Source organism: Mus caroli, unplaced genomic scaffold (genome assembly GCF_978045245.1).
Source record: "Mus caroli unplaced genomic scaffold, Mus_caroli_1 scaffold_7, whole genome shotgun sequence".
Lineage (NCBI taxonomy): Eukaryota > Metazoa > Chordata > Mammalia > Rodentia > Muridae > Mus > Mus caroli.
The window spans coordinates 22,949,023-23,093,201 of record NW_028227262.1 but is presented as its reverse complement, the minus strand read 5'-3'; the positions used below and the strand labels follow the sequence as shown (position 1 = coordinate 23,093,201).

At 44.8% G+C, this 144,179-nt stretch overlaps 1 protein-coding gene across 1 annotated transcript; it reads right to left on the bottom strand.

Moving 5' to 3' along the window:
- Nucleotides 1-25,355: 25,355 nt before the first annotated feature.
- Ntf3 (neurotrophin 3) lies at nucleotides 25,356-85,540 on the bottom strand. Its single transcript, XM_029478194.2, has 2 exons — nucleotides 85,275-85,540; nucleotides 25,356-26,422 (listed from the first exon to the last, which is right to left on the bottom strand). The coding sequence occupies exons 1-2, from the start codon at nucleotides 85,290-85,292 to the stop codon at nucleotides 25,625-25,627; spliced, it is 816 nt and encodes a 271-aa protein (XP_029334054.1). The 5' UTR covers nucleotides 85,293-85,540; the 3' UTR covers nucleotides 25,356-25,624.
- Nucleotides 85,541-144,179: the final 58,639 nt, after the last annotated feature.

Sequence of the window (144,179 nt, the reverse complement as noted above, 5' to 3'; positions counted from 1 at the left end):
AAGAGAGAGACAACGGGAAGCATCTCTGCAACGGGAGCGGAGCTAGTATTAGACTCTTAATTCTCTACTTCTGTGTGGTTAATATTCTGTCAAACAAGGACGGTCCACATGGCATCCTAACGTAAGGAAAATATTTTCTGCATCTGATTTCCTAGTAAAGAACACAATATGTCCCGTAGCTTTCATGTGGCTTTATGTTTTGAGGATGAGACAAGCAGCAGTCCTCCCAACCCAGCACAAAATTAGCATGTTTCATAGTTTACAAAACATTTTCACATGCATTATCGCCCTTAGTCCTTGAAACCCTGTAAGATGGGCATTGCTGTGTCGCTATCAGACTCTCTGCAGAATGGAAGACCAGAGACTTAAATTCCTGCCAAGACTAGAGTTTCTTTTTGGGGTCAGCCCTGGCCAGGTGATTCCATGTGGTCTTAGTCCCATCCCCCACCCCCAATCACAAGTCCTGTGCTCTCCTGCTGCCTCTGTTGGGGTTAGTTCCTCCTTGTTCCGCTGTTTGGGAGATGTCAAGCCAGTTCACTCGATGCACATGCTTGTACCACACAGCAACTCATTCTGACGTCAACGCAACGATGACTTTGTAAGGTGACTGTAGGCATATACTTTTGTGTAAATTCACCCCGGAAGGTCAAAGTGCCCCTATAGAGGTCACCCTTGACCACCCATGTCTATCCCTATCCTCTCCACTTGCTCTGGGGAGCAGGCAGAGCAGAAGGAAAAGATGTCAGGAAGCGATGGAGAGAGGTTCCTATAAGCCTCCATTCATGTCTGCATATCTGTTGGCTGCTTTGCACTGCCTCTAAGTCTGAACAATCCCCTAAGCACCTCTGTCCAGCCTGTCAGCAAAGGTGGGCACTGGAGTCACTCTACCTAGAGATGCTAGAGGACATGGCAAGGAGAAAAGTCAGTGCCCTGCAGCGTTTGTCTTTGTGTGATTGCTTTCTTTTCTAGGAAACTTAGTGAAAAGGTGCTTCCAATCTGGAAAGTTGGCATAACAAAACCCACAGAAGTATTTTAAGTGGAAAGAGTCCATTTCACTCTAAACTGAAAGTGTCATGATTTTATTTTTCTCATTTCAGTGGAAGCAAATTAATTAAGAGAGCTTTTGAAATTTACTCTTTTCTTAGTTTCTTTTGAGTGAAAATTTTGATTATAATAAATGGGAGAAAATAACTTGAAAACATTTGATAAAAGTTAAACTTCAGTAAGAGATATAAGGAAACTCCTTTTATAGAACAAATGTTCTGTTTATTCATTGAATTATATTTTTGATTGAAATAGGATTACCTAACCCGCCTCTTCTATTTCCTCTCTCCAGCCCCTCCCCACCAGCCACTCCCAGACCCTCCTGCTCTGGTCCTTATTATTATTGCTACATACACACATATGTTTGTTTGTTGCTTGTGTGTATACAGTTTTATGGCTGACTACTTTACATTGGACAACCAATAAGGGGGCTTGCATTAGCTAGGGTTTTATTGCTGTGAAGAGACACCATGACCACAACAATTCTTATGAAAGAAAACATTTAATTGGGGCTGGCTTATAGATTCAGAGATGTACACAGACATGGTGCTAAAGAAGGAGCGGAGCATTCTACATCTTGATACACAGGTGGCAGAAGGAGACTGTGTTCCACCCTGGATGTAGCTTGAGCTTAGGAGACCTCAAAGCCTGCCCCCATAGTAACACATTTCCTGCAACAAGATCATACCCACTGAAATAAAGCCACACATCCTAACAGTACCACTCCCCATGGGCCAAGCATTTACATGTATGAGTCTATAGGAGCCATATCGATTCAAACCAGCACACGGCTCCCTGGGAGGTGTTAATTTTCCTTCTCCCAGCCTTCATTAGCTGACTGTAGTTCTTTGTCTGGCTGTTAGAATCTATGAAATTCCCTCCTTTCTACATTATTATGTTTATTGGCATCATTATTGTTTTAGAGAAGGAAGGATGAGAGATAAATAATATCCAGATTGTTTAGTAAACCGTCAAGGAATCATATTATTTTATATTTACCTAAAAATTAAATATAGGTATATAATTATATGGGATTTTACATAATTAATATAGTATATTATATTGTTTATAATATGTTATAATTATGAATACATGTGTTATATATCATACACACATGCATATATATGTGTATACACACACACACACACACACACACACATATATATATATATATATATATATATATATATATATATATGAACTTCCTAGCACCAGGCACAAGAAATCTTTTGAATTCTTGCAAGTGACTTCTTTAATACAGTTCCTCATGTTTTGGTAACTCCCAGCCATAAATGTAAACATCTGTGTTTTCTGATGGTCTTAGGTAACTCCTGTAAAAGGGTTTTTTGACCCTCAAATGAGTCATAACACACAGGTTGAGAACTGTTGATACAAACTGTCAGTAGCCCTTGGATGCTTCTTGGGGCTTGAGGATGGGTGCCTATTGCTGAAGATACCACACACTTAGGAGCTTTGCATGAGTCAAGCTGGATCTGACCTGAAAGCCTTCTTTTTTTGGAGGGGGCGTGGAGGAAAGGGTTTATTCAGCTTACATTTCCACATTACTGTTTATCACCAAGGAAGTCAGGACTGGAACTCAAGCCAGTCAGGAAGCAGGAGCTGATGCAGAGGCCATGGAGGAATGTTACTTACTGACTTGTTTCCCCTGGTTTGCTCAGCCTGCTCTCTTATAGAACCAAGACTACCAGCCCAGAGATGGCACCACCCACAAGGAGCCTTTCCTCCTTGATCACTAATTGAGAAAATGCCTTACAGTTGTATCTCATGGAGGCATTTCCTCAACTGAAGCTCCTTTCTCTGTGATAACTCTAGCGTGTCAATCTGACACAAAACTAGCCAGTACAATTGACCCCTTGTCAACTTGACACACAAACACATCACTAGTAAGCTTCAACCCTTACATTCTTATTCATTCCCAAGATCTAAATAACTTTAAATGTCCCATGGTCTTTACATATTCTTAAATTTTCAATCTCTTTAAAATATCCATCTCTTTTAAAATCCAAAGTCTTTTTAGAATTAAGTCTCTTAACTGTGGTCTCCACTAAAATAGTTTCTTCCTTCAAGAGGGAAAATATCAGGGCACAGTCACAATCAAAAGCAAAAATCAATCTCCAACTGCCCAATGTCTGGGATCCAACTCACAATCTTCTGGGCTCCTCCAAGTGCTTGGGTCACTTCTCCAGCCATGCCCTTTGTAGCACACGCATCGTCCTCTAGGCTCCAGATGCGTGTACTCCACTGCTGCTGCTGCTCTTGGTGGTCATCTCATGGTACTGGCATCTCCAAAACTGCATGACCCCTTTATGCCTTCAAAACCAGTACCATCTGGGTGACCCTTACACATTACCAAGTCCCAGTGCAGCAGGAGTACAACCTTGGCTATCTCTGGAACACAGACTCTTTGTGCACTGAAAGCCTTTCTTTTTTTTTGTTTTTGTTTTTGTTTTTTTTTTTTTGTTTTGTTTTTTTTTTTTTTTTTTTTTTTTGAGACAGGGTTTCTCTGTATAGCCCTGGCTGTCCTGGAACTCACTTTGTAGACCAGGCTGGCCTTGAACTCAGAAATCCGCCTGCCTCTGCCTCCCGAGTGCTGGGATTAAAGGCGTGCGCCACCACGCCCGGCAAAGCCTTTCTTATGGTACGAGAAAATTACTATGCAAGCTTCTAAGGGAGGGACACAATTAAACAATCCTACCCAGGTACAACACATGTGAAACTTGTCAATGATCAGCCTGGCCATTGTGGAGATATCCACAAGTGGTACGTTCTTGTCGCTGGTAATCAATAGCTGTCTAATTGGACTTAAGGACCACTCAGCAGGAGGCAAATCATACCTCCTACTAGAAACCTATTCAATAGCACCCTGTGTCCCACCGAGTCCTAATACAGAAAGGTGAAGTAACCTGCCCAAGGACACACAGGTAGCAGATGAGGATGCCAGTGCTCACACCCTCTTCTGTGGAGTGTCAGGGTCTAGCTTCTGTTGTGGCCTCCCAGTGAGAAGTCTATTCTGTAGAAAATGAATCTGTGTGGGGGTCACCAGCCACTTAGAGACCCATGCTTTCTGCAGAAGTGGAGCTGAGCTTCCTACAATGTCCTACAAGCTGATCCTTGCTGGGTCATACTACTAGTCATTTTCCTGCAAGCAGACAAGCAGAATGAAGGCCTCTGAGAAGTTCCCAGGCTCTGGGCAGGCAGGCTGTCATAGGGCATCGATGCTGGATTCCTTCCTTCCTTCCTTCCTTCCTTCCTTCCTTCCTTCCTTCCTTCCTCCCTCCCTCCCTCCCTCCCTCCCTCCCTCCCTCCCTCCCTCCCTTCCTTCCTTCCTTCCTTCCTTCCTTCCTTCCTTCCTTCCTTCCTTTGTTCTTTCCTCCCTTTCCTCCTTTTTCCTTCCTTCCTTCCTTCCTTCCTTCCTTCCTTCCTTCCTTCCTTCCCTTTTCCTTCCTTCCTTTCTCCCTCTTTCCCTTAATTTCTCTTCCTCCCTTCCTCCCTCTGTTCCTCCCTCCCTTTCTCCCTTCATCTTTTCCTCTTTCCTTCCCTCTTTCCTTCCCTCTTCCCTTCCCTTCCCTTCCCTTCCCTTCCCTTCCCTTCCCTTCCCTTCCCTTCCCTTCCCTTCCCTTCCCTTCCCTTCCCTTCCCTTCCCTTCCCTTCCCTTCCCTTCCCTTCCCTTCCCTTCCCTTCCCAAACCATCTTCTAAGTACAAAGGACTCCAGCCATCTTGGAGGATACCAGTATCTACACCCTGGTCTGTGCCAACTGCACAGATCCCCATTTGATGACCTCAAGCACGTGAGCCCAGGAAGACATTAACAACTATTCCTTTGCATCTGACAAGAAAGTGCTAGGCAGTACAGCCTTGGGGCTCCCACAGGCTGGAAATGGTCCTCAGAAGTCAGAGGCCCAAATGTGCAGAGCAAGTTCAGAGGCAGAAACAAGTTCCGCCATGCCCTGCTGGAGCATGGAGGCTGAGCTGAGGCAGAGTCAAGAGGGAGGCTTTTTTTCTCTGCCCCAACACCTGTGACAGCAAGGAAGGCTCAGTGGTTAGTGTCTGTCTCATGAGCATGGGGACCAAAGTTGGGATCCATAGAACAAACATATAAATGCTGCTGGGTGTGGCTTCCAGCCTGAATTCCAGCCACAGAATGCAGAGAGAGAGCTGGCTAGCAAGAATAGCTCTATCTGGAAGTGCTAGGTTTGACTTGTCTCAAAGAATAAAGAGGAAAAGTAACAGGGCACACTCCGGAACATCAACCTTAGGCCTAGACATGGACAAGTAATGAAGGGTGCAGTCTACCATCTCCATCCCTACATTTATGTAAATCATGTATGCATGCATGCACATTCCAAACATGGGAAAATAATGCTAAAGCTGTCAGCACAGTGATTTTATTTGCTGTTGTTTTGTTTTAAGACAGAATCTCATGATGATGCCTCACTGGGTTAGCCTCAAACTCTTGATCCCCCTGTCTAAGCCTCTTAAGTTTGAGCGTGGGGCCTAAGGGAGTGTACCACATGACCAGCAAGCAGCACAGCGTCTCTCTGCAGCCATGATTCCTAGGAAGAATTTGCCAACCAGAAGCCACGAAACACGTTACCCGTGACTCAGTTTCCATGATGACAAAAAAAGGAAGGAACTATAAGACCCACCTCTCAAGAATGAAGAAGAGGTGATATTTTAGTCACTTCTCTCAGTGCTGTGATAAAAATCCCGAATAAAGCAACTAAGGAAGGAAGGAAGGGTTTACTTTGGTTTGCCATTTGAGGGCACAGCTCACCCCAGCAAGGAAGGCATGGAGTCAGGGGTGTGAAGTAGGTGGTCCTACTGCACCTGGAGTCAGGAAGCAGAGCCTGATGAAAGTCTTTGCTTAGCTCCGTTTCTCCTCTTTATTCAGTCTGGAACCTGAGCCCATGCAATGGTACTGCCTACATTTGGGCTGGATCACCCCACATCAATGAACTCAAGGTAGACATTCCCTCGAAGACAGAGCCAGAGGTTCGTCTTCAACATGATTCCAAAATTGTCTGGTTGGAAAATCACTATTAATCCTCACAGAAGGAGGCAACTACTTGGAGGAAACTGTCCACTTCAAATTATATGGCTGCCCATAGGGATGTAGTAGAGTTTAATTGGTGCTTTCTGAATTCTCTTACAGTTTTGGTTCTGAGCCTTGCCTTTAATGGATGAGCCATCTCTCCAGCCTGTTTCCTGAATTCTCAAAGTGATGCTATAGAATCTATCTCATGGTTATTTTTTACAAAATAAGATAATTGAAAATAAGGGAAGAATTAATGTGACCACTGAGATGTCCAACAAACATTAATTGTGCCCATGTTCCCAGCAAGGCACTGTTATATCTGGGATATAGTAGCAAATACAATAGCCCAGACTCCTGCTCTCACCTCGTCAATAGCAATAAATAAGTAAATAAACAAACAAATACTTGTAAGAGATTTTGTCCAGGAATAATACAGCCATTGCCATCAAGATGCCAAGACTGCTTTGATAACCCTCAAACTACCCTTGGCCTGTATCCTTGGGAAAGAGCTGAGTAGCCAATCTAGTGATAGCTACACCTATAGTATTTATACTGTTAACATCCTGTGGTGGTTTGAATGAATATAGCCCTGACAGACTCATAGGGAGTGGTGCTATTAGGAGGTGTGTCCTTGTTGGAGCAGATGTGTCCTTATTGGAGGAAGTGTGTCACTAGGGGTGGACTTTGAGGTTTCAAATGCTGAAGCCAGTCCCAGTGTCCATTTCTCTTCCTGCTGTCTGTGGATTCAGTTGTAGAATACCTTTCAAATACCTCTCTAGCACCCTGTCTGCCTGCATGCCACCATGTGTCCTACCATGATGACAATGAACTAAAACTCTGAACTGTAAGCCAGCCCCAGTTAAATGTTTTCCTTCATAAGAGTTACTGTGGACATGGTGTTTCTTCATAGCTTTAGAAACACTAACTAAGACACATGCCCTGGAAAAAAAGGGGTAGAGAGTCACTAGACCCTCGCCTGGGATTCTAGCCAGTACCTATTGCCAACACCTTAGCTCTACATGGTCACAACTATTTCACAGAAGGAAGGTCCACTGAAGTGAGATGCCATCAATGAAGCTTTCATGAAATTTCTACCCATGCAGCGGTGGAACTTTTTCAGTGATAGAGCATTTGAAATACTCAATGCCCCCATAGTAAGTAACGCCAAGAAATTCAACAAACCGAACGTTGATAGAATTGTTTCTTTGGTTTGTCAGTGCTCAGTCTGGGGTGAATAGACATTTGTTCATGTCTCCCCGGGAAAGACATGCAGCAATCCTATACTCTAGGGTAGTTTCAAGCACTAGAAAGGAATGTAACAGAGTGAAGTAATAGAGAATGGAGGATATTTCAGTGGTAGTGGGGATGGTGGCTGCTTCAGTTCCAGGCAGCGAGGAAGTTCTTCAGGCAAAGCTAGATTCTGAGCAGAGATGGTAAAGAGCTGAACAGTGCTCCTCCAGGAGTGCCGAGCAGAGCAGTGCTCCACCAGGAGAGCAGAGCAGCAACCCACTAGGGGATCTGGGTGTGGTAACAGAGACAGAGCCAGGCTGCCATGACATAATCTTATTTTTCAGGTTATATCTTTGCCTATGGGGCTGAACATGAAGTAAAGACATTGTATCTTTAAGAAATAAGCTAAGCATTGCAGAGCAGTCCCAGAGGTCTCCCATGGTAGAAATGTCTGATGGATCTTTAGGAAACTGTATTGTTAGGGTGACTGCAAAGCAATCCAGGAAAAAGTCGAAGACTGATGACCTTAGGGCTGGAGAGATGGGCCAGCAGTTAAGAGTGTTTGATGCTTTGGCAGAGTGCCTGAATTTGGTTCCCAGCACTCACCTGGTGGCTCATAACCATTTGTAGTTTCAGTACCAGGTGACAAGACTTCCACAGACACCAGGCACATGCATGGTACATATACACAGATACAGACAAACGCTCACATCTCTTAACAACAACAACAAAAAAATTCAAACTGGAATGATAAGCTATGAAGCTAACTTTAGTTTCAGACCTTTAGTCATTAACTGAATCTGAATCCAAAGGTTTACTGGCTTATATCCCTAGTGATTTTCTGCCTCTTTGGATTATGAGATAGGAAATTCTATGAGGGAGGATTAATAATAATGATGATGATGATGATAATGTTATTATTAATTAATAAATAATTATGAATATTTAATCTATGTCATGAATGTGTTTAGCCACTATCTCCTAACTCACAACAGGCTTTAAAAAATAATAACTTACTGGAAGGAAATGAGATGCTTGTACAAGAAGTCAGGATCAACCCTCAGGAGGGCAAAAATGAGTGTTGGCTATGCCTTAGGGTTCCTACCTCTGCTGCTACGCAGATCCAGTGAAACCTTCTAAGTACAAGCATCCTTGAGTGTGGCTCATGCTACAGGGATAAGAGGTGGGACATGAGTTCATCTAAATGATGTGTACCATGTATCTTATTATTTAAGCCATAAATTCACATACCATGGCTGGCCCCAGGGTCTGGTATTTTGTGTCACCTAGTTTTTATGATATCCTGAAAGAACAAAGTCATGTCATGTGGATGGTTGCTTGCATGCTTTTATACACAGGGAGAGAACTGGACATAGGCATATGTCAACCATATTACCTCTGAACTCAAAAGGAAGAAAGTTACATGGTTTCTAGAGGTTAACCTAGGAAGTGCAGGGGCAGGAAAGGTGGACCATCATATGCTGTAAGGGCAAGGATACTGATGAGAGGAAGATGATAGCCACTATTAGCTGTGTAACTATCCATCCTATCCCCAAACAACCATTTACCATCACACATAAGTATATAAGTCTCTGGGTGAGCTGCATAGTTCTTCTGATTGGAGCCAGGCATTCCGGGTCCAGCCTGGTTTTGGTTGTTCTAGTCTGGCCTTGGCTGGGTGGCTCGTCTGTACTAGGCTGGGTCTTGCTTTCATATCTGATGTTCATTTGGCCTGGATAATCTTTGATGGGCATAGCTGGGCTACTGAGACTGCTTCCATGTCTCTCATACTTTTGGGCAGAGAGATATAAGGACAAGAGAAGAAATGTGTAAAGCCATCACACTGTGCAGAAAGCTTACAGATTGGTACTTGTAGTATTTTCTTTGGAGCAAAGCAGATACAAAGACGATCCCAATGGAAGGAGTGGGGTTGGAGCCCCACCCTGTGATGAGAGTGATATAAACACACAAGGCAAAGGTCTTGCATCGTGAGAGAGAGGGAGAATCAGGGCCACGTTTGCAGTTTGTCTTCTCCAGGCAACTTGTCGCTGGCTGGACCCAACGTGGATCTGGCTATCAGGTAAACCACCTCTGTTCCTGACAGAAAGCTGAAGCCCAGATAGGGGAAGCAACACAATTCCAGATGGCTCCAGGAGAACCCAGAGATGTCTGGGAGACAAGAAGATATGTCTTCCTGCCTTTCATAACATAAAATGAAAGAAGACAAGAAGACCAACTAACGAACTCAACTATGGGAGAGCAGTCTGAGACAGCAAAGAGGATTCTAGGACTAGATAGAATAAAGATATATTTCACAAAGGAATCCAAAACTGAGATGAAGGATGGTGGGAGACCACCCAGTTGTCCCCAAGCTGCCACATGGAAACCCTAATAGGATTTGGGGTTGATGGTTCTTAATTGGCTAGCCAACCTTAAGGAAACAATTGACACCATTTTTTTTCACTGGCAAGGCTGTTTTACTCATCCTCCTCTCTGCTTTGCCCTGTTCCATTTTCTCCATCTCTTCCTGGACAAATTGCATAGTCCAGGTCAATCAACACCATTCACTGACTTGCATAAGATGTACTCACTAAATACTTTGTTCTATCTTAGGTGCTTAGAGCTACAGATCTTTCCCCCAGGGTACTCTCATCTCATGACCATAGGCAATCAATGAATGGTCACAACATGTGTCCCAAAGGAGGGGGTGCAGGCAGGACCCCTGGAGGGGGTGCAGGCAGAGCACCTGGCTGGTGACTATGCAGGTGGCCAGAGAAGGCACCCTGGGGAAGTAACTTATTTATATATTCATTCATTTTTATTTTGTTTTATGTGTACACATAGTTGGTGTCTGCAGAGTCCAAAAGAGGGGTTCAGATGCTCTGGAACTGGTTTTGTGCTACAACATGGATCTGGGAACTAAGTCCATGTACTTGGCAAAACAGCAAGTACTCTTAGCCACTGAGCCATCTCTCCAGGCTCTTAGCCACTGAACCATCTCTCCAGGCTCTCTGAGAGATGCAACCTGAAGACAGATCATTCCAGAAGTGCTGGAGGCTAAGCCTCCTACAGAACTCCAAGGAAGGGCCTAGTGGTGGCAGGCTGTAACCTGTCACCTCTAACATATCACAGGTTTAGCTCGAAACAGTTTTCAAACATTTTTGTTAATCCCCCTGTGAGAGACAAACCTTGTCAGAGTTGGCTCAGAAATTGTTTGCATGTCTGTCTCAGGGAATAAACTCCAAGACCCCTGAGTCTCAATGACCCTGAGTGGAGCCAGCGCCCTGGTGTGTGGAGCAAGAAAGACTTGAACCCTGGAACCGCATCCAATTCCCCCTCCCAACCCCAGTAACAAGATCTCATGGCCTTGGCAAGCAGGCCCTCTCCCCACTTCCCTCTAACTTCCCCTTCTTCCCACTGGCCCTGGCCCTGCCCCTGGAACTCTTGGATGGGCAGAACAGCTGCAAGGAGGGATCAGCTTTCAATGAAACAATAAAATACTCCTGCATATCCCTAGGAGTATGGCATTTATGACTAGGGTGGGCTGGCTTGCTTGTCCAGACACCCCCTCCCCAATTCCCAGGCTTGCCAGCTCAGACATCCACGTATCCATAGCCAGTCCTTAGAAAGTCCTCACATACAATCTGGTGGGAGTGGGGGGTGGGGCAGGCGCACACAGGGCCCTGGAGGACCTTGGTCAATGAGGTGTCAGTGCTTACTGGTGTCAGAGGCTATGCAGCCTCTAGAACAGTCTGCTCTCCTATAATCCCTACGTCCTGCCCTGTGCAGACAGCTGCCTAGGGCAAGCGTTCAGTTCTGTGGTTCAAAGATTGGGAATCCCTCCTTAGCTGGGGAGGAAATCAAGTGGTTCCCATCCCCAAAAGCACTGCATTCACCCCACCCCTTTGTCTTCAGACCCTTCTCTAAACATGAAGTCCTTGACTTCTTAAGTATCCCAGGCATACACAGCCCCCCATGATTGGACTCAGTACTGATGCCCTTCCCACCCTCCCACTCCCCACCCCTGTGCACAGATGCCCAGAAGGACTTCTTCCTAAGAGCTCAGGGTCTGACACTGCAATGCCAAGGATCCAAACTTGGCAAAGCTTCCACAGTCCACCCTTGGAACCTCAATGGTGACCCAGAGCGTGCTACGGAGTCTATGTAAGTGTTTTGTGTGTTTCCTCTCATTTTGTCTTTATTGTTTTATACATACTAATGGGAAGCTGAGGTAGAAAGCACAGATCTCATAAATGTAATACAAATAGGAACAAGATAGGTGTTACTGGGCAGACTCACAGACGACCAAAGGAGGCACAGTCTGAGGCTTATTAGCAATGACCAAATTGACTTTGCAACACAAACCAGACATGTTTGGGGCAGTCAACCCAGAATGCTCTTCACTGGGATCTCCACACAACTCATTTGTCACTGGTCACATCTTGGTCTATCTATTCCTGACCCTCCTCTCCTTTTGAAACACTACCCTACACTCACATCCCAGGTCCTCTGTACTGTCTCTGATTTTGCTTTCTCTCTTTCTCCCAACCCCCTTGCCCTTAGCATTTACCACATTTAGCAATATGCCTGAACATATCATTTTCCATCCTTCTGCATTACTAGACTGGATGGTATGTGCAAGGGGTATGCCAGACATCTAGAAGGTGCTCAATAAAATCTGCTGAGTGAATGAATGTGGCAATGCAGCAAAATCGAGTATGTAAATATGCTCAAAATGCGCTGCAGATATCATAAAAGGTGTGCCTAGAAGCAGGAGTAATTATGATTTTACATGTTTTTTTAGATTCCCGAGAAACATCTCATCTCTGTGCCACATAGAGCTTTTGTGGCAATAGCTTTTGAGAAGCTGACTTGGCACACAGTTCCAGGATCATGCTAGATATAACAGAAGAGGACAGCTTCAAACAAACTGATCCTTGAGTTAGGAGAAACACAGGAGATGGGATTTTCTAAGGCAGGGGACTGAAATCAGGGGAGGTTTCTTGCGGGTGGCAGAGTGACCTGCTTTGCTCTATTGCTGGTTGACATTTGGCTACTGAGGGCCTATTTTTGCAGCAGACCGCTGTGGATCAGGGATGGTCTGAGAACATCGCGGCTGAATGGAAATCTTCACTAGGTCTTTGCTGGTTACCCTTTGAGGTGGGTAAAGCTGCTTTTGGTTCTCAGTAAAGTTTTGCAGCTCGGAGTCTCCCTGGAAAGTTCACATGACTGGAAGCAGGAGATTGGACATGCTGCAAAGGGAGAGCTCCTAACATGGCCCCAAAGGAAGGAGGTGGCAGCAGACTCTGACACAGGGACAGGGCCCCTTCCATCCACCACTATTTGTCTGTGATTCCCTGCGTGATATGCTTTATAAATGCATTAAGGATCCTGCACTGGGGTCGTTATGATGTGCTAGGCTCTCTGCTCATCACAGTGCCTGAGACCCCTTGCTTAGTGCACCTGACCCGTGTTATTGCCAATGGGTACTTTCTCTCTACTAGAAATGAGGGAGAAGAGCAGGAGGAATAGAGGAGTTAACATGGGCCAGTTTACATGGCTCCTGCCAGATGGAATTGGTGTCCGAGTTCCCTCCAGGGCCCACATCCACATCTACAGTCACATCTTGTTGAGCAACTGTTGTCTTGGCTCTAGAGTCATAATGGCCACAGGTCATGTAGGGACACCCAAGGCAACTCCCTCTCTGCCGGCACCAAACGACTCTCACTGCATAGAATGTGCAGTGTCTGAGTGAATGCTGTACACAGGGGTTCTATGTGAAATAGAAGACAAAATAAACCCTCGAAGACAATGAGAAAACCTGACATCCAAAGTCAGAGGCCATTTTCACTTAGTCGACCTGGTGAACACAGAAGACACAGTTTCCAAGCCAGTGGACAGCCAGAAGACCATCTCAGGAAGCAATTACCACTTCCTACCTTCTCTGAGGCAGGGTCTGTTGTTGCTTATCATTGAGTTCACCAGGCTCCCCGACCTGTGAGGTTCTGGAGATTCTCCTGTCTCTGCTTTCCATCCTGCCTTAGGCTGCCCGTGTGTGAGGGTCTCCGGCATGCTAGGTACTAACTGATGCTGGCCTGCAGGTCAGGTGAGCTGAGTGTCAGGGCAGGCACAGGGATGGGAGAGGCAAGGACCTGGGCAATCACACAAGCACTATGTGTAGAAAGACCTGGGCATGGGTTTTAAGGGTTTTGTCCTCAGCATTTTGAAGCTTTTATTTATTTATTTATTTATTTATTTATTTATTTATTTATTTATTTATTTATTTATGAACAATGGCTACCTTGTGCACAGTTTGTTCTTAGTCTTTCCGATTCCATAGATGGTTTGTACGAGGAGGATTGTCCCAGCAGCTAGTAAGGTTCACCTTCTCCCTTCAGGAAAAAAAACAAAAACAGAAAACAGAAAATGTAAAGGATGGGGCTGAGAAGATGACTTGCATCACATTGTGAGGACTGGATCTCTAGAATCCACATATGTGCTAGGAGATGCAGTGGCTCACCTATCCTGACATCACCTGGGAGACTGAGATGAGGGGTTCCTGGAACAAGGTAGCTGGACTTGACTAGAGGAATCTATGGTGAGCTTTAGATTCATGTGAGGAACCCTGTTATAACGCATAGGCTGGAGAGTGATCAGGGAGGACACCTGACATAATCCTCTGACTCCCACATGCATGTCACATACACGTGCATTCACACATGCACACACACACACACACACGCATACTACACAAACATACATGAGAAGTATTGGAACAGAAATAAATAAAAAAGAGAGGACCAGAGCTCCACAAATGAGGGTTTTTTGTGTGAAGGTCCTTGACAGGAGCCCGGGACCCCTGACTCTGTGGAAGCCAGAATTTCCCCTCACCAGTTCACAGGGGATGCCTCCGTGTGATCCCTGAGGCTTAACCTCCCATAGATTAGAGGAAGAAGTTCCAAGCTCAAGAGTCAGGACTCCAAGGTCACCAGAGAAGCTTCCTCCAGCAGCTGATGGAGGCAACCAGAAACCTTGTGTTTCTAATGCCCCAGATGTGAGTACTCTGTCTTCCTGCATCCTTGGGAATTGTAAGCTCCCTGCTCTGCTCTTCTTGATCCAAGTAAGCACGGATGAGTCACTGCCCTGGACCAGTGTCTCTAGGTCCCGGAGCTGAAAGAGGCTGCTGGTCAGACCCATCTGAGGATTCTGACTTTGCTAATAGTCATGCTGACATGAAGCAGGGTTCGTGTTGAAAACTCAAGAGAAAACATGACAGGAGAAGAGAAGAGGAAACAATATGAACAGCAGTTATCCTGGGACTGGTACCCAGCATCTGGATTTCCAGCTGCAGGAGACCAAATGAGCTGGGGCCAGAGCTGGTTTTCTTCTCAGGATGGGGGCATTAGGGAATAGTCAGGGTGGTACTGAGCCGTGGGTAGTACCCGGTAGGATTTGATACTTGCTGAATGCTTGTTCAGGTCTTGCTCTTCAAAGTGACTTTGAACCTGTCATTTTTCTAGACTGAGGGCATCCTGGGATCTACACTAGAGTCACCTTCTAGCCGTGTTCTTGTCTCCATATAGACTTAGACTGTTTTACATCAATCCAGAGACAGACCTTCTTGATAGGTGAGACCTTTGGTCTGTGATGTCCCATCTACTAAAGGCCACTCTCCTGCTTCATTTCCATGGGGCACAGGATTGGCTCTCCTTCTTCTATGGGGCTATGCCCATGCTCTCTAGAAAGGTACAGCGGGTCTTTGTATGCACAGAGCTCTGTGCTGACTGCTTGCATACTTTGCGATATCTGAACCCTCTCTTCTATTTTCCTGTTTAGGAAGAAAAATCTCCCTTTCCCTAACCCACTCTGGCAAAATGAAGAGCTCCTTATTCCCTAATATCAAGTCACAATGCTACTGCCATGCCTGTCCCTTTGTATTTGTACCACAGAGGAAAGCAGAAGGTTCACCTACGGAGTAGGTGAGGTGAGGGGAACACGGATGTGCAGGGAGATGGTTGACTCATCCAAAGTCTGATATTCCCCTACACGGTGTGTCTTTTCTGTCTCAGTTATCTTGTGGTGGCACATGGGATCTGACGCTGGACAGAGACCAAAGGGTCAAAAGACAACCGCCAGCAGAGCAGTAGTTTAGTGAGATCTGCTGGGCCCTCGCTAATGCTTTCCTGCCAGCCCTATGGCAGTGTGATAGTGTTAGCCACAGGATCTAGAAGCACCTTGGACATGGCCTTCTGGGTATGTCTGTGAAATTATCTTGATTACCCATGTGAAGAGCTATGTTGACTGTAGCAAGACCATTCTCTCAGCAGGAGATCCTAGACAATATAAAACCGAGAAGACAAATGAGGTGAGCATGCATGAATTTACCGTCCTCTGTTCCTGATTATGGATGTGATGCGACCAGAGGTTTCAATCTCTTGCTTCCTTGGCTTCCCCGCCACAATGGACTATACCCTGACTAGTAAGCTAAACTAAACCCTTTCTCTCTTAACTTGCTTTGGTTAGAGTATTCTATCATAGGCAATAAGGAGCAACAGTGTTTTAGACCATTCGATGGAAGGTCTGATTCTCACTCCAACTCTGCGCTACATATTATGGGCTGTATGAATTTTTTGCCCATGTTGCCTAACTTCTCTGAAGGTTAGGTGGTTTCGTTGTTTTGGATTGGCTATAATTTGGCTTTTCTGGTGTGTCTGTCCCAGAGCCCACCAAGCTCTAATTACCCTTGGTGCCATGCGATTTCAGATCTCAAAGCTCTTGGAGCTGTCTGGATTAGCTCCCAGGACACTTTGTAACTGAATCTGGAATGTTTTAGACTTTTTTTTTTGTTTTTAAAGAAAAGAAATCTGAGGGTTGTTGAGTACAAATGAGTCAATGACAACACCAGGAAAATCCCCAAGAGGAGCCTTCTTGAAGTTTGCCTTAGAGGAAACCTTGGGGTGACAGAAACCTGCATCTGGGTGAGGCAAAGGTCCCCACCTACTCTGGCTGAAAACCTGCCAGCAGGAGCCCTAGGCACAGGAATTCAGAGGGTGTGACTCTATTTACTGCCTGCTCCTGGGGCCTTTTAGAATTGGAGGGAGACCAGGGGGACCTGCCTTGTAGCAGGAAAGTGGCTGCAGATTGCTCTTCTGCAGAGAAACAGGTTTGACTGGGTAGAAACCCCTGTAGGGAATAGAAGCGATATTGGGCAGAATGCTCTCTGTTCACAAAAATCAGTGTCTTAAGTCTTGGATAAAATAACAAACATCTCTCACGTGGTCCTCATGTGTACATGGTAAAAGGCTGAAGGGGGTGGGAGGGTGAGTCAGAAGTCTGCCCTCATTTGCACTTTGATTGTCAAGGTTTGACTTTTGATTGGTTAAAGATCCCATTTCTTAATTGGGACTATTAATTTCTTTTTGGCGTGCCTACTTCCCAATAGGCATCTTGACTCTACTGTGCACCTTGAAGGTCAGCACTGCCACCTCCTGCCAGCCAACTGCTCACGCTTTCTCTCCTTGTCCTGTATTCTAGCTCTCCTAACTGAAGCTTTGCCCCTGTCATGGACTCTAGGGTCTAGAGAACAAGCTTCACGAAGGCGGGAATCTGATGTGCCTGTGTTTGTTATCTTTCTACTTGGCATTCAAAAAGATGGCCAGTACACAGCAGCTGCCATATGAGTTTGTGGAGCGGATGCCTGGAGGGTGGATTACTGCCCACCAGCTCAGCACTAGATGTTCTTTTTTTTAGGTATGTGGACCTGGGCTATTGTTTTCCTTAGCTATGTTTGAAATTTGTTTTCTTCCCATTTGAGCCTCATTTCCAACATTTCACTCAGATGGAAATAAAGGAGCCTCAGATCTTTGGGCAGAGAAGGAGAGGGGACGGGAATGAGTAATAGAGAATAAACATAAGCAAAATACAATATTATATACATGTAAAAGTTTCATAAAGCAATCTACTATTTTGTATGAGGTTTTAAAAGATTAGCAATAAAAATGTAAAAATATCTTCGTCTAAAAAGGAACATCATTATTTTATGCTGTTCAGTTTATTGTGTCTCCTAGCTTATCATTGATGTCTAAATAATGGAAGGCTAGCAAAACCCTCCTTGGGATGTCCGTTTTCTGTAAGCTTGGATTCTTTTTCCTATCTTACCTGAAGCTTATGAAGGGGACACATGCATTGTTCTGTGCAAGTATGGACTTAGTACTTACTTGTGGCCTGGACACAGCATTTGGGATAATGTTCTGACTCTCACAGGATGATACCCAGTGGCACAGAGCCAAATAGGACAACATGGTAAAGAAGCAATTACACAAATAGCCTTACATCTATAATTTCATTTGAGCTGTGTGAGTGGAAATACAATTCTGGTTCCTATGAGAATATAAAATGGGAGGGGGAAAGGCTTGGCCATAAATAACTTCAGGATATATCAGGAGAGGCCCCCTAAGGAAAAGAAGGTCTATCTATCTATCTATCTATCTATCTATCTATCTATCTATCTATCTATCTATCTATTTATCTTCATATTTATTTATAAACTGAGCCCTGTGGACTGGGGAGCTAGTTTAGTCCAGGAAGTGTTTACCATGTACACATGAGAACCAGAGTTTGAGTCTTGGCACCCACACAAACCATTTGGTGTTGCATCCTGATAATCCACTGCCGGGGGGCGGGGTGAAAACAGGTGGATCTCTGGGACTCCCTATTCCTCCAGCTTAACCTATAGGTGAACCCCAGGACCTAATGAGAATTGCTGTCTCAGAGAGCACAATGAATGTGGTAGTTTTAAATGACTATGGCCCCCATAGGCTCACAGGGAGTGGTATTATTTGAAAGGCTTAGGATGGGAGCCCTTGTTAGATGTGGCCTTGTTGGAGGAGATGTGGTATTGGGGGTTGGGCGCTGGAATTTCAAACACTCAAGCCCAGTGGTTTACTCTCTCTTTCTGCTGTAGAAGTCTCAGTTACCTCTACAGCACCATGTCTGCCTGCATGGCACCATGCTTCTGCACGGATGATAATGGACTAAACATCTGGACTGCAAGCCAACCCCAGTTAAATGTTTTCCTTTATAAGAGTTGCTGTGGTCATAGCGTTTCTTCACAGCAATAGAAACCCTAAGACAATGGATGGTTCCTGAAGAATGACACCCAAGGTTCAGCTCTGGTTTACACACACACACACACACACACACACACACACACACACACACACACACAAGCAAACAAAAACCCAAGGCCTGAAAGCAGAGCATGCTTGAATCAGATGAAGGGTGCCTAGGACAGGGCCAAGCATCTGAGCTTGAGAAGTCAGGCCTGAAAGCTCTGGACCAGAAAGGCATTTGCTTCCTGCCAAGAAGTTCCTCCTTGACCAGGAAGCTTTCCTGCAGTCAACAGCTATAGGGAAAGTGCTCACCAGGAGGTGATCAGACTTCTTAGGTGTCAGCTTTTGCTTGGGCAGCTTTCTGCTCTTTTAACAAATTTCCTGAGACTAGATAGAGGATAAGGATCCCATGAACATGGTGCCAGCAGCCAGGGAGGGACTTGGTCAGCATCAGAATATGCCAAAGGGCATCAGAACATGCCAAAGGGCATCAGATGGGGCACTGCAAGCATTCTAGCTCTGATCTCTTTTCCTTTACTTCTGAACCCCTTATGACCTCACTGGTCTCATTTTAGTTACCTCCTAAATGCCTCCACTTTCCAATACAATTAACAAATGCATTGGGGCTTAGGGTTGTTGCTCCTTGGAGGTTGGCCTCTAATCACAGCACTCAATAGTCTGAGAGAGAAGAATCATGAATTTGAGGTCACCTTTGACTCTCTAGAGAGCGTGAGATCCTAAGTAATAGAATGTCTACCTGGCAACCGAGATCAGTAATATACAAACCTGATGCCTAAGGCCTATCCCCATGTCATGACACTTACCTGAGAGTGCAGTTAGACCAGGTTACAACATTTTCATTTCCTCTCCTCAGTTATCTCCTAGCAGTATTTGCAGCTCCCAAAGCTATGCACTGGTTGCGCAGCATCTTCCCATTCTGAAATGGAGGCTGAGCCTGGATGCACTGAGTGGGTTGTGAGTCCCACTGTCGGGTTTCTGATGCTTTGGTGACCTTGGCTTTCACTGAACTTAGACTCCACTCATTGGTAACCGGGGATGTGCAGAGGCACTGGACTCTTTCCAAGCAGGCAAGCGCTGGCTGGTTGTTTATTGTTTCAAGCATGTGCACAATCCATTTTCCACTGGATATCCTTACCAGGATGTTCTGTGGGCACCCTGAACTCACTGCTCACAGTTCCTTCACACTGCTGTATTCTCAAATTAGATTCAGAGCCAGGCCTGGAAATGACACGATCTCTCCAAAGCCTTTGTGTTTCATCTTCTACATCCAGCTAGTTAAACATCATGTTAACTGTATTTGGAAACTGTCTTTCTAATCTGCTCTCCCCACTCCTTCCTACTGTCCCCTCCTCACTGTAGGCCTTCCTATGTTATTTTCTGCAAATCACCCAGCTCTCATGCCAGGATGCTGTCTTCTGTTTATCTATTAACTATGCTGCCACCAAAGCTGGCTTCTGAAAGGCAGAGGGAGACCCTCTCATGGACTCCTCATTGACTAATGAACCAGTGATCTTCCTCTGAGCAGTGGTGTCCCTTGAGAACATTCTAGAAATGCAAATTCACCAACCCCACCCCAGACCTAATGAATCAGAGACTCAGGGATGGAGCCCAAGCCATCAGGATCCGTTGTAACAAGTCCTTCAGGTGATTCTGACACAGGCTCTAGCACCCAAGCAGGCAAATCCAAGCTTTAGACCCCTCCCTCCTGGCCTTGAATTAGGTTATCTTCACCATTGTCTCCCACTCCCCAGAGCCCCAAAGTTGTTACACCAAACCTTTCAGTTCTCCCTCTTTATGTTAGATTCTTGCCCATCTACATCTTTGTGGGTTGTTTCTGTCTGGCATATTGTTCTCCTCCTCCTTCACTGTAGAACTCCAGCCATCCCTTAAGAGCCATCTCTGAGGTCACATGCCTCAGTGGACGCTTCCCTTGACCATCCTGAGCAGTGTGTAGTTGCCCACATTCTGGATGTCGGCAGCCCGTTTGTTGACAACCTAGTTACAACTATTTCTGTCTCTCGATTTGGCTTCAGCTGAGGGAGAGAGTTTCTATCAGATAATCGGGGCTGTTTTAAAATAGAGCAGGCTGCTGGCTGAGGCACACTCATTGTGAGGCGTGGGAATTGTCAAGGCGACTCCACGCTGCCTTCCCTGAGGCCCTGTTGCTTCTCCTCACCGCTCTTCCAGGGGCGAAGCTACCTCTTGTGAGTGCAGCACACACAACTGGGCAGAGTGCCCACCACCTAGTAGGCATGCCACTTTTTTTAAAACTATCAAATGAATAAAAATAGATTTCTGCCTTATAAGGGAACATAGATTACTGGATCTCAAAGTTCGAGTCTAAATAGAAATTCCTGCCTTCTATCTCTGCAAAATATCTACAAAATACTGCACAATTGCCACTCTTTATACTTCAGATGGAAGTAACAGCAGCCACCTTGTCCCTAATCCCAGGACACTTAAGTCCCAGGTGGAGGGAGTACCTCAGAAGTCCTTGTGCCCAGAAGCTGCTACTGAGGCTGCCATTCTCCACTGGTGGAATGGTTGTTGGGATATGGCTGTAAGGACCCTATCATCTCCCTGGCTGTACCAAGGCCATACTCCCTTCACATTACCCCACTAAAATTCAGAGGCCAGGGCCTCTCAGGCACTTAGCATGGGCTTTTAGGAGCTTGTGCCTCTAAGCTACGGTGACTCCTTAGGTTCCTATCTGGCCTTTTTATCTGATTAGCTGTGTGACCACAGGAAAATTGCATGTACAACTAAAGGACTGAATGGCCAGGGCTTGGACTGGGTAGTGGGTGTTGAGAATCTATGAAGATTAGTGCTCATAACCTAGCATGAAGAAAGTAGCCCAGGACATGGTATCCTTTCTGTCCCCACCCCCCTTGACCTTTGTTCTCTCTTAGTTTCCATCTGCAGTGCCCAGTTTCAGCTTCTATCTCTTTCTTAATTGGAAGATCCACCGTTCCAGATCCTGCCTTGCTCCCAGCAGGATCCTTAGACTCTGCTTGCTATTTTTCCTGTTTGGAAACTTTCCACCCTAAATACCCTTTCTTGGTCTGTTTCTTAAGCTCTCCAGTTGGCTGGCAGTTCAGTCTCTTCAAGGTTAAATTTGTATTCGAGAGCACTCTGTTTCAAGCATTAATTTCTTTTAAAAAATGGAGTTTATCATTGCTTAGGATATCAAAATAGTTTTACACACACACACACACACACACACACACACACACACACGCACGCACACGGTGGGGGTGGACAGAGAAAGGTGTGTACATACCCAGGAGGCATGCATACCTAGTTATTCATCCATCTCCACGTGCATAGCTGTCTAATTCATTAGACTGTGTTTCACAACTTCCCAATAAACTTTAATGCGCTGTCACTGCAGAGCATTCTGCAATTTAATCTGAAATGTCAGTGACCCGCACACCAGTTCAACCCAGTCAGACTCAGCTGTGGTAACCAGTTCCTTCAAGAAAGGGCACTTGGGGGCTGGAGAGATGACTCAGCAGATAAGAGCACTTGGCTGCTCTTCCAGAGGTCCTGGATTCCTAGTACACACACGGTAACTCATAATTTTCTATAACCCCAGTTCTCAAGGATCTAACGCCTTCTTTTGACCTGGCCCCAGGCATGTATGTGGTGCATAAACATATACGCAAGCAAAACATCCACACACAACTTTTAAAAAGAAAGAAAAAAGAAAGGAAGAGAGAGGGAGAGAGAGAGAGAGAGATGAAAGGGAGGGAGGGAGGGAGGGAGGGGGAGAGAGAGACAGAGAGGGCATTTGGAGCACCTCTTTTCTGCTTCCTTGCTCCTCCCTATTTGGGTCTGAGCACAGGGGATCAGCCTCCTCTACAAACAAATCTGTAGTCCTTCAGAATGCTCTCACCCATACCAGAGTTCTGCTCTTCAAGGTTGGGCCACCCTCCCTCCAGAACCAAGTCAAAAGCCAGGGGCTAGCGTCCAGACTGAAAAAAGTTTTTTCATTTCAATTTCGTGTGGAGGCTGTGTGTGTACATCAAGTAAGCCACTAGCCCACTGTGACTTGAAAAAGTTATGAGAATGTCACTTGAGAGGACAGGAGGATGGGGATCTTGAGGAGGAAGCTTCCGGCTATGGGAGCTTTTAGATGCATGAGATTTCGTGGGAGTTGAGATCTTGGCCTGGGAGCCAGGGTCCCAGAGTGAGGAGATGCTGTTGAGGACCAGCTTTGCTGAGCTTCACGATACTCTGGTTGAGGCAGAACCCATGGTGAACCTGGACAGAGCTGGGCCTTGTGAAGGGAAGCAGGACCGAAGCAAAGACCCCTAGCACTGGCTTTACATACCGAAGGCCATCAGAGATTGAGGGCTGGAAATGAGTCTTCCTGGTGAGGTCAGATGAGTCACTTGAGAGCTGTGAACTGAGATATAGGTTTCACATTCTTACACACATTGTCAGAGATGGTAAAAATTGATGCAAGTGCTCTCCCCAGCCTCAGTGGAGGCATTCACACTGAACTATGGAAGTGCATGTAGACACAGGAGCACCCACACAGAAAAAGGGAGCAGTCAGCAGGGAAATTCAACATGTTCCAAACCCGGAAATAACAAGAGCGTTCTAAAAAGAGCATTAGAACTGGAGCGGGTAATACATACCTTCAGAAAAGCAGTAGGCACAATTGCCAGCAAGACATTGTTTCACTGCATGGAGGCCACGAAATGCCTCCTCCAGTGTGTCCATAGAGAAGAAGCCTTGGTGACAGAGCTGAGGGAGGGAGATTAGCTGATGCTATCCTAATGTCCTTTGCCCATCCTGTATGTGATGGATACAATTTAACAAGTATTTCTCTACCATAGACCTTCCACCAGAATCCCAGAATGAGAGTTTCTGTGCCCACCCTCTCAACAGCTCTGCCACCATCACTAACAAAGAGATCTCAGCTCTTTAGGTGTCTGCAAGGTGGTGGCCTCCAGCCTCTGGGGTTCCACATATTCCTTGGAAATGTTCACTGGGTCCCTGGAGGGAGGAGACCCTGAGAACTGAGCTCCCGCTAGCCATCAGATCCCTGCTAACCTATCTGCTGGTTTCCCTGCCCTGAACACATTCAGGCTACAGTGGGTCTCCAGGGGAGAATCATGCCTCAGGTCCCCTAGCACTGTGGCACTCAAAGAAAATGCAATGCTTTCCGGCTAGAAGGGAGACAGGAGGGAAGAGAGAAAATGGACATCTCATGCCATCACTGATATATGAATCTAACTCTTCCCTTTGTTAATGTCCTGAAAAATCCAAATTCAACCTACCTCAGTTTTCTCATCCAGAGATGACAATGCCTCCCTCGGGGATTCCTTCCTTCCTTCCTTCCTTCCTTCCTTCCTTCCTTCCTTCCTTCCTTCCTTCCTTCCTTCCTTCCTTCCTTCTCTCTTTCTCTTGCTCTCTTTCTCTTTCCTTCCTTCTTTCTCTCTTTCATTCTTTCTAAACAAATAGCAGCAGCCATCTTCGAAAGTGTCCAGTGCATTGCGAAGAGGTAGTCGATAACTTAACAGTTTAGGACCCAGAATTGACTATAAAATGATGTGTTTAATGACAGTTGCTGCTATTTGTTGTATTTGTTTCAAAAACTCAGGTCATACAAAGGACATATATTCTCTATGTGTGTTTTAGAGGCCTTGGGAAGAGGAATACACATAGGTCTTAAACCAAGGCAGAGCAATGCAAGTCAGAGCAGGCACACAGCATGGTTTCCGGCAGTCATAGATGCTTCCATGTTGGAGTGGTAAACCTCTGAGCCTCCATCAAAAGAAGAGAGCAGAGTACTGCAGCTCCTAGTGATAATAGGACATTGAGAAGTTCTTTGGCGGAGGGGGCATGACTAGTGTCCTTACTCTCACAAGGACAAGAGTCTGTAACCACACTGATCCCTTGCCAGGACTCAACAGGCACCAAGAAGCCCCTTTTCATTTGGACCTTGCACACCGTGGTTGCATCAGTTAGCATTGATACATGGTTGACCACAATACCCTGGAAAGAGGTGAGCAATGGAATGGCTATAGCACTCGCAGTCCTACCTCTGCCTGCAAAGTTGGTAATGGGTTCTCCACTGATGTGCCAGATGTCCTGGGAATCTCCATGTGACTGCATCCCCAGGAAACCCAGGCTCTGGTAGTCTTCAAACCCTTCATGAGGTCACAGGGGAGGGGCTGGAGCTTGATCCAGGTCTTTCTCCCAAGACTACCACTTTACAACTGCTCATGAGCTGGAGGCTGGCCACCAGATCAGTGGGGAAGGCCCTGGGCCAAGAGAATCTGTAATGAGTACATTTATCTGCTGTATGTGGATTACTCATGAACCATTTTAGTTTGCTCCTGGGTAGACATATAATTTTTTTCCCATTATAATTTGAACCCCAGCACCACACACACACACACACACACACACACACATACACACACACACACACAATCTGTTAGAATAGTTATAAAATTTTTCCCTATCTGTGTAAAAGGATGAAAACTACTTACCAAAAGCAAAAACAAAACCAAAGCCAAAAGGAAAAAAGAAAATTCCAAGCCTTACACAACCCCCAAACAACAAATGTGCTGAGAAATAAAATTGTCAGGTCTGTTATTATTGGCGCAAACCACAATTCTAATTGACAAGCCTATGGCTGGGAAGAGCAAGGGAGGACCTGGGTGTGAGCTTGCTGCCCAGAGGAGCTTCACACTACAAGGTACAGTTTTCAATGGGGGTGGGGGTGGGGGCATAGTGATTCCTTTAATTCATTCATCCAATGTGGAATATACCGGGGGGGGGGGTGGGGAGTGGGGGAAGAGAACTCTGTTTATACACAACTCTGACATCATCCAATTTTAAGAAAGTTTACTGAAACCACAGTCATGGCCTTGACAATACTGAATGCCAAATACTGGTGTACACAGGTTTTACAGAAGGGTTCCCGAGAGCCCAATCACAAAACAAGGTTAACAGATGGGAGAGGCCTGAGGGAAGGCAAGCACACGAATTTTATTGAGAAAAAAGCTTATATACTGTAAGGGTTGCTGAAGTTTAATAAATAAAGGTCAACTTATAATATATAAAAACAATATAAACATTTATATGCTACATGCATATCATATAATTTAAAGTAATAATTTATATGTGGGGACAGATGCCAATTCATGTTCTTCCAATTTTTCTCGACAAGGCACACACACAGGAAGTGTCTATTCGTATCCAGCGCCAGCCTACGAGTTTGTTGTTTTCTGAAGTCAGTGCTCGGACATAGGTTTGCGACGTTTTGCACTGAGAGTTCCAGTGTTTGTCATCAATCCCCCTGCAACCGTTTTTGACCGGCCTGGCTTCTTTACATCTCGTTTCATAAAAATATTGTTTCACGGGAGAGTTACCGGTTTTGATCTCCCCCAGCACTGTGACCTGGTGTCCCCGAATGTCAATGGCTGAGGACTTGTCGGTCACCCACAGGCTCTCACTGTCACACACTGAGTACTCTCCTCGGTGACTCTTATGTTCTGCATAGCGTTTCCTCCGTGGTGAGGTTCTATTGGCTACCACCGGGTTGCCCACATAATCCTCCATTAGGTATAAGGGAGGGGGCTCCAAAGGGGTGCTGTCACTCAGCAGGACCCGGGGCGAATTGTAGCGTCTCTGTTGCCGTAGTAGCTCTGTGTCCGTTGCAATCATTGGCTGGAACTCTGACCTGGTGGCCTCTCCCTGCTCTGGTTCCCTGGGTGCCTCTGCTTTGGGCAGGGTGCTCTGGTAATTTTCCTTAACATCCACCATCTGTTTGGAAAGCTTGTTTTTCAAGATATCCGCCTGGATCAGCTTGATGATGAGGGAATTGAGAGAGTCTTCCGGCAAACTCCTTTGATCCATGCTGTTGCCTTGGATGCCACGGAGATAAGCAAGAAATATCACATAAAACAAGATGGACATCACCTTGTTCACCTGTAAGATCTGAAAAAAGGAAACACAGGTGTTAACAGCTGGCCGGAAAAGTCTGTCATTCTGGCATCAGCCACCTGAGGCTGACAATCTGAGAGTGAGGGGAGGGTATCACCAGTCTAAGGAAGCACCGAAACTCCTCTCTGTTATTTAGAAGGGGCGGGGTTTCCTCCCCCAGCCCCTGAGAAACACTGGGGAATGCAGCACTGGTCTTCTGATTGCTTGCTTCCTAGACTGACAACACTAGTTGTATTTTTACAAAAGATGTCTACATTGTTTCCCCAGCCTCCTGCTGTGCAGGGATGATGTCTTTAAACATCCCGGAGCTCCGGAAGCTACTTGGTCCACTCTACTGAGACAACTGTGAGAACTGCATCAATGCATCTCTGGATCAGCTCAGAGCCTCTTTAACTTCCTCAAGACATGTAATGGTATCAGTCCCATCCAGAGGGACATACAAGGGCTGCGAACTGGGTCTGTTGCTGATTTTAAAGTACAGCATCAGAGAGAAGCTCCTTCCTGGCCCTGCTACCCTTGTAAGCAAACACAAGACCACTGGACACCTACTGAGAGGGCCTAAGTATCAAGGTTCTCTGCCTGACTCCCAGAAAGACACCTGTCACCAGGACATCCCTCAGAGGAGTCACCAACTCCTTGCACTCCTTGCAGAAGACAGAGAGGCAGCAGGACTCAGCCCAGGCGATGGCCCCACCTGCTCTAGGTAGCGAGGGTTGGCATGTTCTCTTTTTCCTCTTAGGGATTTTGAGTTTCCATTATACCTATTGCTTTTCGCAGTCCTCCGTCTGATTCCACCATCTCCCGTTTGACGTGGCACTTTAACCCACTGCACCATCCTTCTGTTACCATAACAGAACCTGAGCACAGGGCTCCTGTCGAGTCCTGGAGGAATTGCAGTGGGACCTGGAAATCTTCCCCACTCAGCTCGCCCGCACTAGGGCCAAGGTGTTTGTGTTTCCGGAAGGTTAGCCCAGGAGGGAGACTCTCCGGTGGAGGTGGAAAGATAGCTGTGCTGGTGACCCTGACCTGGCAATCCCCTCCCCCCAACCCCAGAGCATTCACTCTTTCATCACCACTGCTGCCAACTCAATGGCCCCATGGGCATTTTCTCTTCAGAGTCCTGTCTTAACATGGAAAATAAAACCCTTTCCCTTGGTTCGGTGTTGGTATTTTCAGAAAGATGTTATAGAATCCAGGGGGAATACAAAGGGAACAAACAAAGGTTATGCAGGCTGTAGAAAAGAAGTCCTGATTCAGAACCTTCATTGAGGAGCCTGTCCCTGGAGATTGCCACACTGCCTCTCTCCCCATCTCCTCTGAAGTATGGCTTGCTCTCTCATCCCCAAAGGCTAACAGTGTCCCAGGCATTAACATCTTCCCACTGGCTCCTGGCCTGCCTCTGTGATAAGAGGACCATCTTCCTTCCCTGAGAACTACTCTCAGGGTAACAGACTCCTTCAAGGTCAAAGCTAAGGGAAGGGTTCTACCATGGCTGCCTACCCTAGAGACTGCTCTGGGAATTGCGTTATCCCAGGAAAATGGTCCCCACAGGGTAATCTCCCTCCCATTCTGCAGGAAAGTGACATTCCCGACAATCTTCTAAGCCTAACAAAACAAAAGTTAAGGAACACAAAATATAGGACATACACGGAGCTTGAGCCTCCACCCCTACCCCCAGGACAGCTGCAATAAAATCATTTGAAACTAGAAGTCTTTCAAAAAATAAAAATAAAAACAAATTTTCAGATTGTCCCAAAGCCTGGACCCTATAAGTATGAACACACAAGGATACTGTTCACAGGGCGACAAATCAGGGATGATGGATGTGTGGGCGGGGTTCCAGATGAAGTAAGAGGCCATATAGAGGTTGGCAAGGTGATTAGGAGGATAGTTGGACAAGGTGGATATTGGATGGTACAGTGGAATTGGGATAAGAAAAAAATCTTTGTGGTGGGAGCCTGAATTTTGAAACAAAAGTTAGTGCTAAAAAGCTTCCATCAAAGGCTGGAGAGCTGACTCTGCAGCTAAGTGTCCTTGCTGTTATTTTAGAGGACCCTTGTTGGGTAGTTTACAACTATATGTAACTCTAATTCTAGGGGATCTAACAGCCTCTGCTGATCTCCATGGGCACCGGCACACATGTAGCATGTGCGTATACACTCATGCAAATAAAAAGGAAAGCAAATCTTTTAAAAAATAAAAATAAAAAGCACATCTAGCCTCATGCCTTCCCTTACGCTGGTCAGCTTTCAGTTACTGTAACAAATACCGAAGAGCATTGGTTTATTAAGAAAAGGTGAAGATGTTCTTGGGCTCATAGCTTTTGAGGCTTCCGTTCACCATGAATTGGCCTTGTTGCTTTGGTTCTGGTGATACGGCAGAAAAGCTGTGCTTAAGTGAAAAAAAAAATCAATCAAGGTCTGGAGAAAAAAAAATGTGGGAGCCGGGCGTGGTGGCGCATGCCTTTAATCCCAGCACTCGGGAGGCAGAGGCAGGCGGATTTCTGAGTTCGAGGCCAGCCTGGTCTACAGAGTGAGTCCAGGACAGCCAGGGCTATACAGAGAAACCCTGTCTCAAAAAACCAAAAAAAAAAAAAAAAAAAAATGTGGGGTCTGGTAGGGGAAGGCAGTGGAGAGGAGGAGAGAGAAATACCCCAGGTCATGCCTCTGGTGACAGAAAGATCTCTCACAAGTTTTCAGCCCCCGCTGAGCCAGGACTAAACCTTTCCTGCAGGGACCTTCGAGAGAAACTCCAGGTATAGCCTATAGCTATTTTACACAGAGAACCTAACAGGGAGAGGTGATGGGCGTCTTCATCCTCTCGCCCTGACTTCCGATCACAGTTGTATTGAGCTCCCACATCCCATACTCCAATCTGATTCACCATTGTCCTGCTGCTGGAGCAAGCTCTGTGACTCACGGGTAAGTCCTTTCCGTCTTCATGGTCACTTCTGCTGACATTGTTCTCATTCCTGGCTGCTGGCTTCACAAGCTGGCCTCACTCTGACACGCTCCAATTAACCCTCAGTACCAGCAAGCATGCTTCCTTTGTGTTCTCTCAGCCTGTCCTCCAAATGGCTGCTCTAGTAGGTTCTGCATCCTTCATAGAGCAGTGGAGGTGAGCACGGATCTCATCCATGCCCTCATCTTGACTCTTGCTTACCATCAATCTAGTGTGGAGTGACTCATGAGAGTATGTCACGTGCCAACTGCTAAGTGTTTCTCAACTGTTTGCAAGGCTTTCTCAGATCCTAGCAAGCATCCTCTAGACTCCATTTGGTATATTTATTCTCCCTCCCTTCCTTCCTTTTTGGAGAAAGCAAGCCCAATAATAATGGGGCAAGAATTTCCCCAAACACACAAAACTGAGGCTGCAAAGGACTCTAGATACTTCATTTTTACAGATCAGGAAACTAGGGCCTAAGTGGACTGCAGGGGAGAACAGAGGACACTTGGTTCTTGAGCTCAACAAGGCTTCTTCATGAGCAGGTAACTAAAAGGACACAGTCAGACAGGCAGCGAGTGTACTAGAAATGGCAGTTGGACATGAACTTGAGTTGTCTATGGCAACCTGTGGGCTGCGCTTGTTTCTGCTCATGCTGTATGCACGCACAGAGAACCAAGCATCTGGAAAATTCCTCTTGTTACATCTGGCTCCCAGCAGTCTGGACCAGCATGGCTGTTCCGGTTGCTGTTGCTTACCCAGGCTTGGAGCTCAGACCAGCCGTGCTACTTGTAGGAGAGAAGGAACAGCAGGTCTCGGATGTGCAGGAATGGGAGATCAGGGAAGCAATTGTGGGAAGCCAGGGAGTGAGGTTGTGCATATGCCGGCCATGAGAAAAGGCAGAGTGGGATCTCTGGTTCCTTTTAGGTCAGCGGTCCCTTCACTTCCTACTGTGTCTCTTGGGTTAGGGTTTTTCCCTGGGGGACTGTTTCCCTGGGGTGGGGACTGGAAACAGGAAGGCAGTGTCAGCTCATTCTAGGCCAAGCACAACAGGCACAACTTTTGTTCATGGGGACTTTGCTAATGCATCAGCTACTTTAGTCATCAGCTTCAGCAACTGCCCTACTGTTCTTATGAGTGGTAGGTAGTCTCTTCCACAGTGGAGAACCCTGTATTTCTAATCCACATATCCTACGAGCCCAGCCTATGGCTCCATACACTGCAGAGTTGCAATGTCTGCTAACTGAATGGGCACTGACACCAATCAAGACCTACCCAAGGCACGGCTTACTGGCCTGAAATCCCGCATGGGCTTCTGCCAAGCCTGGATTGGAAGCCAATCAACTCTGCCTTCTTTTCCCAAAGAAAATAGAGGCCTTGGCTCTAAAGCAGCAATAGTCCCCAGGCTCTTCTTGGCTATAATTAGAAAAAGACCTGTTAAAGACCTCAGTAAAAACCCCTTCCTACCCTCTCCCCAGTGCCCAGTCCCCTGCTTATGCTCTTCCAAGATCCCAACCAGCAGGCACATGCTCTTTTCCTCACTTAGCAATGCTTTCCCACATATGGTGTTTTCTCAGTCCCTGGAGCAACATTCCTAACAAGGTTTCACCATCCCTCAAAATACTCAAAAGAGAGCAATTTCTGATTCCTCCTTTTTGGCTCAGTTTACAACACACACACACCACACAGAGGGTTGCTGGCTATTCAGCAAGTGGCTGAAACGGAAAAGGGAGTGGGGACACAAGGTGGTAGTGCACTGGAGACCATAGCAGCCTGCATCTGTGCTGGCACTTGCTGAGGTCAAGTTTCCCTATCCAGGAGGTGAGTTCTGATTCATGTCTGCCAATCACTCTTGTTGAACATTCATTGAAAGTTCTTTTTCTGTTTCTTTTCGTTTTGTTTTGTTTTGTTTTGTTTTTAACTTGCATCCATCAGTCATTGCACAAGTTGATGGGTTTCATTAAGACATTCTCATCCACCAACACAATGTATTCTGAGCATCCCCACCTCTCATTACCCTTTCTTGTCCATTTCTAAGTAGTCAGCCCTTCTGATTGGAGATCTCTTCGATATGAAAGAAGCCATGTGATATTTGTCTTTCCAAGTCTGGCTTCTTTTGCTTAACATGGTGATTTGGCAAAGTGACAGATTTAAAGCTAAATGACAAAGAGAAAAGGAATGTGGTGGAAATACTAAATTAGGGATCCTATAAAAGGCCAGCTCAGCTTATTTCCCAGCTCTTAACTGCAGATTAATCCACCCTGGCTTTGTTCTGGTCATAGGTCCTGAGGCTTCAGAATGAATCTACAGAGTCACACAAAGATGTTCTGACCTCTGACAAGGTTGGGAGGTTGGCCAGAGTGGGAGGCTGATGAAGCCTCCAGAGGAAGTTATCTGTTAATCTTCCAAGGGAACTGGAAGCAGGGATGAGGAAAGAGGGTCAGAGTAACTCAAACACACAGCTGACACCCAAAGGGAAGGCCCTGAAGATGCTGGTGATCAATTTAGACCCCAGTATCTATGGGGGTTGGCAACCTGGGAACAGGACATCTGAATTCAAACAAAACACACAAGCCAGCTCTCTGGAAGGAAGAGGAATCCAGAGTCGACAAGGGAGGGCATTGCTTGCAGAAGGTGATGGAAGGGAACTTGGAACTGGAGTAAGAGCAGATGAGTGATAAACTCACATCCATGGGGCTGGGGGAGTTTCCACAGTACCTTCAGCTTTCCCATATTGCTCTTCACTGGTGCTGTCCTGACTCCCTCTCAGCACAGCTCTGCAAGGGAGCTGGTCACTTTCACACTCCCTGCCTTACAGTCTACAACAAGGAGATGTATCTCTGCCAGCTTAACACAGTTGAATGTCCTACCCATTGCCCCATCACTCAGATAATCTAAAGGCCTGTTAGTAGTGAGGTTGTATAATTATTACTGATTTAAAGAAGTATAAGATTACCCAATGGGGAGAAAGTAGGAAATTATTTGGGATGGTCACCTTACATGCTTATATGTCTTTCAAAAACAATTTGTCTCCTAGAGAAGGTATAATGAAATGCCATTCCTCACTGTCTATAATGAAATGGTACCCGTCACTGTTAGTGTAGCACACTCTGATATCTGATGTTGTTTAGTTGTCACAGCATGGCAGTGGGATGAGAAAATAAAAACTTAACAAGAGAAATGAAGAAGGTAAGGAAGAGATAGATCTGTGATCAAAAAGAGCCAAGAGACTAGCCAAAGAAGAAGTGAAGGGATGCTTTAGATGTTCATGGAAAACCTAGAGGTGTGCCTGCAATCAAAATGAGAATTACTGTACACTCTCTGCCTGCATTTGGTGGGAACACCTCTGGGGTCCCCTGAGAGCTAAGCAGGTCAGCATCAGCAAGTGAGGGCAGGCTGACCGGGGCCAGGGAGGTGGATTCTTAACCTGTTCTTTAAGATCAGGTTCTGCATGGATGCTTCCTGTAAAACCTTACAGTAGCTGGGTATGGTGGCTCACTCCTGCAATCCCAGTACTCTGAAGACCAAGGTAGGAGGAGGATAAGTTTGAGACCAGCCTGAGAGATATAACTAGACCTTGATTTAAACAAACAAATGAACAAACAAAACACAAGCAACACAAGAAACCTCAACATCTCAAATTCAGGATTTGGAAACTGTTTGGCAGGGTTGATTATTTCTGGGAACAAGGTACAAGGTCTGAAATGGGACAAGCAAGAACCTCTAGGTTCATGATACGCTCAATTCCCAGTGACAATAGCGATCATAGCCAAGTGGAGCTAGATGTCACATGCTGGACTGAAAGAAAACAAATCAGAGATCACCAGAAAGCTAACCCATCTCCCAAAGTACCAAATTGGTCTGTCCCAGGAACAGGCCATGAGAAACAGAACCCCTTTGTGGACTCTGCACTATTCGTTGGTCTCTTACCCTCCAGGAAAGCTAACCACGTGGAGGAGAAGGAGGGAAACCAGGAGTTCTCTGTGCACAGATGCTTGGGAATTCCTCATTGTCAAATGTGCACCTTCCTCAGGCCCCCAGGCAGTGTGGGATGGAAGGTATGGCACATGTCAAAACAATGTGCACTGTAGCACTGAACAGGAAGGTAGCGTGCTTACACCAGGCCAGGAACACTCTGGCTTAGCCTCATCTTGGCAGAAGATCTAAAGGATGCCTGATAGGCTCATAGGAGCCCCAGGAAGCTCCAGTTTACTTTATTCTCTACATTGCTCATTCCACAGTCAGAGGGTGGACTAGAGAGAAATTATAGAGAAAATGAGTCCACTCAGCTCATGGTCACAATGGGTTTGCCTAGGAAGTCTGGTTCTGGTTTAGACAGTCACTCCTATTGACACTTTGAACAGACTTCTTGCAGTCACAGGACTGTGCACACACATGCATGTGGTGCCTCCCCCCTTGATAAGGATGGATGACTTATAATTAAGCTACTCTCTTTCTCTCTCTGCCTCCCTCTCTCTCCCTCCCTCCTCCCCTTCCTTCCTTCTCCCCTCCCTCCTTCCTTCTTTCTTTCCTCCCTCCCTCCCTTCCTTCTTTCCTTCCTTCCTTCCTTCCTCCCTTCCACACTGTCTCTCTCTCTGAGAGAGTAACCTCAAACTCATCACAGTACCAAGGATAAGCTCTCTGTCCCCACCTCTCAAGTGTCAGTTTTACAGGTGTGTGGTACCACATTTGGGTTATGTACGTCCTGTTGTGGTGGCCTTCATTCTCAAGGCTTCACGCAAGCTAGGCAAGTACTCCGAAAACTGAGATACGTCCCCATCACTGCTCAAGCTTTTTCAAATCATTTAATTTACTGTTCCATGTTCATTTGGAAGAAGACGATTTTCTGTGTCTGAGGTAATTCCATTTTCCAAGGGCAAACACATATGAGGAAAGATGCTACACACCAACAAGCTGAGAGAAAGTGGGTACTGGAGACTAACTTTCGCCTCAGAAAATAACTTTCCCACACTGACATTTTTATTTGAAGTCTATGCCTAGTGTCTGCATTGGGCTTATGTTAATCCCCTAGTTATGGGCAAGTGCTAGGTAATGAGAAGGAATGCCTTCACAAGTGGGGTGGCTGCTGAGAAGTTGCTCTGTGATAATTACAAGGAATTATAATTACAATGAATAACAATGAGATGAATAATAATGAAGTAAAGTATCCATCTTGTCTCCCTCAAATGACGAATCGTAAGTCCAAAGAAGAAAGAAGCTGGCTGAGGGGGTTCCCAAGGCTTCTCTTCAATATATAGGCCTCTCTTCTCTTCCAAACCAAGACCACAGCTGGCTTGGCAATGGCCATTTTGATTTCTGCCTTAATCGTGGTGGCAGAAGAAAGGCTAGGATCAAGAAAACATCCTGGTTTGGCCTGGAGAAGACTTGGCTGAAGAGAATGTGGTAAGATGGCAGGCTTCCTCCTGTATGCTTGGTGAGCTGGCTTGTACCAAGCAAAGTCAGTCCCTCACAGAACCCCTTACCACAAAGCCAGCCTCCTTCCTTGGGGATGAGACTTGGCCCATTGAGATGTTGTGGTTGTCTTAGATCTGATACCCTCTGCCATCTGAAGACCATGGAAGCCATAACTACGATTTACGTGGCTTGGCATCTCTTTTCATTTGGCGAGTGTTTCCCCTTGCACTCACTGTGGTCACCATCACTCATCCGAACACTTTTACAATCTAGGAGGCAGAAGCAGAGGAGATGTCTGTTTGATGATTTTATGAGTCTGTTCTCACCCACTCACACAGCAATGATGTGATATGTGCACAGGGAGAAAACCAATCATTCATCCAAGTAAGTGCGAGACAGGCACTTACTAAACATTAGGACTCCAATCCCAAACAGTCGAGTGTCTTTCTGGGCACCGGGGTGAGACTCAAAGAACCAGCCCAGAGCTTCTCCTCTGAAAGCAATTTTGGCACAAACACACTGAACTCAAAGCTGTGTTTAATCACAGACACAAGTCACAATAATCACTTGTACTAACTGCTAACCTTTGGTGAGCCTTCCCATATGCTAGACTTTTTGAGACACTTTGCACGGATAATCTCAATTAATCCTTCTAGATACGATTGTTATCCCCACTTTGCAGCCAAGGAAACTGAGGCTCAGAAGGATTAAATAATTTCGCCCAACATCACACACCAATTGAGATGCAGAGCCAGGATTTAAACACCCATCCCAGTGACCTCACAACCCTAACATTCAGCTAAGATTGCATAATTCCTCCCACTTAACTCTGAATCCAAGGCACCTGTCACTTTTTCGAGGCAGACTGGCAGCAACACTACATTGCTTTCAGTGCTTCTTTCCATGTTTAGAGAGAGAGAGAAAAAGAGAGAGAGAGAGAAAAAAAAAGGAGGCATTCTAGCTAGGTCCCCTGAACTGTCAGGAGGACATCCCACAGGCTGAGGCTGACAACCCTGAATCAGAGTGGCTAGAAAAGATTATTCATTCAGCTAGTAGCTCACAGTCTTGAGTATTTGCATTTTCATTTTTCAAAGTTGAAATATTAATGGGAACAAAGACCAAGTGCCTAGGAATTCCTAATTAAAAAAAAAAAAAGCCCGAACTAGAGATGCAACTTAACTGTCGAGTGCTTGCCTATCACATGCAAAGTCAAGAGGCACAATCCTCTGCTCACTTCTAAATGGGCTAGAATTTCTAAGATGGCATGCTCTGGACTCGTGGTTTTCATAGATTGCAATATACTTGTGAGAAATGAAATTTGAAAGCATGTGAGCTCTAGCATGTTTCTTGCTTTGATTGATTGATGAGTAATTGGTTGATTGATAAGTAATTGGTTGATTGATAAAACCACCTATGCCACTAACCAGCTTTGGGGCTAGCTTGAGAGAACCACTGATGAGCTGGGCGGTCTCAGTTTCTAGCAGTTTCTGCTACTTGTATTTTAGGCAGGTCAGTTGTATCTCACACACATGAGATTTGAGTCCACACCTGCTAAATACCTACCATGTCACCCAACACCAGTGCCAGCTCCCACCAATGCACACTTTTCTGAGCATCCTTGGTTAAGAATGTAGGTGGACATGATTCCAACTGTGATTATAGTTAAAGAGTTGGGGCCTCAAATTTTTTTTCTTTATGTACACATGCACATAAAGAAAATAGTTTGCAAAACAATTTCAGCATGGTCTATAGACTCCCTTAAGCCCAACTTAGTGGCTCACAGATCCTAGGTTTTGAGCTACCATTTTTGCAAATATATGTAGATGGTGTGCATGCACATGTATATCCATGTTCGTAAGTGTACGAGTACATACGTATTTGCATGCTTATATGTATAGAAGCCAGTGGATAATATGAAATGTCTTCTGTGATCGGGCTCCACCTTGCATATTGAAGTAGAGCCTTTCCTTGAGTTGGGAGCTATGGCTCTGACTAGTCTGGCTAGCCAGTTTGCTCAGAGATCTCATGCCTGCCTTCCAAATGCCACAGCATCCACCATCTGTTTATCTGGCTTCTGGGCATTTGAACACCTGTCTTCATGTTTGCATGACAAGTACTTTACCTACAGAGACATGGGTCGAATCCTACAATTCTTGAACTAAGGAGTTTCTAAGTCTCTCAAACCCGAAACGTGTCTCTATTGTTCTATGCTAATTGCCAGTCACTTGCTTACCAGATCAAGCAATCCCAATTGTTAGTCTCTTTTTCTGGCCTTAGTTTTCCATCTCCTTGAAAGCGGGGATGGAGGAACTGGAATCCTAATCTGTTAGGATTCTTGTTTAGTGGGGTGTGTATGGAGGAAAGTACCTGGTCAACACAAAACAAAACAACCCGTGGAAAGCCCATGGAACAGGCCCTGTGCTGATTATGCAGAGCCATAAACCTGATATGTGGAAAGAAACTGCTCATGCTGGCCGGTAGAGATTTCCTGAGGAGGGGGCACAGGGCCACAAGTGAATGTAAACAGCCTATAATGCTTGATACTATTGTGAGAAGGTAGACTGACTTAGCCAAGAGGAAGCCATGGAGACAGAATCTGTAGCTATTCTGTGACATTTCTGCCCTTCACACTTTGGAAGCCTATATATTGTTCTTTGCTTTCATTACTTTGGATGACTTCCTCTTCAATGCATTGGCTTTTTCTTCTCTTCATTTTCTGCTCCTCTGTGTCCTCCAGGCAGGCATCCTTCCTGTTGCTTGAAGATGCCCATGCTGCTGAAAGGCCTTTTTTCATACCAACCACTGCCACTGACATAGAGAATAACATGCATAGCATCTCAAAAGCAAACAAATGGTGCAGGGTGGCCACAGACTGCTGGCCTCATAAAACCTGAGACAGAGGAGGCTTCGAATGGGCATGGCCTCACTTGCTATAGTCGATAGCATAAGGGGCAAAGCCTTTCCAAGGAGTCTGGCAGTTAAGAGCACTTGCATTCTTACAGAGGGTCCAGCAGGCATCAGGAAAATATCATGATGATACAGAAAATAAAGTAAAAAAGATAGATTCTACACACAAAAAAATCCATTCAAATTCAAGATATTTGCACATGTATGTACACATTAATTTTTAAAAACAGATATTTGACACTTATTCCTTGTCATGATGGTAAATATATCCTCTCCTTCAGTATTTGAGTGAAGTTATAACTTGGTCAACTAGACACAAACTAGAGATACACAAATCAATGTGTGTGTGTGTGTGCGAGCGTGTGATGGGGGTTGAAGTTGGTAGAAGAGTAAGGGTGTGGCTTTTCATTCAATTGTTCAGTTGTCCCCAAGGTTCCTGGACAAGTGTTTTGCTACTTGATTTGGGAGAGAGAGAGAGGGATGAGATGTGGTGCTGACGACATCTCAACCATTATAGTTCAAGAGGGACATTCAGATTTGCAACTCTACCACCATTGACCAAAACTACCACCCAACTGCCTACACTATCTGACATTTAATTCCTACCTCCAGAGCCACAGCAAACTGGCCTTACAGACAGAGAAGGGATGGGAAGGGATCCCAGAGCAGGAACTACAGAAAAGCATGAAAGCTTGGACATATGGGCAAAATGAGCTTCCTGGCAGTGTCACAGAGCCCAATGGGAAAGGCTATGACTGCACAGGTCATTTGTGTCTCATTTCAAGAGGACATGAGAGGACACTAATCAAAGGCTGGGAAGAATAGGGCCTCAGATGATAATGTGCACAGGGGCTCAGATGGGCAATATGGTTCCATGTGAGTGGTGTGTGTGTGTGTGTTTGTGTGTCCTGTAGGCCTGTGAGTATGTCTGTATGTGTTTGTGTGTTATATGCTTGGAAATGAACACTGAGAGAGCAGAAGGGATTCTCCACCTGGACTCCCTCACATCTCACTGAGCCCTTGGGCAAGGCTTCCCCACATCCCAGGGGACATCAATTTGTTCTTGTATGAAAGGCAGGCATCAATAAGGCAAATCCAGTTTAAACAGTCTGCTGTCCTCAAGGTTTGAAGGTTAAGCTACCTTTCCCTTGAGCACAAAGGAGACTGTTTCAGGGCCTTTCTTGCTCCCCAGGCTAGGAGTGCTGTCCACCCTGAGCAAGACATTGGCTTCCAGGGGCCTTTCTGGGTCCCTGGAACTAGAAATATGAGAACAGGCAGAGGAAAAGCCAGAAAGATAGAGAAAAACTCCGGGGCAAGTTTGCATTTCTCATTATTTCTCCAAGCCTTCTCAAATTCCTTTTGTTTAGAAAGCTCCTTGAGTTTCCAGAGGCTCCCTTCCCCCACCCACCCCCTGAAAACCCCTAGGAACTCCTTCAGACTGTAACCCTTCCGGATAACATGTTCCATATGTCGGTCACTCTCTGCATGAGACGCTTACACTCGCTTTTCTGGTCACCTCCTCTGAGGTCTGCCAGGCAATGCCTTTCCCCAGAACAGCTCCTTGGCCTCCTCTGAGGCCTCAGTCCAAGAAGCAGGGTCCTCCATCTCTTTGCCTTTCTTCTTCATCCTCTTCATCCATCTCTCCCAGCCAGGAATATTACAGGCTTGCCTCACCATTGCCCGGGAGCTGTGGAGAGCCGCCCACCTCTGCTCTTGCCCGCCACCAACAGCTGCAGGGAGACCCTTCTTTAAGCACTGGGGCTAATTGAGCAGCTTGCCACATCATTTGGGAGAGTATGCTTTTATAGCAGGCAACACAGAATTCTATTGTCTCCCTTTCCCACCCCGCCCCCTCTCTTCCCTGTGGCTACCCACTATGGTAAACAGAGGCTAAGAAGATTTTTTTTTCCAACACAGCTTCCATCGCTCCCATTATAAATGTGAACAGACATCCTTCCACACTTGCCTCAGCCTCCAACCCACACACCAGCACTCCAGCTCCCCTCATCCCCTCTCCTTGCTGATAAAGGCTTTGCTGATTGGCCCTGATGGCTTGAGATCAATGCTGAGCACAACCTGATACTTGTCCTTGTGGCTTCTCTCAATGGGAAATGGGCTGCAGTGGTAGCAGAGGAGCTGAGTTGCCAGGGATGAAGGTGGCATTCCGTTCCTCACAGAAGCCTGAAGTTCCTCTTCCTTGGAAGCACTGTGGCTCTTAAAGATAACAGCTTCCTGGGGGATGTTCTAAGGATCAAGCAACTGTCACCTCAAACAAGCAGGACGCTTCTATTCAGATTAAGAAGTGGGACAGAGCATCAGGGCAAACCTGCCAGGGACCAGACAGGAAGACACCCAAGGCTTCCCAAAAGATTCCTAGTCTACATCTAGACACAGTTCTTAGAAGTTTAAGGAAGATGAGACTGAACCCTTGCTATGGGCTGAGTGCTGGATTTCAATACTTACTTCCCACTATCGCTAGAAGACATTGCTATTTTAAAGTGAAGAAAATCAGGGCACAGAGTCGGTAAGTGGTGAGCTACCAGGCACCACGGCTAAGGCAAACTACAACTCAGAAGCTCTGCTTCCCGACTCCTTAGACTATACCTCCCCAAAAGATCCCTTGCGATGAGCGAATTCCTCCCATCCAGAAGAACAAAACCCACGCCTGGGAAAGAAACAGTAATCGCTCTTTCATCCAGCTGTGAACACAAGGGAGGGCATGGGGCCTGCACAACCCACACTGCTCTTTTCTCTGTTCTCACGCTATCATTTGATGTACCAGTTTACACAAAGTGGATTCCTTCCAAAGCTGGACTACTGCTGGCTGCAAGAATATGTCTCCTGTGCAGAGAGGCAGACTAGATCTGTCTGCTCAGGTTCTGCATCCGTTCATCTCAAATTCTAAGGAGAGGGATACCACCCAGCCTCTCTGCTGTCTTCCCTCTCCTTTCTCCAATCTCAGTTCTATATAATCGGCAGATTTATTGTATTAAGGAGATCAAACGATAGTTATGCCGAAATGGGTATTAAAAGCAATCCAACTCAACAATACCTGTATTGAGAAAATGACAACAACATGAAACAGAAGCCATTTGATGGTAGGGTTAGGATAGTCCAGGGGTACTAATGAGATAACTGAACTCACATGTCTCGGGAATCTGACTTCACATGCTCCAGTTGTGCCGACGGGCTTGGCAGGAAGCCCTACAATTTGGTGCTAATGAATGGATTAACTAGGAGGATAAGGAATGCATAGGAATGTGCCTTGAGACTGGGATGATCATTCACCATGTGGTGCCAAAAAGGCCTTGATACCTGAAATTCAAGGAGGCTGGAGGCTCCCTGGGAGGCAGTCATTTCTGGCCAATAGGCTAGCTCTTGGGCTACTGGACCAACAAGTAAGATGATGGAGCCATCTATTCCAGGGGGACTTAGTTTGGCTTCCTTTCAAGAGTACTGCAGTGGGTTTCTAGGCATGCAGTCTACACAACAGAATTAACTAAAAGAAATGGCAAAGAAGTTCCCTATAGGCCTTTCCTAGAGTCTGCGGTTCTGTGTTCACACTGCGACGGCAAAACCCTTCACCACAGGAGGCAGATAGGGCCATGGCCTTGGGAGAGCATCGAGTGACCTTCACTCTACCAAGAAGTGAGTCATAGGGGCTGGTGGGAAGAGATCCTGCTGCCTGTGGTCAGACGGAAGAGTCTGGAAATTCTTTGTGTTGCTGGCACGGATTCAGAGTGTGGACCTTTTGATCCTCTAACATGATACATTTAAATTCCCCTCGGTGGTGTTAATAATGGAGTTGGCTGGTGCCCACATGAGCAGAATTTATGGCTCGTGGACTCTTCCAAGAAAAAGAAACAGCAGTCACGGGGGCTGTGCAGGTGGACCTCCACTTTGGCTTCATCTGGGCTTCCGAAAGGCTCAGAAGCCCATCAGTTTTTGCTAACTCAAGTATACTGTCACGATATTAGAGACTTGGTAATAATGAGTTTCTACCGAAAGCACACAACCACTCTTTTATTTAAAAAATACATAGGGGGCCAAGGAGATGGCTTGGTGGGCAAAGTATTCACTGCACAAGTGTGAGATCCACAGTTCAGGTCCCCAGAACCCATGTAAAAGCCAGTTGAAAGTGGCTGTCCACCTGGCTTCAAGGCATGTGGGAGGGAGAGATGGGATACAGAGTAAGAGGAAATGGCAGCCTACTTCCAGCATTCGTAAAGGACTTTCCTAAGCATCACAGGCGAGAGCGACTGAGGATCACACCAGATATCAGTCTCAGGCCTCCATAGGTACATGCATGTATTCACACAAGTACACACATTACACACACTAACATACAAACATCGGGCACACATACAAAATACATCCTAAGCTAGTTTTCATTCAAAACAAAGTAATCCTGAGAATATAGAGCAAACATTGCTATTACCTTACAATTTTGTTGGAACTCAAAAGACCTTGAGATTAAATTCTTCCTCAAGGAAATGAAACAAACATTTCTCTTGATTAGCTCTTCAACTACTTAGGTACCCTGGTGTCCCAGTTGGCTTGTTTTGGTTTGGGTTGGTTCTTTAGTCAACTTGACACAAGCTAGAGTTATCTGGGGAGAAGAATCTCCATTGAGAAAACAGCTACATCCAGATTGCCGGCAAGGCAATTCTGTAGGACCTTTTCTTTATTAATGATTGATGTGGGAGGGTCCAGGTGACTGTGGGTGGTGCCTAGGCAAGCAGTCCTGAGTTGTATAAGAAAGTAGCTTGAGCAAGTCTCAGCAAGCAAGACAGTAAGCAGTGTTCCTCTATGGCTCCAGTTCCTGCCTTCACATTCTTACCATTAGTGTTCCTATCCTGACTTCCTTCAGTGACGGAATGTATGACCTCACAGATAAAATAAAGTTTTTCCTCTCCTTGTTGCTTTTGGCCATGATGTTTTATTGTGGGGCTGGAAAGCTGTGTGATTTGGGGAGCAGGGCTGGAGCAAGAGTGAGGTCGAAATGTGTCCAAACTCCAACAATCTCGTCCTGAGACCAGCTGGAGTGAGGACTGTTCCCACCTTGCTCTGGGCCTGCAAGTTCCTGTACTCATAGCCTGTACACCCCCTACCTCAGCCCTCCTTGAGCTAGTCATGTAGCCTGGTGGCCAAATTACAAGTTTAACTTCCTCTTTCCTTATAAGGACATGCCCAGCAAGCACCTGAAATTCCTCTTCATGCAAATGAAGCATTCTGATCACCTAGACACTAGCCAATAATGTGCATTCATCTCCCCAAACCCCTCCCTACTCTCCAAGGTTTATATAGTCCTCTTTGCCCCTAATAAAGGAGAGCTAGTTCACTAAAACTGTCTCAGAGAAGACTATTTCTCCCCTGCAGTCAAACCTGCTCAAGATCCTGCAAACCCACCCACCCGGGGAAGCTTCCCTCTTTCCACTCTGGCCTAGTATACAGAGGTGTCTGCATACCACAGCCACAGGAACAGAGGCAGAACCAAGCCAGCCTTTTATCACAGTGATAGAAACCTAACGAAGGCAACTGGTAATATGTTTTACTTCAGTGGCTAATTTCAAAGAAATTAAAGATGCATGTTTATCCACTCTTGTCTCCTGAGCTACCCCTTACTGCCCATGGCACAGAGCACCTCTGTCTTCTCCCATATCCCAACAGCAAGACAGAGGCAAGCAGAAGGTGCCCAGTCTGTACTTGATGACGCCAGTGCTGGTGTTGGCCAGCATCCTGGACAACTGTGTGTCAGTCAGGATCTGCACAAGGAATTCTATAGACAGAGTTTGATTTAGCCCAACACCCCTAGGATGCAGTTTTATGGTTCAAGCCCTGTAAGCTGACTCTGGGCAGTATCTCTTGATGAAACATTAATATTGCTACTGTAAAATTATAAATAGTCATGTAAGTAAATCAGGGACTATGCCAATTATGATTAGATTTTGTGGTTCATGTTATATTATATTCACCTTGAGATATGATCAGTTCTTGGGGGCCTTCTGGGTTTTAAAACTGTAATGAAGAGCCCCAAGATGTGCCTTTGTCTGCATCATAAATGAGGAAACTAAGCTCTGAGGTTACCCTGTGCCCCTGCTGTAGCTGTGACCAGAAGCAGAATTGGGCTTCAAATCCAGGCTCACCTGACACCTAAGCCCAGCCCCTCACTGCCATCCTGATATTCTCTATTTTGGAAACAATGACAGAAGAAAGAGTTGTTTCAAGAGGTCAAGTTAAACTATAATTGCATAAGCCCCCTTTTATAGTAAAGATTTTTCCCCTTAATTTATCTCATATTTTATTTTGCCATATTATAGAAGTAATGCGAGCATATTTTAAAACCTCAAGAACTCAGGGGGAAAAAAGCATGACTTTACAAGCTTCTACAATAAAAGAGGTTCAAAGCTGGAGAAAAATGACAAAGGATAATGGTTGGGTTAAGGATGGTAGGATGCTTGCCGCACGGGCACGGGGACCTGAGTTCAGAGCCTTTGCTTCCATGTGAAGAGCCAGACATGGGGGTACACGCCTGGAGTCTGGCCAGTTGGTCTCCTCCCCTCCCTCCTCCAACATACACACATTTCTTGGTAAGATACCTTTTTTTCTGTAAATACTATGTGCAACTTTATTTTTGCTATCCATCACCCTTTGATGAACAACACAGGTCAACTTAAGGTCTTTGTCAAAACAGGTGTTTGCTAAGGTTCAGGTAGTCATGACTAATGGATGTAATGTCCTTTCTTGGATAATCCCAATACTTTTGGCAACTATGTGGAAACACCATCAGTCACCTCTACACACCTGAAAGTTGGGAATCGTCTTTCATTTTGCTTTTTAAGAGATATGAAGGATTTTGACATTACTCCCTTAATTCATTAATGATGAAATAGGGCTTGTTTGGCCAAAACTGATCCTAAACTTGCTATCCTCCTGATTCAGCCTCTTGGAAAGTTAGGATTAAATATGTGTCTGTCAGCATGAGCAATAGGCTTTAGATTTAACATATTTAGAAAGAGAAAATTCCCACAAATAAAATCCAGGATGCAAATAACAAGACGGAGGTTTAGCTGCTCTGAATTAAGGAAGTGAGATAAAGGCAGGACTTAGCTGTCAGCATACTTACTGCCGATCAGCCCTAGTCTCTGTTGGAAAATTCCCATAAATGTCCACCGCAAAGTCAAGGAACTTGGTACTCCTCTCTACAACACATGGCCTCTTCTGCAACCCTCCTCAGTAATGGCTTTCCCTCATTCACTCCAAACTGGTGGGTAAGCTAGATGTCCATAGGCTCCCCTGTCCTTACCTGTAAGTCTGCCCTTTCTCCTACACACTTGCTGTCTTTGAATCATGAGACTGCTATCCCTTAACGCATCATATGCTAACTCCGGTTCTTTTGTCTTTTCCTTCTTGACTGTTATAGCTCCTAACTCACTAATCTTTTCTCCCATATTATATCCGAGCTAGGGCTTATGATTTCTGTATCTGTCGTTTATTTTCTGTTTTTGTTTGTTTTGTTTTCATTGAGACAAGTTTTTGCTGTAAAATCCAGGCTGTCCTTGAGCTCATAGTTCTCTTGTCTCTGCCTTCTGAGTGCTAAGATTACAACTTCAGTATCTTAAGGAGAAGATACTGATTCTCTGCCTTCTCGGCCCCTTGGCTGCCTGCCTCCATTATTTTTCACTCACCTGGCAGTCAGCCTTGCTCACTAAACCTGTAGGCTTCAGCCTTAGTGAGAGACCCAAAGTCAACATATAAGGTGAACAGAGATTGAAGGAGGCATCCTACATCAATCTTTGGCCTTCATATGCATATACTTACACACAGGTACACAGAGACACATCACACATGCACATATATGCACAAGCATACACACACACACACACACACACACACACACATACACACCAATTTTTAAAATGTCAGTGGAATACATATGCCATGAAGCAGAAGGGGAGAGGAAAGAGACCAGCAAGAGAGAATGAGGGATGGGAAAGCAGCAGGAAAGGAAGATGGATAAGAACCAAGTGTAATGACTTACATGTATGGAAATGCCATAGCAGAATCTATTGCTTTGTATGCTAACTTAAAAAATTAATTTTACAAAAGGATATCATAATTTACTGGCTGACATTCCCTTGTTGGCCATTTGTTGTTTTTAATTCTCTGCTCATGTAAAATGAAGCAATAAATTTCTTCCTGAACACAGCTCACTGAGGGCCCAAGTTACTCTCATAGCCCATCACTCTGGCCATTGCCTTACGATTTGGTCACATCTGCGTGAGCACTTGCCTCTACAGATCAGCTCCAACATCTCCATGTTGACACTCGCCTTGCTAAAATGGAGAAGCATAGCGCATGAAATGGTTGGCCCCAGGAAAACTTCACTTTCAGGGTCAGTAGGCCATGTCTAAGTGGGTCAACAGGTCAACAGTGTGTTACTATTCTTCCCAACTGGGTCTTTCTTTTCAACCTTCTTACAATAGAAGATCTTGCTTCCCAGAGCACCAAAAGCCAAGCCAAACCAAACCAACCAACCAACCAAACAAACAAACAAAACCAAGAACAGAAAGTTGAGAAGATACATTAAAGACAACCCTGTTGGGCCAGAAGAACAAAGGGCCCAGAACGTCCAGTTCAGAAGCATTTCTGAGTTCCAGACTGACCAATCACTCAGGGCCGACTAATTCTTATTACAATTAAGCATTTTTCTACTTCTTGTTCCAGGCTGCCTTTTTCCCTATTTACTGCCCAACCATTTTCCTTGAAGGTAACTCTTCAATGAAGCTCTTACTTTTAGACAAAACAAAACAACAACAGCAACCAGGGCCATGGAACTGGGCCCCTACAGTAAAGCAAGCTTTTCCACATATCAAAAGGGGTTGCAATTAATAACTTTGATCTGGATCACTAAGGATGTATGTCATCCTTCAGATAACCTCAGACTCATTCATGAGTTCTTTTCTCCCTCCAAGCTCTACAAAGACATTTATTGGCTCAAACGCCTCCCATTCCCTCACATGTGGCACTGCTATCCTCACTAACACCGGCATCAGGACCACCATGCCAACTGCAACAGACCCCATCTCTCTGCAGGGTCTCCTTTCTTAGTATATAATGTTCCAGTGTTGTCGATATTAGAAAACAAAAATGAAGCAATTGCTCCGGTGAGGAGAACCCAATGCTAGCACATCAGGAGAGCACTGTGCCTGCCATCTTGCAAACAGGCAACATCCCTGCCCTCCTTCTTAGGTATCAGCAGCAGAGTCCCTAGGACACTACCAAGATCCCTGTGCCCGAGAAAGAAATCCACTGCAACTTTCCAGTGTCAGCAGTTTACCTTTGCCTTAGCTCCATGCTGACTCCCAACACTCTCCTTGTTTCTATGAACCTGCAGTCTTTCTTTCCCTGCTTATATGTTGATAACTTTCACCTCCACATCTCAGCAGAAGTCTCCATCCTACGCTGTAGGGATGGAGAGGCACCTGCATGCAAAACACTCCCAAGTAGCTTTGGAAGCAGCTCTAGGGCACTGCTTTCAAATCTGAAGTCACCAACATCTCTCAAACTCTTTTTCCTCACAATTTCTCTGTGTTCTCTCCGGAAAGGCCAGCGGTAGAGATGATGTCTGGGTCCTCTCTCTGTCCATGCCCCCCAGATAAACTTTTTTGTTTTGTTTTGGTTTGGTTTTGGTTTTTCGAGACAGGGTTTCTCTGTGTAGCCCTGGCTGTCCTGGAACTCAGAAATCTGCCTGCCTCTGCCTCCCGAGTGCTGGGATTAAAGGCCTGTGCCACCATGCCCGGCTAAATTGGCTTTAATTCTAGTTGATTGTGCATCTTCCTACAGAAACTGGCCCCCTTCCCTCCACACCCCTCACTTTCTCTTGCCTGTACTCCATCAATCTTTCTAGTAGCTTCTGGGACCTTACTCTGCCTTCTCCCAGTTTCCCCATTATGTTTTCCTGCACACTGGAAGGGAATGATCATTGTAAAGACAAACTAAATCACATCACTTTTCTGCTAGGGAAATTTTGTTTCTCCTTTGTAACCTTTAAGAAGAAGCCAACATTTCTCAGTATGGCACAAGGCCCTTCGTTCACTAAGCCTCTCTCCAGCTTTGTCTGTCTCTGGCCAGTTCTCATCCTGCACACAGCAACTACACTGGGGGATACTGAGTTCCCCCAAACACAGCCTGTGCCTGCTCATCTTGGTAAAGTTCTGTGTATTCCTGACTTCTGGAACATCCTTTCTGACTCACCGTCCTGTCTCTGGATAACTTCTCTTGTCCCTCTGACCCTGCACAAACATGGCCTCCCCAAGAACTTCCCAGCACCCTCTGTGGCTTATAATCATGCATTTCCCTGCACATATCCCCCACTTTGAGCATTTGTAGTCTCATTCTACATCCATTCTGTTTACACTGCTATGCTTGCGGTTGCAAGTGCTCAGCTCCCTGCCCCCGCTACGGTGCATGCAGCCATGTGTTCTACCACGGTAGCATCTTATCCCTCTGGAGCCATAAGCAAAACATTGCCTTGGTCATGGTATTGTGTCACACCAACAGGAGAGTCACTCTGATGTGATCATTTCTGGCTGTATATTTTCAAACCAATCACTACAATAGCCCAAGAAATTTAAAGAAAAAGATTTTCTTCACTTTTACAAAAGCAGTATCTCAGGAAAGTTAAGTAAACTAAATTTGCCATCCTCTGACCCCCATGGTTTCAAACACTCACTGCAGGTCTGTTCCCACACACCGCCCTTCCCAATACACAGACTTCTTTACCCAACAGAGGCCTGGGACTCTTAGCTATTCCAGGACAGTACATCTACACATAGGAACTTCACATTGTTGCCACTAATACACTTTATAAGACCACTCCCTTTCCAGGACCTGTCTATGTCCACATGGTAACCTTTCCACCAACCAAGCACACTTCTCTTAGCCAGAATCTCAGGAGTCACTCTTATCAAAATGAAAACAGGGAAACACAGACAATATGGAGATCCTGGGGCCTTCAGGATTATTCTCTGTCTGGTACACAGCACCCCTGAGTCACACTTGCAGAAGCTACATAGTGTGTCCACGATCTGATTCTCCTCTCTTCCAACCCAACCCAGAGGGCAGACCTCCAGATGCCTGAAGCCTACTTTCTGCTCTCTACCAGGGGAAAAAAAATCTAGCTTTGAATTGACATCTGTGAGCCAAGTCAGGCCAATGTCTGTCCCTATCCATGGAAACACACTGTTCTTCACCACCTCAAGTCACAGCTCCTGCCTGTCACCAAAGAAGAGCTCCTGATAACATGTAAAGAGATTGGATGGCATACAGTGGACTTAGAGGCTGACCCTTCCGAGAGGCCTTGCTGAAGGATAGTCCCTGTCCATCGCATCAGTGGTTTTCCTCACTCTTTACACAGAGGGTTCGTGATGAAAACCTTCCACATTTTAGCAGTATGTTATACATTTGATTGTCGTATGCCATTAGAATTCCCCAAACTCACACAGATTTGCTATGTGATAGGTGCACAAACTGAGGTCCAACAAAGAAAGTGACACGTCTGAGGCTCACTACTTGGTGACACGAAGGGAAATCTGAACTCGTGTCTCCCCATCCCCTGTGCTGTTTCCAAAGGGTGTCTGTTCCCCATTAATAGACCATGAAACAGTCTATAAAAGCTAGAGGAATGTCTGGTGCTAGAGGACCCTCACAGACAGTGAGTTCAAGTTTGTTAGCATGAATTATACTGCAGACAATTAAACTATTTACATGTTTATACAAAGATATGATAATAAGGGAGGGGAAAGAAGATTGGTGTGTTGAGGAACTTGAATTAAAACTTGTGCTGCCAAAGGGAAAGGTGGAGAAGGGAAGATGCCAGAGCAGGTACTGACAACTTGCCCTGCTGCCATGAATATCAGCGGTTGAAAGACATGCATTTTGTATTCCAAGATAATAGATGTTATCAGAAGTCATCTGGATTGCAGATTCATCCCACCACCAATTCATTGTCATGGAACCGCATGGCTGGGTGGCATGTGCTCATGATGTACTTGGCCTCCACAGGAGAGCAAGGTGCTCTGTCTTGCAGGCTCACAACTCTGACAAGTATAGCCCACAAGGGGTGAAGATGAAGGAAGGACAATACTGAATGCCATGAAAGGCTGGATTGTCCCTCAGATCTGGGATAATGGAGGGGAACCTTTGCTCAGGGAATAGAAATAAGAAAGGGCATAGCTGTACCCAGCTACCACAGAAGACGAGCTGGCTCTGGGTACATAGCAGCAGAGTGCTTGGAACCCACATGCCCCTGGTTTTGCTTTGGAGGCTGAACCATGACACAGGATTTGGGAACTAAGCATCAGCATGAGGGGTTGTTTTCTTGTCGTGTAATGTGGAATCTACTGGGCATTCCCCCTGGAGTTTATGGCAGTTAGCCCAGCTTTTTGCTTTCAATGGGGATGGAGAGAGCAAACTCCTATCTTCATATCTCAGGGGAAGAATCCAGAGCCTACCATGGTCCCCTGTGGAAGACTTTACACCAGTGGTCTCTTAAAACAACAAATTACAGCGAGCAGGAAGTGAGGACCACTTGATGTTGTTTTGTTTTAATACGATGAAGTCTCACTAACTCAAAGGCAGGGGTCCCCAGGAACACAAGGCTGCTGTGAGCCCAAGCTCATCTCAAAATAAAATGCTTAAATGTTAAAAGGTACATGGTCTTTCTAAACCCAGGGTCTAGGTTAAACTCTGTGGGTCACAAAACAGAACAAAAAATATATAAATGCGGGGAGGGGCAGAAGGGGGAAGGAGGAAGGTGATACGGTGAGGGTAATTGAAGCATTTTTATAATGCTTAAGTAATAACAACACATGACCCAATGGTTATTTTTATATTGTCTCAAAAATTGAATGAGAGACACACTCAGCCAGATTTGTGACCTTAAAAATACCTCTTAGAGCCGGGTGTGGTGGCGCACGCCTTTAATCCTAGCACTCGGGAGGCAGAGGCAGGTGGATTTCTGAGTTCAAGGCCAGCCTGGTCTACAAAGTGAGTTCCAGGACAGCCAGGGCTATACAGAGAAACCCTGTCTCAAAAAACCAAAAAAAAAAAAAAAAAAAACCTCTTAGGTCTAGAGAGATGGTTCAGTGGTTAAGAGCACTGGCTGCCCTTGCAGAGGTCCTGAGTTCAATTCCCAGCAACCACTCGATGGCTCACAACCATCTGCGATGAGATCTGATGCCCTCTTCTGTTCTCACATACATAAAATAAATAAACAAATCTTTGAAAAGAAAGAATAAAAAGTACTGTCTAAATTTTGTTTTATTGATAGGGATAAGTTCTAGATTAATTACAAGAGCCTGTGTATATAGTAAAGGGAAGGTGTCAAGTTTCTCCATTATGTTACACACCCTATGGCCTTCCCTGTGTCCTCCAGAACTGTAGACCCTATCATGGTGATTGGGGTCCCTAAAGAAACCTCCAATGCTGTTCCGTGTCATTGCAATTTCTGCTCTTCACATAGAATTTGGCCGTGCTCTGCTGCCACGGGTTTAACCTTCTTTTCCAGCCTGCTGATTGGAAGAGTGTCTCTCATGTCATGATACTGTGATCTCCAAGACGTTGGCTTTCACTAGGCAAAGTCAAAATTTTAGCCTTGACTTTTATTTCTCTTAAGTGCCTTGCCCCAGTAGCTAAAAATCGTGGTCTGATGGAATTGTCTGTTAGAGACTTACAAAATGGGTGGCCACACACTTCTCTGTTGAGGTGGTATCCATTTTCATCTTGGGGATGAGTGTTTATGTTGGGGGACTTCTCTGTCACTGAGCCCTTGCATCCCAGCAAGGCCAGCAGACTCAGGAGATGGTCACTCACCCAGAGACACTACCAAGTTAATCGCCTTTGAGTTTTAGAACCCTGATGCTGCTAATGGCATTTAGTCACAAAACTTTTCCTGGCCACATCACCTCTCCCCCCACCCCCCATCCACAAATTACAAAGGACTTACTAGAGGACAGAGGTGACCACACTATGCTCATTGGCCAAGGATGCCTAAGATAGATACTCAAATTCTCTTCCATCATAGGTTCACTTCCTGGGTGGGATCTATGAGGGGCATAGAATCCTATCCCTAGAATATCACTAGTTTTGGCTTGAAGTTAATCAAGTATACTTTAAATAAATAAATAAATAAATAAATAAATAAATAAAAAGTTCCCCTGAGTGTCCCCAAAATGAAGCCAGTTTAGGTGAGATGCATTAAAATATTGACTTAGAGAGATAAAACTTGCAACTATAAACATGACCAAAAGTATCTCTCTTTGGTCATATTGCACATACACACACACACACACACACACACACACACACACACACACACACACTCATGCATACCACATGAGTCACATGACCAAATCAAAGTAGAGTTGGTGTTATGGGAAAGATTGTGATCATATTAATTGAAGCCAGATTTAAGGAAACAGGTAAGTTCATCTGAGAGTGGAGAAAATGACCAGGTTACTCCCTGAGAGCGGTATTCTCAGCAGAAGAAACATCTGAGGTCCCACACACTGGGAACGTGACAGGGTTGTCCTATTACGTTTGACAGTGTCTGGGAGTGAAACTGACAAGAGTGTTTGGGGTACAGAGCAGGATGAAGGTGGGGAGCAGTGATGGGGCAAAAGGATATTTATGGAGGAGGGGAGGGAGGAGGGAGGAGGAAGGAGGAAGGAGGGAGGAGGGAGGAGCTGCAGGGAAGGCTGCAGAGAGGAAGCAGTCCTTTTACTGCTGCATTGCTCACTCTGGGAAGCCTGACAGAGCTGTGGAGTCACTTCATCCTTAACAGAGGGGTTCGAGAATGGATGCTCATCACATGGAGGTTTGAAAGAAGGAAGATTAATGGACAAGTCTAGCATCAAAAGAATCTCTTCAGAGGAGATCACGTGAGGATGAAGATAGCAAAAAACCTGGCGTTCGGCCAAGTCCTGGGAAAAGAAAACAGCAAGTTGGGAATTCTACCCTCTACGCCCCTCATAGGCACTCTCTGCTATTGTGGTGCCCAGAGCCCTACCAAAGCCAGGCCTCCAGGGTAGCCCAAGCTCACACTCATCTGAAGGGTCTCCTAAATACATGCTCTGAAATATGGTGGCAGTTAGCACTCGGGGACATTTGGGTGTTATGGAGTCCCCTCAGTCTTCATTTTAAAACTGGAGAAAGCAAGGCCTGACGACTAATGTGACATGACTGAGATCACACAGTCAGGGAGCAGTGGGGTCAGAAGGGGTTTGTGTCCCCAGTTAAATAAAAACACCCACCTGTCCCTTCTCTTTTAAAGTTTGTGTTCTTTTTATAATAACTATGTCATAATCAACAGGTCAATGGAGATGCCCCAGGGAGCTTCTCCTAGGAACAGGGAAATGGAAAACAGGAGAATAAACTGCCCTCTAAAGGCATTTTCCTCTCAGCTGCTGAGATGTCTAAGTTCGGGGGAACCACTGTTTGTTTGTTTGTTTGTTTTAACACAGTTCTGTGTTTTCCATTTTGAGGTTTGAGGAAGGGGAGGACAGGCAAAGATCTCATAGAGGTGACAGAAACTCCAATCCTAGGATGTCCCTTTTCCCAGAGAGCCAAGGAGTGTGGGATGTTCCTAGGGCAGAGCGTTTCTAGGGGTGGCAGATTGCTGGTGCTCTCCCTGTTCCCTAATCTCCCCACAAACAAAGCCTATGAGCATTCAGAATTCAGGCACTAAAGTCCCAGCCAGTCCACTTCCCCAGGGAAACCTAACCTGTGACATTTCTGGCCTGTTCATTTGGAAGCAGAGGCATTTCCAGGCTCAAGTGTAAGCAGAAAAATTTTACCCACAAAGGAAGATTAACCCATACCCGGCCAAATGCAAATAGCGTGTGTGTGTGTGTGTGTGTGTGTGTGTGTGTGTGTGTGTGTTTGTGTGTGTGTGTGCGTGCGCGCGGCCTGCTGGAATGAGTGGATAGTCTGAGAAGTTTGGATCAAGAAAAGAATTTGTCAGAAGAGTCATGAGAGGACAGTAACCTGTCCTAAAGACACTCCTGGGACTTGGAGGACATTCTTTTGTTTTGATGCTTACAGGCTGGCTTTAAAAGTCAACACTGCTGAAACAGGACAAGCCCTTGTTCTATCCGGCTGTGCACTGGTTGGGGCAGCTTACACATCTGTTTTTCTACCAGGGTGCTTCATGATACCCAGAGGCCCTTATGGGCCACAGGATACCCAGGGACCCTTATGGATCCTACATTTGTCCATCTTGGCTTGACTCTTCCCAGGTGTGAGGATAGCTGAGGGGCCGGGACCTGTCTATAAGCTTGGGCTCTAAGGTTTACAGGTCTCTGAGATGCAGTGTGGAGCTAAAAGGAGAAGTTTCTGTTGAGAATGTTTCTTAAACAGATGCCCCCTGTAGCACGGGTCCTGTTGGATGGACGCAGATGCTGGTTTGTCATCCTTGCCAAGTCTTTGCTGCTGCAGCAGCTGCTACTGGGGTTTCCTTGACAAAACAGCTTAGGTGAGATCACTGGCCTGAAACCCAGTCCCAGCAAGCACACTGGAGGGTTAGGAGGGCATCAGGACCCACCAGCTTGCTGTACCATCATCGCCAGTAGTAGTCAAGCCACAAGTGGATCACGATCTCTGTAATCCTCCGAGTTGGTGACCACAAAGTCAGCAGCACTTATAAGGAAAAAGGGGATGTATTTCACAGCGGATGCCCAGCGTGTCTACCGCACGCCACAGTGTGCTTTCAAGAAGCAGGATTCCTTTCCATTTAGCAGGCATCCTGCCTCAGGCTTCGATTTCCCATTGCCGGACTTCTGAGGAATAAGTTTGCCTTCTCTTTGCATCATCGTGAAACATGTGAAATAAGAAACACATGCTCCCAGGTGGAGCTACCCCACAACACAGATATGGAAACTGTCCTCAGCGGCAGAGTCGGTGCAGATCGAAAGCGTTACCTGTCCTATTCCTAGCTGTGGCGACAGACAGAGTACCTTGCTGAACCTTGTACTTCCAAAAGTGGTCCCACAGGACTCTAGCCTACATCGGACTTTTCTAGACTCTGGACCCACCACTCTGGAGTGAGGGGATTTCTTTTCCCTTGCTGTGGAGTGCAGAGCAGTCCTGAACTATGAGAAGGAAAATGGATACTGGGACATCAGGTTGTGTCTCTCTCGGTCCAAGTTCCCATTTCAGGCATTCTTCTTCATCTCCACTATAAACCGTGAATTTTAAGTAAATGCTGAACTGATGCTTTCAATTCCTATGTGAATATTTTCCTTCCCAGCAAGGCAGTGGGTGGTCCCGGTGCTCAGAAGTGAGTATCCTCACATGGTCTGGCTTGCATTTTCTACATCTATTTCATACCAATGATGTATACACCAGCATCCGACCCACAGGGTACTTAGTAAATCCATGGAACAAGAATTGCTTCATAGTATTATATGAAAGTATATAAATTCATTAGGATGCAAGCAAGCTGGAATATGAGAGTTAGCTTTAGATCAAGCACTTGTAAACTTGTCCTTGAACTGCAGTCTTTTGGAGCAGTTAATAGAACAGATCTCGAGGTCCCCTTGGACACTCACTGGTTAACAATGATGGGGTTCAAGAACCTGTTTGCCACCTTGTCCTGTGGTGGTTTCAGTAAGCATCAAGTCTGAGCCATGGGTCCCTTCCCACGTCTTGAGTTTCTCCCTCCACCTTCCTAAGGCAGCACAGTACAGCAGCCAGCAGAAGTTCTCCCAGGCTCAGACTCTAAGTTGCTGCAATACAGAATCTTCTCCATCTTCCACATGGGAAGCAGCACTTGCACGTCCCACTGCAGAGATGTACATTGTGGTAAATAAAGTCTGGGTGCTGAGCCAGTACAGAAAACAGATCAAGCCCGGCTCTGGCTGAGCTCACTATCAGCCCCCTGACTTCTATTTTTGTTGTGGCAGATACAAATTTTTCACTTTCCATTTTCAGAGAAATATTTAAATAAATATATTTTAAAAAACAATACTTCTGTCAGCTTTCCACTATTATCACAAAATCAGAGACCTAGAACGGGCTCACTTAACTTCTTAGTCTTCATATATAGGAAACTGGAGGCCCAGAGACAGGTAGCCATGTGAGTAAGGTCTCAAAGCAAGGTGACATTACCTTGACTGTGGTACTGTGGAACCATGTATACCTTTACTCAAAATGTCCTACAAACTGGCCAAGACACCATAGTAGATTTTTCTTAGTTCCTGTTGGTACCATAGTCCCGTCCTCTAAAACTCAGCCTCTACACGAAGCTCTACCCAAGCCTCATCCCTCACAGTTTCATCCTCCCAGCCTTCAGCATTCTGTGAAGTTTTAGATTCTACCTGTCCCAGGGTTCTGTTCTTTCCCTTTTTCTTTTCTTAAAAAGATGAAGTCTTATATAGTCCAGGCTGGCCTAAAACTACATAGCCTAGGATGACCTTGAACTTTGGATCCTTCTATCTCTATCTCCAAAGTGGTGGGATTATAGACGTGTAACACCATAGCTGGTTTTTATGTCGAGGCATTGATTGAACCCAGGACTTCCCGAATGCTAGACAAATGCTCTACCAACTGAGCTACATCCCCAAGCCCTGCCTACTTTGGTGAGCTTTTGTTAATTCTTCTATTTTTGGCTTGTCCTTGGTGTATTTGTTTATTCCTTCCCGAGTACTCCTATGCTACCTAGCAGCAGGGACCCTGCTTATACCTATCAGTATCCCAACACCAGGTAGCATGCATTTAGGCAATGAGGATGTATCCACTTGATTAAGTGGAATTTTATACTCACGTGGTTGTCTGAGTCTCACCTCTCTCATGCCAGAAGGAAGGAGACAAAGTCCTTGAATGACCTTCGGAAAGTGTGACTACACCGGAGAGAAAAGACGTAAAGAGGAAAACCTGAGAGAACCCATGTGGAAGAGATCCTCTTAGTTCCCCCCACCCTTTCACTGGGATTCCGTAAGATGGGATGAAGGTGAAGATGGCTGACTATGGTGCTTTAAGTAGGAATGGCTCCCATGGACTCCGGTGTTTGAATGCTTGGCCCATAGGTAGTGGTTCTACTAGGAGGTGTGGCCTTGTGGAGTAGGTGTGGCCTTGTTGGAGGAAGTGCCTCACTGTTGGGGTGGGCTTTGAGGTCCTATATGCTTAAGTTATGCCCAGTGTGGCACACAGTCTCCTCTGCTGCCTGAGGATTCTCAGCTCCTTCTCCAGCACCGTGTCTGCCTGCAGGCTGCCATGCTTCTTATCATGGCCAGAATGGACTAAACCTCTGACTGAACTGTATGCCAGCTGCAATAAAATGTTTTCCTTTATAGGAATACTTTCTGTGATCATAGTGCCTCTTCATAGCAATAGAAACTCGAAGACACTGACAGACAGAGGGAAATGCAGAAAGCCATCTACTGGGACAGGTGCTGGGAAGGCGCTTAGCCTCAGAGTGTGAGGGTTTGGATAGTTTAATGTATGCCCTCTGAGTTTGTTGCTATGGAAACGACTGCTTGCTTGGGGAGGCGGGTCTGGTCCCAGTCCCATCACCTTAGAGAAACATGTTTTGAATCCACAGACCACATCTCGCATATCTGACTCAGGCCTATGGTGAATGGCAGTGACACCTCTTCTGGAGAAGCCTGTCCTCCTGCCCCAATGCCCCATCAGATCATGGTGTTCTCTACTAATGCACTGGGAGTCTGTAAGATGGGATGAAGGTGAAGATGGCTGACTGTGGTGCTTTAAGTAGGAATGGCTCCCATGACATCATAAAAGTGAGTCACACTAGTGTTTGCTCTTCTTGGTCACAATAGAGGTGGCTCTGGACAGTCAGAATGATAAGGCAAGCCTGGGGTTAGCACATAGCTCTAAGAACCTGTACAGTGTGTCTTTCAGAACACTGTTCTCTCACATCACTGCAGGATGCATTCATTCTGCTCTCCCAGGTCAACAAGGTACCCTTAAAAGATTTCGTGAGCTCTAAGAGTGTGAGGTTGATGTGAGAGAGAAGGGAGGGGCCAACTGCTCTCCATTTGCCTCCAGTGAGGATGTTAAGAATAGCAAGAATGAGACGGAGAGATGCACATCCTATGGTGGTAGCACAATGTACCTGTGCTATCTCAAATTCATGTGTGGCTATCATTTGCTTTCTTATACTTTAAGCATTTACTTAATCATTACCTTGGGTCTCTGTGATAAGCATTGGTTTTGTGTGTGTGTGTGTGGGGGGGGTTGTTTTGTTTTTTGATGTGTGTGTGTATGTGTGTGTGGTTGTTTTAATTATAGAAATGAGAGTCTTTTTAAACTGGTGACTCAAATTCAGGTGGGTTGATGCTGAAGTGAGTGATCTCTCCATTGAAGTAGGTGGGGCAAATGAGTTTTGATCCAAGGTTCAATAAAATTTATTAGCATATAGCTACCCAAGATAGTGGTGAGGATTAAAAGACCTCTTGGAGTTCAGTAGGAAATAATACTGTGATTGATTCGTGATGTCTGCTGTTGGCAAAGATGCAGGAGAGGAAATAATGTTATGATTGATTAGTGATGTCTGCTATGGCAGCACATATGTTATACTCATTCGTCAATGGTGTGAAAGAACAGGCTTTCTACATTGCAAAGTTTTACTGCAAATCCGATTTTCTAGCATGCCATCTTAAATTCTCCCCATACATATACTCTGCAAATAGTTACAGCATGCTCATGAAACGCCAAGCATTTTCATTGTCTTTCAAGTTCTTCACAGTTCTCTTTAAATAACTAGCCTAAAAAAAATATCCCAGATCAGGATGGCTCATTGCCATAGATTTCCTTCCTAAGGACTTCTTCCTGCGGGCTGCCCCAGTTTGACCTTCCTCATTATCGAGAAAGGCCCTTTGGGGATGGAAAATATTCTCAGGACACAGAAGGGGCATGCCTCATGTGACCCTTGGAAACTCTTCTCTGGAACGATCATGATTAACTGAAGGCTGCAGCTGATGGGGCATGAAGAACTGATCAAGGAGAGCACAGCGTGTGCACACATGGAAGGGGCGTGGTAGAGATGGGATGCAGTTTAGGGGTCACAAGGTAGAAAGGAGGAAACTAAGAAGGAACTTGGAGAGTTGGGATCAGACAGCGCTGCCTGTTTTGAGCCGAGTTAAGGAGAGCAAAGAGGGTGTTTAACAACCAATAGCCCATTCAGTCTTTAAGTGATTTATTGCCATACGAGCCAACCATTAGAGAAAACCTAGAAACAGAGAGAGGAAACATGTCTCTCCTTCATTTTAACTCCATTGTCTTAATCACCGGAGTCATTTGTACATGCTACACGCAGAACTGACTGCAGCTGAGCACGTGGAGAAACCAGATCCTACCCCAGGCCCCCTTTAAATGATTTCACGTGTGTCAGACCAGGCTGGACAACCCTCCCCCCTCCCCCAACAGCAAAGACGTCATGCTTGGTGCTCGGAGCAGCAACTGTGAGAAATGCTCGCTGGGCAAATCAAGATCCTAAAAAATAATTACAGTTCGCACACCCTGAAGCAATAATGACTTCAAAACCCCCTCCACGTGTGATTTATACATGAGTATATTTCCCCCCTGACCCCTCTTCCCCTGTTCCCATTCTGCTTGCTCCACCCAAATCCAAATTGCTAGGAAGTCAATATTCCAAGGTCTTGCTAGAAAGTCCAGATGGAAAATAAAATCTCTGATCTGTATGAAGAAGTGAAGAACGAACACCACCTGCCACTAAACTTCTTGTCCACACAGTTGTGCAAGGACACAAGTATGTATATATTCCAAGAAGTTCAAAAAAGAAAGGAGAAAAATTAATTAAGGCCACCCTGCAATGCCAAGGAATCAAATGCTCTCTGGGGTCTGGTATCAAAGCAAAGAAACGCACTCCAGCAGAATTGCTGGTTCCGATCCAGTTGCGGTGGAAAGAAGGGAACATGAGGTTGAATGTAGGATGGGAGGCTCTGCCAGAAAGTGTGCCTTTCTCCTGTTGTTGTCCTTGGGAAAGTGTCCCAGGTCATACAAGAAAAGGATCACTAAATGTGCATCTGACATATGTAAAGTGGTGGCACAGAGAGGTAGGAAAGAGGAGAGGTCTCTTGTATGATCAGCCTTGTGTGCATAAAAGCATGAGACAGATGAGTTCTGCCCCTTCAAGTTACGAAGTGATTAGGTGGGGGTCAGGACAAAGGAATTGGCAAGCCGGATAAGCTGGTGTTTGGAGACACATTGCAAATTCCAGGCATCTTCTGGAAAGGTCCATCAAATACATGTTCCATATCAGACCAAGTGCACAGACTTCTTGCTCGAGAAAGAGAAGATTGAAGGTAGAGGAGAGCTAACAGAGAAGGCAGCTAAAGAGATGCAGCCCCTTCAATTCCCTGCCGATGCAACCTGCCCAGGACTACATCCCTGTTGGGAAATGGCAGCCTTAGCACCTTGATAACCCAATGTCCGTGAGCTCTGGTCTCTAGTCTCTCTTATTGCAACCACAGGTGTAAGAAATGGAAGTGGAAGTGAAATTTCATGGCCAGGCAGCCGTCCAACAGGCACGCTCTTCCCTGAAGACAACTGAAACACAGAAACAGCTCAGGCGATGATGGAATGGCTTCAAGGACCTCCAGGAAAGGGCCGCCTGCTGTGAGGTGTGAGGGTGTGCATTTGTGTGTGAGGGGGAGCTTAGGTTAGAGCAGCATGTCACCTTAGCAAGGGAGTGACAGCAGCATCCTTGAGTAAGGGACAGATTTGTGCTGCCTGGGGGATTGAAGATTCCCCAAAGCCTTTCCCCAGGTGCTCCTTTTACTCGAAGAACTGACTGCCTCGGGGTACAAGGATGCAAAGATGCTTTCTACGGGTCAAGGAGAAGGACGTGGTCACCTTTTATATTTGCAACACCATCCCATCTGAAAAGTCAGACAAAACAAGAGGAGTCCTAAGCACAGAAAGAGCGTGTCCTGAAGAGCCAAACCTGGGCTGACAGGAAGGAGAGGGCCAGAGAGGTGCTCCCCATGTGGGGTGTCAAGAAAAGAGTCCTGTACAAACTTCACTGTAGGAACCAGACTTGCCCCTTCCCTGAGAGCTACAGCCAATGAGGATCTTCCTGGCATGCCAGACAGCTGAGGCTGCGCTGTGGCTTCCCATCATGTGTAATAGAAGAGAGGTTTGGACATATCCATTGATAAGCACAGATGTCCATCCCCACATGTATGCTTGTACATAAGCCTGTGTGTGTGTGTGTGTGTGTGTGTGTGTGTGTGTGTGTGTACACCACTGGCCATAGAGAAACAAAAGCCAATTTATTTACCTGTCAAAATAATTCCAGAGCGTTTAAGGATTTTCAAAGGAAGTCTAAGCTCTTTGTGAGAAGAGATTAATCTTCATTCAGGTTTTTTTTTTTTTTTTGGCCTGCCTGTGGAGTATGGAATAAATGTTTTCCAAAGTGAATGGAGGTTAGTCACTTGTTCTGGGAATTTACAATGTTACCCCGAGGAAGTGTTTCCTTAATCTAGCCCTGGACTTTCATCATCTTCCAGGTGTTCACTAAAAAAGTGCCTTTCATTCCCTCATCCATCCATTCAACAATTAGAGGTTGACTCTTTGGGATTTACCAGGCATTAGGCAGGGCTGGCAGTAGGTTCATAGCGGCACGGGCAGAAACATTTCCTACCTTCAGGAAGCATCCAGTGACAGGGGTGTTGAGCCTGCAGTTATACGAAATATTGGCAGTTAGGAAACAATGAGAGTGTTATGGGAACACGCAGCAAGGAGTTGGGTCTAAGACAGAGGAGTGGAGAGGCCTCTGGGAGTGTGATCAAACTGCTATCTCAAGGACACTGAAAGCTGGGAACAAATACTTAGGTGCTGAGACTCAGCAGTAAAGAGATGGAGAGGGAGGAAAAGGGAGGAGGAGGAGGAGGAGGAGGAGGAGGAGATGGTGATACTGGCGCAACCCTATATATTTTCACGTAGGAAAGTAAGTCAGTTGGCCTTGCCAAATGTGAAGAATGGTGATACATACATACATACATACATACGCCACACACACACACACACACACACACACACACACAGAGTTTATTGGGGTTATGACATTTAGGAAGAGATAGGAGAAATTAAAGAAATAATCTTGGAGACTAGGGTTATGAGGGGTTTGGGTTATCTGATGACAGAGAGGAGGGATCACCTGTAGATGGCTCCTATGACTTGACCTTGAGTAGGAGCAGGTGACTCCATTGTTAAAATGCAAAACAGTAGAGAAGATTCACTGGAAGTGGAAAGACTTAGAGATCCCTAGCTTAGTTTAGGGAGCACAAAGTTTAAGGGACCTATCAGTCACTTGGGTAAGCACCTAAGGATCAGTTGGATATGCGGGTGCGTAGCTTTATGGAAAGACCTTGAGTATTTTGAGAGTCCTCCTCATGCAGGTTAAGATCAGTGGAATCTTGGACAACTGGGAGGAGGGGCTGTCCTCTGTAGAAAGAGGTGTGAGCCCAGGGAAGGCAAGAGAAGGGACTTCAGGAACAGGTGTGAGAAATGGCACAGAAGAAGGAGGAAAGCCAGGGTGGAGGAAAGATTTTGAGAAAGATGACATCCTCAAAGGCTCCACAGGGCACCATTCCCACTGGTGGGAGCCTGGAAGCTGTGGGTCTCAGCATCAAACAAGAATGTGGAAATAGAGATAAAGAAAATTCTCCATGAAGACGAGCGTATTATGGTAGGACCGTCTTGGATAGAGCCCAGGCAGTAAAGGGGCCACCAGTATCCACCTGATCACAGGTTCCCAGACTTCCTGGCAATAGGAGTACTTGACTATTGTCTAATTCTGCCTCTGTCCATCTCATCTGCGGATACACCAGGAACTATACTGTCCATTCTAAAATCCTGAAGACACCAAAGATTTCTTCTGTGTCTTTACTCTATATGCTGTAGTGAAGACAGATGATGGTGTCCTTGTGCCCCTTGCAAGTATGTGCACCCAGGCCCTGGGCTGTCTCAGCTCTGTAGCCATCGGGGTGTGGGGTGTGGCAACAAGAGATCACTCTTCCCACCATTCTTTTCCTGCAGCCACTTTTCTTGGGTGAATTAGCAACATGTTCACACCAGTCATGGAGCAGTCATTTAGAAACAACAGGTCAACTTGGGCTCAAGACACTTGTCCTAATGAAGCTTGCTCTGTTTCCCTGTCTATTCCAGGAAGCCTGGGAAAAGTCTTGGCAAATATCAGAGCACAGATACTGAATCTGGTCCTTGTCATCCCATGAGAGCTGAGCTACAGGAAGGGAATCTTATATAAACCTTCTCTCCAGCAGCCAGACACTTGACAGATTCATGTCAGAGCTCTGACCCCAGGAACAGAGCCAGTGAGGCGGGGGGGCGGGGGGGGGAGGTGGAGGTGGCCCCAGAGCTCACAGCCAGAGATAAAAACAGAAGGCATGGAACAGCGATTCTGTGCACCTGACTGTCCCAAGGAGTTGGCTTCTTCTCTGCCTTGGGAATTCATGCCAAGCAGGAGATGAATTAAAGAACACTTGAAGTTCTACCTGGGGTATAAGATTCAACAGTTCTTGGCATTTCATAAATTTTGAGGTTGAAAAAATTGCAAAAATTATGCAAGTGGTCTATCATTCATTGCCCGTCCACTCAGTAACTCATGTTGACCTATGAGATCCTTGAAAGAGTTGGTACTGGCCCGTTAAAGGCATACAGGTGTTTCTGGTTGTCATGGTGAGTGAGGATGCTGATGCTACTTGATGTTGGCTTTGTAATGTACCTTGTACCACTAAGAACCAACTCATCCCAAGAAGCTGTATATAACTCAGCTCCACTTGACTACAGATGGCATATCATCAGCTGTACAATTCCCAGCACACAGGCAGGAAGTCACCAATCCAGAACAGCATGCCTACGTGGTGGTTTGTGCGTTCGAATGAGGTATGTGTCTCTGTGTGTCTGTGATTTTTACATTCATGCCTATATGTATGGGTATAAACACCATGATGGGGTAGGCTGCTAAACATGGTCCAAGGATCCTTTTTTTCTATGGTGACTTTCCTCCTCCTCCTCCTCCTCCTCCTCCTCCTCCTCCTCCTCCTCCTCCTCTCCCTCCTCTAGTCTGAGGGGAGGCCAGGCCCTGGCACTGCTCTTCACAGCCCCAAGTCACAAGTGTCTTCCTCTCACCTCGTGCTTGCCTCACAGTATATAACCCAGGCAGTCTTGAGCTGCACTCATGGAGCTTGGCATGGTTTCCCAGAGCTGACAGCGATCGAAGACAGATGTGTACAGTCGGAGAGTAATGGGAATCATGAGAAGGAGTAGCAGGCTCCCATGTGGAGAGAGCCAGGAGCTGGGAGGGGAGCGGTGGGGGCAGTTTAAAGACACTCAGGCAGGCGCCAGATGCGTGCTGCATGACCCCGTGGGCAGGGCGGCCTCGCTCCCTGTTCCCACTTGAAGATGTTTCCACAGGAAGACAGGCTGGGCTCCCTGCAGGGGTCCGGCCCAGAGCTCTCATTTGCTCCTCCTGCTCTCCAGCTGAGAATTCTGTTTTGGCCAGGAAGGGATTCCCAAAGACACCATCTGCCTCAGTCTTCCTCACAGAAGCTGTAGTCCTAGGCAGTTCAAGGCCAAGTTCAGGAAGCCCAGAGGCAGGGTGGGGATGAGAATTCACAGTCACCTTAAACCTCTGTAGCCTCCCCCAACTTATGTTCAACTTGCTCTCTGCCTCCTCCCCACACCCATCCCCTCTGGCTCCGCACCACCCTCGCTTTGCCCAACTGTGGCCTACTTGCTTTCGCTCACAAGTCTCCAACTCCCCGGTTGCCCACAGTGGAAGGCAAACGTGCTGTTGGAAGTGGAAAGAGCTGAATTGAGTCCAGGAAAGAAGGCACCTTCCTCTTTGCTCTTGGATTGATAAAAGATCCCCGGTGTGCCGGGGTGGGGTGGGGTGGAGGGGGGGATGTTCCTGTTAAGGTTCATTCTAAAAATAATTGGCTGTCTGACTCCGCCACACACTTCACAGGGGTGACAGGTCCTCAGCTTCTTTCCTTCTGTCATGGGCTGAATTGGATTCCTCAAAGCGGATATATATGAGTCCTCCTCCCAACTCAGAATCTCAGCATGCTGCCTCATGTACAAGCAAAAGCTTTGCAGAAACAATCCGGTTAGTGTCAAGTCGGGAACAACCCTCCAAACCCAGGAAGACTGGTGCATTTATAAACACGAGGGCAAGTACATGTGTTGGCACCACTGACAAAGGGTTTCAGCACTGGATAGATAAGCTAGGAAATGCCCATGGTTACCAGATACAAGAAAGAGGCAGGGATAGCTGCTTCCTTAGTGCCCTAAGATGGAGCACGGCGCCACTCACACCCGACTTTATGTATCTGGCCTATAGAACTGTTAAAAATAAGTTCCTGTTAATAGAGATGCACGGTGTGTGGTGCTTTGCCATGGCAACCCCAGTCAACATATGCGTGCCCCAACTCTCAGTTGTCTGCTCAAGCTTATTGCTTCTGTGTTGGTCTCTAACAGGCCAGGTAAGCTTACATTTCTGCTAACGCACCATAGATATAGTACAAGCTATATCATGTCTACCCTGGATCAAAAGCACTCCTGGAATGTGTCTAGGAAACTCCATCTGCACCCTGCAGGGATCTCTAACATCTTCCCCCCTCCTCCTTTGAAGTCAACACTGTTGAATGTCCTGGTTGCCAGGCTACTTATGGTGCTGTGGGGCCTGGGAAACCTAACACCCGATGGTTCTCCTCTGTGGTCAGCTAGAGAAACAATCCCGAATGAACGTGCACTTGAAGGGGCACTGGGCAACTGGGAGAAGAAAAATCCTCTAACTCCTCAGAAACATCTGCTAGGAGAAAAGGTACATCTAGATGTGGATCAAAGAGATTTCTAAGCAACAGAGAACCATTTTACAATATGGCCCAGAGGTAAAGCCAACTGCAAGAGCTGCCGGCCCGGCTCCAGTTCTTCTAAGTGGAACAAATAAGCTGGTAAGGAGAGCAGGTCCAAGAGGGATGGGAAAGAGAAGCGTGCACATGTGGGCAGGTCTGAAAGCCAGAAAAACCCACACTTCGCCAAGCAGCAAGCTCTGCAGTGGAGGGGAGGGAGGAGAATCGAAAACTGCGATATGCGAGGACCAGAGCGAGTATCAGGGGTGTCTCATCCACTAGTTCTCCCCCCAACACACACACCTATGCACACCACAGTGCTAAATGTACTTGCAACAGATGTTAATGCCAAGCAATATGAAAATAGATGACAATGCTTATCTGCAGTTACTGTTTTCTACCCGTGTCTCTGTGAGTGCTGCTCTAAGCCCCTGTGTAATCCCGATCCAAGCTAGAGGTACTTCTATTTGTACCCTCCCCTTACAAACAGGGAAAATGAGGACAACATAGGCATCAAGCATCTTACTGCTGCATGTAAGTGATGGAGTTGGATTCAAGGCCAAGGTAGTCTGACCCCTGACCTCCCATTCCTCTCCAAGAGCATTACGGAAGTGTGTACTTAGCTGACATTCTGAGGGTGCCTGGGGGCCAAGGGACTGGAGGAGAAACATTTAAAGATTAGATGGAGAAAGCACATACATCTAGATGACCACGCTACTGGAGCAAAGGGGAAGGGGTTGTCCTTTCCTCATAAAGCCGTGCACGGGGTAGCCCTTGTGTGAGCTAACCAAGGCTTCTCTGTTCTCCTGGGATGACCATCGTCTCAGGTTCCTCAGCAGTGCCACAGCAGTTGAGAATTATCATCTTTCTTTAGAAAGTTGACACCCCTAAGCCCAGAAGGATAAAACTTCTGGAAGCTGGCTTTCTCTAAGCGAATGGGCAGATATGTCTATAAAAATAACGTGTAAAGATGCCAACTGTAGTACAGAGATTGGAACAAGAATAAATGTGTGCAGCAGACATGGGATGGATAGATAAAGTACACAGGAGAACAGTGTTTAGTGATGATCAAGGCACGTAGTCTATTACTCCAAGACAGGAACACATGCAAGGCCACAGTAAGTAGAAGAGGCCAGGCAAACATCTTGAAAAAGGTATGATGGACCCCTCATTTTAAAAAAAAGTGAGGATTTGATGGTGTGGCTCAGCTCCTAGATCTAGTATGTACAAGACCCTTGGTTTGATAGCAATGTTACATTAAAAAAAATAGGACATGGAGACACACACCTGTAATTCCAGCACTCAGGGGATGGAGACAAATGAACAGGAATTTATGGTCATCCTTGGATCCATAGAGAGTTCAAGGCTAGCCTGTGTTACTTGCAACTCTGTCTCCAAGTCCCTTATACACATATACCCACAGAGAGAAGATGAATCCAAGTCACTTAGACACATATACCCACAGAGAGAAGACGAGTCCAAGTCACTTAGACACATATACCCACAGAGAGAAGATGAGGATCCCTGACCACACAGCTGTGATGCTGGGGCTTCTTGTTTGGATTTTTGCTCTCCTCCCCCTTACATTTTCCTAACTCTCTATACTAAAAACATGTTAGAAAAGACATTTGATGCATAATCAAAAATCAGTATTGTTAGTTACAATTTCTTTTAGACCCTATCAACCCTAGTTCATCTTCCTTGTACTGTGAGGAAATCCTAGTCCAAAGAACTTCTGAGAGGAAAGGGATTTTTAGGCTTCTAGGTCACACAGTTCATCAGTGAGGGAAGCCAAGGCAAGAACCTGGCAGGAACTGAAGCAGAGATGATGGAGAAATAAGGCTAACTGGTTTCTTTGAAGATTTATATTCAGTTGCCATTCTTATACAACATAGGACTACTTGCCCAGGAGTGGTACCACCCCTAGCAGGCTAGATTTTTCCATCTGTCAATCCATCATCAAGAAAATGCCCTCCCCCATATATCAACAAGGCAGTCTGATGAAGGCAAATTCTCATTTGAGGTTCCCTCTTCCCAAGTGTCCTAGTTTGTGTCAAGTTGACAAAGACTGACTGACACATACCCCAGTGCTAGAGCTGTGCCTTTTCCACTTTTACCCCAAGTGCAAGAAAGAGGGAAACCCTGGAAATGACAAGCTATGCTATTGGGCTTACGTCATCTGATATTAACCCAGGAAAAGCCAAAACGGATGAATTAAGGAAGCCAATATTTCTGATCAGATAAAAGAACAATGAAATAGGTTAACTGCATCTTAAGGACCCTACTGAAGGGGCAGAGTAGATGAGGTCATCCACAGAGAAGAAGGTGGCTTACTGTGTCTAACAAATGACAGGGGAGAAGACAAAGGTTTGTGTGTGTGTGTGTGTGTGTGTGTGTGTGTGTGTGTGTGAGAGAGAGAGAGAGAGAGAGAGAGAGAGAGAGAGAGAGAGAGAGAGAGAAGTGTAGGAGGAAATGCTCCCAGGTAAGCAAGCAAGGCACATGAAAGTCTGGTGAAGACTCTTTGGACTCCTGGATCAGAAGAGTAACTCCAAGCTTCATGCCACCCCTTCCTAACCACTGAACTCCAGGACAGTTACTCTGTCATTCTGCAAATTGTTGAGCATTCTGGATGCTGGAGACAACTGTGGACCACGGATGGGCATGCTCTGCCTTCTTGGAATGTACATTCTATTAGAGAGAACAGAACAGTACATGCACCAGAAAACATGAATACCATGTTGTTTGTCAGAGGTGTGACTTTGAAAAATCAATAGAAGCCTCGGCTATCTCATCTGCAAAATGGAATGGGATAATAAGATAGGTATCTCATGGTCTCTTATGCAGAGTCAGCATGCATAGGCTCTCACCATGATGAATAACCATCAACATTCTTGAGACATTGATAAAGCCTGTTTTATATCTCTTGCCTCTGTGGCAATACAAGGAAAACCTAAGAAATGGGAGCAGCTATTCAGAAACGACAGAGGCAAAGTGATGGGAGAGATTAAGCTGAGGGCACTGCAGCAGGATCCGGGCGTTTCTAATGGCTGAAGTTATAAGCTGTGTTTCCTTTGCTTTGTGATGTACCCAACTTCACAAGAAGTCACAGGAACCTGATCTCCACCATCACGTGATAAAAACAGTCTGCTCCCTCAGTGTCTCTCACTCCAGAGAATGGGGTCCAGGTGTCATCTATAAAGACCCCACTACACCAAGATCTCCTCTGCCAGGTCCCTAACAGTGGCTCGGTTCTCAACTGAGCTTTCCATATAGCCCAGAGGAAGGAAGTCCGTTGGTCCTCTGAGACTAAACATTTTAGGGCACACGTGGGAATTGGGAGATTGACACAGTTCATCCACAGCCTACGGCAAACAGCAGACCACCCTGCAGATGCCCAAAGGTGGCCTTTGTTCCACTAGTGCAACAAGAGTAAGTGGTTCTTGGGAAGGGAAGGAGTTGACTGGACAGAGGAAAAGTTTTTTAGATGTCATACATAATATGCATCACATCCCAGCCTCTCAGGGCAGACAGCTGGGAGAGGACAATGAGTGATTAGATCCATTTTGTGTTAGCATGTGCCCATGCTAGCAAACCCATAGTCTAGAAGATTTCATCAGAGTAAAATACAGGGTGTAAATAAAACAGTAGCTGATGAGTGGTGGAGCACAGGGAGCAGATGATTTGTTTTGCACTTGATACCAAGGAACAAGTCTTGGGGCAAGGGGGTGTCTTTCTTGTAGTGCCTCATTTGGCTAAGCTTGGGAAAATTGGGCGGGCCTCAGAAACATTTGGGTTTTTTTTCTGACACCCTGCCTGTAATCCAGGTAAGGTTTTGCTCTCCTGAGGCTGAAATGGCAGAAAAACAGAAAACACATATGGAATACTCAAGTCAGAACCCCCCCCCCCCCCGCCCCATAAATGCTGAACCTCAAGCATTGCAATGTCCACAACAGAACCCCACAAGATGGAACAGCATTAAACAAAGAAGACATTCCAAGAGAGGTTTCCCCAAAGTTCAAAGAGGCTAGTTGGCCTCTCTCTCACTGCTCTGTCTCTTAGGGAGGAAGTGACAGAAACCCAAACCAAAAGGATAACAGAGGGAGGTGATAGGCTTTTGACCCTCAAACGTAACTCTGTGGGAGTAGAGGAAGCAACACCAAGCACAGCTTCAGTCGCAGCTCTGTTTGAGTTTTCGTTTGGGCACATTGTGGAACTCGATTCACCCCACACCCCTCTGCATCTCCTGGCTCCTGCCTGTGTTAACTGCAGTCCAGCAATGTTCTCACCTAATCTAGGGCCTATCCATCACCTATCAGAAGTTTCTGAAACTTCTACTGCCACCTTTGGGTTCTATTCCCAGGGCCCAGCCACTTCTCTTGAGTATTCCTCAGTTGGAGATCCTGGTTTCCCTACATGTACTGTCAGTCCCAGGAGGTAAGGAAACATGAATTTTAAAATAGTGTCCTCACTCACTGCACAGAACATAATACCTAATTCCTTACCATATCAGGCCCTCGGAGGGCAGTCACGGAATGAGCTGCATTTTAACAGCAGAAGAGTTTATGTACATTAGGTCCGTGGGCAGAGTTATTTCAGATGAAGCATCCTGAACATTCTATTTTTTGTTTGCTGGGCTTGTGGTAGCAGTGCATAGTTGTCAGAGATGCTAAGTAAGGCCTTTGAGGGCCTATGGGAAGAACAATGTCCCATCTCTTCTCTAAAGGTTTGGTTGATGCTTCTTCTGATGTGTTTTTTTTTTTTCCTCACACATTCTACCAGTAAATCCTTCCAATTCTGTTTCCAAACAGAGCATTAGTCTTCTGGCTAATCCTCCATCCTGACCACTGAGGTCAATACCACTGTTCTACCTTAATTACCATATTGACCCATCTTTTTCAAAATAAGCCACGTGACCTTTAACACATGTTGATCAAATGACATTATTATAAGTTTTATTCCCCCGAAACTGCTTCATATCACACTTGAGAGGAGATTTAAATGCTGGCTACAGGAAGCTTCAGAATCCTCTAATCAAAAGACTCAGAGGAAAGAAGGAAGGAAGAGGGAGGAAGGGAGGGAGGGAGGGAGGGAGGGAGGGAGGGAGGGAGGGAGGGAGGGAGGGAGGGAAGGAGGAAGGGAGGGAAGGAGGAAAGGAAAGAAGGAAGGAAGGAAGGAAGGAAGGAAGAAAGAAAGAAAGAAAGAAAGAAAGAAAGAAAGAAAGAAAGAAAGAAAGAAAGACCAATGGTCGATCCTGAAGGTTATTGTTACACATTTGGAACCAGGAGAAAGTAGCTCTCATAGCCAAGAATATCTTTTGTTTAGTCTGCATGAGCTATAGAGATAGTCCTGGCTTCTCCTGATTCTGAGGCTCTTTGTAGAATAGCTCTAGGGTGTGCAGCTTACACAGCAGTCCCTCTTGCGGAGCATGCCCAGACCCTCGCTCTGCCTGTCCGGCAGTCTATGGTGCTCTTCACACTGCTGCCATTCTTGAACTACCATCCATTCCACAGCCTGACAATTCCTATGCTGCATTTAGGTCTCTCAACAGCCCTGAGAATTCCACGGCTAAGGCTCTTCAGGAGCGCACATTCAGCAGCGGATGTTACACATCCAGCCCCGGCATGCCTGAAGGCATCCACAACAGTATCTTCCACAGAGTTGTAAGAGAGAAACCCAGGGATTGCAAATAGCCCCCCATATGGTTCACTTAACAAACTGGGAATATATGATTGGAAACAAATTCGTTCAGGCTTTGTTTTTTAGCCTCTTTCCCCAAACCTCTATTCCCCATGCCCCCTGCAAGCCCCAGGAAATACAAAGACAAGTAACAAGTACTTCTTCATAGGAAAGACGTTGGTTAAGTCATGGGCCAGGTGTGTCTCTTGGAAGGAACATCTCAAGGCTGATGCTTGGGTTGAGCCACTGGTGTCAGTAATAGGCTAACTTCATCTATGGGTAAGGGCATCAGACTGCTTTTCCTAGGAAATCTATTAGGAAAGGTGATCATAAACTATTTGCAATAAAAGTGCATTATGCAAACTGTTTGCCCTGAGGGATGCTGGGAGAACTGAGATAAAATGCCTAGATAAACAATAATGCCTTAAAAATGGCACTCTGCTTTCTTTTTCTTCCCTCGTTACCCCATTTCACCTTCAGTATTGCTCTCAGTAGTTGGAAAGGGTTGTACTTTAAAATATGCCGAGAACCTGTCCGTCTTCTAATTTCTAAGGCAAACACTGGATAAGTAAAAAGGCTCAAGCCAAATAAGCCTGACATCCTCAAACTAATGAGTTCTCAGGCACACCAGGGGCGGAAAAGGTCAGATGCCTGACAGAGCTACAGGAAGGCCAGGGGAAGGCCAGGGGAAGGCCCAGTTGCTTTTTTTCTATAAGCTGGTGGTGCCTAACCTAGGCTGTACAGCAGCAGCACCCGATGATCTTCACAAACTCTAAGCATCCAGGTTTAACTGGATGGAAAAACAATGCTGAGCGAGCACCACCAGCTAGAGTTTACAGACCCTGGAGGGTGAGGTGAGAATGGGCTAGGCAGCGATATGGAGACTCTCTGCTGGGCAAAATTCTTGAAGATGTCACTAGATATCCAAGATTCGGCTCTCACTGCCTTCACTGAGGAGGGTTGTTGTCCTCCCTCCTCTGAAGCTGCTGGGTGACAGGCTGGGTGGCATGCCGGGTGTCCGCTGTCTTCATGATTGTCATACACTCTCATCTTATACACACTAAATGATCCGTGCTTGCAAACAAATGTCTGAGTGAGCTACTATTTGAAAAAGAGCTCCTTTGGAATATAGATACTTCTCTATTTTTCTCCTCTCACTCTACCCTCCACACAGGTTTCAATCCAGAAGATGAACCTGGAAGTTCTTCAAGTGTCCCCATAGCTCCAGCATTTGGCCATAATTCTGCTGTGAGCTTAGCAAAGATGCATAGTACAAGTGGTCTTCTATGGAGCAGGTCACTTTCAAATTTTCTGGTTGGAAGCCCCAAAGGCATTTTCTCCCTCTAATCATGAATGAAATCAAACTAGGATGGGGAAATATATAAGGTAAATGACTGGGAGCCCCCGACCCCTGCTGTGAACTCCCTACACTTGGCGCTAGAGTTACTCTCAATTCTGTTTCCATGCAGCCAGCAACATCCTAACCATCTGTATCATGCTCCGTTCTCTCAGACTGGCATAATCTCCCCAGAACAAGAACTGGCAAAGTACTCTCAAGGATGATACAAGATCAATCCATCTTGCTATTCTCCCTCCATACTCCACTCATTTGCCCACTCATTCATTTACCCCTCTGTCCATCCAACCATTAGACACCCTTCACTTCCTTGACTACCATTCAATAAAATTGTCTTCCACACTATAGCCAGAGGGAGCTCTTCCGTTCCACAGTGCTCTGGTGCCCTCTCCCCATGCTGTCTGCAAACCTTTCTCAGCTCACACTGCCCTCTTTCCTCTTCCCCATACCATTACCCAGTGCTGCTCTGAGCTTGCGTACCACCCACCCAGACTTCTTGCTGTTTTCTTCCTCTCTCTGGAGTTACATCCTCAATCCCTGGCTTTCACCAAGCATTATAAGTTATATCACAAGCCAGCTGAAAATTATCACCATTTCCTGGTATCCTTGGCACCAAGCAATTTGCTGGGGACTGATTATCTCTTTCTATATTAGTTGGTCTGAGAGAATTTTCCTTTTATCTCTATCCCAGATAAATATCTGGATTCTAACCATCCCATATCCTGCCTCTTCTTGGTCAAAACCTTAATTTTAGGGGCTGGAGAGATAGCTCTTCTGCTCTTTCATAGGACCTGGGTTCAAGTCCCAGATCCCACATTGCAATTTACAACTGTCTGTAACTCCAATTCCAAAAGAATCCAACACCTTCTTCTGGCCCCTGTGGGCCCTCCAGCACGTGGCACTCAGATATACATTCAGGCAAAACACCCATACATGTAAGAATAAAGAAATTTTAAAACTTGGCCTTTTCTAATAGGCCTCAGCTTAACTTTATCTCTGTCAAGTGGTCCCCTCAAAATCCAGGACGACTGTTATATGGAGAAGTGACACTACAGCAGATCTGAAAGGGGATGTCAACATTAACGGGGCACTGGGGCAACCAAAAAGAAAGCAAGAAACTGTGTGAGGACTGTAGTGAGGTGCTGAGATCCTTTAATTAGTAACCTGATCCTCAAACTTGAGTGGCTTTCCTATACCCAATAGAATCCACCCCCTATTCCTGTCCTGCCCCTCCCTGCCCTGTCATAGGCACACTTCCGTATCTAAGGGCAAGGACAGGAGAGAAACAATCTGAAAAGTCCCTTGGAGGCAATTTGAACACTAAGAACAAAAACACCTGAAGAACAAGACAAAGAGTTATTCCAAAGTAATCTCACCAGAATTAAAATACAAGCCAAGCCAGGTATGGTGGTACATGCCTAGAATTCCAGTACTTGGCAGGCTGAAGCAGGAGAATTGCTACTAACTCAGCTAGCTACATTGTTCATCCTCAACTACCAAGTGAATCCTTTGTCACCCTGGGCTTGAGAGAAGACCGGTCTTAAAGAAAAATCAATCAATCAATCAGTCAAACCAACAAACGAACAGCCTAAAGGAAACCCCAACAGACTCTTGGATGCTTACTGGGGGAAATGAATTCAGACAGGAAGGCGTCTTAGACTTGAGTCAGGACACTGATGCTCTGGCTCCCAGCACTGGGCAGGCATGTTCTTGAAAGAAAGTCTAGGAGAGGTATGAGAAGGGGTACTCAGGAGTAGCAGGGAGAAATTTCACACTCCCTCCATTGCAACAGTGCCTGCACTCCTGCCCCAGGAGCATCAAACAACAACTGGCTCGGGGACAATTATAAGACATCTCAAGCTTTCAGCACCAAGACCGTCTTTCCTACCAGTAGAGTTACTGAGTGGAGATGCAGGACAAGCTGTCCACACTTACCTTTTCCCTGCAAGGACCTTCCTGTAAACCCTACAGCCACTACAGTTCTTGCTGTCATCTTCATTTTTTCAGATACACTGTGTTTCATCCTACTGGGCAGCTTTCTGATCTCCTAAGGATACCCCAAGGTCACTGGTGGTGAGATCCTGCCTTTCACCTGGTATTCCTGCTAATGAACCCTAGGAAGCCTAGAGAGATAGATGCCAGGCAGCCCCTTTTAAACAACACCGAGTGGAGAGGAAAACCTCCTATCATGGTGTGCTAAGTTTTGCAGAAACTATCGTATAAGCACCTACTGTCTATTTCCTGGTGGTATCTATCTGTAACTATTAAAGATGAGGAGAGGGAAGAACAAGGAGCTGGCTGAAAAGGAAGGACTCAGAGGATAAAAGTGGACAGTAGATGGCAGTCTGTCCCTATGTGCGAAGTGGCCTCAGAGATGATGCATATAAGTCAGTGGAGGGGGCAGGGAAACAATTCTTAGAGGAGGATCTGCTGCCTTCCCACTTTCTTCTCATTACGCTGATTCAGCTGCAAAAGGGGACACTTCTGAATGCAACCTTGGGAGCTCATACATTGCCCAGAGTGCCACCTCTTGAACTGTCCAGAATGTTCCCCAGACTATTGCCATGAAGAACCAAAGGCTCCGAGAATCCTCTCCTCTACCCCAGGCAGGCCCGTGGGAATTCAGAAGTGATACAATCCCTGTCACACAGAAGTGAATTGAGAGGATGCTTTCTCTCATTCACACTACATAGCCGTACTCAGGGAGCCTTCCTTCTACCTTCAATACTCACTGTTCTTTCCCTTGGAGTCTTGTTATAACATGACTTGTTCCTATGTACTTTCAGCCCTGCAGGTCAAGGCCTCATCCTTTTCTGCATCTTCTCTAACATCTAGCACAGGGCCACCAGCAGGACACACACTGAATTATTTTTACACAGGTATCCAGACCCACTTTCTAAATATCTCAAAGGGATTACTCCAATTCATGTACAGTGGCACCCTCTTCCCCAAGACCAAGACCCCAAATATACAGAACTAGGTAGGTTAGGGCATGAGGGAAAGGGTCCAAAGGAGAGCCAAAATAGCCTTTCCTGGCAAGTAAGCAGTCAGCATTTATGACCTAACTTTTGGGACAGAGCAGAAGAGAATAACAGAGGACACAGGTTTTGAACCAGTGTCGAGGTGCATCACATCTCTGAGCCCAGTCCCTGTTGCCATCTACCACTAAGCTCACCAACAATTCCCTCATATGTCTACGCATTCAGTCAATGCATTTCCGTGGCAGACCATCCAGGTGTTGGTGAACACGAAGATGACAAGCACAGACCCCTCTTCAAGAATTTCATCCTTTAGTAAGAAGAGAGGAATGCAAATACAGCCCAGGCTATTAAGTGCTATAACATAGAGGGTGCTGGGAAAGGAGCCCCCTGGCTCTCTGGGGGGAATGCAGGGAGGCTTCTCAAGGAAGGTAATGGAGAAACAAACGTGTCTACGATGATTTTAATACTACTGGTGAAACTGGAGAGATGAGCATTCAAACCACAACATACACACACACACACACACACACACACACACACACACCACATTCTGTTGCTGCCTCCAGTTCGAGAACAGACGAATGCTTTGGCCACTCCTATCTGTTTTGCATCAGGCTATTTGCCATCACCTGTAAACTTTCTAAGGGTGTCCTTCTCTTGATCCATTCATCCTCCCATCCATCCATCTAGGTTTATCTTCTAGCCTTAAATTCCTACAATCTATTGAGAAGACAGGAAAGACTTCAGCAGTCATGGAAGCTCTTAAGTTGGACATTTAATAGGCAAGGAAAACAAGACCCAGGATGGGCCAAGAATATCCAAGTTGCAATCAGGCTCTGGCAGCATCAGAGGCAGGACTGGTCTCAGGGAGCACAGTTGAGAATCATTTAGATACAGCTTGCTGAATTTAGCTACCCACAGACAATTTCATCCCACATAAACCTCTCCCCCATGCTCCCAGCTAGCAATCCAAGATCCGCCACAAATCTGGCAAGCTTGCTTCTTCAGCACCCCATAAACATTCACTCATCCATATGTTCAATAACTTATCTGGCATCACATAACTGAATTTCCTCCACCACCCCCTCCACATTTCTGTACATCAGTACAGAAGGAGTACCTGAAAATCCCATGCGTGAACCACAGGGAGGCAGAGAGGACAGTAGAGACATAGAACATCAGAACAGTAACAACCTCAGGTCCTTTTGATCAGCCAATGAGTCCAACTCCCTTCTTTTCCAGATCAGGAAGCAGAGGCCCATGGAAGGAAAGGGTTCTGTATAAAGTTCACCATTAGTCTGAGTCCTATGCAGGGAGGAAGGCTCTAAGCTCTCCTAGACAACCAGCTGGGTGTCGGCAGAGCCAAGCTTCTTCTCAGCGCTGGAACACACCTGTTGTGAAATCAGGTGAGTTTTACAGCTGTATCTCACTCTTGAACCCAATGGAAGTCCCTTATAAACCAGCAGGAACAGGTCTGCTAGACACAGGATGGAACTAATCCCAGACTGAGAACTTGAAATACATTTCTCAAGGGACAATAGGGAGGCAGAGGGGGAGGGAAGATATTTTTAAATGATGGAGGCTTAGGTCTAGAAACAGAAGGGAACAGTAAATTGTAGCTAGCTCCAACTTCTTGGTACTCACTTAGAGAGAGAGAGAGAGAGAGAGAGAGAGAGAGAGAGAGAGAGAGAGAGAGAGAGAGAGAGGAGAGTATTTCTTGTGTAGAGAAGAAATGCATCACCCTACATGTGAAAAGTTTAAAACAGAGTAAATACATATATTTGGAGCACAAATATTGTAAAACAATCAAATGGGCATTTGGTCAGTGTTTTTTGCTGTACAGTGAAAATACCTCCAAGCAACATAACTAAGTCACCGCTTTTTGGTCTTGAAAGTGTGCACGTGAATGTGCTCCTGTGGTGTGTGTGTGTGCGTGTGTGTGCGTGTGTTAGTTGTAGTTAGGAGATAAGGAGAGGAAATGGAATCAAGAGCATTCATTCAGCCATACCCTTTGAAGAGAATAAGAATTACCACCAAGAAGTCTTTTTATTTCCCTATTCTTGGAAGTACTTTTGCGCAGAGAGTGAAATTCAGAGACAGATACTAGGGCTGGAGGACTTGATGCCTGCCTTATTCTTTCTTAAACATAGCTTCGGGACTCAGTCCTTTGAAGCAACCCATGCCCCTCAACCCTCAAGCAAGAAATCTACCTAGCCAAAGCCTGACTCTAAATGGTTGGGTCCCTGGCCTATCCAGCCATCTTTCAAACTCCAAAGAGATCTCCTGTTCTCCATGTAAGTTTAGACTTTTGCAGTCCTCATCCCAGGACTCATGAATGCTGAGACCTACCACCTCTTATGGGCTTGTGGATCAAAACCAGATGTCCAGCTCCACTGTTATAGACTTTACAAGGAGGCAATTGTGACTTAGATCAATACCTGCATGCTGGAAGGGCAAATTCCCTTGTCAACAGTACGGGAAGTAAATGTGGGTGTGAGGGGGAATGGGAGTTATGACAGATCTGACACATGCTTGCCAGCAGGTGGCTAGAAACCCTAAACATTTGTCTTGCACAAGAAAAAGAAGCTTCCGGTGGAGTAGGCTATCCTGTGGGGTGACAAGCTTCACCACCGGGGACTATGGGACCAGCTCCCATCTGGATGATATCATAGAACACAGAAAACACAATCCGGTGGACATTGGAGTGCTGTTGGCTTCAGGAAGGCAAATATATCAGCGTTCTGCTTTGCAACTGAAGACCTGTCCTTTAGCTTCACATCAGCTCCGTACCCCTAGTTATCCATGGGGTTATCTGGGGAGACTGAAATACTGTCATGCAATATTTGTCACAATGCCCGGCAACCACTAACTGCTCATATACTATCATTGTCTTAAAGGTGGGTGCTCATCTTTTATTAGAAATGTCGACAGTGAAAGGTATTTGAGAGGAAGCTGCTGAATGATTAGCACCGGGTCTACCAGAAAGCCAAACGCAACTACAATCTGCTCTGTAGACTGCATACTGCATAGACCAAGCCAACATCTTGAGCATTCTTGGACAAAACAAAATGTTCTGGTAAATTCTTTGCATGCCTTTCTGGCTTTCTCCAAAGATAAAAACAGGAGCTCCTTAGAATGTGCCAAGGCACGCTCCAAGTAAGGCATATTAGCAAAGATTAAATAGGCCAGGATTAATGTCGAATCTTAGGGTGGTGGAGCTGCGATGGTGGCTTTGAGGCCTGATGTCTTCTACTAATTCGAGCCCTTCCCTTATAGTCAGGGAAATCACAGCCTGGAGAGAATATTCAGGGTCACATAGCAACAGCTAATTAGTGACAGAGCTCAGTTAAAAGCTTGATCCCCATATCCATGTCAGCAGGCCACCTGCTACCTCACGTTGTTTAAGACCACCTTGTACTGAATAGGGTCCTTTGAGATCAGTAAGCTACTTAGTTCTTTGCTTCATTTGAAAACCACTTGTTCAGATGTCTTCTTTGGTGATGTTGCCAGATAATGAGCAATCATAACAGAGCAAACCACAAGTCTATCGTGGGAGGAGGCCCAGAGTTCTAGAGACCTCAGTAGTTCCTAGTCAATATTGTCAGAGGAGCACTCTGGCAGATAAGGAAATGAGCAAATAGCAAGTGCAGCCTGGTCACATAAAAATAGCTATAGCTATCTCCTTAGTATGTGTAGGTAAACTTAGAGCTGGCTTCGCAGAAAACTGTCAAAATCTCTTGGACTACCTGCATGTGTGTTCACAGTTTTAAAGTGAGAATTCTTAAAGAATATGTACATATTTCTTAATAATTTCTTGATTATATATATATATACATATATTTCTTTGTTTCTTTTGTTCTTTCTTTCTTTGTTGTTGTTGTTTCTGTCCTGGCTTCTTGATTTTTAGAAATTTCCAGGGCAAGGATGAGGTAGTATTTACATTGGCCCCACACTTCAAAGTTAATAATCCCCATATGCAAATGATCTGAAAGAAAACTGCTTCTTTTTTCCATAGTAAACAAATTTGATGACAGTGAAATCAGAGCCAGTGCCAGCATATGTGTCCACCAGTAGCATAAGCTCTACAAATGTTTTCTGCCCTTCCAGGACAGCTCCTGTGTTCATGTGTCTTCCAACATGCACACACACACGTGCACACACGCACGCACACACACACATACACACATGCACACATGCACGCACACAACACACACATGCATGCAGGCACACACTGTGAGCTCATAAGCAGGTGCTGGCCCATGAACAAAATGTATCCATTGGCCTTATCAGCAACCCCACATGGGCTTTTCTCCAGTAAAAGATTTGGTCCTTTTCCAACAAAGTCAGTCTTACATAAAACTCTGTCCAATAGCCATTAGTTCAGTATTCCCAATGTCAGAAACTGCCTGCAGCACTAATGAGTAGAACAGCAGCTGCTGAGGTCTTGAAACAGTGGTGGGTTTAAAGGATCTTCTATGTCACCCCAAACCCCTTCTCTCACTTCCAGCTAGCACCTGGATTTGCAGCTCCTCTGCTTAGGGTGGGAGCCTTGGAATGGCTCAGGAAAAGGTCTGCAGCCTGCAGAAGAATGGCTTGCTCAATTAGGCATCCTGAGTGGAGGGGAAGAGGAAAGGCCTGAACATCTGATCCGATCCGTCTGGGAATGCAAAGGCAGGGATGGGAAATGTTATGTAATTAAACTCTCCTAGCCTGTCCTGCTTGGGGAATGAGAGACCCATCAGCAGTGACCTCTTCCAATCAACTTAATTGGCCCAATCTCGCCAAAAAAAGCAAAAGAATTGGTTTAGTGCCTCATGGAAATAACTTAGCTCCTGACTATTTATGGCCACTGAACTCCAGGATGGGAGCCTTGACTGGGAGCCAGGAGTTGACAGTGTGTGCTAACTTCAGGGAGGACTGGGATGTTTCAGTGCCTCTGAGCCTTTATCCCTGTCTTGGTGGAAAGTGGCTGTGCCCAACTTGCTGCAGTGGGCATGCAGCATTTCACAGTTCCAAGTCCCAGGGTTCTCTTCAGGCAGGCTGGGGCCTGCCAAGGGCTTATTGTCTAGAAAAACACAGACCTTGACAGTAACACAGGGTGGCTGGACTTTGCTTCCCTCTTGCACAAACGATGGTGTTGCCAAGGACAATTACCATGCTCTGTGTTTTCAAAGTCACATTTGTTTTGGCATTGTAGTTTGCAAAACGGATGCTAAAACAATATTTGTCTGAAAATTAATAACGGATTCTTGTATTGCCTTTCTTCTTGAGTAATCCAGAGACCTATCAGACTTCCCGGAACTAAAATCTAACTTTACCAGCCTCCAGTTTATGGACAGGTAGTAAACTCAGGCAAGCCATGGGAAAGCTATATAATTTGTTTGTTTGTTTGTTTGTTTATGTGATGGGCAAGCATCGGAGATGTGATGGTATCCAGAAGAGACAAAGATCCCATTTTCCCAGTGACAGATGGATACCCTCACCTGAGTTCAACTGGATCTAATCTCTCTAGACCACAGCTTTTATAAGTGGTCCCTTTGAGCTCTGCCAGGTAAAGAGGAATACATTTTCCTTCTTACACAGTCCTCATCGACATGCATTCCATAGAGAGGGGCAGGGAGAGTCCCAGACATCAGAAAACCATTGTTCCAAAGTGGAGGACTAAATGCAGGCACTTCCAGCTGTGAGTCTACCTCACTGTTGTGCTCTCAAAAAATAGGGGCTCGGGCTGTGTCTAACATCAGCTGTTTCTCAGAGAAATGAATTTCCCCAAAACACTGAAGGAGAACTTCAAAATCATACAGTTTCAATCTCATGCATTAAAACTGTCATTAGCCTAATAGTGTCCCACCCAGATGCCTTCACATGGTCAGGAAGGGGTTCCTTGTCAGCTGGCCCAGGTGGACGATGCGATGCGTTTACCCCTAAAGTGTGTAATCTTCCTCCTGCTTTGGCCTTCACACCCCAGTGAACCCAGTGAGCTCCTCCTGCTGCTGCTCACTCCGGAAACCCACAGATCTTCTTTTATGCATACCTTTTGTTTTCTTAAGACACAGGTCTAAGCATCCAAGACCAAACTTCTCCTTTCCCCAAACCCTCAGAATCCCTACAGCATACTCCTTCACAGGGTTCATAATGTTATGCGCATCTCTCCATCCAGTTGGTGAGTTTTCTCATGCTTGCTGTAGCCTCCAGCAAGCCCATAGACAAAAGCATTAGCACATACTCAGCTTAGCTTTAGATCCACAGAGCAGAGAACCTCAAAGCCAAGCAAGCACTGCCAGCCCAGCTTTTCATGAGCATCACTGTACCTTTCGCCAGGTCCATGTTTCAAGATTCATATGGGCTAGCAAAGGGACATCACTCACTCCATCCTGAAATGGATCCAGTTCCTCCCCATCTCCCACCTCACCCCCACCCCCACTTTCTACCTGGAAATTCCCAGCCTAGCATATACTCCATGCTAGCAGCAGCACCCTCCAGCTCCCTTCACATTCACAGAGGTATCCATCACCCTTAACCTTTCATCACCCCCTTTTACAAAAACTACAGATATATTTCAAGTCAGCCTCCCTTTGGCTCCCATGATCCAGAAGAAAACTCCACAGATGCTGCCCTCTCTATTCCTGGCAACGCTGTAACAGTCAGCTGAGCATGGAGAAGGAATTTTTCCAAGGCAGTGTGCCATGTCTCAGCACCCAACAACGAGCTGAGCATCCAGGAGATGTCCCATTAATTTTTTAAAAATAATAATCAACAATAACTGGTGGTAATGTGTCCATCTACTAAATGAGAGAGCCCGTTATACAGTATTGTGCAATGTGCATCCTTACCGCTTGGCGTGCAAAACGATTTCTTTACTCAGGAGTCTTGTGCACACAGCACTTCCTGTCACTGGACCCTGTTCCAACACACAGAGGAACTTTCCCCTTGAATGTGTAACCCTCATTCTAAGCCTTCCAGGTCCCTTCCCTGGAAGGTGGAGAGGCAAAGCCATCCTTGCTTCCGTGCACTATTCTCTACACGAATGCCAGAGCCCATAATTCTTTATCTTCCATGTGCCCCAGTGCTCTTCCAGTCAAACCCTAGGGCTGTCCAAGCCTATGGAGGGAGTTAACAGTCTGCTCTCCTCAGATAATCTCCCCCTTACATCCCTTTGGTCATCTTCAGGCATCCAGCCCCCACACATGTCCGCCTTCACACACACACACACACACACACACACACACACACACACACACATGCAGCCCAGCCGCCCTCCCACACCACACCCACCCCATGTGTCTGTGCAGGCACGCACAAGCCATCTGTCTTCAGCACACTGCACTTCTCCAGCTCTGACACCCTTCCCAGACACAGATTTCTCATTAGCTACACCTATGTTCCCACAAGCTCTCATCTCCTGCTATGCACACAGATGCCCAACACGCAAGCTCCTCACCCCTCGGGGCCAGCCAGGCTGGAGGAAGCTGGAGAAAGCTCCACCCCCAGCTCTACCCTCCTGCCCCAACGCCCCTCTCACTGAGACTGAGAAAGCCCTCCCAATAGGTCTCTGGCCACCCAAGGACCAGGCTCCCTTCTTGGGAAATCAGACCGGATTCCTACAGATCCAGTCTTCTCAAGGCCTGCTTCGACATAGCCCATACCGAAGGACAATCCTATTTGCTCTCCCTGAGGGGAACGCCGGGTAAACTTTCTTCTATCCTTATATACAGATACCGCTGCCTGCGGCTCTCTTTTTCTCTCTCCACTATCCTCTAACGCTACACTCCGGTCTGCTTGATTCTGAGGCAGAGTTAGTTGGGTTTATATCTTCTAGATTCCATCTCTCAAATTTCTTTGAGCGACACGCCAGGATCAGGGGAGACGGGCTAACCTGGCAGAGTTCGGGCTATTTAGAAAACAGAACCGACTGTAAAGCTCCCCGGTACAACTAACGTTTAGGGAAGTGTGCTTACATATTCCCTCGGCCGCTGGTTTGTAGTGGAAAGACATCACTTTACTGAAAAGCAGGTTTGTCAACACACTCCTTAAACCCACAGAACTTCCACCCTCAGACTCTGCGAGTAACACCCACCCTTACAGTATCCCTTCCCCTCCCCCAGCAGGTCCCCGCCCCCAACCTCTTCACACTCATAAACAAGTCCCGGCTCAGGGGCTCCGGCTCACTAGCTAGCAAGCCGCCTGCTCTGGCTGGGACCGCGTCCTAGAGCAGCCGCCACTCAGACTCTCAACCTGCTACCCGCTGGCAGCCAGAGGTCGGGGGTCAATCTGGTGGGTGCTTCCCAGACCTGGAATACGGGAGCCTCGATTCCAGTTCCCGCCTGCGACCTCTCTAATCAACTGTGTCCACACCATTCGGTGCTGGAGTCCCAGGAAGGTGCATCTGAACGCCGCGGAAGAACGCCAAAATTGCGCAAAGCAGTAGCGCCTCTTGGATGCACACCCACTCACTCCCGAAAGCGACAAGGAAAGAAGTCCTCCCCAGCCCTCCCATTCCACACCTTCAAGAGTGCCAAATTTCATTAGAAGTATCCACCACTGTGCAGAGCGCCTTGGTGGCAGCAGGAAACAGTCCAGTTCGCTACGTGTTCTTTTAACTCCGACCTAACTCTGAGGGTCTCTGATGTTCTGGACCCTTCCCATACTACCTCTTGGGGCGGGGGTGGGAACCCTAAAAAGGACTCTGAGAAACTGGTACCAAATCCCTACCGATGGCCCCACCCCGGTACCCACCGTTCCATGACCAGGTCCCAGACCCGCAGGCTGAGCGCTAGCTCCAACATCTGCGCGAAGACCCAGGGTGGGAAGCCATTGGGTTGGCGCTGGCCAGAGTAGCCCGGAGCTAGGGACCCTCTCAGAGAAAAAGCTTTATGTGGGACAACAACGCAGGTACGCACTGTTGGGCTTAAGTCCCAACTCCCCCCAACCTGAGAAGAGACGGTGCGGGTCCTGAGCTTTGCAGCCCCTCCCCCAGCCCACGCCCTGCCGGGCTGTGTGTTGGAGCTGTCGAACGCTGCCGGGTGGCCAGCGGGGTGCAGGGCGCAAGCCGGGATCCTGGCCTCTTTCAAGCCCCATTTTTGTCTGCTACCCGCTTTTATTATAGGATGCGCGGGAGTCTTCTGGGGGAACCAGATAGGAGGGTCGGAGGTGTGTATGCATGAGGTGGAGTGGGGTGGTGATGTCCAGAATCCCTTTCTTGCCTTTTCGTGGTCCCCATTTTCCCTCGCCTCCACCTCCTTCCCTTCCCAATGCAGGTTTCTTAAACCTGATCACTTTCCCAGACTGAGGGCGGTTTCTTGAGCAGCCAGGGGACTAGAGGGAAGAGGAGGAGGAGAAGGAGGAGGAGGAGGAGGAGGAGGAGGAGGAGGAGGAGGAGGAGGAGGAGGAGAACCATATCCACGCGCGCACAAGTGTGCATGCATGTGGAAGGAGGGTGGTGGTAATTGCGCCTAGGCCTGGGCAGATTCGAGCTCAAACTTTGGGGAAGGCACAAGAACCGAAAAGTTAGCGTGTTGCGCGATGGGGGTGGGGCTGGGTGCAGAATTGGGGCCCCCCACGCGGATCCCCAGGAAAAATCTCCCCCACGCGATTCCCCCACCCCCTCCGGGACCTGCCCACCCAACGTGCCCGCCACGTCCCCTTACCGTGGCAGAAGTAACCATGGCATCCGTGTGACTATTTCCAGGGACGTCGACATGAAGAGAAAGGTGGACTCGAGTTCGGTCATTCAGTCTCGCCCACCCCTGCCGCAGCCACTACCCAGCGGTGGGAAAAAACGAGGGGAAGAAAGAAAGAGGGAAGAAAGTTGCGCCGGGCTATCTCGCGGGGCGGTGTGCGGAGCTGCTGGGTAAGGAGAGGAGCCTTCAACTCTGAGTCCCGTGAACATAATCTGAGCGGTTATAACCAGCCAACCCGGCCAGATGGCTCCGCGCTCAGCGCCTTAACCCCTTCCGCGCCAAGCCCCCGAGCCCCGCCCGCAGTGACTTGCAGGCCCGCTCCCTGGCACTTTGGAGTTTGCTCTCGAGACCTAGTCATTTCTCCTAGTCCACTTCAAAGGAAAACAAACGAACGAACAAGCAACAAATAAGCCCTCTCAAAATAGCCTGCTCTTCATTATCTCCTCTTTGGACCTTCCCTTTTAGAGATGGGGAGAAGGAGCCGACAAAAACATTTAATTTATCATTATATTTTACACGTAAATATCTTCGATCTGTCTTATTCTTGAACTTTTTCTTTTAAGGCTTGCTTTCTTTCTTTCTTTCTTTCTTTCTTTCTTTCTTTCTTTCTTTCTTTCTTTCTTTCTAGGCAGATGAAGGCCTTTCTTGCCCCTTGGCTCAGGAAAGCTTGAACCTCAACCTTAAACTCTGCCTCCAAACCTCAGACTCTTCTGTCTTTGGATCTCTCTCCACCCCCTATTAAACCCACCCCAGCCCCCCAGGCCCTCATAACAACAGGAATCTGCATGAACAGTTGCTTGCCCTGGAACTCCTCAGTCCTGGGGAGCAGCTCCCAAGGCACAGTTAGTTCAAGCTGTCTAGGGAGGTTAAGTTGCTGAGGTATGGTGAGGGTGGGAGTGCTAAGCAACCAAGGAAGGGGTGGTTTGCGTGTGCGCAGCGTGTGCGTGAAAGAAAAGGAGAGGTATGAGCCAAAGCCCCACGTTCTACACACTCCCTAACTTCTCTACCCCTTCCTTTCAAGGTAGGAGCCGGCCCTGGAGCTGAGCATTTGCCCAGCACTCGCAGCTTTGTACAAAAACAATTTGCCCAGAAGAAAGGGCAAGCAAAGCACCCCTTCCTGACTCCCCGAAAGTAGCGACGCTCTCTTGCACAACCGCTAGACTCATTCGAGGAAAAGATCTCAGGGTGGAGGCAAGGGTCTTATTTGTAGATTATTTTAGCTATTCATTAGACCCCCTCCCCTTGATCCGAGCTGATTCTCTCAGATTTTACAGTGGTCAGAGCATCTAGATTTTGCTCAACTGCGGTCCAAGAGAAATGAAGGGGGAGGGGGGAAATCCTAGTGGTAAGGGGAACCGGAGAACCAGAAAGTAGTACAGCATTGCTCCTTCATTCCCTCCCCCATTCTTGCAAGGTGGAACTCAAGTCCAAGTGCCCCCTCCCCCCGCCCCCACCTCTGCCACTCTCCAAGTTGCCTCCTGTCAGGACATTTGACTCACACACACCAGGAGAGGCGATTTGATAGTCCACCTCTTCCTTGCCTCCTAATAAAGTCTGATAAGCAACTCGCAGTGTACTTTAGCAAGGTTCCAGGTTCAAAACCTGGACATTCCTTGGAGATGTATAGGTTTGGTCCACACCCAGGAGTGCCAGAATTGCACCCACTGGTTAAGGCTGAGAGAAGCTGCGGGGCGAAAGGAGGCCAGAGAGGATGGAGAGTCGGGGGCTGCATACTAGATAGATTGTACCTGCCTCATCATTATCCTGGCTGACGGGGGCTGCCACATCGAAAATGGCCTGCAGCACCCACAGAGGCCCAAGGACGTCACCTCCAACGATCCCTCTGAAGGACTTCCCTCCTGCCAAAATATCTTCTTCTTCCTCCGGATCCGATCAGGCTGCAGAGTTTTCCCCTTCACCCTGCCACACAGCACTTTGGAGGTTTGGCTTGGGCGTGCTCTGTGAGGTTCTGGTTTTCTCGCGGTCTTCAGGCCCGCCCCTGCCCTCCCCCACTTCCCGCACTTGCCTCCCCCCACCCCTGCTTTCCCCCTCCCTTCCCGCCAGTCTCTCTGCCAGCGGAGTTCTAGGGGCTCATTTCTCAAGCTCCTGGTCCCGGGGCTCTACAGACTGTAACCAAAGAGGTGCTTGATTCCCGGGGAAGAAAGGAACGGGTTAAATACACGTGTGGGCTGCACCGCTGCCGGCTGCTCCCCGGTCACTGGCGGTCTGGAGGGAGGAGGGGTCTACGAGGGGCAAGCTTAAATATGAACAGTCAGAAGAAAAGGCAGCAGAGTTCGAGACTTCGATTTGTTCTGCAGATGCGGTGCACTAGCTGGCCGCCTCCCTTTGCCAGACCTGGGCGACGTCAGGAAGAGTGCATTGTTTCCAACTCAAGGGTGCAGGAGGGTCTGTCTCTGCCTGCAATCAACAGGCCTTGTAATATGAGAGGTGACACCTTAATCTTGCCAAATATGTGCGGTGTCTTGGGGGGAGGGCGGAGAATGGGGAAAGGAGAGGGGAACAGGGAGAGACCTAGGCAACAGCTGAGAGCAAAGGCTGCACTTTTGTAGAAGAACTCTGATCCACCTGCCCCCACCCCGACCCCCACCTCAACCCGTGGAGACCGCTTGTCCTTTTCTTTGTGTAAGACCTGACTAAGGATTTTCTTCTTCTCCTTCCACATTTTTTCCCCCCGAAGAGCTAAAGGTCCTCTTTGCCTTCAGGAGACTCTAAAGGCATTTTGAATTTCTAGGAGTTCAGAAGTCAAAGAAGAATGCAGGGCAGAAAAGAGGCAAAAGGGCACACTTGTTTACAGGCAGATAAAAGACTGTCAGAATTATAGCAACTTCTAGGCAAACCCAAGTTTCTAACTGGAGAGTTTTAGTTTTTGTAGAAAGACTAGCGCTAAGAGTCACATATGTAGCTAGAGTTACTAGCATATAGGGCAGGAAGCAATAGAATGCGTACACTCCATAGAAAGCAATGTCTTCTGTTAACTGAGTTGTGGTCTCTCTAAACAGATGCTCTGGCTTTGGCCACCAGTCTGTTGGCAGTACCTTTGGGTCAATGGACTTGATTTTTCTCCTTACTGTATCTGAAGACCCTGATTCCTGAAAGCAGTTATTGAGAGCAGGGACCAGGGTCAGCTTTCTGAGAACCCTCTCTCCTAAGGCAAATTCCTAGAGCTTGCCTTGGGCCTACCCTTATCTTTTGTAATAGCGCCACAGTGTGGTTGAAACTCTAAACAGAAACAAAAGGAGAAGGTGGAAAAGCTTGAAAAACTGCATTCACTTCTGTTGCAGTTCAGTGGACTGCCATCCGCTTACCTGGAGTGGAAAGGGTCTCTCATGCAGCAATAGTGTGTGTATAGTGAATATAGACCCAGGAAATGAGAAAAGTGGTCCCGTTTGACCTATAGGTGACAAAGGTAAGCTTCATTATGCAGTTAGCCTTGGCTCACAGAGCTAGCTAGACCTCCTGTTGTTTCTTTTACTTGCCTTTGTATAAGTAGCATGCCTTGGCAGATCCTAAAGTATCTCTGAGTTGCCTCTGTTGCTGGAGGGTCCTAAGGCTGAATAGCCACAACACTTGTGCTTACTTTTGCTCTCACTCCCCATCCCGGAGCCACCCAGACAGATGTTCCAGATGAGGAAGCCAGAAAGTCTGCATTTCCAAAACAAAGTGAAGGCAAAAGGTGTCTGTATTAGAAATAGGAACTGAGGGTCGGGGCATTCCATGCACTGTATCATTTTGGCTCCCCATGTCAAATGTGTTAAGCACACGGGCTAGCCTGACAGTTAGCAGTGGTCCCCAAATGCCCTGGAGCATATATGAGACATTATTTGGGGGGGTATTTCCTCTGCACCCCCATGAGATTATTTGTCCCTGGTAGCTGGGTGATGTGTCTATGCTTATTCAGTAAGCTTAGCTTTCTCTAAAATGTCCGACATCTTAGGAAAGCACATCTTGGCTCCAAAGACCAGCTTAGATCTAGTAGAGATATTAGAAGCGTTATTCTGCTGGAGAGATGGCTCATTGATATAGAGCACCGGCTGCTGTTTCAGAGGATGTGGGTTTAATTCCCAGCACCCGCATGGCAGCTCACAACTGTTTGTAACTCTAGTTCTAGATGATCTGATGCCTTCATACAGACATACATGCAGACAAAACACCAATGCACATAAAAATATATAAGTTAGTCATAGTCTAACATCTTTTTTGAAAGGGTCAGTTTTATAGAGTGACGAATGTTTCACATTGCTCTCAACCTTCTCAACATTGTTTTCGGACAGGTTTCCTAGCTGATCAAAAATCCATCGAGAGTTGGCAAAGTAGTAGGAGTCTCCCAGGTACATTAGGAGGACTAAGTAAACCCAGTCATTTGGAACTTACAGCATAGCACCTGTCACAGTGCAAGCCCCAGGCCCAGCTATTACAGACCTTACAAGGACATCTTGGTCAGTCTACTGGTGAGGGATTCTGATCTTTAAAAAGAAAAGCATTAGCCGGGTGTGGTGGCGCACGCCTTTAATCCCAGTACTCATGATGCAGAGGCAGGCAGATTTCTGAGTTGGAGGACAGCCTGGTCTACAAAGTGAGTTCCAGGACAGCCAGGGCTATACAGAGAAACAAACAACAACAACAACAACAAAAAAACGAAAGAAAGAAAGAAAGAAAGAAAGAAAGAAAGAAAGAGAGAGAGAGAGAGAGAGAAAGAAAGAAAGAAAGAAAGAAAGAAAGAAAGAAAGAAAGAAAGAAAGAAAGAAAGAAAGAAAGAAAGAAAGAAAGAAAGAAAGAAAAGCATTTATTAGTTGGGTTCCATGTATATTTCACTAATATAACTGTGTGTGTGCCTGTGTGCATGCATGTGTCTTCACATATGTATTTGTCTTCCCAGACAGTAAGAAGTGAGCAGAATGAGGCAGTGGACATACATACAATTTATTTAACTTCCTAATGTGGACTTCATGAAAGAGAGAGACAAAGAGTTTAAAAATCTCATTCTATTCACTCCCCACCTCTGAGGCAGAATCACCTCCTCATTCAAGAGGAAATCCCAGCACTTCCTCTAGTGTAACAGGCTGCCTATGGATCACTGCCCTATTGTTATCGTTAATTATGTTCTTGGGCTTATGCTGAAAAATATAATGCATTGCATGGAACAACAATGAATCAACTCATTTTGTGAAATAGAACGCATATTTATAATTAGGCTTCAAAAAATTACCCCTAATGATAGAGTGAAGGTGTGTATGCCTGCCACACAGGTGGATCTCGGAGTCACAATAAACTCTCCTGCTTTGCCAGTCACGACACGAATTCCTAACCACCCTATAAATTAGCTTTATGCTGTACCAAACTCCACTCATAAAAAAAAAATGACATTAAGGTTTCCTAGGTAACTAATGCATTTCCAAAGGGAATAGGTCTCAGGAGACAAAGAGGGTAGGGAAAAGGATGGGGGAGGGGAAGAAAAACTTAAAAAAAAAAAAGCATTCGATTAGGCCCATGTGACATAAACAGAATATTTCACAGGGAGAAACCATAAAGTTTTACTGTGTGTGTTTGACATAGATATGGCATCGCCATCAATTCCATCTTTGGACAATAAAATACCCCATAGCCGGTCCTCCTATTACATATGCCAGTGTTTCTTCTTGCAGATTCAGTTATAGACTGAGAAACCTTGACCCTTCAATTCAACTGCTGGGCTGTACCCTTGATGAGCCAGCTAACCCGAGCCTGTCTTTCCACCCGTGTATTGAGATGTCACCAAATGACAAGATGAAAGGGAGAAGTGAGGTCATCACTATGGGCCCAGAAACCAAGAACTTCGGTGCGACCATCACAGAAACGCTTCCCTCATACCAGAAGCGATGGCCTTTTTGATCATAGTCATTTGTGAGAGATAAAGATCCCCAGGCCTTTGGTGATTATGTCTACAATGGGGACTCATTAGGCTGTTCGATACATCCTATCCAAGCTTTTATGGGGTCTGTGACAGTGACTCTTCATTGTTCACTTGAGAGTTTAAGATCACTTCGGAAACAACCCCAGGGGTGTGTCTATGAGGGTGGTTCCAGGATGTTTAACTGGGGGTGGGGGTGGGGCAAAGATATGCCTTGGCTGTAGGAAGCACCATTCTGTGGGCTGAGGTTCCAGACTAAAAACAATAGGAGCCTGCCAATAGTGAGTGGACACCAGCATGCATTAACCTGGGCTTCTTGATTGCACACACACACACACACACACGCACATGCACATGCACACGCACACGCACACACAATGTAAACAGTACCTTACACCCATGCAAACAGGAACGCCCTGCCAGGAGGGACTGGTACTCCATATCAGAAGCCAAAACAAACCCTTCCTTCCTTAAGCTGATTTCGTTAGGTGTTTTGGCACAGCAACAAGAAAAGTAATTACTAGGCTGTCCCATGTAGAGTTGCTTTTAAAAACTCCTTTTTAGATTTGCTTTTATTTGTGGGTATATGTGTGTTTCTCTATGTGTGCCACATGTGAGCAAGTACCCTTGTAGGCCAGGAATGCATTACAGAACCCACAGAAGCAGCTTGCCAGCGATCAAGGTTGCCTGGGAGTTTGGGAGAAGATAGGCAATAGAGGCTGTGAGCAGAATTTCATCCAGTCTAACTGTGAGCCATATAGGTGAGCATGTCTTACTCCAGGACAGTGACTTGTCATATAGGAGAGTGATTCCTCTATTGATCCATCCTCCAAGTAGACTTCTCTGTGAAGGCAACTGGTCATGACAGCTTAGGTAAGAGAGCTATCACAGACCTGCTAGACAAAGCCTTTGGTGCCAGGGTTCTAAGAAATTTATCTAAGGGGTTAGACCATTGGCTTTGCTCCAATGGTTGAAAAGACGTTTAAATCAAAACTCCTTGCATTTGCAGAATCAAGACATGGAGGGAGAAAGTGGTCGAGCCCCGAGACTGTAATAACTCATAGGTGAATGCCTCCCCAGAAATTATGGGATCTGAACCTGAACCTGTAGATAGTGGGTGGTTAGCTACGTACGTGTGTTTTATTTGATTTCCACCCAGTAGCAACTGGTCACTCATAAAATGTCTGCCCATTTAGCACAGAAACAGACTTAGATGTCACCTCTGAAGCCTGCCTGTGGGCAAGCTTCAGAATCTGGAGCTGCTTTCAGATAATAACCACAAAGCACACGATTTGCATGCTGTCTCTTTTTCGAATCCTCTTCTCCGCCTCCAATAAAGGGTGAGAGGCTCCTCTTGGTTCTCCCCACGCCTTAAGAGGTCTCCCATAGGTAGCTTGCAAAAACAAGCCCCAAAACCTAGAAATCACAGCTTTTGACATGGAGAGAATTACTTTTCAAATTACAATAGTCGTCTCTTCACCCATGTTCACCACCCATCTGACCCCAGAGACACCTTTAAAAGAAAGCAAACCAGAGAGGCGAGCAGCAGATTGGAAATGTACAGCCTTCTACGCATAGCTGTTAATAAATCAAAAGCAGTGAGTTTTGCCCAGAGTTAGCAGGGAGTCTGTGGTTAATGACAATGGAATCAGACCTGGCAAGGGATCACAAGATGACACACTGGTCCACACCCCTTATCTCAAGTTGGAAAACAGAGACTGGCTGCCATGTGGAGCCAGCACATGAATGGCTTGCATTCTTTTGGAGCTGGAAGGTGTCTGAGAGTTTCCTAGTCAAGTCCTTCATTTCACAGAAGGAGTCATCGTGATACAGGGAAGTGAAGGGACTTGCCTGAGAACATACAGAAAATCAGACTCATCAGTGAGTGTGTGGTGCCCACACTCCTGATTCCCAGCATGCTCGTTTTTCTGCCTGTTCAATCCCAAGAGACACGTGATTATTTCCTCCAGGGTACCTTCTGTCCACCACTCTCGATTTCCTATCATTTCTTTTTGCCTCCCTTTATTTATTTCAACCTATTTTAATATTTCATTTCCTTTACATTTTTCCTTTTTGATGACTGGCCAAACTTGAAAGAAAGCATGTAGAAGGCAAAGTTAAAGCGAGAACTGGAAGGGTTTTAATCGAAGGGAGGTTAAAGCGATAGCTTTGTCTTAGTGATGGTGACATAAGGTTGGCTCTTTCTGAAGATAGCACTTTATAGTGGTCTTTCCTCATTCTTAGAGAATTTAATGGATGCCTGAAGTCTCAAAGTGTGTGTGTGTGTGTGTGTTGTTGTTGTTGTTGTTTTCTATGCATATGACTATGACAAGATTTAACATGTAAATACAATACAGTAAGACTAACAACCAATAACAAAACAGAACAATTACAGCAGGGTACTGTTGTGAAAGCTATTTTAAATTTATGAGCTTTATATTTCTGAAATTTTCCATCTAAGATGTTCAGATTCTTGTTGGCCATGGGTAATGACAACTGGAAAAGTGGGGCTCTCTCCACTTAGATAATCTCTGTCTAAGTGTTGATGGTTGTTACAGATGACCTTACAAAGCTCCCATCTAAAAACTGTTCACCATTTCCTCTTTTGCTTCCTCGTCTTCTTCTCTGTATATTAAAAAGTGACCAAATGGTTCATTTTACTAAAGCAATATTTGGTAAGAAATTTAGTTTCAATTTCCAACAAAAGCTGGCAGATCTACAAGATCTCCAGGAGAGGGCTAGTGTGGATAGCTGGGAGCTTTAGGGAGCTGACATCAAGTGAAGTCCAAGGTGAAGTCTCAGAAACACAGAATTCCCCTAAACAGAACCACTCACTGCCTCCATAGCTCTTGAGTTGTTCTCTGTGACTCTGAGGTGATCTTGGGCATAAAACTGCCTTGAAGTAAGACTGTGTGAGGGGTTCAAGGTTGTTTGGGTAGCTGATCAGTCAAGATCCCTTCATAGTGTGAGAACCACATGCTAGAGATCTGGTGCCTTGAATACATGTGGGTACCTTCTCCAAGTCTGTCACTGATATAATGTAGAATTATTTTGGGCTGTGCCTGGATAAACACTTTTAAATTTAATAGTGATATTTACATTGTATTAATCCATCAAATCTATTTCTAGAGATGTAAAACTTCCCTAAAGTACTTTTATTGGGAAACTTGACTTCTGGCTATGTAGGCTAATTTGTAATATGTAGAGCTTTCCTTCAAGAATATCTTTAAAAGCTGGGAAAATACTTTAAAAGTCATTTGAAGGTTCCATTTATGGCTTGGCTGAGGAAACTCTGGAACAAATCTCCAACATTTAAAAACTATGTCCCAGGACTTGAGGGTGAAGGTAACTGGACTGTGCAAAAGAAGCTGGGTACAGGGTGAAAGTATCTTTCATCTTTGTTTTGTGGTTAAGGGTTTTAGGCTTCTAGTTTAAGAGCAAGCCATAGTTGGGTCATGAAGTGGGAACAAGTTACAGATGATGAAGAAAAGGAAAATTCCCAGTCGTACCTGAGATATCAACTGTCCTCTTTAGGAAATGAGAACAACATTTTAAAAATGTCAGTAAAGAGAAAGATGGTCCTCTATGCAACTCTGACCCCATTGCCATCTGTGGAACACCACACTGATTTGTTCAAGATACACATTCTGTTCAAGGATGTGTGGTCTGTTTATCACAACAAGCTGTGTGCTGGACACAGGTCATGTCCCAATCAAGTCAAAGAAAGAATATAAAATTAAGCTAGAAATCCATAAGAGGAGGAAAGGCCAGCAAGCTGTTGAGGTAGAGAAACCATTCTCAGCAATAATGAGGGAAAACTATAAATACACAGAATAGCAAGAGTGGATTTCAAAGATGTTATGCTCAGTCAAAGATGCTTTGAAGAAAATATTTTATCTGATTTGTCACTTTTTAAAAACTAGGTTTTAAAAAATGATGTGCATATATGTTCCCCTTGTGTGTAGGTGTATGTGTGTGAAAGTGCGGATATCCATGGAGACCAGAAGAGGGTGTGAGATCTTCTAACCCTAGAGTTTACAGGGGGGTGTGAGGTGCCTGGTGTGAGTACTGGGAATTGAACTTGAGTCTTGTGAAAGCAGGATATGCTCTTAACCTCCGAACCATCTCTCCAGCCCTCTGATTCTGCTCTTAGAAAGTTCTAAAGCAGCCAGCAGGAAGAATCTGTTATACACTTACCTCTGCAGTGGGAGGAGTGAGAATTGACTGGAAAGAGATACTAAGGAATTTCCTGGAATAATAATAGTTTAGATTACAGGGTACACATTTGTCAAAACATTCAATGTTCATTTAAGGTATATGCCATTTATTTTATGTACACGTTGTATCTAATGATAAATATCCATTAAAAAATATCGAATTCAACTTAATTAAATGCAAGCAGAAGTATTTAAAGAAAGAAGTCCTGATGTCCTTTATTTATTCTGAAATTCATCAAAGAATGAAGATGGATTGGTGAACAGAGGGATGAGTAGATAGAGAGACACAAAAGAAACCAAGTGTTGTAAATTCAGATGGTAGAATCTAGTCTGCAGATATAACCATTCAGTATAATATTACCTTTCCCTTACATCTGAAATTCCCATAATGAAGAGCGGAATGAAGATGAGCGCATTTTGAAATAACTGGACAGCAGCCAGATCATCGTGAGTGTGAGGGACAGGATCTCTGGAAGGGGACGGTGCAGGAAGAAGGAGGCTCAGCCTTGATGCACTTCCCCCTGAGTCACAGGCAGGTTTGTAAGTGGTGGCTGGGAAGACATGACTGATATGAGCTTCAACAGTCTTTGCAGGCTCCAGAGATGGACATTGGAGTTAAGATTCACCAAGGAACAGTGCCTCTGAGTAGTGACTTTTGCAAGCCCCGCTTAGTGCCAGGAAGGAAACAAAGCAGAAATACCTCTAAAAGGAGAGAAATTCAGGTATTAAACATCTCAATCCGAAGATGAATTTTCTTCAGTCTGATTGCATCATAAAGACAAAGGAAAATTTTTATTGTTTTAAAAGAAAAGAACAGTGTGCTTTAAATGATTTGTACAATTCTATCTATGCAATCTATATCCTTCAGTTGTGAATTATTAAGAAATGGGTCCAAACCATCAAGGACCTAAAGAAAAAAATCATAACACATGTATAAGTGGTGTCCTACAGGAAAGGATATGTGAATCAGAAGAGATCACATCACAGTGTTAGGAAACGAATGGAAGACACCGATTGACATGCCCAAGAAATTAAGCAAAACTGAGTGTGTATAAATAAAAAGAAAAGCACCTTTCCCTCTGGGAAATTGTAGCAAATCCATTGAAAACAAAAATGGAAAGAAAAAGTCATCAAAGAAAAGTCATAAAAGCATACCTTATATTCTGTTGCAGCCAGAAGATGGGGTGGTGAGGCAACAAAGGAACATAAATAACAGTAGAAAATAGATGGAAATCTCAAATCTTTTATCTAGGATCAAAAATATTCTTCAAAATGGCTGAAATAAAGTTTCCCTTGGACGATTGAAATTTGAGGAGTTCCTTGTTGAAGAATGTGCAGTCATGGAATGATAATGGCAGTTGCTCTGGCATGGTGGAAATGATTTCATAGAAAAGATGGAGATGAGAACGAAGTGATACAGCGATGTAAGACTTAAGTATGAGGGGGATGTGACTGTGTACCAGCAATGGAGCTGTGCCTTGTAGACTTAAATCGCTGTAAGCAGACAAAAGACAAGCGAGCTGTGAGTGGGTGAAGGACTGAGATGCATTCTTTGGGAAGGGATAAAATGCTTGGACACAGTGGACTCTAAACACTGGAGTTTAGGGCACTGAAGAGGAGCTTAGTGGTTAGGAACACTTGCTGCTCTTGCAGAGCTCCTAGCACTGGTTCACAGCACCCACCATGTGGAAGCTCACCGGAACTGAAGCTTCAGAGGATGTCTGAGAACTCTTGTGGCCTCTGTACACTGAAGACAATACACTTATACAAACAAAATAAGATAAAAATAAATAAACAGTTTCTATAATTAATATTTTAATAAATATATAATTTTCAAGCAACATGTACTGGTTAGTTTTGTGTCAACTTGACACAGCTGGAGTTATCACAGAGAAAGGAGCTTCAGTTGGGGAAGTGCCTCCACAAGATCCAGCTGTAAGGCATTTTCTCAATTAGTGGTCAAGGGGGAGAGGCCCCTTGTGGGTGGTGTCATCTCTGGGCTGGTAGTCTTGGGTTCTATAAGAGAGCAGGCTGAGCAAGCCAGGGGAAGCAAGCCAGTAAAGAACATCCCTCCATGGCTTCTGCATCAGCTCCTGCTTTCTGACCTGCTTGAGTTCCAGTCCTGACTTCCTTGGTGATGAACAGCAGTATGGAAGTGTAAGCCGAATAAACCCTTTCCTCCCCAACTTGCTTCTTGGTCATGATGTTTGTGCAGGAATAGAAACCTTGACTAAGACACAACATAAGCATAAGATCTGATTATCCAATGCAAGACATCTGCAAACTAAACCTATAAAACCTGTAACCATCAAGGATTCATTTTTCTAAGTGATATAAATCTGGCATTATATTTATTTGCTTTTAAATAATAGAAAATAATCATATTCAAATAATAAATAGGTTTCTAATAAACCTATTTTGAGGCTTTGTGGGTAATTTATTAAAAAAAGTTTCTTCAAAGTTATTTATTCGCCAACTGTTGAATATGGAACCCAGGGCCTTGGTAGGTAAGAGTTCTACCACTGAGCTACATCCTAGCTTCCAAAATTACTTCCTTATAAAGAGAATAAGATCAATTAATTATTTTTTTCTTTTATCGAGACAGGGTTTCTCTGTGTAGCCCTGGCTGTCCTGGAACTCACTTTGTAGACCAGGCTGGCCTCGAACTCAGAAATCTGCCTGCCTCTGCATCCCAAGTGCTGGGATTAAAGGTGTGAGCTACCACACCTGGCTCCAATTATTTATTTATTTATTTATTTATTTATTTATTTATTTGGTATTTTCTTCATTTACATTTCCAATGCTATCCCAAAAGTCCTCCCTCCCCTACCCCCTCCCCTACCCCCTCCCCTACCCACACACTCCCACTTCTTGGCCCTGGCGTTCCCTTGTATTGAGTCATATAAAGTTTGCAAGACCAAGGGGCCTCTCTTCCCAATGATGGCTGACTAGGCCATCTTCTGCTACATATGCAGCTAGAGTCACGAGCTCAGGGGGGTACTGGTTAGTTCATATTGTTGTTCCACCTATAGGGTTGCAGACCCCTTTAGTTCCTTGGGTACTTTTTCTAGCTCCTCCATTGGGGGCCCTAAAAATATTGAGTTTAAATGCTATCTATATGACAACCACAGGTTCACTAATAGTAGGAGTGTTTAATATGCTAACTCAAGGGATTAAGTTCAAAGAAATCCAGAAAAGAGAGGAAGGGGAATCTATGACAGATGAGGCAATCAAAACACATTCATTAGTTATTGATGCATTTGTTAATATGTTAATTTCATATGAATACAATGAAATAAATGAATCTAGATAACTGACCAAAAATGTGCTATACATCAACTGCATAAAAAACTGTAGAATATCAAGACATCAATCCAAAGAAAGATGATGGCCCTATAGCCCTATACAGACACCAGACACAATAGGCAAGCAAGACTAGAAATAAGGAAAGAGAATGTAGAACAAAGTTTAATCGACGTAAAAATCCAAACACTCATATACCCCGTACTGTGTGTTTATTGACAGGGAATATAACAGAGAGAACAAAACACAGACAGGAAGAAGAAAGAAAAACCAACAAAACCAAATAACTTCAAACAAGCAAAACAACAACAAAAAACCCATCATAGTATATAAAACTTTAATATGCATTTCCCCCAAATTCATAGATCAAATGAACAAAAAAATCACAATAAAGTTATGAAAGATTTGCACAATGTGGCAAATCAAATCGGCTTACTGGTAACACATTTTGCTTACTGCAACTGCTGTGTGTGGAACGGAAGTGAGCCAGCTCTAGCTCAGCTTCGTATGAGGGAGTCCCAAACATCAGTGTAGCATCTGGAGTCATTTGAAGGGTTGGATGATGTTCTCAGGAAGAAGCACTTTCTCTCTCAATGCCACATGACTGTACAAGGGGGAGGCATCCACTTGCAACCAGGAGATGAACCCTTGCTAGGATCTAACAATGGAATTATAGCCTCTGGAAATGTGGAAAAATATACTCCTGCTATAAGTAATCTAGTGTGTTATTATGGCCACTAATCATGGGTGACTGTCCTCTGAACTACATGACTGCCATCTTGGGGCAGTCAGCTGTGTGCCCCTTGATAAAGAGTGTTCCAGATGAGCTTGTTCATAGAGTGCTCCTCCTCTCAGAGGTCCAGAGAGGGTCAGGGAATCTTCACTTGAGCATCCAGTTGCTTTCAACTCTGCTTTAATTGCACACGGCCTTGGGGAGGAGCTAGAGTAGACAGGACTGGAAGACCCAAGTCAGGACTCCATCAATGCAGCTATGGTGAACCCTTCATCCCTGCTGGGTAAAGCATCCACATCCTGTAAGTGACTCTTCATCTAGTCTCTGTAAGGAAGCCCTCCAAACTCATCCGTTCCCTGGTGTGAGCTTTAGTGGAATAGCGCTTTGGTTGCTCTTTGGGATCTAAGGAGCAGGGGTAGATGTTGCTTGGGGTGGGTTGGGGGATTTTAGCCATGCCACTGGAGCTGACTAATACACCATCCAATAGTTACTTTTGAGTATACTTGTACCAAGCAATTAAAACCAATAACAAGTTGGAGCACAAAACAAGACTCAGAAGTGTCAATGGTTTAAAATAATATGTTACACTTTCTTGGGAGACAAGTCTATAGTAAATGCTGAAGAAACATTGAATATTAATTCATACACTTTGATAAGATAAGTTAAATATTTAAACCAATTGTTAAAATGTAAGCAGATGTATGGGACTCAAAGCAATAAATAAAGACAAATATGATTGAGAAATAATTAGAGCTAAAATTAATTTAATCTAATTTAATCAAATACTATCTTGAGAAGTCAGAAGACAAAGGACCAACTAAATAAAAACAGTAAGTAATAAAATTATGGCATAAAACTGAAATTAATGTAAGAGAAAACAAAGTTATTACAGAGAAGTTAAAATTTTTAAATGATTTTGTTAAACATCTTCAAAAATGACTACTATAATTGATACTAGATATACTTCATCTTGGCAAAGCTCATTAGCAAAGCTCTGTAAGACACAGATTAATATTACTAGAATAAAAGGGAAGTAATCAATTCTAAACAATTTGAGTAGTTTTTTTCCAATTTTTTAATTAGGTATTTTCTTCATTTACATTTCAAATGTTATCCGGAAAGTCCCCCATACCCTTCCCCCCCCCCACTGCTCCCCTACCCACCCACTCCCACTTCTTGGCCCTGGCATTCCCCTGTACTGAGGCATATCAAGTTTTCAATACCAAGGGGCCTCTTTTCCCAGTGATGTCCGACTAGGCCATCTTCTGCTACATATGCAGCTAGAGACACGAGCTCTGGGGGGTACTGGGTAGTTCATATTGTTGTTCCACCTATAGGGTTGCAGACCCCTTTAGCTCCTTGGGTACTTAATCTAGCTCCTCCATCAGGGGCCCTGTGTTCCATCCAATAACTGACTGAGAGAATCCACTTAAAGAACAGAATGGTATCAATGTATTTGAAAGTGTCAAAGGAATCCAGGAGCCGACTCTTTCCAGGCAGCTAGAGGAGGGTCTCCAAGGCCACCCCCTCAATGACACACTTCCTCCAACAAGGCCACACCTCCTAATAATGCCACTCCCTAGGCCAAGAATATTCAAACCACCACAAGGCCCCTTCCTTACTTTAGAGTGCCCTTAAGCAGACTTAAAATGTTATTACTGCTCAGCCAAAATCAGTTGTCTCATTGATAATGGTCTCTAATACACTACTGAGGTTTTTTAATTTCTATACTGTTTAATGGGACTTTGTGTCGGTGAGTGACGTGTGTATCTGTGGGTACAAACATGCCTCTGCTACAGAACACATGCCATGGTTAAGCACATGGAGATCAGAAGATATCTTTTGGGAGCTGATTCTTTCCTTTCACTGGGATCTGGGGATAAAATACAGACGTAGGCAGCAAAGTCTGTTCTTACTGAGTCATAGCCAACAGGCCAACTACTAAAGGTTTAGAAAACTGCTCTTTTATAGGGAAGAGCATCAGGCAAAGGTCAGGAAAAAGAGGCCTGAATGTGTCGCCATCATGGGTGTACAGTGTAAAACACATTAGGCTATGTTCTCTCTGTGAGAGATCCAAGATGAGGGCTGCACCAAACAATCCCCGAATGCCTCCCACTTCTAAAATAGTACAGCCTTTTAAGATTTGCTAATTGGATTCAGGGTCTAAGCTAATGAAGGTGTGAAGGACACGGCTTGACAAGAGGATGCTGCCGGATGACCTCGCTGGGTGGTCTCCAGAGGAGTACCATTTTGTGTTCTCCTCCAGAAACAGAGGGAGGGAAATTTCCATGTGTGTTGTGTGCGAGACAGTGTCCAATTAATAGACTCCAAATGTGTCTACTTGAGCGCGCCATGGAAGAATAGTCAGTCACAAGTACCACCAGCCACAATTTAAATTCAGATCTGATAAAGAATACATCAACATATTGAGTGAATCAGGGGTTAGAATCTTGCAAGCTTTGAAGTATCAGGAAAAACTGAGTGAATCTTGGACATGGGCAAACGAGGAGAAAGATAATCACAGACTAAATTAAATAGCTAAATATTATATTACGGGTTGGCAAATAGCCTAGAATGTTATTAAATGTTCTGAATCTGTTCCTGATGAGAGAAAGAAGTGGGCTTTGTACATCTTTTCTGGACCAGGTGATTAAACCAATGATTCTCAGTTCTTAGGTGAGGGTCTTCAGGATCTAGAGAGTGTCTCCTGGAAAATGTGCTACAAAAGACAGACTGGTTTGAGGTTAGACTGTCTTAAAGGCTGGGGACAGCCTGTGTCAGGTGCCATGCAACCTCCGTGAGAGCGTGTGGGCATGTCTGTGCTTCTTACTTTTCATCAGGGTCTTGGAAGAAGAACAGAGCTCTCAAGCTTGTAGATTGCTTGGTTCTTAAAAATACGGATATAATGAAGTCTAGGTATAATATTAAAAAGAATTTGGAAGTTTGTAACATTGGGCCTAAAAACTAGCACCATCAAACTGAAAGTGAGATAAAAAGATAAAATTTCCAAAGGCTTCTCTGCCAGGCAGGGGGTGTAGCAGGCTGGCTGACTGGCTGGCGAACTGTCCCCCTGGGAATGAGCCAATTGTAGAAGACCCAGACTGAAACAAGTGCAGCCTTCAGATGCTGTGAACGAACTGAAAGTCTACTGAATGGGAGCAGATCTCTGGGAACCCTGAACTGGTCAGACATGTTGGAACTATGGGTTCATCTCATGGCAGAGGTCTGTGGCTCCACAAATCCATCACAATTAGTCAGTAAAGGGTCCTTAAGAATCTGGAGGCAGGCTCTGACAGGAAGTCTGAGGAAGCATAATATCGGTTTCTCAGATTGCCAAGAGGCTTAAAGAGAAGAGATGAGGTTGGCAGGCATTGGGTCAAATTCCAGCTCAAGAACTTATCGGCAGTGTGGTCTGGTGCAAGTGACTGGGAAGGAACGGTAGTCGTCCATACTTTCTCAGAGTGCTGTCTCACTGAGGCGATAGGTTAAAGGGCTTAGAAATAGCTGTAAAGTCTTGAGTCAGTCATGTACCTATCCTGAGTTGGTTAAAGAAATGAGGTAGGGTCAGCTTAAGATAGCACACATTCCGTGGCATAAGTGGCCATTGCATCTGGCATGTGGTGTAAGCTTGACAAATACTAGCAGAGGGAAAACACATCATTTTCCCAGGCCTTTGAAAAATAACCACTTTCCAAATGAAAACACTGTTCTAGTGTCTAAATTCATAAAAAGCACTGTTTTCTGATACGGTAAGCGACTGAGCTGTTGGTAACCATGGCTGGAGGAAGCTTGCGATGCTTACAAGCCCTTCGAAGTTCCTTCACAGAGATGTGTTTACTTTGGCAATCTGAATGTGTACAACTGCTACAAAGTAAGAACACGTGCACAGGGGTGCAAACTTGACATGTCTATAGCAGTTCACAGCCCCAGTGCTGTGGTTTGCGTGTGAAATGTGCCCCCATTGGGCTCATGTGTTTGAACACCTGGTCCCCAGCTACATATGTTGTTTTGTAGGTTGTATAGCTTTAGGAGGTGGGTGGAGCCTCACTGTAGAAGTAGGCTAGTCTGGAAGACTTTGTTTGAGATTGGGTTGCTGGGGTCCATCTTGTCTGGTTTCTTCTCTTTGACTGGGGACAAACTGTGACCATCTGCTGCAGGCTCCTGTCTCTATGCCTTCTGTTCCACCCTGGCCTGTATTCTTTCTTAAACGATAAGCCCAAATAGATGAATTCACCCTTATGTTGCTTCTTGTCAGCTTTGATCGCAGCAATAAAAAAAATGTAAGACTACAAATATAGGACTCCAGTAAGACTACAAACTCCTCCTCCTCCTTCTTCACCCCTCCTATTCCTCTTCCTCCTTCTCCTCCTCTTCTCCTTCCTTTTTCAGCCAGTTTGTCTCTGTCTTTGTCTGTCTGTCTTTCTCTGTATTTCTTTTTGACAAAGGGTCTCTCTGTGTAGCCTTGGCTCTCAAGGAACTTGCTCTGTAGACCAGGCTGTCCTTGAACTCAGAGATCCCCCTGTCTCTGCCTTTTGAGTGTTGCTATTAAAGGCTACCCCACCCAGTTTGGCACACTTCTGCATGCTTAGCTGCAGGGGAAATGGGATCAGCAATTCTCAGTGGAGATCTAGGCTGTTGCTTGCCTCGAGGGCAAGGCATTTCCTACTCCTCTCCCATTTATAATCAAACATAACCCAGAGGCTTCCCATGAAATGCCAGAGGTGACGGACTACATGTGGGTTTGAAATTGCAAGGCCTTACCATTTGATAACTGTGTGAACCTGTGCAGTTCCTGTAGTGTCAATTCCTCAGTTCCTCAGTTCCTGGGTGGTATGGAAAGCAATGCCTCTCTTTCAGAAGTAAGCAGTGCAAGTCAAATGCTCAATGTAGTGTCTAAGGGCTAATGGCAGCCAACTCCCTGACTTCTCTCTTTTTATTCTGGCTTTCTTCTGTACCATCAATATTGCTAAATTTAAGTTCATTTTACACAATACTCAGCATGTTTGAGTGGTAAATTGCCTGTCAATTCTGTCTTTTCATACCTTTATTAGTTAGGGTTCTTTAAAGAAACAGAACTGATAGAATGGATAGAATGTAATATATGCAGGGGATTTGTTAGACTGAAGTACAGGCTATGGTCCAGGTAGTTTAACAACAGCGGTTGCACAACAGAAAGGCCAAGAATCTAGTGCAGTCTTCTGGATGTCTCTGCAGTCCTGACCTGGGGCTGGAGTCTAGGAGGACTCCTGAAGAGCTGCTGTTTCTTCAGGCTATGTTAGAATCCTGAGGAATGTGCATTTGTTTCCTGCTGCAGCAAGAAGCTAGACACAATTGCTCCCACTCTTTCCTACAAGACCCAACTTATCCCCCAGCTTGCTCCTGGGGGCCTTTCTGTGTTCCATTTGTTGACTCTTGACACAAAGTTGAGGCTCTTATTTCCCTTTACATGGCAGTTGGCTGAAGATACCTGTTTTTCTGAATATAGAGACTTTCCTTGGTGTCACCGTGCTGATTTGTGCCCTTCTCAAGCCATCCATTGGAGTCCTAATGTTGGAGGTCAGAATGTGAAGTGTTTGGAGGAAGATGATTTTAAAGGGATGGCTGAGTTAAGACCAGAGCCTTCAAAGAGGCCTTATCCAATCTGCCTCGGGTCTTCACAAGAAGAGGAAATATGGGCCAGGTAAGCGGAACAAGCCTGTAATCAGCCTCCTAAGTGAGTAGCTGTGAGATCAGAGATTGCCAGTGCGACACAGCCCATTCAAAGCCAGCCTGGGAAATGTAATGAGGCACTGTCTTAAGCTACAAAAATAGTAAAAAAATTAAAACAGGGAAAAGGTGTAGCTCAGTGGTACAATGTTTTTCTGCTTGCCTACCACACAAGACCCTGGGCCTCCACTAAACCACACAGAGACAGACAGACACGCACATGCACACCAGCACATAAGAGGATGAGGAGATTTGTATATAGAGAAGGACATGGGTGGATACACACATTAGAAAGGTCACGTGGGTGTATTCTAAGAAGGAAGTCCTCTGGACCAAGGAAGGGATTCTCAAAGAAACCAATCCTGGTGACATTTTCACCTTGAAATTCCAGCCTCCAGAACTGTTGTCTGAGTTGCCCACTCTGTGATGTTTTCTACAGAAGCCCCAGTACACTGATTCATTTAAGCACCTGCAAAACTTCTCTTAATTCATCTTTGAATACTTCAAGTTTCACAGAACGCTGGACACAACCACAGCACCTATTGCAAATGCCACAGAGACTCTGTGATGCTGCAGACAGAGACCATGTTCTTGGGTGAAGGAAATATCAGAGAAGCCCTAGAAGATGTCTAGAGGCTCAGGGAATTATTGAAATGATGGAGGAACTCCAGGCACTGCTGTCCCCTGCGGACCTCCAAGCCCATGCTTGGGGCCCTCTCAGGCACTCCCTCCTTCCCGAAGGTCCTCGAGTCACTTTTCGATGACAGTGGGCTTCAAGATTCTCCGCTTCACGTCTCTTTATCATAAGGAAACAAGAGAAGGGCTCTTTTCTTTCCACGTCAAAATTTATTAGTATAACCTCCACCCCACATACTGCCTTCCACCCCTTAAAATAGGACATTCCTCTCCAGTGAAATAACATGCCAGCAACACAGACAAATGGGGAGCTGCGAGAAAAAGAACCGGGGAGGCTGTGAATTATTTTCTTTCTTTCCCACATAAATATAGTAAAAGAATGTTTGAAGGCATAATGGTGCTTTGGGGAAAGATCCCAGCCCATTTATAGGGGAAGAGCAAGGACTCTGTTTTTCAGTTGGCCAACTTCTACTCGAAGGAAAATTGATGTTGAAGCCAAATTATGCCCAGAGTGACCTTTTCCTCTCTTCCTCCTCAAACTACAACATTTCCAGAATGTGTTCTGGGACTGCCGTTCCCATTTCACCCTGCCTATTGTACTGTTCTCTTATATATGTCCTTACCTCAAGTTCACTTGTGCAGTCTTAGAAGTTCCTTTAGTTATATACAAGTCAGTATGCTAAAAACAGACTCACAGATATTTTGTTTTAAAGTGACACAGGTGAACAGTATGGATAAAAGAATGAAATTAGCTTTTCTTTTTATGGCCACATTATACATCTGTGTCCGTGCAACACACACACACACACACACACACACACACACACAGTCACATGTGCACACACACACACACACACATGTGCACACACACAACCTAGTACTGTATACAGACCCTAGTTCTGTGTTTTGCTTATAGCTAAAACCATTCTGACTTGGCTCAATGTGTATCCTCAGGACACCATGGAAAACGCTGAACAGAGATGTTCCAGGGACTGTCATTGTTCTAGTTTGCTTTCCAGTGCTTTGATAAAACATTCTGATGTAAAGCAATCTGGGAAGGGAAGGGTTTGTTTGGTTTAGACTATCCTACCATATACAGCCATCACTGAGTAAAGTCATGGCAAGAGCTCAAGGCAGGACCCTGGACATAGGAACTGAAGGAAAGATCATGGATCATTCAACTTGCTTCTTTATGCCACGTAGGACCACCTGTCCAGCGATGAAACTACCCACAGAGGCCTGGGCCCTCCCACATCAACCATTAGTCAAGGAACTGCTCACAGACTTGAATACAGCCCAGTCTAATAGAGGCATGTTTTTCAGCTGAGGTCCCAGCTTCTCAGATGACCCTAGCTTGTGTGAAGCTGATAAAAAAAAAAAAAAACAAAGCACAACAGCCCCCAAACCCTGCTGAGGAATGTGAGGTCTTCAGTACCATTGAAAGAGCCAGACAGAAGCCTCTTAACTTCCAGTTCTGTTCTGGGCTTTGGCTGCCAGTCATTAATACCTACCTGAGTTTTGGAGCTTGTTTGCTAGCTTGCAGAGTTTCCGAAGTCTACACAATATGATTTTAAGTGATTCCTCATACAGTTGGGGGACTCCTCTAGGCAAGTGAGACTGTGATGCTTTTGAAAATGAAAAGTAAAGAATGCCTAAATGTTTATGTGCATAATTCTGTGTGGAAAGAGAGGGGAGAGAGAGACAGAAAGAAAGAGAAAGAGAGAGAGAGAGAGATAAAGAGACAGAGAGACAGACATAAAGAGACAGAGAGACAGAGAGAAACAGACATACACAGTCAGACAGACAAATATACAGACAGAGAGAACATGCGAAGAAGAGAACATTTGGGTAATTAGGGAAGTTTCCCATCAAGCTGCCCATCAGAGCTGGCAGAGTCTCTGCATCATGCCCCTTCCAACAGGCCTTCTAGTTCTGACTGCAGGTCCCTTTTCATCTGATTACAGCTTGCTTTTCACTAACTCTTGCCCCATCAATTGCCTGGGTTCCAGGACAACAACATTCGGCCCAGATAAATGACTAAAGTAAAACAAACTGCTGTTGGGGCAAGTGGAAAGGACCCTGTCTTAAGGGGAAGGGATATTAGACCATACCAGGGATATTGCCTATATGTGAGGCTGGTTGGGTTTAATATAGTGGGTTGTGGATAGCTTGTCACACAATTTCTTCTTCCTTAGTAAGAGTTTGAAGAGAAAACTAGTTAGACTCATGCCATCAACACAGTGAAGGGAACACCCCATCTCAAGTCATTGCAAAACATACCTTCTTCTAGGTTTGTGTAGTTCCAAAACTGCATAAGGGTGGTCCTTAACCCATATTAAAGTAATACCTCATTTTGGTGCAGCTTCCCATTTTGTAGGGCACAATTCTTTAGGAGAGCAAGATCGTCTCCACATTCCTCCAGGCCCAGAGACTAATTATCTCAATCCAAGCTCTCTGGAGTTGATGACAACTGACCCTCTAAAGTAAATTAGGCAACGCAGCTGATGAATGAGGTGATGTTAATTAATGAACCTAGGATGAATGGCTTATGGTAATTCATTCATTCACCATCTATTTACCGCACAGAGCACCTTTGTTTGGATTTTCTCAAGGAGACTCTGACACAGCCTTGAAATACAGAGAAGTCAAAATCTGCTGGGCTCAGAGATATGAGGCTGGAGAAACAAGACAGAGAAACTGGTCTCTTAATTTTAGTGCTTCCAGGTGAGGGCATGCCATATTCTAGAAAGAATATTATTACTTTCTTCCTTCTCTTCTCTCCAGTTTTTCTCATGGTCTCTCAGACTGCTGAGATATTCTTTTACATTGCTGAAATAGTGATGTCTGTGATTTCTCCAAATTTGTGTGCTACACAGTCATTATATATGAACTGATTTTGCAGTAAAACCCAGGCTTACAAATCAGAACAGAATGACTTTCAATTGTTTTATACAAATTTCAGAAAATTTCTGTAAACTCTGCTCTCCTTATCTATAACATTGGTATAACTGTGCCTAACATGAAGAGTTATAAACAAGTGCATGTGTAAATGTGATACTGTGGTTTAGACAGTAAACATTCCCTTAAAAAAACTTGTGTATGACTTGGTCTTTGGTAACTCTGTTTTGGGGTGCTGGAACCTTCAGAAGGTGGCCTCTAAATGAAGCCAGTAGATCACTGGGGTGGGTTCTTTCTTTTTTTTAATCTCTGTTTCCTGTTTGTTGAGAGATTGCAAAATATCACAACCATGATGTTCTTCACAACCACATGGAACCAAGTCAACATGGACCAAATGAACCCTCTGAACCGAGAGCCAAAATAAACCTTCCCTCGTGTAAGACATTTCTGTTAGTGATTGTATCAGTTCCGACAAAATGTCTCTGGTCTCTGAGGGCACCCGCAGTCATGTGTGCATCCCCACACTCAGACACAAACACATTTACATAGTTAGGATCCCAGAAGGGATAGGGACTCCACAAAAAGAACAACAGAGTCAACTAACCTGGACCATTGCGGGCTCCCAGAAAGTGAACCACCAACGAAAGAGCATACAAGGTCTACCCACTTGCACATATGCAGCAGATGTGCAGCTTGGTCTTCATGTGAGTTCAACAACTGGAGAAGGGGCTTATATTGACTCAGTTGCCTGCCTGCTTGTGGATACTGCTCCCCTAACTTGGCTGTCTTGTCTGACTTTGGTGGGAGATGTGCCTAGTCCTGCAGGGACTTGGGGTGCCGGGTGGGTTGGTTTCCCAGGGGGATGTCCCCCTTCTCAGAGGTGAAGGGGAGGTTGTGAAGGCTATGTGAAGGGGAGACTGGGATGAGAGGGTGGCTGTAACTGGGATGTAAAGTGAATAAACAAATAACTTATTGGGAAAAATCATAAAAATAAATCTGAACAAAAAGAAAAAACCCAAGAAGTTCTTATCTCTGTAGGTAGAGTGTAAATAGGTTTCTGATATCTATGAACTGCTGTGTCCTCCCAGTTCCAATCCTGAGTTTGAATGAACCAAATCTACATTTCCTTCTTTGTACTGTGACTGATATCATGGCTCTAAGTGGCTCCTATGTAGACACGAAGGTCAGTTAAAGCTAAAAACTGAGCATCTTCCTGTGACTCACTTGATATATCCCTTCATCTCAAAGCACCTCAGAAAAGGGGATCCCCATGCAAGTTCACCTGTCAACAACAATGCATGACACACACACACACACACACACACACACACACACACACACCATACAGACATATGCCATATGAACACACACATGCACACACACCACACAAACACACACAATGCACACATGCACACACATACACACACACCACATGAACTCATACACACCTCATACACCCCACAAAACTACACACACACACCCCACACAAACATACAGACACACACACACACAGAGACCACACAAACACACACAATGCACACATGCACTCACATATATACACACACCACACGAACTCACACACACACACACATCACATGAGCATACACATACACACACACCACATGAACTCACACACACCTCATGCACCCCACACAAACACACACACATACACACCACACACCCCACACAAACATACAGACACAGACACACACACACACCATACAGACATATGCCATATGAACACATACATGCACATACACCACACAAACACACACAATGCACACATGCACACATATACACACACACACACACACGTACCACATGAGCACACACATACACACACACCACATGAACTCACACATACCTCATACACCCCACACAAACACACACACACACACCACACACCCCACACAAACATACACACACACACCCCATATGAACACACACTCATGCACTCTCATGCCATTGCCATATGATCTCAGGTAGTCCCCAGCATACTGGAAATAACCTGCAACTGACAGATGAAACTCAAGGCTTTTTTTTTCCAGGTATGCTTCTATAGTTTTATACAAATTTTAAAAAATGACTACAGAATGGGGGAAAAAACTGAATCAAAGAATGAAGCCACCTCCCTTGCTTTCCATGATAAAGGACTCATTAACTGAGTAGTGTTTCGAACAAGGAAAAGTTCAGTCTTTCTCTCTGCTTCGCTGAACTCCATCACACTTTATCAGAACAGCAAGGAAACTCTGGAGGGCTGCTCATGTGAGCCAAGGGCTACGGCATGCTAACCTCAGGCATCTCTCCAGGAGAGCCAGCAACTTCCCAGACTCCCCCGTGAGGATCTGCTTGGCTTGCACTAATTTAATCAGGCATGCATAGGAAACCCAAGTGTTGCACTTGGCTTTGGGGAGCTTCCATTTTGCTGTTATTAGAAGGGAGCAGTACCTTCTGGGATAGCATGGGGGGCAGCCTCATGTAACATCAGACTCCGAAGTGTCCTTGGAGACCACTGAGTTCAACCCAAACTTTAAAGAACAGGAAACCAAGGCTCAAAGAAGGAAAGTGCCTTGGCCAAAGCTACATAGATCTCACCACTAGTGACAGCTCGTGGGCAACAACCCAGAGGTCTAGTTCAGACTCCACCGTGCGCATGTTACTGCCTTATCGTGTGGGTTCTTACATGGAAATTCTCTGGTCTTTGCAATTCAATGGGCTGAGGTTTGTGGACATTATTCATTTTTAAACCTTGCTGATTTCTCTTATTTCAGCCACCATTGCTTCAGGGTCATGTTGAAAACAGATGAATGAGCCATTGAATCAAGGGCTTGATGTGCTGTCTGGCTATCTTCGTGAATAGAATTAACCACATAGTGACAGACCTTTAGGTTTTAGGGGTTTCTGGTTTCTTTTGGTATCAGATTGACAGTGGCCCTTCTTCCTCATCCTTAGGAAATTGATTGGTCCCTTTTCACCTGCCCAGTGCTTCCTATTTAGTAGGGACCCATGAGATCCTGCTAAAGAAAGAGGAAACAGGCATATGAGAGAATGACTTCCCATCTTTTCTCTACAGTGCTCCTGGAATCACAGAATTGTAGAAGTAGAGAGGAACCATCCAAATTACTAGATTCAACCATGTGTCTTTCCAGCATGGAGTTTGGAGACAGTATAAATGGGGTGAATATCAGAATGCCCCAGTGATGGGGCTAGAGCTGGATTCCAGAGGATAAGTGTTTTTTGATCATCCTCCTGTTCCGGTGTGTTCCCCAGGGCACATCTTTCACCTTGGCTCACAACTTGGAAAATATGTTTCAGGAGCCCCTTTGCAAGCTCCCACTGTGACCTGCTCCAGGGTGGCATCCTCATTAGAAAGAGCTTAAGCAGCTGGAAGCATGGCAAGCGGGCACAGCTCAGACAATCATTTGTATTGAAAGAAATGCCCGTGTTCCCCTCTAACTGTTGGGCCCTCAAGTAAGAGCAGGCTCCCTTGAGGTTTTGAAGGGTTGGACTGGGAGTGGCATGGAAAGATGTCATTGACACCCCTCAGTGTATATATGGCACTTTCCCGCTCACTGCTCCCTCACAGTCTATGCTCATGGAAGAATAGAAAGAATGGTACAACTCAGTTTGAAGATCTGTCAACTGAGGCTCAGTAATGAGAATAACCTGGCCAAGGTCTCATGGTTCTATGGCAGAGTGAGGCTCTGCCTTGTTGATGGCCTTAGGGTAGATATGAAAATAAATGGACATCTTTAATGTCCAGGGCTGGTATCAAAAGAATGACCAGTACCTTCCATATCACAGTCCTGACAGCAAAGTGTGAGAGAGAGTTAGACTAGGAGGATGGAGAATTTCCATTGGGATGTTCTTAGTTCTCAGCCATTTTCAAAATAAGAAGGCCAACAAACTCAGGCTCTTTGCCGTCATGAGATAATCTGGGTATAAATCTCTACAGTGAGCTAGAGTCTTCTTTACTCGCAGGAGCTTAGTGGGGGAGCAGCCGGCACAATGTGGGGAGGGTGGCTTTGACTTCCAGGGTGTATAAGAACCCAGACTCCTTTTCTGTTGTGACTCTGCTCGTTCCCATGGTGTGGCTGTTCTCTGCATGTCAGGAACTAGGAACTGGTCCTGAATGTGACTTTTTCTAGGAAATAAGTAAAGTCAGGAAATGCCTTTAGCCGAGTGGTATAGAAATCACCCGGTCACTTTCTTGCATTTCATTGGCATAAACTCAAGTCATTGGCTATTTGTATGTATGGAATGGCTATGTAATCAGACAATTCGTGTGTGTGTGTGTGTGTGTGTGTGTGTGTGTGTAAAAGCTGTGCTGTTGGTTTTATTATTAACAAACAAAAATTTACGTGGCTGCACCATCGGCATATCTTAGCACAGTGGTTGAAGAACTGAGTATTATTTTGAGTGTTACTTGTAAGAAAAGCAAAAGCAGCTACCTTTCCTGACTGTGTGTTGAAAGTCAAAGGGTTGGCTGAGCATTTTATGGGAATTATAATACTTCATGCTTATAATTACTTTACAACTTAAGCACTTGGTTGTTTTACTTTAGGAAAACTGAGGCTTGGATTAATAAATGACAAATCCAAATCCAGGACTGGTCCTCAAATCTAGCTGACTCAGAGGTCTATGACGTATAAATTTCTTTAAAGTTTGAAATGAAGACTGACTATTCCTATTGAGTAAGGTGGCTCAGGCCACCCCCTTGCTGCTCTTCAGTTTCTCCTTATACTTCATGTTAAGAAGGAGTCAGGGCTGCAGTTTCACTTGATGAAACCTATGGAGTCAAAATGGTACTCACAGGAAACTCATTCATTCATTCATTCATTCATTCATAAAATGGCATTGAAAATCTTTTAAGTGGCAGGTCCTAGGCTATTGGTAGTTTACTCAATGCTGACCTAAAGAGATGTGGTTTTGGTCCTTAAGGACCTTCTAAAGTAAAATGAGTGATGCACAGTGACAATGGAACAATCAACAACAAGAATAATGGCACATGTGCAAACCAGGCTAAGTACAGTTAAGACAGTGCCATGAGCTATCTGGGAAGATTCTACAGAGGAAGACTGAGCCTATTCAGGAAGACAGAAACAGAGGAGAGTTAGCCGGCAGAGGGAGTGGCTTATGTAAGGCTCTTGCAGCAGGGGAGTTTGGCATGATAAAGTTATAGGAAGGTGACCATCCTGGAGTTTAGTGAGTGCCAGGGATCTGTAAGACATTGGGGGCGATCTGGAAGGCACAGGTCTGGCTGTGGAGTGGCTTGGAGCTGCTACATTTGCTTTTTTATCCACAGCAGAGCATGTCCTCAGGAAGGAGACTGATGGTTTATATTTTAGGAGGTCTCTCTCATTGGTTCCTGAAGAATGGATGGGGTAATGGGGCTGCAGAGGTGGCTCAGAGGTCCCGATGCCCTATTTCATGGTTTTTGCAGAAGACTGGAGTTCAGCTCCTAACACCCACAAGGTGACTCACAACTACTCCTGACTCCAGTTCCCAGGGATATTGTGACCTCTTTTGACCACCATGGGAACCAGACACATTTATAGGTGCACAGGCAAACACACACACACACACACACACACACACACACACACACACACACACACACACTGGATAGGAAGAACAAACATGTTTCAGGAGGAAAAATTAGGAATTGGTTGTACTCATTCAGACAGGAAGTGATGTGGCATGGACTTAGGAGAGGGACCAATTAAAGGGGACAAGTGAAAGTGATGCTTAAAGTGGGCTTAGTGAAGGCTTACTGCAGTTGGAGACAACGAAGAAAAGGAATCAGGCTCTTGGTGAGCATCCTACAGGTCTACTATTGCTCATTTGCTAATGGAAAGACTCATAGTTTGACTCACTTCACTGGATCAACTCAGGGCTGAATTCAGCAAGTCAGGTGTCCCTAAGAAACATATGCTTTATTCCTGTTGTACAGAAAGAAAACAGCTAGCAATTGCTTTTTAAAAATGTTTATCCTAATTATAGATATGGGATTTTTACTATTTAAATTATATTTTTATGTGTATGAGTATTTAGTTGCATGTATATAAATCAATTTGGTACTGGAAGAGGCTGAGATAGGGCATCAGATTCTCTGGAACAGTTATAGACAGTTGTGGGTTGCCATATTGTGACAGGAACCAAAGTTGGGTCTTCTAGAGGAATAGTCAGTATTCTCAACTGCTGAGTCACCTCCCCAGCCCACATTTTTATTTTTATCTATTTTTTAATGATTATATGTATATATGACACATTGCAAAACACATAGCTATAATATAGGAATATTGGCATCATTAGCAGTAAAGTGTCTCAAATTATTTATAAGAAAAAAAGCTGAGCATTTAAAGAGTCTTATTGATACTCTGGTCTCTTACCTACTCCTGGAAGAAAACCAGGCATACCTAGAGCTGTGTGTTCCCTTTCCAAGAAATGCCAATGAATAAAAATTCAAGTCTAAGTAAATATATCTGGCTTCTCATCATCTCCTGTCGTGGGTGGGGCAATTTTAATAGTACTGTTCCAGCTTCCAGGCCACAGTGGTACACTGGCTGCTCTCTACCACATCAGTAGGTGCATCCTCTGCCCGATGCGCTGAGCAGGCATTGTCTACTCCTGCAAGAGACGGTGTGTCTTTCAACTGCTAAGCTCTCACTGTGGGTGAAGGCTAAATCCAGCCAAGTTCTTAAGAGCAGAGCTAAGATAATTAAGCTGTAGTCCTGGAAGAAACCCAGGGCATACATGTACAGATGGATGCATGCCGGATTCTCGGCTGAGGAGGAAGTTGCCTCCTTAGCCCTGAGCTCCATTTCATAGAAGTGGGAGTGGGAAGTCTGGCTGGGAGGTGACCTTCATTAGTTCTGAACCAGTACTTCCTCCTCTTTCTTTCCTTCTGAGAGATTTATTTGTTCAGTTGCCTCCGTGAAGCTAATGGGGACTTGGGGTGGGAATGGCGGGTGGCCAGTAGGCTGCTGTGGATAGAAGGTGTTATATATTGCTTCCTGAAGGGTAACATGTGCAGAGGGAGGGAGAAGGAAGATGGGCTGCTGAGTTTTGCTCTAATTGAATACCCAGTGCGCAAGATGGATGGTTCCCCCAGAGAGCAGTTAGAACAAGAAATAGCAGGGAAAAAAACCAGAAGGGAAAAGGCTGGGTGGAGAAAGTGAAAAGGGGTCTGGGTATAAGACCCAGGGATGCCCAAATCTCAAAATCATCTTACAATCCCAGCAAGAGAGGAAGTACAGGGAGGAGGAGCAGCTGTCCCAAAGTCCTAACAGGAGCATCTGGAGGCCAGGAGCAGCTGAGTATGATTAAGGAAGACCTTATCTCTCTTTGTACCACCATCCACCTCCACCATTCATCTCCATCAACCACCTCCACCATCCACCTCCTCCATCCATCTCCTCCATCCATCTCCTCCATCCATCATCCACCTCCACCATCCACTTCCACCATCCACTTCTTCCATCCATCATCTACCTCCACCATCCATCATCCACCATCCACTTCTACCATCCATCTCCTCCATCCACCCCCACCATCCACTTCTTCCATCCATCTCCTCCATCCATCTCCTTCATCCATCTCCACCATCCACCTCCACTATCCTTCTCCTCCATCATTCTCCACCATCATTTTCCATCATCTCTACCATCTCCATGTTTGATGATGCAGTAACTTTCTTACTTATGTTTAGGGATTTTAGTCTCTTCATCAAGGGGTACTTTTTATATCTTTGTTCTAATTTAGCAGCTTAGTGTAGAAAAAATACTCTAGGAGGAGCAGAGTCATTAGAAGTAAGTTAGTGGCGAGGAACAGAAAAGGAGAGGAATCAACAGTGGGATGAAGACCCAGAGGCAGACAATTCTCTTCCCATCTTGCCAATCCTAGTGACCCATGTCAGGATTTGAGTAATTCATTCTAACACCGAAACATTGAAGAAGTGATACAGGGGATCTTGAGGGAGGGGGCATGATTAAGATGATGCAGCTATCGTAATGGCAGGGACCAGTAAGTATGTGTGAAGACTGGAAAAGAGACATTTGATACCATATCTCAGGCATAAGTAATCAACCATAGTTTTCCAATAGTGAAAGATAATGTTGACACACCATTATTTCTTGCCTATCATTAATGTTTATAAGTAACCGTTCTCTGTTTGCTTTATTGATTTGGTTTTTATGCTTTAAAAAAATACTATTTATTTATTTGTCTCCTGATTTCTTTTTTTATTTGTCACATTTGTCTAGAGTAGTGGAAGGTGAGGAGGGGTGATGATAGAACAGGCAGGGTGATGATAGAACAGGCAGGGTAGTGCTATTGTTTGAATGTGAAATATGTCCGCCATCCCCTGGTGTTTGAGCACTAGGCCCACACTTGATGACCTGTTTGGGGAGGTTGTAGATCCCTTTGGACACGGGATCTGGAAAGCAGGCACAATATCACAGGACTAAGGCCAGAGCATTAGAGGTGGGACAAGTTCCGGCCTGAGACCTCTGCTTTGTTTCCAATGGCTGTGATGGGAACAAGCTATGCCGCATGCTCCCACTCTCTTGCTTTCCACACCAGGCTGGACTGTGTTCCCTTAAACCATGAGTCAAAGTGAGCACCTCTCCTCTTAGTTGCTCCAGTTGGGTATTCCATTGCACAATGAGAACAGTAATTAATACAACTAACAATCAAACAGTCAACATATAGATATTTAGTCTAGAATTGATAGTTGAACACACAGTCTGTTCATTCAGTGTGTTTGACACTCTTATGAACACACAAAATGATAAAGAGGGATTTGAGTCACAAGGTGAAATGCACAGGTCTAGAGAATTTTCTCAAGGAGTTCAATGTTACTTCTTCTTTTGAGAGCTCTAGGCTGTGTCCGAGGGCTTAGGCTTAGGCTTGGCGCTCTTTCCTCTAGTTTTCAGAGAGGCAGTGAGGTGTGGAAACAGACTAAAGGATGGACTGTAGCTTGCTATCTTAGTCAACTTACCATCTGTAATTCAGCCTCATGGGATATGAAAGGGAAGGCAGAAGGTCTGGTCTGAGGATGCTGTACTCTCTCTCTCTCTCTTTTCTTTGGGCCTCCCTGGCTCTGCTGTTGAAGAAGGGCCAGAACTATCCACTTCCACTGACTTATCAAACTTCTTTATAATACCGTTTGCATTTGAGCAGGCCTTGCATGGTATAATTAGATCCTCTTGATGCCTTGCTCACAGGGGGTGCTATCAACATCTAACAGACAAGGAACTTGAGACTTAGTGCAGAGCTCAGCTGTCAACTTCACAGTGACTAGGTTTCATGGCTATAACTCAACCTGAGCCTTCTCACTCTAAGTTCATTAGTTGATTTTGGTGGGTGGCATTATCATAGCTCTTTGAGTCTCCCCCAACCTTGGAGTGACTCAGCTGCTGAGGAAGGAATGCAACCAGGGCTCAATAGACAGGAATAAAATAACAATTGAGGATGATTGCTGTGGGTTTGAAAGGTCAGGAAGTGATCTGGAGGGAGCAGAGGATGCTGGTGCCCCTGACACCTTATTCTTGCCTACACCACTGAAACTCTAGCAGCAGCATTCAAGAAAGAATGATGCTTCATATCTATAAACATAGTGTGCTTTGTAACTATGAACACAATTGCTCAAGGATTTTCATTTACAGAGAACAGAAACTAAATTCCTAAATTTCCGGAGGTTGGGAATGCCAATACTGGGGATACCATGTTTGATTATAGTCTTCCTGTTATAGCATCTATGCCAGAGGACAAGAGAACTAGAGGGGACTAGATCTACTTTTATTACAGATTTATTATTATTATTAATATTTAATGCTATTATTGGTGTGTGCATGATATGTGTGTTGGGGGGTCTCATACACTAAGGTAATTTTGTGGAGGTCAGTGGACAACTTTTAGGGTCTGTTCTATTTTCCCCTGGGTTGCTGGGATCACCCTCAGGCCACCAGGCCTGAGCAGCGAGCACCTTTATCTGCTCAGTCCTCTTATCAGCCCTGAACCCACTTTATAATTGACTAGCTCCAGTGGCAGCTGCAGTAATCCATTCATCATTTGCCACTCCTCTATTCAAGGTCACACTTCTTTTTTTTTTTTTTTTTGCTAATTAAATTTGTTCTTTGGCAATTTCATATATGAAGTGCATATTGATTACTCTGTCCTCCAACATTCTTTTATTTCCTTCCCCTGCTTCACAACGCTTTCCTCATATTCATGACCTTTTGTTTGGTGCTTTGACCAACTGAGATTAACTGGAGCCTTGGGTCTGACCATGGTCTGACTATTCACTGGAGCCAGATGCAGTCAATACACAGCTGCAACAACAACTACCCCTCCCTCAAAATGTATCAGTAGCCAATAGTTCATCTGGAAGGGGTGGGCCCAGTGAGCCCTCCCTAATCCTTGACTGACTTTGGACAGGCCCAGTCTTAGGGAGGCTCAGTATAGTCAGCCAAGTTTGTTGTGAAATCCTAATAGCAATGGCTGTCTCAGTCCCAGAAGATAGACTCTCTTAGTTCTTCTTATCATCTGGCTCTTAGATTCTTGTTTTTTCCTCTTCCTGAGCCTTAGAGTGGGTGACATACATGTACTGCCCAGGGCAAAGCACTCAGCTGTCACTTATTCTCAACACTCTAGACAGAAATGTTCCACCTCTTAAAACAGTCAAACAAGGGACTGAGTTGCCAACATGTGACCTTTGAAAACACACTCATGCTGTAGCAAGTGTCTCCCTAAAAGCTGTCTGCATTCAGCACCTAAGGTGAGGGAAATTTGTAAAATTCTCTCAGATTATCCAGGAGAGCAGGGAACTGCAGTGTGTGGAAGCAGAACTCTTGTTTCCACTAATATCTAAGCCAAATTCAACATTTCCTTCAATTATCAAACAGGTAACAATTTATTAGCAGTATCTGATGCTGACACCAATCAGATGTTTTTGTACACAGAATACATTTTGAAGATAAATATTCTATATTCCCTTCATTGCTTCAGAAATAAAGCCATTCAATCATGTGGCAACTCATGCTATTTCATGTGTTGTAAAAAGCTTAGCTTAGTGAATCACTAATTTGTTTGATTATTTTGTTGGCAACTGGATATCAATAAAACTAGAATCCATTTTTAACCCCTCATGTTTTATTTCATTCCTTTGAGAAGCTAGCTCTGTCTCTAGACTTTCCTAGGCTGCTAAAGTGGACTGCTATGGCACTACAGTCTTGAGAGTGTGTGCCTAGTCTTATTGCAACTTGTTATGCAGTGTTTGATTGATATCCCTGGGAATCCTGCTTGTTTTATTTTTTTTAAGGGAAACAGAGGAGGAGTAGATCTGAGGGGGTGGGGACTGGGAAGAGTGGAGAGATGTAATGCTTGAGAGAAGAGAAAAGAGAGAGCGACTCAAATTTTGGGGGCACACCAAAGCTCTTATAGCAGGTATCTGGAGGATGCCCTGGGAAGACTTTAATTATGCCAAGATAAACTCATAATACAACATTTATTCCTTTCTTTTTAAAAAGTAAATGCCACACTGTGGATGAATCTAGAAGAAACAAGTCTGTCCCCTTCTCTCTGCAGCATGTGCAAATGTAGCAATGGTGCCTTTTCAGTTCACCTTGCAGTGAGTCAAGCTAGCATACATCACATACGTCTGATTGACAAAAAACAAAGGAATAATGGTTTTTCTTTGAGGTTTCTTTCTGCTACTCTACGGGCACGGAGACGTTCCTGTTATGCTGAGTGCACAACTCAGACTTGGAGCAAGCATAAGAAAGATGCTCAGAAAGCGTTCCCATTGTAGTCCAAAGGCTGCCCACCCTTCTCACGTCTCTGAGGCTGATCAGTAATTCCTTACCCTTACGGGGTTATTACCCAGGGGAGTCAGTCACTGGCCACTTGCACAACAGCTTGAGTGACATTCAATTGGAAGAGGAGACCCTTTCCATGAGCTTGGTCTTCCAGCCCCGAGTCTCAGCCCTGGACTAGCAGAGTAAGCTTGGGAAGACACATGGCAGCATTTCCCTTGGGACATTGGGGACAGGGAAGAAAGGAGAGAAGAAGGGAGAGGGTGTTGACTACGGCCAGATGGCTTGTCGAGTGCCTCATGAGGCCTGGGGCAGCCCTGTGTCCATGAGTCACTATAGCTAAGTTTAGTCCTGGCTTTGGTCACAGAACAGATGGCAGCCAGAGCAAAGAGAGGCCGCTGGACTCCAGCCCAATGTAGCCCTGTGCAATTGGTACCTTAGAGCTGGCCCAGGGCAACCAGGTGTGAGTTAACACAGACAAAATGCTCACAGGACAGCAGAGGGAAGACTGTGAGCTGTAGCAGTCCATCATTCCTTTCCTACTCATTCATCAGAAACTCTATGAAGGGAGATGGAGAGGTGGCTCAGCAGATAATAGTGCTAGCTGCCAAGTCTGGCCATCCGAGTCCCATCAGCTGCTCCCAAATGGCAAAGGAAAGAACCTATTCCTAAAAATTGTCCTCTGACTTGCACATAAACACCATGGTACATCCTCCTACACAAAAATAAATATATCCTAGAACCCCTATACGACCCCAATTGCACAAAAGCAAATCCAAGACCTCGCATCCAAAAGCATACAACGTAAATGGAAGACAGTCCCTAAATGCTTACTTTTATCATCAGGATACAAACAGAATACAATATACCAATGGCCGAAATACTGACAGTTCTTTGCAGTTATTCAAGACTCTCTTAAATCTACCTTGTCAAAATAAAATCAATCTAATTGAACACAAGCAAAATTATATGTATTTGGGACTAATTAGGATTGCAATCTGGGAAACACAGATTCATGCAGTCCTGAAAATATGCTCCCAGGTTTGACAAAATGGCAGGTGTATTTATAGTCTTGAACAGCCAGGGAAGTTGGAAGTTGTATCACCTGTTAGTTAAGAACAATGATGGTTGCTGGCAAAATGGTGTTTTGTAAGGAGGGTGGGTGTGGTCGCCGTCCCTGGTAGTTTGGTGCAAAGAGTTGGTTGAACTGCTCATCAGAGGACAACAGACATTGTTTCCAAAAGCTCTGTTTGGTTTGTCCATCCTCCATGGAGAGCTGCCTGTATGGAGGATGGACATATCTCTGGTCCAGTTCTGCGGCTGGGCTGTGAGAGAGTCTGCAGTCAGTCAAAGAAACCCATCAGCTCCATTTCAGATGCCTTAAGTTAGTGCTGAATTTATTCCTTGATAATCACCATTGGATTTGTTTCAACACTAACCCTAAGAAGTGGCACAGCTCCCTCCAGAACCACCATGCTGGGCAGTTGCTCTGTCTTGCAGAGAAATAAGGAGGTCAGAGGAAAGAGCATTACGAGTTCCCAGTTCAGAACCAGTTTCATACTTAACCACCACATCAGTGGATTTAGGATGGTTCCTGAAGGATATGTTTCTATTTGGCCCAGCTGAAAGAAAATGAAGGTTAATTGAGTCTTACTTCCAAACAGTATTAGCTGCTCATGGGTGTCAGGATCTTCTAGCTGGATCATTCTTTGAGCCATTGATACTCATAGACTTTCCTAATTTAAGACTGCATATTTTCTACCTGCTTGTGAACGAACTTTAATCTCCTTATGACTTTTTCTACTTCACTGGGAATGGTAGCTTTCTCATCATGTGTGACCTAGAAACACATACCAGGACCTGTGAGCCAGGTGACCTAGGGAGAACTAAACAGAACAGGACACTGCTTGCCTTGAACCATGACCCTGTCTAAAGCCACACCCTTTAACAACCTGTGACCTCTACAGGCAATGGGCCGTGCACACCACTATCCAAACAAAATAGTCACTCTTACCTACCTCTCCCAAGTAACCCTTGGAAACTCTCACTTTGTGACCAAACACATTCTGAAGCACATTTTAGGAATAGGGGTGTTATGCCAGTCCAGCTTAGACTAGGTTTGGATGCATGAACATTCAGACAAACTGTGCCCTCAAAATGAGCATTTAAGGGGAAACCTGGGATTTACTATCTTATGCCTATGTATAACAGGACATGCATATGATCAAAGTCAGGAGCATCTTTGGAAAGGACAGACACAGCACAACCAAGGCCTTCATAATCCAAGCCTGTCAGTCAAACAAAAGGCCACTACCTAACACCCTTCGAAAATAATCTTCCTCCCTCAGAACCTACAACAGGAAGTCCTGGGTAGTAACAGGTGTTCTTGAACTACAATTTTGCTCAGGACTCACTGGGCCTTTCTGGAACATCTCACCTGTACCTGCATTTTATGTTTTTGAATAAAACCCTGGGTTGATTTACTACCTGTGTGTGCTTCTTCAGTTCCCTGAATGAGATTCCAAGAAACTGAAAACACTTCCTCCAGAGAGAGACAACCAATAGCTCCTGTCCCTTGGACTAGGTGAATAACGAACGATTGTAGGCAAAATCATAAAAGATGCTAGGAAAACACTGTGGTACATTCCTTGAAGGCTTTGATGAACCTTTTAGTTTCTTGAAGCATCTCTCCAGGGTTACGGATGGATAGAATTCAACACAATGACATTCATTTTACCCTCGAACACTGAGAACTCAAGCCAAAGTGCCATTTCTTCAGGAAAACCCCCTCTTGCCGCAGGCAGGGAAAGCCCAGGAAGAGTCCCCTGGGATGGAAGCCAAAGGGCAGGCCTTTTTCAAGTCTGTCTTATGCCATTGCAGGCAAGGACTGAGGGCTTGTTCTGGGATCTGGCATAGCCCTCTAATGGACGCTCCATGGGTTTTTCTAACTCAAACTTGCGTTGCTTTGGCACGGTACACGCTCGTCATCAAGCTTTCAACACGATGCAGTAAAGTGTCTGAAAGCTGCAGACAGACACTGGCCGCTTCCAGTCCTCAGCAGTGAATCCTGTTGGAGGTTGCTTCCTAATGAGATAGTGAGCATGTCTTCAGGATGTGGGGAGGGAGCTGGCTGCAGGGAAGGGAAATTGAGAGATTGCAGTGATGGCTTGGTGGGGAGGCCAGGGTGGTTTATTGATAGTCTGCAGGATGACATTCTTGCTTCATCACGTGGTGAGTGTTTCCAAGGCACTGAGCCAAGACTAGCTATAAACCTGTCTGGGGAAACATCGCTGTGAAATACTCCTGAGCTCACAGAGCAGATGCGTGCAGGCAGAGGCGGCCCTGCTCACCTGATTCACTACATTTAGCGTGTGATCTAGGGAGGGTGGAGACCGATGGGCTCTCACATCTAGTCTGTGACCTAGTTATGCTGATTTCTAAGTTCATGTTATTTTCCCAGTCCCCTGAGATAGATGCTTGGATGACAGGCCTTCCAGTTCTAGCCATTGATTGGCACCATGGCCTTAGCTATGCTACTTAGCGGTTCTGGGCTTAGTATCCACCTCTGCATGACCCAGCTTTGGCAAAGTTGCCCTCTAGCCCTCTAAGGATAGGAGATGTATCTATAGAGCAGATGGGGTTGCCTCACATCCGGGAGACACATGCATACATGCAGGATGCATGGATCAGTGCTCTGCGTTACCTGTGTGTTTGCTCTCAGATTAGCTCCAGGCACTTTCTCTGCCATCCATATCTTTGCACCCAATGCTCCCGGTACTGGGCCTATTTTTATAAGGTGAGCCTTTAGACAGAAACAGACCTATCTTTAGTTGTCCTGTTAGGATGCTGTTGGTTACAGCACATCTGTGTCAAAAGATGTTTCCTTTGTTTGATTCATAGTGACAGTGACCGTGCTAGTAGCACAGGATGGACCCTTGAGGTTTAGAATCATCCCTGTTTGAGTGTTGTCTCTTCCTTCCTTCTTTCTCATAAGGCCATTGGTTTGTAGTACATTTGGTGAATGAGGAAGTTTGTAATTATGAGTGTGTGTGTATGTGTGTCTATGTGTGCATATTTCTATGTGTCTATGTGTGTAAGAGATTGTATCTATGTGTGTGTGTGTCTATGTGTGTGCATATTAGTGAGTGTCTGTGTGAATGTGAGTGTGTGAGTGTGGGCACATGCGTGCCTGTGTGTGAGTGCATTTATGTTCATGTGTGTATGTTTGTGTGTGTGTGTGTGTGTGTGTGTGTGTGTATGTTCTGGTCTTCAGTGCCATGAACTTACTTACTTTTGCTTTGCTGACATCCATCCCCTTTCCACATTCCCACACATATCCTTTAGGCAGCAGCCTTCTTCCACTTCCCTTCATATCCCATGAGTAGAGACGAATCTACTTGCTTCAGAACTCATTTGACCCTCACTAAATAGAGATGTTAGGTCTCCTAGGCACAGGACTTTTTAAAGTGATGGGCTCACAAGCCAGATAGATCTAAAGAGACTCATTTGCAGACCATATAACAACTTGGAACACTTTATTTTGAACTTAAGAGTTCTAATTCCTGTGGACAGCCTCTATCTTCAGGAGAAAACCTGCCTGAGAATAAGGCCTACACAAAAAGCAGAGCAGAGGAAAGGAGATATACTGAGCACCTGATTCCAACTGGATCATAGCAGAAGCTACACTGGGGTTTTCTTTTTAAGCCAATATGGTTGGGATAACAGCATCTCACAGAAGACAAGGAGACAAAACTCCATTAACCTGAAAAGATCTTGATCATGATCATCACTGCCTCCCTCAGTCTCTTCACCGCCACTCATTATCAGTCAAGGCTGATGGTCTCTTAGTTGGTTGCCTTGTTGGAGTTCAAAGGGAGCCCTGCACAAAGCCTCATCTGAGGATAAAGATTGCTTGCAGGGTTTGGAGTTGATGAGGAGAATGTGGCCTTCATCTCTAACGGTCATTACCACATTGCCTAACCTTTCCCTGGTAGAGGCTGTGGTTTTATACATTTAAAACATTGCCTTAGTGACAATGGAGATTTCAAGTCTGTCAGATACTTGATTCTCATTTCAGAGACAATTTACCTCACTAGTTATGCAGTCACTTTCTGCTGTCTTTCTTAAAGATTTACTTCAAGGCCATTCATTATGTCAATCAGCAATGTTTCCAACAGTCTTCCCTTTGCTCCATGCCATTTTCATTGCAGTTGATTGTCAGGCATTGTATTTTTCTTCCTGTAATTGCTGGGATACTCTTGGGACTTCACCCTATGTCATATTGTGTTGAAAGACGTTGGATGGTTTATGTCAGAATAAATACATGACATAACTTAAGGGAGGGAAGATCGATTTGGTCTCATGGTTTCAAAGATCCTTATAGCCATCCATTCAGGGTCTGTAATAAAATACAACATCGTGGTGGAAGGAGCCTGTGGCAAAAAACGCCATCCTCATCACAGGCAACAAGCAGAAGAAAGGTTATAAGTCCCAAGCAAACAAAAAGCAAAATGAAAACCCTAAGAATCAGCTATAATTTTGCCACTCTCTTAATAGAGGCATGGCCTTTGTAAGTTTTCACATTGCTTCTAACCTGGAACCAACAATTGGGGAGCAGGCACTGTGCACCATTCTTGTGGGGGGCATTCCCACTCAGATCTTAGCATCAGTGCTGTTGCTTTGATTTCCAGCTAGAACGTCTCCTTCTCTCTTTTTCTGCTTTCCTTTCCTTTTTTTCCTTTCTTGGTCTCTGATAATACTGTTTCTACTCAAAACTTTCCTTTAGATCAGAAAATACCTGGTTTTGTGGAGTTACCCACAGGTTTTGATACTATTTTTAAAAATTAAATCTTGGCTTGGAAAGATGGCTCAGTAGTTAAGAGCACTTGTTTTGCTTGAAGATGGCCTGGATTTGGTTCCCAGCACCCATGTGGTGACTCACAACTACCTATTATTCTAATCCTATGGGATTTGACATTGACTTTAGGCTTCTTCAGGCAATACACAGATGTGGTGTACAGACATTCATGCAGGCAACACACCTAACCCCCCCCACACACACAAAAATGAACTTTAAAAAGTAGGATCAACCTCTTTCTACATAATAATCAAAACACTAAATATACAGAACAAAGAGAGTATTAAAAACCGCAGGAGAAAAGGACCAAATAACCCATAAAGGCAGACCTATTAGAATTATTCCTGGGTTCTCAATAGAGACTCGAAAAGCCAATGCTGTGTGTTATCTGTGTGTCTGCTCTCAGATTAGCTCCGGGCACTTTCTCAGCCATCCATATGCATGTGTCTCCTGGGTGTGAGGCAGCCCTATCGGCTCTATAGATACATCTCCTACCCTTAGAGAGTTAGAGGGCAACTTTGCCAAAGCTGTGTCTTACAGAGGTGGATATTAAGCTCTAAGAGACCACAGATGCTAGCACAGACTACTATACCCAGCAAAACACTCAATCACCTTATATGGAGAAAACAAGATATTCCATGACAAAACCAAATTTAAATAATGTCTACCCACAAATACAGCCCTATAGAAGATACCAGAAGAAAAACTTGAACCCAAGAAATTTAACTACACACAAAAAATGCAGGAAAAAATAATTTCACACCAGCTAATCTAAAATAAGGGAAGGACACACACACATACAAAATACCAGCACCAGCACCACCACCACCACCACCACGAACAACAACAACAATAAAATTAAGTGATCGGTATTAACAATTATTGGTCTTTAACATCTCTTAACATCAATGGACTCAGTTCCTTAATCAAAAGATGCAGACTATCAGAATAGATGTGGAAACAGGATTAATCATTCTGCTACATATAAAAAAAACATATCTCAACACCAAATGTAGAAATTACCTCAGAGTAAAGGGCTGGAAAAAAGATTTTTCCAAACAAATGGACCAAAGAAGCAAGCTAGTATAACAATTCTAAATATAATAAAATACTTTCAACCAAAAATTAATCAAAAGAGATGGAGAATACAAATCAAAAGAAAAACCCTCCAAAATCATACTTCAATTCTGAATGTCTATGCTCCAAATGAAAGGGCACCCACATTTATAAAGGTGACATTATTAATGTTTAAGTCACACATTAACTTCAACACTCCACTTGTACAAATGGACAAGCCATTTAAACAGAAACTAAACAGAGAAATATTTGAACTAACATATGTTAAGACTCAAATAGACCTAAAAGATATCTACAGAACGTTTCACCATTCTTGTGGGGGGCATTCCCACTCAGATCTTAGCATCAGTGCTGTTGCTTTGATTTCCAGCTAGAACTTCTCCTTCTCTCTTTTTCTGCTTTCCTTTCCTTTTTTTTTTCCTTTCTTGGTCTCTGATAATACTGTTTCTACTCAAAACTTTCCTTTAGATCAGAAAATACCTGGTTTTGTGGAGTTACCCACAGGTTTTGACACTAAAGAATAAACCTTTTTCTCGGCACCTTACAGTACCTTCTCAAAATTGACCATATACTTGGTTACAAAGCAAGTCTCAACAGATTACACGGGAATTGAAGCAACCCCTGTATCTTATCAGACCACCATGAATTAAAGCTGGACTTGCACAACAACAGAAACAACAGAGAGCCTACAAAACTCATGGAAACTGAACAACTCTCTACTCAATGACAGCTGGGTCAGGGAAGAAATTAAAAAAGAATTTAAGACTTTCTAGAATTCTATGAAAATGAAGGCATGCCATACCCAAATGTTTGGGACACAGTGAAAGCAGTGTTAGGAGGAATATTCATAGCACTAAGTGTTTTCATAAGAAAAAAAATGGGGAGAACTTGTACTTACAACTTAAAAGCACACCAGAAAGTCCAGCAAAAAAGCAATCACTCTAAAGAGGAGTAGATCACAGGAAATAGACAACTCATTACTGAAATCAATAACATAGAAACACAGAGAACAAGAAAAAGGATGAATGAAAACGAGATTTGGTTCTTTGAGAAAAGTCAGCAAGAGAGACAAACCTTCAAGCAAACTAACTAAAAGGCAGAGAGAGACTATCCAAATTACCAAAATCAGACATGAACAGGGGGACATAAAATAGACACTAAGAAATTACAAGGACTCATTAGGTCTTATTCCAAAAAATCGTACTCCAAAAAACTGGCAAATCTAAATGAAGCAAGTGAAAGACCTGTTTGACAAAACCTCAAAATCTTTGAAAAAAGAGATTGAAGAAAATCTCAGAAGATGGAAAGATCTCCCATGCTCATGGATTGGTAGGATTAATATGGTAAAATGGTCATCCTACCAGAAGCACTCTACAGATTCAATGTAATTCCCAGTAAAATTTCAAAACAACTCTCTACAGACCTTGAAAGAACAATATTCAAATTCATATGGAAAAATCAAACAACCCAGGATAGCTAAAACAATCCTGTACTATAAAAGAACTTCTGGAGGGATTGCTATCCCTGATTTCAAGATGTACTACAGAGCAAGAATAATAAAAGCTGCATAGTACTGGCACAAAAATAGACAGGTTGATCAAAGGAATAGAGTCAAAGGACCAGAAGTAAATTCACACACCTATGGACGGTTGATTAGCAGAGAAGCCAAAACTATATAATGGGAAAAAAAGCATCTTCAACAAATGGTGCTGGTGTAACTGCATGTCTGCATGTAGAAGAATGCAAATAGATTCATATTTATCACCTAACACAAAATTCAAATCCAAGTGGATCAAAAATCTCAACATAAAACCAGATACATTAATCTGGTAGAAGAGAAATGGGGAATAGCCTTGAATGCATTGGACAGGAGACAACTTTCTGAACAGGACATCAACAGCTCAGGCACTGAGGTCAATAATTAATAAATAGGACCTTGTGACACTGAAAAGCTTCTGTATAGCAAAGGACACAGTCAAATGGACAGAACAACAGCCTATAGAATGGCAAAAGTTCTTCACCAACTCCATATCTGACAGAGGATTGATATCCAAAGTATATAGAGAACTCTAGAAACTAGACAGCAAGAAACCAAATAACACAATTGAAAAATGTGGTACATATCTAAATAGAATTCTCAACAGAGAAATTTCTATTGGATGATGCTCACTTAAAGGAAACCTTCAGCATCCTTAGGAATCAGGGAAATGTAAATCAAAACATTTCTGAGATTCTATATCATGTCTAAGTTAAACAATTCTCAATCATGTGAAGCAAGGGGCGCACTCCATTGCTGGTAAAAGTCTATCCTGTACAATTAATTACTTTGGAAGTCAACTTGTTGGTTTCTTAGAAAGTTGAGAATAAATTTATCTTAGGATGTAGCTATGCCTGGACATACCCCCCCCCAAAGCTCCAACTTACATCAAAGAAACTGGTTAACAATCTTCAGTGCAGCTTTACTTATAATAACCAGAAACTGGAAGCAATCTAAATGTTCCTCAACCAAATGGTGGGTAAAGAAAATGTGGTAAATTTATACAACAGAGTGTTAGTCAGCCATTAAAGGTGATGGCATCATGAAATTTGCAGGCAAATGGATGAAACTGGAAAAGACATTCTGAATGAGGTAACCTAGACCCAGAAAGACAAACCTGGTATGTACTCACTTATAAATGGATATTAGTCATAAAGAACAGGGTAACCATGCTGTAAACTACAGATCCAAAAAAGCCAAGTAACAAGCAAGACCCAAGGGGGTATGCTTGAATCTCATTGAGAAGGGGAAATGGATTTGACATCATGAGTGGATGAAAGAAAAAGACTGCATAGAGGAGGGGGTAGGAATGGAAACAGGAGACATGAGTGGAGGGGACGACTAGGAGAAACAACTGGAATAGGGAGGGGCCATCTCTTGGATGAACTGGGAACTTAGGGCAATGGAAACTCCCAGGAATCTATGAGGGTGACCCTAGCTAAATCTCCTAGCAATGGAGGATATGGAACCTGAACTGGCCATCTCCTGTAACCAGGCAAGACTTTCAATGGAGGGTTTGGGACACAGCCACAAAACCTTAGATCCACAATTTATCCTGAGATTCCTAAAGTGGGAGCAGGGTCTTTCTCTGACTACATTGCCTGCCTTTGGATCCCTTTCCCCTGTCTATGTTACCTTATCTAGCCTCAGTGGAACAGACTGTGCCAATCTTTCTTTGGCTTGATATGCCTGGGTTGCTGTTGCCCATAGAAGTCCTTCGGTTTTCTGGGGAGGAGGAGAGGGGACAGAAAGGGACTGGGAGGAGAGGAGGGATGGGAAGCTGCAATTGGGATGTAAAGTGAATAAATAACTTAGTTAATAAAAATTAGGATCAAAGTCTACTTAAATATGTTCTATAGCACGAAGCACACAGCCGGAACATCATTTCTTAGATACTGTTTCTGGGTTAAGATATTCTTCTAAATGACGTGCCCTCTGTGTTGTTGCTGTCGTTTTATTTACATGACTGACTTTGTTTTGTCTTGCTGAGGCTTGATGTGATTGGCCCTGTGTTGATCTTCCACTTATTTTGGAAGTAGGCACAACTTCTTTTCATTCTGGACTGGAGACAACAGTCCTCCCTAGTTAGCCATCTGCTTTATGTATAAATGTCATGGAAAATTATCTTGCTCTTTGCTCATTTTGTTTAATGTCCTCATTCATGGCTTAGATGTATGTGTCAATGTCTATGTCCATATATATATATATATATATATCCTTTCGCCCAAATCTGGGAATAGCTGCTCTATCTGTTCCTGCCTTACCAGAGGCACAAAAGTCCACCATCTCATGCTTATCTCCTAAGTTCAAGAGTTGGAATACAACTTTTCTTATCTTGTCAACCCACCAGTTCTGTGTGAAGGCTGAGAGGGTGCCAAATAGTCAGTTTCTTTCCTTGAATTCTAGCTTTTAGCTCAAGGCTGTGTGATTTTTTTTCCTGATTACAATATATTATACATTTTAATCAAGTCTTTATATTTATGCTCATCTTTTTTCTGGGCCCAAATGAGGGACACATTCACAGGGACAGGCTGGTGTCGTGGGAAGGACAAATGATCTACAATCTACCAGAGCAGCCATGGGACCCAGATAGCTTCAAAAAGTTAATTCATCCCATGGCTGTGGGTATAGTTGCACCTGCTTGAACTGCTCTATAAATTATAGAGGTAATATGCACAATGTATTTGCTGGGAAGATGTAAGTGAATGAGCAGATAGCATTTCTTAAGTATCTTAGAGGAAAGTAAACTGACATCATAGCAAGAAGAGCATTAACTGCTATGCAACGACAGCCACTAGATGAGACCTACACGAGAGCAAAGTCTTCTTATGGAAATAAACAAAACTAGGAGGAACAGGGCAAATCATGAGTAGCTTTCTAGCCTCACATTGCCAGACTCTCAAAATCCAACAAGAATTTGTAACTACAGGCTCATGGATGTTCACATGGAAGTAAAATAAGAGGCTGGGAGTAGACGATATCAAATGTAGCATTAGCTTGGCTGCAGTGACAAGCCTGTGCTTCAGCTCTAGGTACCTACTGGAAGTCAGTGTGCTGTGTGTGCTCAGCTTATTCACACTGGTTAGGAGAAACACAGCCCTGAGCAGCAGAGTCGTGTCTATGACATCTCCCATAATGAATCCTCATGCTTGTGAAGTAGCATCCCTGCATCCCTGTCTCCAGGCACACTAACTGAATAGGATATCTGATTCAGGGAATCTTGGGCCAAGTATGGGCCAAAGGGTGGACTGGGTTAGACAAGGAGATGGCTATATGCTGTGAAGGAGCATGCTTGCAAATCTGTGTGTTGCAAGGGGTCAGGGAATGGGTGGGAGCGCTTATACTTCTGACTCCAAATGCAGCGCTTGCTGACAACTTCACTGTCTCTACTGGTTAGAGCTGCCCGATTTAGTGCTGAGTTAGTCTCAAATAGCCGTGCACATGTTTGTTTATTTCTCTTTAAAAGCCAAAAGCACACCCCATCTCTAAGTTTCTCAATTGACTCCCCCAATGTAAAAGACAAAGGAAAAATAACCAGCTCTCACTGATGCCATAGATGGACAGGTATTCGTTGACTATGATGGGTGACACCATCCTGCCTTGACTTTCATGGAACTGAGTACCAGAGGTTTGACAGAACACTGACAGAGCCCAGCATAGACATCACCCATCAAAGGGAACTGACTAGGCCCCTAGAAATTTCTGGAATTTATTATGTATTTTTATTTTTATACTTGGAAGGGAGAAAAATTAGGAAGCCAAGTCCATGTGGGTTGTCAACAGGGCGCTAGGGGAAAAGCAGCAGTTGAAGTGTCTGAGTGATTTGGGCAGAACTGTTGGTAGGCTTGGCACTTCAAAGGCAGAACAGAAATGCCCCATGCGTGCCCGTGAATGTGCATGTGAGAATGTGTTTAAGGGTCTGCTCGAGTAGCTTCTAGAAAAATGACTAAATTTGGGAAGAAGAAGAAAAAGCCTGATTATGCACTTTGTTTTGTAGTAATATCATATTTCTGAAGAAGTAAACATCACAAAGTCCTTTCTCCTCTCCCAAGAACAACTTCATTGTTTCTCTCTCTCTTTCTCTCTGTCTCTGTCTCTCTCTATCTCTGTCTCTCTCTCTCTCTCTCTCTCTCTCTCTCTATATATATATATATATATATATATATATTATACTGCATTTGAATAAATGCCCCTCCATCCCAAATATCTGTATATGAGTTCAGTTCCTTGGATGGCAGTGTTGGGAAATGCTGTGGACCTTTAAATAGCAGAGTCAAGTAGGAGGTCTTTAGGTCATTGGAGGCAGGGCACATCTTCACAGGGGATTGTGGGATACAGTCTTCTCTGTTTCTTTCATCTTTCTTCAAGCTGTAAGTGGGTTACTCACTCCTCACTCCTATCAGGATGTGTTACCATCCCTGGAAGTCAAACTCAATGGGATTATCTCACCTTGAGCATGAGCCTTCCACAACTATCAAACCTCTCTTACTCCATCAGTTGGCCATCTCTGGTATTTCAATAGTGATGAAAACCCGACTAATACAGTGATCTACCATGTGCCTGGGTAAACAAGAGCAGGTCACCATAGAAACAGGAGACAGTCCAGTTGAAGTCATCAGGTATGTCTTGCATCATAGGCCCATTGGATCTCATCTGTGACCCAAAGACTGTTCAATTAATTCTTGGCCAGATCTGGTAATATGCAGCAACCATGAATTACACACATGTTTTTTGCACTTGTGGTGACATGACAGCTGAATTAGACTATTTAAATATGAAGGAGCAAACATAATTCGTGAGTCAAGACTACTATTTTGGTGCCAGCAGAGGACCTGAAAGGAACTGGAATTTTTGAAAGATTATAAATGTCAGTTTTTTTTTAAAGCAACTCCTTGGGGAGTATTCTTCTTTCTCAATAGTCCAGGCAAGTAGAAATAAATGGCAGGTTGAAAATATCCCAATGGCGAACTGTCACATACTCAGAGCCTGTGCATATGTGGGAAACACTCTCTTTCTTTTCCTCCCCCTCCCTCTTCCTCCCTCTCCTCTCTCTCTTTCTTCTTCCATCTCCTTTCTCTCTCTCTCTCTCTCTCTCTCTCTCTCTCTCTCTCTCTCTCTCTCTCTCTCTCTCTCTCTCTCTCTCTCTCTCTCCCTCTGTGTGTGTGTGCATGTGTGTGTGATCCACAAATAATAAAACGAACAGAAAACAATTTATGCAGTCAGTTTTGAAGAGCATCTGATAATGCTGATTCAGCGTCTTGGGTCTGGGCTCTTAGATTACAGAATCGAATTATTTTTAGATTTTTCTGATTGTGGCTGAATCCCAGATGAAGATGTGCAATCTGGCTCAGGTCAGATTTTATCACTTCATAATTGATTGAGGCAAAAGGAAGTTTTAAAAGCATAACGAGACAGAATCTATGAAATGCTCCTTGATCTATCAGCATATACTTTTAAGGCAAAATTAATCATAGATGCCAGGAAAAAGGGGGCTACGATAGAGATGACTGAGGGAGGGAATGTGGCTGAGCTGGTGGAGCGAGGGGAAGAAATGGTGAGGGGAAGATGCAGGCAGGATGGGGAGGGGTGTTACTTTATTGCTTCATGGGAACTGCTTCAGCCCTCTCCGTTTTGGAGAGACTGGAGTGAGGCTGTCTTCTTTCACTCTATCCTGAGCACCCCAGTGGCCTGGCTAATCCTCCAAAGTCTCTCTTCTTTTATTTCCTCTGCTTTCGAAAACCAAAGTGGCTCCGTGTTATCTGCTAAGTCAAGTCCTCCTCCCTTGCACTGGGATGGATTCCTGGAGGCCAGCCCTTTCTGGCTGGTTCTGTGCCATTTCCCATAGCCTGCGGTCCAGACGCCTCATTTCTCTCCCCACTCAGGCTGAGCTTCTCTCATCTCTGCATCCGTGATGCTCTTCTGCCCAATGGAATATTGGCACCCACTTTCCCCAAGTCTCCTTCTCTGCTCTATTATAAACTATTCTAAATATAAACTATATAAACTATTCTAAATGCATCATTTATAAATATTAAGGCCTGGGTCAAGTCTTACCTCCTCTGTACATATACCCCATATTGGGATTTTTTTTTATGTTCCTGTAACAGAATATTGGACACTGGCTAACTTGTAGAAACAGATAAACACATTTCTTTCTGTTCTTGAGGGCTGAAACATCTAAGGCTTCGAGGGCTGTCTCTGGGATGGCCTTCTAGCTACATCAGCACATAGAGGGAGGCAGAAGGATGAGAAGGTGTGTGTACATACAAAAGGGAAAGGCATGAATGCATCCTTTCATCATGAACCTACTCCTGAGATAACTGCTTTGGTCCATGCATGAGGACAGAGTTCCCATAATCTAATCACCTTAAAAACAAACCCACTTCTCAACACTGTTGCACTAAAGATTCAGTTTTCCCACGTAGGAGTATTAGGGGATGCATCCAAACCTCATTAGCCCCTTCCTGACTACTTTACTCTGTTGCCTCTTTTCTCAATCCAGTGTCTGAGTGGTAGATTAAAAAAAATTGGCTTACTAAGATAGAAAGTAATGTATTGCATATATTCATTGTAAATGTAATTGATATAAAGTAGAGGTAGTACATAGTTTATAGATATTAGTAAAATCCACAATGCTTTTTATTTGCATGTTTATGTGTGTGGTTGTGTGTGTACATGTTTGCATGTATAAACCAGCAATTGTCATGGGGTATCTCTCTCCATCACTCCCCACTGTATGGACATTGGGTCTTTGGATGAAACCAGAGCTAGCCAATTGGGCTAGTCAAGTTAGCCTGTCTCTGAGAGGTGGGGTTACATAAGGGGTGAACTGCTTGCTATACTCACCCAGCTTCATCAACTGAACCGTCTCCTCAGCCTCAATACTTTTATTCTGAGTTCCTCGAAGCCAATGTTTCCATGGTTGTTTGGCCAACTCTTGTATCTATAGCTATTGTAGATAGAAAATGACAAACACATATATTTTTCTGACATTAGTATAGGTTGATATTTTAACAAACAAAATAAAGTAAAGCTACAAAGATATACCTCATGTTTCTGTTTCCAGTGTCACATGAGAGACTGCTGAGTTCAACAGTTCTTTCCAAATACTCAGTGTTGTGTGTGTTATTCAAAATGCACGATTATAGATGCTGTAAATCTAATGTGGCTTAATGTTGCTGCGCTGTTTTAAGAGCAAACAATCAACAAAGCAACAAAGCAGGCTCTGGGTTGCACCATTTGTTAGGTTGTGTGTAAACAGTCCCACCCTAGCTACTTATTTCTTTCTTTTAATTGGATATTTTATTTATTTACATTTCAAATGCTATCCCTCTTCCCGGTTTCTCTGCAAACCCCCTATTCCATCCTTCTTCCCCCTGCTTCTGTGAAGGTGCTCCCCCTGCCCACCAAACCACTCCCACCTCACTGCCCAAGCATTCCCCTACACTGGGGCATCTAGCCTTCACAGGACTAAGGGTCTCTCCTCCCACTGATGTCAGATAAGGCCATCCTCTGCTACATACAAAACTGGAGCCATAGATCCCTCAATATGTACTCTTTGGTTGGTAGTTTAGTCCCTGGGAGTCGTGGGGCGATCTGTTTGATATTGTTGTTCTTCCTATGGGGTTGTAAATCCCTTCAACTCCTTCAGTCCTTCTCCTAATTCCTCCATTGTGGTCCCATGCTCAGTCCAGTGGCTGGCTGTGAGCAAGCTATTGATGTGATATAACTTATGGTAGGAATTGGGTAGAGGTATATAACTGCACATTTCACTGCCAATGCCTGAAACAAAGGTCATGTATGATCCCAAATGTACAGCTAACAAAGGAATGTAGCATTATTACAAAGTGGTGAGTCTAAGAAATTAAACTTTGTTTTAAATATATGATTTGTTTACTAAGATTACCTATAATTTCTAATGTTGCCTGAGAAAAATCCTGAGAAGTCAAGGATTCTTAAAAGCTGAAACAAGGTGTCAGTGTCAGGTCTCTGACTGGTATAATGGTTAGCAAATGGTTAAAAGCCAGGTGTCCTGTGGAATTCTATAAACAAAGAGGCCCCATTCTTGTTTTCAAGGGCCTCATAATCCAGGGTAACAGGGGTGCTTTCAGATAATGACAACTAATATGGGATATAATGAAGCAAAAAGGTGAATCTTAAGGATTTTTTTAAAAGGAGGAAATTACTTCAAGGTAACTAGGAAGGTCACACAGAAAACATTTAAAACTGAATTCAGAAAGAGAACGAGGAATGTGTGCATGCACTCGTGCATGCGCGCATGGGCTTGGTGAGTGGCTAGGGATAGACAAGGCAGTCAACCATGAGAGGCCTCCCATACAAGGACACATGTGCCTGGAACCTCAGGGGCTTTGGTGTGGTTGGAGATAGAGCCTATGGTAGGGATGGTAGAAACTAGGAAGATCTGGGAAAGCTGGAAGAAGATAGTGAAAATCCAGAATCACTGTCAGTTACTTCAATAGTAAATATTTCTTGACTCTCTCAGGGCATTTTCAATCTGGTCATGCCTTGTGGCGATGTGTGTTAATGGTAACTCATTTGATACCAAACCATTTGTCAGAGCTACTGTCTGAAACAGTTATAGAAAAAAAGCAACACGGCCTCCTGAAACTTTAAGAATTACTTGATGGGTTTGGCATCCAAGAAAGCACCTGGGGCCTTCAAAGATATTTCCAAAACACTAACCACGTCTGGTCCAATTTATCTAGAAAAGGGGGCGCATGCCTTTGCTCCCGAATATTCAGAAAGAGTGAGAAAGAAGACCCAGAGTGGTAGATGCAGAAAATCATTCTGATAATTGTGTGTTTTCACTTTAAGTGGTACAAAATTGACCAGGAGTGGGGACTAGATTCTTCAGTAATTCTGGTCTGGTAATTCTGACTTTGAAACCGAGCATCTGCTCTCTAGCTCTGATTCCACCTTTGTTTCCAGACCATGGTCACACAACCTGTTCCCTTCTGTGAGTCTGCTGCTCTCTGTGGTGCAGCGAAGTGGAACACATTTCAAATGTCAAAGGACATCACATGACTTACGGAATTGAGTAGCTTGGCCCAAAATATTGAGCCAGATTGAGCTAGGAGCACACAACCGCCTGCAGAACATTCTGAGCTTCGGCAGAAACACTTCCCAATCCAACACATTTGAACCCAGGGCCATAAAAGGAAGATCTTAAGAAATTGTTTTGCTTTATGTATGTTCGTTATATTCAATTAACACGAGAGCAGATTGGTTTCCAAACATACGGAAGAGATTTTTCATCAAAAGGATTCCCTGCCTCCATTGGGTCTCAAGTTTCTTGTTGTTGCCTGTCATTTGATACAAAATATCTGATTTTCAAGACTTTTTAAAAGCCAACTAGAAAAGTGTATAAAACTGCTTTCTCTCCCAAGATGGGTGGAAATGTGCTTGAGGCTCAAGTCACTGAGGCCAGAGAGGATAAGGCAGGTTGAGGTCAGGAGGTCTTTCCTTATATTGACAGAAGAGACATAAGGCAAGGGAGCCATTCCCATAGTGCACTCTGGAGGGCATACAGAATGAATGAAGTACTGTAGTGTTTTAAAGAGCCAGCTTATAAGTACGAGCTGGATGTATCAGGATTTTCACCACAAAACATATGGCAGGAAGTACTTTTATTTGTTGAGTGGCAATAACAGACCTTCAGTACTAGAAACACAGAAAACCTACCTTTTGCAGTTTTTCCCACTGACCCTCAGACTCTCATAGTCCACTCTGTTTTCTGAGAAATTTCCCAGGAGTTTGCCTAGGCATCTCTTCACAGTCCAGAGGAGAGAAGGGAAAATGGAGAAGTCTGGACTTCTGTTCTTCTCTGTTTTCAGAAGGGTGGTTGCTTTTGGGTCCACTCACAGCCTGAATCTAATGATGGAGACTGGGCTTAACTCTGGAATTGCTGTCCTTGTAGCCACAAGCACCATTACTAGCATTACATTATACCTGTCACTTTTGGTTATTCGTGTCCTGCTCTCTGGACCCATCTTATCTGTTCTCAACCCGTAATCAACAGGCGATTATGAATAACTTGCCTCTCTAGGATTCAGCTTGTCAGTTTTTAAAGTAGAGAAGTTTGTATAAAGTCCTTTTACTGGCCACATCAGCGCTCTGGGACTCTTTCCTCTTCCTCTCTGATGTAACTTGGGAGGGTCAGAGGTCATATCTTACTGTGCTGAAGAGTAGTTTTTTACATGTTGACAACTTACATGAAGCTAAATTCCTGGCCTACACTTCTGTTTACTTGGTCAAGGACTGGTAAAATTTATGTAAAAGAGAGAAATGTGTGTATGTGCGTGTCTTAGTCAGGGTTTCTATTCCTGCACAAACATCATGACCAAGAAGCAAGTTGGGGAGGAAAGGGTTTATTCGGCTTACACTTCCATGCTGCTGTTCATCACCAAAGGAAGTCAGGACTGGAACTCAGACAGGTCAGGGAGCAGGAGCTGATGCAGAGGCCATGGAGGGATGTTCTTTACTGGCTTGCCTCCCCTGGCTTGCTCAGCCTGCTCTCTTATAGAACCCAAGACTACCAGCCCAGGGATGGTCCCACCCACAAGGGGCCTTTCCCCCTTGATCACTAATTGAGGAAATGCCGAGGCAAGAAACCCTGACTAAGACAAATTGTGTGTGTGTGTGTGTGTGTGTGTGTGTGTGTGTGTGCGCGCGCGCTCTCTCGCGCGCGCGCGTGCACGAGTGCGTGCCTGTGCATGTGCTTAAAAAATATTAGACTTCATATTTTGAGTTTTTATTAGGTTTATGGAAAAATGAAATATAATCACACACCATTCCTAAACAAGGCATCTAAATCACTCTCTTCAAGGCCCAGGAACACTGAAGAAGATGGGGCAGGAAGAATGCTGACCTCTGTTCTTACTGTGTCTGCCTTTGACACAGACTCTTTCTACAATTTTCTTCCATATGTTTTCTTCATGCTATTGACATCAGCCACCTGAAATTCTACATGGATTCTGCATTAAAATAACACCAACAAAAGATAATTAAAAGCTTTGTCCATTGCCACAGGTCGAAGCCCACCCTTCCCTGAGTAGCCACAAGGTCTTCGAGAGACTGGCTGTGCACACTGCCAGTACTCCCGAGATGTTTCCCAGCCCCTCCTCCAGCTCCCCTCTGGTTAGCCACAGTATTTGTAATGTTTGCAGTTTCTCAAACACGCAATGCTGTCATAAGCCTTCACACATGTTGTTTCGCTCCTCTGGAATTCCTACTCAGATTTCAAGATCTAACTCCCTAATCACCCCTCTAGATCCCTTGAAGAATAAGGTTCCCTTGTTAGGGTCCCCACTGACCTGATGATCTAGCTGAGGTACACATTTATTCCATTGCTGGGTATTTATTCATACATTGATTGTCTCTCCTCTTGCTCCCTTGCCTGTGCACTTTTGTACCTTCAATCATAGCCCACTCATGAGCTTGCAGAATTACCACTTCAAAAAGACAGCTAGAGTGGGTATGGGGAAGGGTAGCTATGCATAAAATGGATGGAATCATTTCCCATCATACATAAGCTTTCCACGACCACTGGCTCCTTTAAACACATAGGGGGAAAGCTATAGGAAGAGCAGATAAGAGGACCATTATGCTTTCTGCATAGACCCCTAGCTATACATGCTTCCCCTGACACATTAATGATTTTGAAAAGGTTCTGAAGGAGAAGAGGCCAAGGTCATTGCTTAACCACCAGTCTTGTGCTGGTGGGGGAAGGGGGAAATTATAAAATGTGAGATGTGCAATTAGTTAGATGGCTGCAGAAAGACCATAAAAATTACTCATTGTCACAGGGAAGGATTTATTCTAGCTTATGAAAATTGCCTTCCTTCAGAGAAGAGGTTTGCAGGGAGTTGCAGTAATTCTGCCCTGGTCTCCATGGATAGGAGTGGTCCTCTGGGTGTTCATTTGAAGGGTCTGGTGGGTTGGGGAATGGGAAGGGTGGGAGGAGGAGGGAGCAGCTGATCCTTTCTTGTAGAACCCCAGAGCTGCTGATCTGAGGATACTGGAACCCTGCTTCATGGAGCTATTTATTAGTGATTCTGAAAATACCAAACCTGCTGAGGTGGGCAGAGCATCTGGAGATGGGACTGCCAGGACAGCTGGATGAGGAGGAGAGGGTGGCTGATAACACTAGACTGCAGTCAGGGTCTCTAGGTCTTCTGTCCATCCTGATGTGGAGTTGCTCTGTTTTAATGGGTTAGTCCGTACAGCCCTTCCAGGTGGTTGAACCATTTATCTGTAAAATGGAAAAGAATATGGGCTGTGGTTTTACTGTGATAAAATCAAACACAAATACAAATTCACAAATGAACTATGACCATGGATTCCAGTTATTCCCAGAGTGCTCGCTCCCCTTACTTTCTATTATGGTGACGAGACTGTGGTCCAAAGCAGCTTGGGAAACAATGAGTTACTTTAGCTTATACCTTACAGTTTATCATGAAGGGAAAGTCAGGGCAAGTATCTGGAGTCAGGAACTGAAGCAAAGACCATGGTTGGATGGTATTTATTAGCTTGCTCCTTGTGGGTTGCTCAGCCTGCTTTCTTATACCTGCTCAGTGACAGCACTTCCCACAGTACATTGGGCCACCCTCCTGCATCAAACATTAATCAAGGAAATGTCTCACAGCCTTCCCTATAGGACAATCTGTAAAAACATTTCTATCTGATGTCTCTCTTCCCAGACAACTCCAGGATGTGCCCAGTGACAAAACAAAACGACCCCCCCCCAAAAAAAACCCCACAACCAAGCCAAACAAAACCAAACAAAATAAAATGAAACAAGCAAACAAGCAACAACATAAAACAAACAAACAAAAAAACAACCAATCAATCAACTAACCAACTCCCTCTCACAAACTAACCATGGCTTAAAGATAGAGTCAACCTCACTTACTGTTACAAAACCTTCATGTGGGTTTTATATTCTGCACTGGTGTTGAGATTCGACAGATGTTGACTCATTGCGGAGGAAAACCAACAGCATCCCTGCTATTATCATGTCCACTTGATGGAAGAGGAAAGAGCCCTGAAGGCTTAATATTCCCAGCAACATTCATATGCTAAGGCACATAAGGTTTGAACCCTGGAGTACTGGTTTGAAGTTTGTGCCCTTAAGCTATGCTATGAAAACACAAAACAGAAAACTGTGCCTTGCTATCTCACAGGGTCATTTCTCAATCTTCCAACCTCTTCAGAACTGAGTTTGCAGGCTGCAGAACCTTGTTTGAGTCGTGTCATTACTTGTAACCAAGCACCTCATCTCACATAGTTAATACAAGTGTTTTTGTGTTTTGTTTTCTTTTTTAAGAAAAGAGACTTACTTCGAAATCCTGAAACATTCCCAATGCTAGTACTCTTTACTTGTTATAATATTAGCATCATAGGTGGTTGTTAGGAAGAAAACTAGTCAGGGGGGAGTTTCGTTAGATTCAGTTGTTTTATCTTTTTTTTTTTATATTTTTATTACATATTTTCCTCAATTACATTTCCAATACTATCCCAAAAGTCCCCCATAGCGCCCCCCACTTCCCTACCCACCCATTCCCATTCTTTTGGCCCTGGCATTCCCCTATATTGGGGCATATAAAGTTTGCAAGTCCAATGGGCCTCTCTTTCCATTGATGGCTGACTAGGCCATCTTTCGATACATATGCAGCTAGAGACAAGAGCTCCGGGGTTCTAGTTTGTACATCATGTTGTTCCAACAATAGGGTTGCAGATCCCTTTAGCTCCTTGGGTACTTACTCTAGCTTCTCCATTGGGAGCCCTGTGATACATCCAATAGCTGACTGTGAACATCCACTCCTGTGTTTGCTAGGCCCCAGCATCGTCTCACAAGAGACAGCTATATTTGGGTCCTTTCAGCAAAATCTTGCTAGTGTATGCAATGGTGTCAGCATTTAGAAGTTGATTATGGGATGGATCCCTGGATACGGCAGTCTCTAAATGGTCCATCTTTTCATCACCGCTACGAACTTTGTCTCTGTAACTCCTTCCCTGGGTGTTTTGTTCCCAATTTTGAGAAGGTGCACAGTGTCCACACTTTGGTCTTCATTCTTCTTGAGTTTCATGCGTTTAGCAAATTGTATCTTAAATCTTGGGTATCCTAAGTTTTGGGCTAATATCCACTTATCAGTGAATACATATTGTGTGAGTTCTTTTGTGATTGTGTTACTTCACTCAAGATGATGCCCTCCAGGTCCATCCATTTGGCTAGGAATTTCATAAATTCATTCTTTTTAATAGCTGAGTAGTACTCCATTGTGTAAATGTACCATAATTTCTGTATCCATTCCTCTGTTGAGGGACATCTGGGTTCTTTCCAGCTTCTGGCTATTATAAATAGGGCTGCTATGAACATAGTGGAACATGTGTCCTTTTTACCGGTTGGGACATCTTCTGGATATATGCCCAGGAGAGGTATTGCTGGATCCTCCGGTAGTACTATGTCCAATTTTCTGAGGAACCGCCAGACTGATTTCCAGAGTGGTTGTACAAGCTTGCAATCCCACCAACAATGGAGGAGTGTTCCTCTTTCTCCACATCCTCGCCAGCAACTGCTGTCACCTGAATTTTTGATCTTAGCCATTCTGACTGGTGTGAGGTGGAATCTCAGGGTTGTTTTGATTTGCATTTCCCTGATGATTAAGGATGTTGAACATTTTTTCAGGTGTTTCTCTGCCATTCGGTATTCCTCAGGCGAGAATTCTTTGTTCAGTTCTGAGCCCCATTTTGTAATGGGGTTATTTGACTTTCTGGAGTCCACCTTCTTGAGTTCTTTATATATATTGGATATTAGTCCCTTATCTGATTTAGGATAGGTGAAGATCCTTTCCCAATCTGTTGGTGGTTTTTTTGTCTTATTGATGGTGTCTTTAGCCTTGCAGAAGCTTTGTAATTTCATGAGGTCCCACTTGTCAATTCTCGATCTTACAGCACAAGCCATTAATATCAGATAAGGTTGACTTCCAACCCAAAGTCATCAAAAAAGACAGGGAGGGGCACTTCATACTCATCAAAGGTAAAATCCTCCAAGAGGAACTATCAATCCTGAATATCTATGCTCCAAATACAAAGGCAGCCTCATTCATTAAAGAAACTTTAGTAAATCTCAAAGCACACATTGCACCTCATACAATAATAGTGG